At 36.1% G+C, this 144,179-nt stretch overlaps 1 pseudogene; it reads left to right on the top strand.

The window, feature by feature from the left end:
- The first annotated feature begins 11,319 nt into the window (after nt 1-11,319).
- LOC114703247 lies at nt 11,320-92,171 on the top strand (annotated as a pseudogene).
- The last annotated feature ends 52,008 nt before the right edge of the window (nt 92,172-144,179 follow it).

Below are 144,179 nucleotides of genomic sequence, written 5' to 3' on the forward strand. Positions count from 1 at the left end.
AAGTCTGATTTTGTTACTTCTCTGATTACAAAGGTCTCAATATTATCTAGAAATGTATTTGTGTATGTTGGAGGCTAATATCCCAGACTTTTTAAAAACTGACTGTTCTTCCCAAATTTCTGTTATTATTTTGACCCAAGTGTCAAAGATGATCTGTTTATTTATTTACTTTTGTGCAAGTTTCCAGTAACAGGACACATGTCAATGTAGGAAGAAGGTGTGGGTGTTCTTTGTTGCTCTCATGAACTCTCAATTCTAGGCAAGAATTGTGCCTTTTTTGTTCCTGGGGTAGCATTTTCAGTGTTTCTTTTTAGCATAAGACAAGTTCTGAACCCAGCATTCATTGTTGCCATTTCCCTCACAGTTTCAGGCTCTTCTCTTGGTTCTTAATTTGTTTTCTTTCTCTTTTTAAAATGGCTTTTGATGGGTACACAAAGGGGGTAATGTGTTGTTAGCTCACAGGAGAAGGTGTTTATTCCTCAGGGGCTTTAGGGAGCAGTAATGACAACTGATTCCTCTCCCATTTCTGTGCCCTGAAGAGAAGCTTGTGCAGCTTTCCACCTCTGTTTTCCTTGAGCATAGAATGGAATTCAGGGGGAGGGAAGCTTATGTGGATGCACATTTGAAAGTCTTAGGTCTGGCACAGTTAGTATCCACCTATTCACTCTCACCATGCTAGAACTCTCCTTCCTAGTATCTGCATGAACTTTTCTTAATAAATCACAGGTCTCCCCTGGTTTTACTTGTTGACATGTTTCTCTGCCTGTGACTCCATTGGTAAATATCAATAAGTTTTTCTTTTTTCTCTTTTTCTTGAGTTTTGGTTGCTGTGGAAGGTTGCCACGACTGGTCCTTCAAACACTACTATATACGCGTTTGTTGTTGTTGTTGTTGTTATTGTTTTGGATTTAGGGGAACAGATTCTTCCTGTAGTCCAGGTTAGCCTGATTTACCTGCCTAATCCAGACTTCCTTCAAACTAGCAATATTCTTTCATTTGACTCCTTAGTAGAAGGATTATAGACATTCATTACTATGCCCAGCTCTTTAAAATATGGGTGAGAGGGAAATAATGCTTAGATTCCTCAAATTGTAAGTATATTAAGTAATTGGCTTTCACTAGTCAATTTGCTAAATAGAGAAAACTATGTATATTTTCAAAACTATATTTATTATCTTATTTAATTTAATTAATCATTTAGAATAATTCATTTAAGTATGTAAGACTTCAGAGAGCAGAAAATGTGGCAAAGAAATGTCCAGTCTAACAGAGCTTGTGAGTAACACAGTCAAACCTCAGTATTTTTCCACATGGTGTAACTACAATGATTTAACTCTTCATTTTTGTACTGTGGAAGTCCTCCTTGTGGTGATATTGTGTTCCCTGAAATATTGTGCACCCTAAAAACCTTATCTGGAGTCAGAGAACAGAACAGCCATAATATTAAACATAGAGGTTAGGCAGTGGTAGCACATGCCTTTAATCTAGCATTTCAGAGGCAGAGATCCTTCTGGATCTCTGTGAATTCAAGGCCACACTGGAAACAGCCAGGCATGGTAACAAGAGCCTTTAATCCCAGGAAGTTATGGCTGAAAGTAGAAAGGTATAAAAGGCTTGAGGACCAGGAACTAGCTGGTTAAGCTTTTAGGCTTTGAGCAGCACAGTTCATCTGAGAGGCATCTGGATGAGGACACAGAGGCTTCCTCCAGTCTGAGGAAACAGGGTCAGCTGAGGAATTGGTGAGGTGAGGTAGCTGTGGCTTATTATGCTTCTCTGATCTTCCAGCATTCACCCCAATACCGGGCTCCAGGTTTGCTTTTATTAATAAGACCATCTAAGATTTGTGCTACACCTACTTCTTTTTTTCAGACATGCAAAATGGCAATATAGTAGTGTGTGTGTGTGTGTGTGTGTGTGTGTGTGTGTGTGTGTGTGTGATTGTACAGTAAACCCAAGGACTTGTATTTACTACAAAAGCCATTTACCATTAAGTTATATTCACAACCCTTACATATTTAGCAATTTAAACAAATCTCAAGATAAAATTGCTAGAAAATGGGTTAAAATTTAACCAGAAGAATCCTTTCTCTTTTGGGTAAGCTTTATGTTGACATTCTAAATAAATTAATAAGAAGGGTATTTAGTAGGAAATATATATGGTCAATGACAGGTTTGGTTCAACTTCTCTTTTTCCACATAAAAATTCAGTTGCAAGAAGATATAAAATCTTAAAACATTGGATAATAAAATATTAAGTCTGAAAATTATCCTAAGACTTTCTTTCATAATTAAACATTTTCAACTTCATTTTCTTTGTGTAGTAAACTTACTTTTTAAATATACTTCATAATAATAAAATATGTATTGTACAAGTTGTGCTTTTAAAATGTGAGTGAAGCTGGCCATGGTGGTTCAACAGAGGCCAGTGGATCTCTGTCAGTTTGAGGCCAGTCTTACCTACATAGTAAGTAGCATGGCAGCCAGAGCTACACAGTGAGATCCTATCTTAAAACAAAAACAAAAACAAAAAGAAACAACAACAACAAACAGAAAAAAACCTGACTGGGCAAGATGAACGGAAGTTATTTGACCTTAATAAAGAAAAATTCAGTTTTCCTAAAGGCTAATTGTTCAGCTAAATATGTTTGAAGGAAAAAATCTTTAAACACTTTATCTTTTGCATTATAAAGTTCCTTCTGTGGCTTTTTGTGCTGAAATTTCTCATATTACTGGTTTCCCTTGAGAGCTGACCAACATGGTAAAAGACCTAGATGGATCTGCAGTAAAGCTGAGGGTATTTTTCTTCTTAATAAAGTCTTTGTGGGGCTTGTAAATGCCTTAGGCAACTTCTCCTTCTTCTTCACCTTGTCATAAGGCCAGGTTATGAACAAAAAAGAACAAATTTTCCTTACAAGGTTAGTTCATGTGTAGACCAAACAGTGTATTTCAGCAGCTGTTTGTTGGTTAAGGGGAAACCTTTTCCCCCTAGGTAACAAGTTAAAGGAAAACAATCAAGATCATTTATCCACTCTCTTGAGATTTACAAACTTCAGAACATTATAAAACATTGGGATACTCAGTGTCATAATCTGGAGTAAAGTACATTAATAATGCCCTGTGATTTGATCATTTCTAGCTTTTTAATGATCTAAGCAGCAGTGTACCAATTCAAACAGTAAAGAACGTGCTCAAAGCTATCACTTTGTAAGCAAACAATGTCTTAAAATTTACCCTCTTTGAAAAAGTTACATCACATTTTAGCCATGTTGGCAAGTTGTAGGCTCTCCTCATTCCCATATACCTATAGCAATCAGTGTGTAGTAATGAGATTTTATTTAATCTGGAATGTAGAACATCTACTTGGATATTTGTCGGAGAAATCTATAAACTCTAAGTACAACCATTTCGGACTATTCATTGATGTGCAAGCTATGTAAGTTTAACAAACATAGAAATATATAAACAACAACAATGAAAAGAAACCCAGGAATACTCACCCTCTTGAATGACTGTGCTAGGCTCTACAGGGCTCTGGAAAATTTGGTTATGTCAACTTAACACAAATGAGGATCATCAGAGAATATAGAGCCTCAATAATAAATCTTCACTGGACTGGTCTATAAAGCATTTTCTTGATTAACGGTAGATGTGAGAGGGCCAAGGTCACTGCAGATTGTTGAGCAGGTGTCCCTGGTATATATAAGAAAGCAAGCTGAATAAGCCATGGAGAATGAACGAATAAGATTCTTGCTTATGTTCTTGCCTTGGCTGCTCTCAGTGATGGAATGATTTATTTGGGATGTATAAGCCACATAAATCTTTTCCTCCTGAAATCTTCTGTGGTCAGAGTTTTATTATAGCAACCAAAATTAAATAAGACAGAGAATGAAGAACATCTTTTTTCCCATGAGAAGAATCAAATGTTTCAGTGAAGTCTACCATTCAGTTTAACTAAACTATTCATATGTTGCTTTTATTCCCATCTGTATTTTTATAAACACATGCCCCAGAAAAAGAAAGTAAGAACACAGACTGGCACCAGGCTTCTAGTATTCCCAGAGGAAAACATTATGCCCAGGGAAGGAATTAATATCACCCAACACCCTGGAGTCTGTGGCATCATCTATATGACAGATTTTGAACTTTTTACCATCATCTCCCACAGTTATCAATTTTTGCAAATGCTTACTTTAGACTACCTGTGTAAGTGTCTTGGGGTCCAGTTGAGAAGCCAAAATACGTCAGTGCAACAGAAATCTAAAAAACATGAAAAAGCATGAGAATAACAAGTTTACTTTAATGTAGTGGGTAGCCATTCCAGCTTTGATCTGGAAATTCTAACCCCCATTGGGCAACTGTCACACCTACAAGGCAGGGCCAAGGGAGGCTCTGGGAGACCTGAGATCTGGATAAGCCAGCAAGCTTTCTCTGTTTCTGGACCCTAGATGGTGGAGGTTGACCGAGCAGAGTTCCAGAGAACACCGCTGGACTTCGATGCACCTTCCCCAGACCCCATAAGCTACCTTTCCCTTTTTTGTAAGTTACCCACTAAATAAATCTTCCTTTTAACTACGTGGAGTGGCCATAATAATTTCACCAATACTTTAACTCTGCCTTATTCCCTGGAAATATTCCAGCTGGATGCCAGGACAGAACATCATCATCCATAATTAATTTTACTTACAGAAAAAGTATGACAATAATGAATTGAGTGGCCAACCAATCTAGCTATGTGTGTGGGTAATTCCAAGAAGTCATGGTTTGTAGGCAGCAAAGAGCTCCCTGACCTTCTTATAGTCTGGCCTACATGTAAATATGTAGGACTGGCCTCATATTTACGTGTCAGCCTACATGAGGATTCTGAGAGTCTCTTTCAGCCCTCTCTGAGTGCAGGCCTGCATCATCCCTCCAGTTCCACCTCAGAAGACTTTTCCTAAGATTTTGTACAACTATAACAATTGTGGATGAATCAGCCCATTAGGTACTGTCATATTGAAAGAATACACACACACACACACACACACACACACACACACACACACACACACACACAGAGTTCAGCAGACATCTAGGGAAAATGAGTAAAGGAATCATAGTACACAGTCTGGTTATAGAGGGTCTAGAGACAGAGGCAGGAGGATCATGAACTGCATATAGAGTGACCCTATTAAAAATGGCTGAGTTGTAGCTAGAGACAATGAGGTTCAAGAGTGGAGAGGGAAAAATGGAATGGAGACAATTACTGCCCAAGAGTAACTGTAGGGTTCTGGGGTGATGGAGCAGTATTGGATGCACCTCAGCTGTGGGGTGAACATAAACATGTACTGCTGGGGGATGTCTCGTAGTATGCTGTGAATATGAGTTGCTATGATTGGTTAATAAAGAAGCTGCTCAGGCCTATGGTGAGTCAGGTTATAGCCACACAGGAAATCCAAGAGAGACAAAAAGAAGAAAGGCAGAGGCAGAGGAATCGCCAGCCTGCTACCCAAGGAACAACATGCCAGCAGACAGGTAAAGCCAGGGAACATGTGGCAAAACATAGATTAATAGAAATGGGTTAACGTAGGATGTAAGAGCTAGCCCACACAGTTTGTAAATAATATTAAGCCTCTAAGTGATTATAAGTGGCTGCAGGACCACGGGTGGGGGGAGAGGGGATGGTGCGGGAAGGAAGAAAACTTTCGACTACAATGTACAACTGCTACTACTTGCAGAAAAGCATATCCAAGTGCAGGTCACTGAGGAAATGGGAATGGGAGTGGCAGATTGTCTTAGCATCAGCGCTCTGGTGGTAACATTGTAGCATATTTTATAAGATATACTATGGAGGAACTGGTTAAGTATGCATGGGATTTCTCTAGACTGTTTCAAATATGTTGCACTTAAAAACAAAAAGTAAACAGAAATAATCTGCAGAGAATTATGTGTGGCTCCCATAGCCTACCTGCTTTTACCCACCTCGGTTACGCAATGGGTGATGTCTGGCTCCACTCCCACTTCTTTAACAGGATTTCTTAACAGGGTGATATGACTTTGAAGATGGACAGAGGAAATAATTATGGAAGCACGAATGTTAAAAATTAAGCACATAAAAGGGAGCATGGGATTTCTCCTGGGACTTTGCTACTTCCCAGCCAAAGGATCGGCAAAGCTAGAATACACAACAATATTGCTGATGTTTGCAAGGCTGTTCCCAAACAGTGAACTCACGAGGTCATTTACCTTATGAGCTGGAAGAATAGGTTTTAAGTGTAAAATCTTTGGGTTTGGCCTTAGAGAGCTTCATTGTAACAGAACATTTGACTCTGTACACAAATATAATTACTCTGTAACTCACATATAATAAGCAAGAAGGGCACTCCTATAATGAAGGGTAGTTATAAAGAGGAGACCCATATTTTCAAAGAGTCCATTTTGATCCATGATCATAACTTGTTATGATATTATGAATATGCTATACAATTAAGGAAAGTGCTAATTTGAAGGAAACCAAAACCTCAACTTCAAAATCTTGAACAAATGCCACACACAGGGCAGACCCTGCTGTCCATTACTGCTTCCTTTGCTTAGTGAATTCAGGAGGTAAGTCCGGTCTGCCACCATGTGTCAGGATCTGTAGGCTTCCAGGAGCTTAGCTTTAAAAGGCTTCACTTCAGAGCTCCCAGGGAGGGGGCAAATCTCTGTTTGTTTGTAGTCTTTAGCTCTAATTACATAATTACATTGGAAAGGGGACTGACTTCTGAGGGAAAGCAACAAAGCAAACAGGTAAAATTGTAGCAGGTCAGTCCAGCTATTATCTCTGTAACCCTCCAGTGTGTGTCTGTGTGTGAGGCACGTGTGCACCAGTGCATGGTATTATCAGATAAAGGCAGTCAGAGCAGCACACTGGGCTATCATTTTACCTTTAGTGCACCATGGAACCCCGATTATCTCATTGAAATTGGGAGGTAAGCAGGATGTTGTAGGAACAGAGGACCTTCATGGCAGGTAATAGAGCAGACCTAATTAGCCTCAAGTACCTGTAATCCTAGGAGATGTACTTGGAGATAAAAGCCAGGGAGAATCCCTCAGGTATAACTAATAGGTCCCCAGCTAGGTTGGCTCTGGGTCAGGTGTAGTGTGTCAGCTGTACTGAATGCTCCCTATTGATCAGGAAAGCTGCACTTTCTGCCACAAATTGGATTCAAATTGCTTACAAAGGAAAGGCACTGGGCTCTACCTGCTTTAGATTTCAAAATAATTTTCTTTTATTCTAGCTGTGTGGTCAATTGTTTGTAGTTTTAAAACATATTATTTTAAACTTTGCATGTGTCTCTCTTTGAAACCAATTTTAAATGCTATGAATTTAAATATATGCATAGTATACTAATTTCATGTTTTAGAAAAGGAGTTTATTTAAAGATCGTGGGCTGCTTGAGAGGTGATATTTTGAGAAACTTTATTTTCAAGGGCATATCTTGGCTTATTAACTAATTATAATAAGTGACATAATTAGAAGTTCTGGATTTTCTTCTGGGAGTAAACACAAATAATGTCGAGAGTAGACAGAAACAATGTCAGCCATAAAACTGGGGTCCGGAAGTGAAGTGGACAAGGTATCTGGAGGTTGGCAAGGGTCAGTGTGTGTGTGCCTATCTAACAGAGCCAACTTCTCTTGACTCACCTTTGGTGACATGATTTTAATAGATTAAAATCAGGTCTGATGGGATTACACCTACTAGAGAAAGTGAAACTCTGTGATCTGTTTCCCATATGCTGTACACAGTAAATAATAAACAGAGACAGTTTTCAACGGCTTTCACTTACTGTTTTGCTTTTTCAATGGCCAACATTCTCAGGAAGCCTTTTCTCAAAATCCTATTAGGTCATTTGCTAACCCTATTACTGAATGATTGTTTTCTTTCCCATTTGATACTTGGTCAACTTACTAACCTGTTTTTAGTATAACAGAAGAAACTAAAATTAAGGCAGAGTTCCTCATGAACATTTTTTTTGTGTGTGTGTGTGTGTGTGTTTTTTGAGACAGGGTTTCTCTGTGTAGCTTTGCACCTTTTCTGGAACTCGCTTGGTAGCCCAGGTTGGCCTCGAACTCACAGAGATCCGCCTGGCTCTGCCTCCCGAGTGCTGGGATTAAAGGCGTGAGCCACCACCGCCCGGCTACCTCATGAACATTTTAAGTAGACATGTGAACAGCTTGGTCAAGACTTTGTACTTTTCCAGGGTTCTGTTTATGTGGCAGACAAGTAGACCACTACATGGAAATAGGAAAGGTCCTTTGAAGCGTAAGATTGACCTGCTTTAAAACGAACAAACACCCTGCAGGGCTGGAGAGATGTCATAGAAGTTAAGAGCATTGGCTGCTCCTGAAAAGGACACAGGTTCAATTCCCAGAACAAAAAAGATAGCTCAAAACCACCTAACTCCAGTTCCAGCATATTGATGCCCTCTTCTGGTGTCCACAAGCACTGCACACACTGGCAAACACACAGGCCAAAGGCTCACACACATAAAATAAACTTTAAAACATGAAAAGCACCAAATAGAGCAAACTTGGAGATAAACAGTGAAGTCTGTAGGTGAGACCAAATGACCTCTAAGTAACATATAAAGCTAACAGTTGCCAGAACAAATGCTGAATTACTTATTTAGAGGAGTGGAAATCTACTTTGATCCTGTATTTACCTTTGACTTTGCAACTCAGAATTAAGAACTAATAAATATGAAAGTTTTGTCAGTGTTTTTTTCTGTCATCAAAAAGTACTCTGGTTTCCAATTCACTTTCAGGATTTAGAAGATAATTTTGAAATAGGACACAGAAAAGATTGATAACCAGTCAGAGTTTCTCAAATGATTAAATTCATATCATGAGGCTGTTTTCATTACTGAAAACATTAAGTCAACAATGTTTCTAAACTGAGACCTTGAAAGGTCTTAGCTTTTTACATTTATAGATGCAAAATATAGGTCCAGGTTTTTTGGACAAGGATATAAGATACAAATGAGACAGCTGTTTTTTTTCTCACTCATTTCACTCCATTACTGGCTAACTTAGTGGAAAAATGCAAATTTTCCAGGGATTTTTAGGTTGAAGGTATCTCAGCCAACTTTGATGTGTACTTGAGTTGAGGCCTAATTTAACTCCCATGTAGTATTGACTGGCATGGACCACCAGGGACACTTACAATCTTCCTTTGCCAAAGGTAGACAATGGCAGAAAAGTAAAGTGTAATAAATGCTCCTGTCCAGTCCCATGTCGATATCCAGCTGCTGCTGGTGGTGGTGGTGTGTGTGTGTGTGTGTGTGTGTGTGTGTGTGTGTGTGCCACTTTGAGTGCATCAGTATTTCACGTTTATTGTAGTGTGATGAAACACCTTTCAAAATGGCCAGAGGGACACCCAGCAGTAAGCATTTAGACAGTACAAATTGGAGTGAACAGGAGGACAGTTAGCAGGGAATATTTCTGAGGTCAAAGTAGTTTCGCTAGGAGCTGAATCAGCTAAATGCAGAGTTAAGAGCTACAGTACCTGCTGCAAAGTAAATATAGATTACCTCCTTGATGACAAATTGATCCACTGGACAAGAATCTTTCAGACAAAGAGACAAGTGAAAAAAATTAAGTGATTCACAACCAGCAATGTTTAACCCTTTACCCTGAAGCTGCATTGTCTATCTCCCTGTCTTTATTTTTCTCATTATTACAGTCCTAAATCATCCGCTCAAACAGTAAAAAACTATGCAAAACTTAAAATGCTATACTTGACCTAAGAATCTTGAGGAGAAATTGTGAAGTCTCCTGATTTAACATAATTCTGTAGAATCAGGATCTTGAGTTTTATATTGTTAAGTCTCCATGTTTAATTTATATTTCTATATAGCCACAGCTTTGAGTTTTATTTGTATATCTTAAGGCTCATAGCAGGAAGTGTTATTTAATTGGTGTAGTATTCACATATGAGTAACTTGTTTGTAGATAGAACATCACCCTAATATGGAGGGCCTAGTTTGAATTAATTCAGAAAATAGTTTTTAACCTCAGTGATGTGCTTTTCTACCCTAATCTATTTTTCTGGACAATTGCTATCTACAAAATATCACTTTTAATCTGGTGAGTTTCCTTTATTGAAGCAAACACTTCAGTAAGGTAGGGATAACTCTGGAAGGTGGTTAAGCTGTAATTCATTATGTTACTAAACATACTGAAAAGCAGGGTTTTGTTTTGTTTTTTCTAAGCAGGGTCTGCAGCAGATGATGTCATACAGGTCTTAACACTTAGCGGTTTCCCACAGCTCAGTGTTTACTTGAGGTGGATAAGCAATCAAAGAAGCAGGGCAGAGTATGCTAGATAAGAAAGGACATTCTCAGCAAGGATGTGGCAGCCAAGTTATTGAATGAGAACAGACGAAGAACACACAGTTTTATGGAATAGATGATAAAATAGAAACATGGTATCTGGTAGAATTAAAGAGAAAAGAGAGAGCAGAAGTTTAAGAAAGGAAAGAAAACATTCCCAGTGAGCAGAAGAACAGAGCATGTATGGGCAGAACCCTTCCCAGGGATGGAGAGAGAGTTTGGTATGGCTATAGCAACTAAAAATGCATACAAGTCCTTAGAGTTGCCATTGGGGCATGCAAAAGAGCATTATAACAAGCTCAAGTCCATGTTGGAGGTTGGCAGGTGAGGATAATATAAAATGAGCCATATCAAGTGATTGAAATCTTTCCTAAGGTTAATTATCAAGTCATGGAAATGAACAAGGGGAGAAAACAAATTTAACAACTTACAGTAACTTTCAATGGAAGGAAGGTACCATCTACATCAAAAATAGCCTTTCCCATGGAATACAAAACACCACATTGAGAACAGTTTATTTCAAACAGTTGGCTAAAAATTTGAGCCTAACTTGTGCAGTCTTTTTTCTTGTCTTAAATGGGTTTGTGCCAGGATAATTTTTTAGATACTAGTTACCACTGTGCATTGAGGTCTTTTACATAATCAGATCATCCAAAGCTATAGCACGCACACACCAAAGAACACTTGATTCTTTTAGCACACCTGGATTCTGAGAATGTCAAGTGTGCATCAAGGGAGGAAGAAAACTTCCTGCTCAGATAGCACAGATTCAGGAAACTGAGTTCAGAGATTTTCACAGTGATGACATATTTTTAATATCTACCTAACAGGATATACTTAGAAGAGAGAAATTAATTTGTTTAAGTAGACTGATACAGGGCTCGGGAGATACCTCAATGGGTAAAAGAGCTTGTTGAGCAATCATGGAGGTCTGAGTTCAGATCTCATCACACACATAAATAGCTAGATATGGCTGCGTGCCCCTACTGTAGTGACAGTGCTGAGTGGGGAGGAGACTGGAGGATCACAGTGCTTCCTGACCAACAACTAAGATCAGTGAGCTATCCTGTTGCCAAGGAATATGACAGAAGCAATGAAGTTGGACACCTCATAGGCATGCAGGTGCAAGCACCATGCACCACATCATACAATATACACTTGTGTCTCTCTCTCTCTTTCTCTCTGCCTCTCTGTCTTTGTTCCTCCCCTCACTCCCCACCCCCCAAAACTTTGTAACAGATAAACTGAAATACTAGAGTTAGTCACTTTTCTAAGGAAGTTTCTCTCTTCATTCTAATAGCGAATCACTTTTGTTCAGGGGCCAAGTCTGAAATGCCACTAACATAGACTTAGTCCCATTTAGAAATGGCCACAACCTTAATCTAGTAAAATGAGAATAGTTCACATGTGTTCCCATAAGACTTTTTTCAAGGTACTGCTTGACAATGCTAAAATAGTGAACCATGTGTGTCCGTAGCCAACAAAAGTCAAAGATGGTTCTAGATGACTATCATGAACTGGAAGAAGAAAGTTGTATTTTTAAACTGTCAAAGCATAAAGACAATCTGGAATTATTTCCTTGAGGGAATAATTATTTTCCTTTGCTGTAGCCAATCAAGTCATTAAATGAGAAAAATATATATCATAAGGTACTATTTAAAACTAACATGTTTGTTAAGCACTACATGGTAGTGTGTCAATAAATAAGATGGAAATGAACAAATTAGGAAAAAAATAAATAGATTGGTCTCAAATATAAAGGGACCACTTCATTTTAAACATAAAATTTGCATCTGTAAACTTATTAGTATGATCTTAAAATTTGGAATAACATTGACTATTCTCCATGACTGTAACATGACAGTATCTGTGAATACGTGTGGGGATAACATTTGCTCATGTCAGAAGGAAAATGAGAGAGAGAGAGGGTGAGGGGATAGGGAGAGATAACTATCTCTTCATTTAATATTAGCTTAAGGGCTAACAAAAATTTTGTGATTCAAATGTCCATTTTAAACAAATAGTCGGAAGTGATTGCTAGGTGCTTTCTTAGAAATCATGCGTTCACATATGTAATTGTGTCATGGACACATTAAGCCATAGAGTTGCTAGCATGTGTTTCCAAGTGTGCTCCATTATATTCCAATTGCAATTTTCTGAACACTAATTTACAGCTGTACTTTAAGCTAACTGTAGCTACACTGAAGTAAATACTGTATATATTTCAGGAATTCTATGCAAAATTATATATTTGATAACAGAATGAGGGCTAATTCAGTCAGCATAGCATAACTGCATTTTATTCACAGTAGAACCCCTGATTTTTGCACAGCAGGTACATGGAAGAGGGGTGTTTGTATACATTAATATTTTGAGGTCAAACCTTTTAATTCCCTGACAATCATTTTAGTTGGAGAAGTTCCCTGATATCATAGGCTATAAGGCGAGAAGGGACCATTTTAGAGATTAACTGACTGAGACATTATATTAGCCTTAGTGAATAAATAAAAGTTATATATGAAGATAATATCATATCAAGAGCATAAAGAGACTAATTTAAAGAGCTTCGATCTAGGCCTCCCAGCAGTTGTCAAAGGTTTAGAATTTCCTGGAGAAAAAAAGGCTGTTAACTAGAAAGCTTGGATTGAGCAGGTCTGAGGCAATTCAGCCATCTCACCTCTGAACACAGCATCCCTCACCTTTGATCCAAGGATGCTCATTGCTTCCCATTCTACTTTCTTTGCCCCGGGCAATAACTAAAGAAAAAAGAGCCTGTGCATTTAAGGCATTGCGGTTCGTAAGTCTCCAATGTATTCAGGGCATCTGTGTACACTGGTAGAAAGCATTTTCAATCCAATCACCTTGGAAGCCTGGAAAACAGAGGATCAGGAGAACTTGCAACACGGCAGATAAGTCTGTCTCCCTCCTTCCCTTTTCTTTTATCAACATGAAGCTCAGTTAGCAGTTGCGCCAAGCATTGATTTCACTGGCCTGTTTGTAGGCACTACAGGGGTCTTTGTATCTATACAGTGGAGACATATGCTGAACAACCTTTGATTTTTTTCTCCTTACGAGTTTGTTTTACAGGATAGGCCACTGACAGTGTGTGTTGCTCTGGCCATTCTGTAAGATCTATGTCATCACGTTGCCTTTAAAAATCACCTGGTTCCACCCGTGCTTTTTTCATATTCTCCCAGTCATTGGGTGTTTGCTGGCTGTAAATATCCCACTCTGATAATTTCTGGGTTTCCTGTGCAGATCTTGTACAAAAATATTGCAGTAAACCATTTTCCTGGGACTACTCTCATTTCTATTCTGTGGGCACCACACAGAACGCTCATTACTGTGAGGCAAGTTATGCATGTGCTTTAAGCATAGCACAGCTCCTTGGAGTAAACTTTGCACACAGAAGTCTCAGAAACAACTTTTCAAAAACCTTGTCTCATTTATTTTATTCTGTTTTTCCTTTTGGTTTGATGTCAGTCATCAATCGAGCAAGAGACAACTCATTTCATTTCTGTGACACACCATGATGGACTTGTGTTGCAACCCTGACTTATTTTGAGAACTTCAATTTCTCAAGCTGAAAGCTTGAATGTCCCATGGTTGGAAGAGCTATTGATCTGATGTAGATGGACGGCTCAAGAGGAACTGATACATTCCTTAGAGCACTTTCTTTTCCCCTGCCTTCTTGGCCACTACATAATACAGTCTTTCTTAGACTTTGATGTCATCTATAATCTTTGATCTGGCATCGTGTATATATTCTATTTTTCTGACCTTTTTTTTCTTTACTCTAGTTTTCTTTTTATACTATATTGCTTCATTGTATTTAAGGTGAATTGTCCATTAAATAAAGTATTCATTAATGTTGCTCTCTTCTATGACCTGTAGAAAATCTGCACACTGAGAATAAGTGATATTTCCAATAGGCATTTATAACAACTTCTAAATAAGAGTGTATGCAATTAGTCTCATATATATAATGATAATATGACTCTAAAAGCTAAGAAATTAATCTGTAGTTAATACAGTAATTTTTAAAACTACACATAACCTAGTACAGATATAAAGCAATGTAAGTTTTACCCATATGAGAACATACAAATAACTGTTAGAGATCAGAATATGAAGAAGTTGGTTCAGTCCTGAACTGTAGACCCCATCTTGTCAGGCCTATAGTTCTTTTGCCCAGTAAGGAAAATATTGGTGTAGAGGACATCCCCTCTCTCCTCATCAGAATATCAAAAGAGAATGCAAGTATTTGGCTTAGAAGAATTGATGATAATAAACCTTATTTTAACTCTATTTCTTCCCTTCTATTGGTCATATCACTAAGAACTACTCTCTATTTAAGGTACTCTATATGCTTTTGTTCACTTGGTATTCAGAGGACTGCTGTGAACCTCATCTCTTTATCATACTTCTTTTAAATGTGTGAACACCCAAAGTCATAGCTTGCTTTAGTCCTCCGGGTAACAAGGATTGAGCAACTATTGAAATCAGATCTCTGTAACATTGGAACATGACAAGTTCTACATGGAAACAAAATTTATTTTAGGAAAAGTTTTAACAATGCAGCAACTTATATTCATATTCAGATTCCAAAGAATGGAAAACACCAGTTGCCCCCCCCCCCCAAAGAGTGGATATTAAGAGCAAAGTCCACAGACTATTATACAGAGTGAAATGAACCGGGAGTGAAATTCCAGAAAGATCCATGGCACATAGGATTCAGTAATGATCCCCCCCCACCCCCGACTCTCCAAACTCTCACATGTGTTCTAATTGATTAGATCTTATTAGATGCCAACCTACAGAATAGTTTAAGGGATATTATTATCATGAGTCAATATTTCAGGATTCAAAGAAGAACAAAGAAAAGCAGAGAATAGGTTGGGACAAGTGGTAGGGAAGGAGGATGAGCATAGACTAACCTATTACTTTTCAAGTTCAATATCAAGGAGAATCTCAATGTTTATATACTAGAGCCACTCTTGCTTGCCAAGACCTGTTTCTTGGCTATATTTTACTATGCAAAGGAAAGGTAAGACAGTCACAAAGTATTTAACAAAGCACACTAAATATAAATAGTTTTCATACACATTAATCCCCGCACTCATATCAGACAGCTCACGACAGTCTGTAACTTCAGTTCCAGGCTATCTATCATCCTCTTATGTCCTATACAGGTACCTGTACTCACATGCTGCACAGACATTTGCTCAGGAACATTCATTAACAAATAAACAAATCTTTAAAATTCTCCCAAGAAATGAACTGAGTAGTTATCACATGACATTTTCTTCAAACAGTGTTTAACAACACATTGCCTAGAAATCTTATTTTATAGTTTAATATATACTTAAAATGTTCAAATAGTTTTGGAATAACCCAAGAAATAATCACTAAACACAATTAAACAAGTTGGCACAAGCTTTTTTTTTTATCATTTTCATGAATTCATAACTTAAAATTTTCTTACCATCAACCAGTTTTTGAAATGTTTCCATTTCCTTAGTTTAGTTAGCCATATTTCTATAACTACTAATAAACAGAAATAAAATTAGTAAAGGCTAAAACACAATCCCTGATTGACTTATCCTACCATTCCCAAATGATCATAACATACCAGTCATTCTTTCTACCATTATATTTAAGATTCTTCACCCACTGCATGAAGTGGGTGAAGTCACTCTGAGGCTCTCGTCCCCAAGTGCCTGATGGGAGCCAAATTTTGCTTTTGCTGCTCTGTTTGCATCCTTTTTGGATAGAAATTCCCCATAATCATACCTGCATTTTGCTATCTTTCTTCTAAATAATCTCCCTATGTTTAGTTATTCATTCCTAAATGTTGCTATGGCCATTTTAATCAAAAGCAAATAGGATCATACCATTCATTCTAACAGCCTATGCTAAATCTTCAAGACCCATAAGATGAGAAATCTAAGTTTCTTATTTAGACAAACAAGGTTCCCCATAATCCGTCTAGTCACATCTGCTCCCGGCACTAGATGCCCACCCACAACTGCCATCTTCTACCACCTTTGTTCATGATGTGCCTGGGTTGCTCTTCCTTTCCTTTATCTCTTTGCAAAATATTCATTATCCATTCATCCACCAATATCCCAATACATTTGTATATCTATTCATATATCCAACATTCTTTTAATTTGTATATGTATTCAAACAACTACTAAGAGATTTTCATCTCTGGGAAGAAACTCTTCTAAGAGCTGGCTATTCAATTGTGAACAGAGCAGGATAACTCTAGCTTCAAGTTGGATGTAGTTGACAGGGACAGATGCAGGAAAAAACAACCTCACCAGTGTAATTACAGGCAGAGTAAATAATCAGTTCCATGAGAATATTTAAAAAGACAGTTAACCTGTTGTTGGTGGTAACAGCACAGTTTTCTTGTGGTTGCTGGCTGGGAACTGAATCTGGGCTTTCTGCAAGTAGCAAATGCTGAGTCATCACTCCAGCCCCAAACAGATATGTTTAAAGAAGCATATCAAGAAGGGATTATGCCGGGCGTGGTGGCGCACGCCTTTAATCCCAGCACTCGGGAGGCAGAGCCAGGCGGATCTCTGTGAGTTCGAGGCCAGCCTGGGCTACCAAGTGAGCTCCAGGAAAGGCGCAAAGCTACGCAGAGAAACCCTGTCTCGAAAAACCAAAAAAAAAAAAAAAAAAAAAAAAAAAAGAAGGGATTGTATTCATGTATATCGCTGTGTATTTTATTAATCATGATTTAATATAATGCAACAATCTCAATTACATTGTGACATATGTTTGAAGTGGCTTTGCAGACCATTGAATTTACACTTATACAGACACATGGTTTTTGTTACCATTTAATGAGATAACTAAGGCCTTAGACAAATCATGTTAATTAAGTTACATCATTAATAAGAGTTGAACATGGGTATGAAACCATTGTGCTCTGCTTCCAAAGTTTTATTTTCTACCATCCATTTCCTAGCAATCATTCCTCAAATTGAAACGTGATTCAAGTTATTCAATTTCAGCTTCTACTCTGTTTTCTTGCTTTAACAAACATTGAGTTAAAAACCATGAAGTGATAATTACTTTTGGCTTGTTCAGGGAGACTCTTGTTTCTTATGAATTGACTTTCCACACCTCTATTCCAATATTTCACATCCCTAGTGAGTGCCCTCAGGTCTTGTTCCTGCACTGGCCAGTGTGACTTCTCTCATCAATCTTGAAGAGATAAGGAGAGTAAGTTTCTAAAGCTTAAGTGCATGACATGGAAACTTGGTCCACATCTTTCCTCTACCATCCACACTCAAGAAGAAAATAAGAGAGGTAGAGCTTGGGGTGAAGCCTTACTTCAGTAACCAAATGCTTGGCCTGGTGCTATTTCATCAAAATACCTAAGGATGTGCTGATAAATCATGATTGCTTCTGTGTTACTTCCAACTGAGTGTTTGTTACATCTTAAAGGAAAAGTCGGTGTAGCTGCCTAGTTCTAATAAAGTCATAAGTATTTGATCCTTGCTCTATGCACTGCTTGCCCTAGTTATAAACTCCATATATGCCCTCATTCCCTGATAGTACTATAACACAATACTATAAATACAAATATAGAGGAGAAACAGTCTCTGCCTCAAAGATGTTTCAAAGTGATGTGCTATATTGAAAATATATCAACTTCTATCATTTTATACTCCCTACTTTCTTTCTAGTTTTCAAATTAATATAAAATTCTGTTAAAGGAGCTTCATGGTGAAGCAGACAGTGTGCCCATATCACATGCTAGGGATTGCATCTGAATGGGAGCAGGGTTCTATTGTCAAGTTTGGGGATGGAGAGTAGTAGTTACTGTCAAATTTGATTTTCTTTCCTTTTTCTTTCTTCACAGCTTAGTCTTTATACATACAACCTCTGGGGGCTTTCAACACTGTTTAATAATTGCTTCTTCTGTATGGTTCAAGCCTGTTACTGCATGATTCCGAGCTTTCCTTGGAAGACTGAGGTTTATTATTGATGTCCAAAAGGACTTCTTCTGCCTAATATTCTATATTCTTCCTGGAGGAAGAGAGAAAGGGCCCAGGCCTGAGTCTCATTCACTTACGTCCGACCTTGGCTTAATGGAGGACAACTCATAGAACAAACTACCACCTGGGATTGTGCTAGTGGGGATTATATAATTAGAGAAATTTTGATATAAATCAGGATAACAGTAATATAAAGGACCTGATATCACAGGAAAGCTCTTGAAAACATTTTTTTTTTTAAGATAATGGGATCAGTGGGACGTTCAATCACAATTCAGATATCAATTTCAACTTGGAAGCTACTTTCAGAAAATAAAAATATGCATAAATTTCTGATTATATAAAATTTTAGTTCTCCTAGATGCTTGCAATTTCAATCTATTTAAAGACTGTACTTCTGATAATGCCCAGGATAAAATTTCAGTTCAAACATGAATAATTAGGGTTAAATTCTTTGAAATAGTCATTAAAAACCCAGGAGCCGAAATGTGTGTTTGATGCCATTAGCCCTGCAAAGGAGCTAGAAGAAAAAGAAAATATTATCTCCAGATTCCACTTAATGAACAGCAGAAAGCATCAGACAGATGTTCCAAATGACAGGTGTTTCTTTTCAAAAGTAAAGTTTGATTAGAAATAGAAGTTAAAGGTGATAGTAGGTCAATAATAATGTATTTGGACATAAAAGAGAAAAGATAAAATATTAAAAATCTGAAATTACTTTTGGGTCATTTGGCTAAGCAATTAAACTTGATGAGATACCACTGAATATATAAATTGTACTCTTTAGAATTTTATATAGTAGAAAATAATCTTAGGAAGTTCTTGAGAAATTACAGTTCAATTTGTTAAAGCCTTTCCTGTCGTACTTGTTCAAGCATTTCCTGTCGTACTTGTTCAAGCCCATTATCTGAAGAGGGTCAGGGAGGTACTAACTACCTCACTCTATTCATGTTAAGGTTGCAAGGGATTTTGGTTTTCTCTGACTCTGAAAGTAAAATCTATTTTAAGTGAAATTTGCCCTCTTAGAATTGACTTCTCTACACATACTTTGTTCCTTTTCAATTGCTTTGTAATACTATTTTTCAATTGCCTTATGATACTACTTTTCAATTGCCCTATGATAATTCATGTATGAAATGACATTCAATTGTTAAATATAATTCTTAGTCAACCATAATTGTTGACTAATTTGCATGTAGCTCATTCAGTCTGCAAGATACTGATACTTGGTATTATGTCATGTATTTTTCAGAGAAAAAAAAAGTTATGGTTTTCAACTGTGGCTCCCAAGCCCTGTCATATTGAATGTTATTCTGAGGACATGATGAGCTGATGAGCTGAAAGTAAGCACCTATTGACTGATATTTTACCTTACCTTCCCATGACAGAATCATTATTTCAATTTTCTTGTATAGGGGAGAGTTTTAATTTGCAAATGGGTTTGCATTTATTATTTCATTTGCATTTTAATTCGTATTCATTTTTAAGTGGGAAGCAAATCAACAACTTTGAGTTCCATTGATATGATTGACAATATAGCAATATCCTGTTGTTATTTAGTGCCCATCTGTTTTCAGATTGTTAAGAAATAAATTAACTGCTTTCATACGATTGTGAAAATGCATGTAAGGGGCAAGTTGCTTTTCCATTTTCCTCAGAGAACTGACTCTTTCCACTTTCTTGGTAAAGGTTAAGAAGAAATGGAGTGAGACAGGAATAAAGTCAGAAACAGAGTCCAACCGTTCCTGTGCCAGGTATGTCAGGCAGCAGGCAGAACTTTCATTTTTTGAGAGGGAAAGTCAAGAAGTAGGCGTGTTTCTGAATGGAAAAGAAAATCAAGTGACTGTTTTTCATGAAAACGTTAGAGCTGTTAACTCAATTTGAAAAATAAAACTAATATAAATACATTTTTCCTTTGCCTAACATCATAATATGTTCCTTTCCTATAGCTATTTAAAAAGGCCAGACTGAATACTTAGCATGTCTGCTACCCAGATGGATATACCTTCCTCCGCTGCCATAGCATTGGTACTAGTTATACTTGTGAAACAGCAGTCAATAAAAATTACTGCTTCTCTTTTCAACTTTAGGTTTAATACTGTTGGCATTTAGAATGGATAACAATTAATTACACCAGTGTTCTAGTTGTGACAGTATATAGTATAGAAAGATATCATCATTGGGACAACTTGATAAAGTAAGACCAAGGTCTCTATGTATTATTTCTTACAGCATGTAATTGTACCTTATCTTAAACAAACTCATTTTAATTGTAAAAATAAACTGCAAACATTGATTCCATAATTTCTTACCTCCCAAATATGCAGGTACACTATGTTTACACAGTAACCATCATCATGTACAATTTGATACTGTGTTTATTTTGCTTAACAGTAATCAATAACTTTTTTCCTGTTATTTGGGCTTGATGATTATTATTGTCAACTTCATGGTCCACTTGATAGGCCACAAATATATCTCCTTATAAAATCGAAATGCTCAAACTTCACATAGAATAGAACTTTGGTATTTGAATCATGACAGCAACAATAAATTAGAAAAGCAAACCAAAAGCCTCATTCTCATTGCAGAAACAAATGGATGGAAGTTGATTATCTAAAAGCTATGAAATCTTGTGGCTTGATTTTAAAATAAAATTTTAACAGGTATGCTATTGGTAATATAACTGTTTTTTAAAATGTATTTATTTTTATGTGTATGGGTGCTTTGCCTGTGTGTATTTCTATGCACCACTTTCATTCCTGGCACTCATGGAGGCTGAAAAAGGGTTTAGATACTCTGAAATTAGAGTTACAGACAGTTTTGAGCTGCCATGTGGATGTTGAGAATCAGAACTAGGTTCTCAGAAAGAACAGCCAGTGCAATCTCCCCGGCCCTGTTCTTAATCGCCAGGCTGTCTACCCAGCTCTATACATAAGATTTTACATTTAAGAAAATTTAAAATAATTTTCCTGCTGTAATACATGGAAAGTAATTATATTATTATCCACTTTGGCATGCATTTCACATTTCTCCCAACAGATTCAAACCGGACAGAATCTCATCATGGAGAAGGGGAAATGGGCACAAAAGTACCACTCCTACCCAAGACATTATTTGTAATTGAATGATGCTGGGAGAGGGAAAATCAGTTTTCTTTAATGGAGTGACATACTCTGGAACAGAGCTCATGCTCATTGGCCAATGCAAAACATCCATGTTTTTGTTTGTTTGTTTCTGTGCTTTGTTTTGCATTGTTTTTTCTTTTTAAGAGGAAGAAAGCACATGAAGTTGAGTGGGTAGAGAGGAGTAAGGATGTAGGAAGAGCCTGGGGAGTGGAAAGAACATAATCAAAATATGTCATATAGACATTAACAAATATTTTCAATGTTATTAGAAATAGTTTGAAATAGTCTTTGGTCAGCCAGCTACAATTAACTACATGGCACCCTTATGATGGTTCTTTTTTGTAAAGTGCCTCTTTATGATACAGGCAAGATAAGAGGGCTAAATACAACTTGTATGAAGAGGGCACTAGAACAGAAACATCAGGGGACTAGAAAGATGATTCCTTGGATAAAGTGCTTGTCACATAAACATGGGATCAGGAGATTGGATCCTGAGCACTTAATAAAATCTGTATGGGTTTGGAGACCTATCTGTAATCCTAGCAGTTAGTAAGTAGAGACAGTCAATCCCCAGAGAAAGATGATATGGTAGACTCACTAAGTCTGTGTGCTCTGGGTTCAGTGAGACACCCTGCCAGTAAATAAAGTGAAGAGCAATTGAAGAAGATGAAAATAATATCTGTCCTCTGCACACACGTGTTGATACATGTATAACTGTTCCCTCCTTTGTGAAGTCCAGAATACCTCATTTATGCACTTGAATTCTTCTTTCTCTCTAGCATTGAACAGAGGAGGTGGGGAGAGCATTCTAGCAGAGTACCTGTTGTTCTGCCGGGATAGGAGCTTCAGAGATTTACCAGCAATAATAGGGCTGACTCTTGCTAGAGAAGAAAGGAAAATTTCTGCAGACCGTGAGGCTTTTGAGGGATCTCAAAAGCCAACATCATCATTGTCCATATAGCCTTATCTCTTTGTTCATGCACCTTAGATTTTCTCATTGTGTTCTTAGCTAGTACACTGATACTTTGCATAATACTTAGGCATCTTTGGAGCTATGCGTCTATATTCACCAAATCTTTATAGCTGTGATTTTACTTAAACTGTTGCTGCTCATTCGTAAATCTGCAGTCTAATTATCCTTATAAATGGTATCCATATAACTTAATAAAGAGTGACCAATTATTTCTTCTTTGTGCAAGACATTGTTCCATCATACATTCAAGCACCTGAATCATCTCAGAACTTGCCCTTAACTGGGGTATTTTTCACCTAGAGCTCTGCAGATAAAACTTGTCTGAGATGTAACTGTACCCCCTACGCACATCACAGAGCTACATGTTAGCTTGACTTAGCTCAGTACTCCTAGAACCCCTTGTAGTCATTTGACTTTTCAGTTTGACACTCAATGCTTAAACGGTGTATTGAATGAAGCTGGGTGAAAGTGGTGTACGCCTTTAATCCCAGCACTTGGAAGGCAGAGCAAGGAGGATCCCTGTGAGTTCGAGGCCAGCCTGGTCTACAGAGCGAGATCCAGGACAGGCACCAAAACTACACAAAGAAGCCCTGTCTCAAATACATATATATTGATGTCCTCAATAAGATTCTTTTTTTTTTTTTTTTTTTTTTTTTTTTTTTTTTGATTTTTTGAGACAGGGTTTCTCTGTGTAGCTTTGCGCCTTTCCAGGAACTCGCTCTGTAGACCAGGCTGGCCTGGAACTCACAGAGATCCGCCTGGCTCTGCCTCCCGAGTGCTGGGATTAAAGGCGTGTGCCACCACCACCCGGCCTCAATGAGATTTTTGAACATGGGAATTTTCCTTAGAAAAAGGACACATGAATTTAAAGGAAGTAGTTCAGGATTTGCTGGCATATTGAAATCAGGTGTGAAAAAGATTAACAAACAGAGGGGGGTCTCTCACCAGAGGAGCTACACACTTTGCTGCTTGGACAAGTTCAAGTGACCATATGAAGAATGCACAGAATTGAAGGTTGGGTATCAGTGGTGCCAGTCAGCAGGGCTTTAATCTGAGTTGACAGAGCTTATCTGCAGTGCAACGAATTCTCTACCTGTGTAGAACCTATTAACCCATTTAAATATGAGTCTCTATCTATAGAAAAACAATGATAAATACAAATAAGAAAAAAACAACACTTCTGGAGAGATTAATTTAAAAAAATACAGTAATTGAAAATCACCACAGTTCCACATTTTTAGTCTTCATATGCAACTTAGTCAACTTTAAATTATTTATGGCATAAAAAGGACAGACATTGTAAAGATAGTTCTATAGCCTTTCAATACCATAATCATGGAATATAGTCCAAGAGATAACATGAGAAAAATGATCAATATTGGAAGGAAATGCCTTATTTTAAAGTTAAACAATGAAACAGCTCCAAGCAATCAATGGGAAGCCTATTAACATCAGTGCAAAGTAGCTGGGTCCTGTGCTGAATGCTTGTGACACTAGCACTTAGGAGCTGAAGCAGGATTGTGAATCCAAAGCTTCAACCTAGCTACATGACAAAACCCTGTCCCAAAAAATTAACAAGCAAATATTTTAATATGATTTTAAAATTATTTTTACCCACTCATAAATATTATTTAATACACTGCTGAAAATCATAAAGACAATTTGAAAAAATTGACATGGTTGTGTTTATGATCCTCAGTGAAAGACTTCAACATAACTATCAGCATTTTTTATTCAAGTACAATGCAAGATCTTGAAGACTCAAAGTCCTATTTCTGTGATTATTTTAATGACTTGTCAAAATAACCTTAAAATTAATCTGAAAACTATAAATAAATGCAACATTGCAAATGAAAATGTTAGCTGTGGGGCTTCACACCCTTGATATAGGGCTTATTGTGTAACCAAAGTAACTTAAAATGACAACCTTTCTGCTAATATAGATGCATAGACTGAAGAATGAGCATAGATCATCAAAAACTGAAACCGGTCTCTAGATGTGTCATGTATTTTATTTTTGTTAATGTTGATGACATTCAAAATCAGTGAGGAAATTTAATATCAATAAATCATACTGTGAAAAAACTTTACTGAGTTAAGAACTATTATCAATCAAATATTATTAAGCATGTTTATATTACTACCTCAGTAAGAGCATAATTAATAACTCTATTCAAAGAGTACACTGTTCACATAATTCTGAGGGTGGTCCTCAGGCCTTGAAGATTTAAAACAAGAGTAATCTTGGTCATCCCAAATGGTGCTAAAGTAGAAATTTGAAGGTTAGGGTACAAATAACCAGTAGGCTAATTTATGGGACTATGAGTCCTCATGGTGCTGTTTGTAGAAGTCCTGGAGTCATAGATGGCTGGGCAGTTAGATCACTTGGGGTTTTATAGGAGGAAGAAATGCTGGTGTTTCCTTCAAGGGCATTTGGCTTCAAGGGAAGTTTCTTAAATAGAATTGAGTTATATGCTTCCATATGGTGTGAAGAATTTTTCTCAGTGGTCACACAGAGAATACAAATGCCTACTCCTCCCCATATGACTGCATTAAAATATTTTATTGTTAGTTTTGAGTGAGGAAGTTTCTGTTTGATTTTGCTGGCTTAGAATCTCCCAGTATTCTAGGCTAGTTTCTGACTTGCAGTCTTCCTTCTTGTGTCTGGAAAGTGCTGATTAAAGACATATGGCACCATATCTGACACATTTTAAAATTATAGAATTGAATTTTACAAATATATATTACTATTTCATTTTTTTTTATTTAAAATTGGGCTTCTTGATAGGACCTAATGATATAAAGTGTTGGAGAAAAAGTATTTTCATTTAATTAAATGTAAGGTTAAAAAAATGTGTTCTTTATCTAAGTTTACGACACAGTTAAACCAACTGAAGAAAGTTAAAAGCTAAATTCTCTTTTCTGTATTTTTCATCCTGAGGGACAAAAATCCAGACTTTGATCATGAATTCAGAGTATATTATTTGAATATAATGAAAAAGGACATTTTGGACACAAGAGCAACAAAAATCAATTTGCATATATCATCGAAGAAATGATGTCTACATATTTTTATTGAAGGATGTTGAAATACACTTAACAGAAAACTTCAAACTGTACAGAGAGATAAGAGGCTTCCCTCTTATTTCCCATGAATAGTCACAAAATTTTCAGCTCTAAATCAGTGTAAACAACAACTTCCTATGTACTATAGTACAGTTTTTCCCCCACTGCTGGTGTTTTATGCATATTTGTGATGACTACAATTAATACTACATTTTAATAGCATTAAATGTGATCTAGTGACAGTTTTAGTATTAAGAACAGGCATGTTCTAGGAATTAACATTGTAATGTCTCTAGCCATGATAAATAAACATGAAAATACACTGAAAATTTTGTAATAAAAATGAATCTGATTGTTTTCAGTGTTAATGACTACTGAGGGTTTTTTTTTTTACTTTTTTTGCCTTTTTCTTTTTTCATGGATAATGATAGTGTCAATTGTAGCACTTGAAACTATGAAAATAATGGTTAGGTAATTACTTGCTTTCTCCACATGCTCATGTCATTATAAATTAGTGAATTCTATCTCAAATTGTCAACATCCAGTTCTATTGATCTCTTAGTTTCTGAAAGCAAAAAGTCATAGTGATGTGCAGTTCATGCTAGTGGCTACAAACAGACTGCCTACAGGTCTGTTTTGATAAAGAAAAAAATTCAATTAGTGAAAGCCATGGGCATCTACTTTCAAAAGAAAAAAAAATAGTGCTTCTTAAAAGTCTTTGGTGCTTTTCAATTACACCAAATGTTTCATAAATTCGAGGTATAGTGTGACTGTTTAGAAACTTTCTACAGCAATCATTTCTTTTTCTAGTATGTAAGATTAAAGATGTGCAACCTTTTTTCCAAATAATAGTACAGGACCTTATCTTGTGTGTCAAGGAGGTTTGCTAAATTGAAATTAACTATGAAATATAAAAGCAAAACCCTCATGGCATTCATTTTAAAAAAAAAACATATAATACCAGTATTTCCTAGGTTGGCATTGGATGATATAATATTTATTTTCCCAACATTTTCTGAAATCATTGAAGTATTTAGCAATGTCCTTGATTAAAATCCTTTCATTTGAAAAGTGTTCTGTTTGTTTTTTTTCCAGTCAGCTGTTTCCCTGATTGCAGGCTATGTCTATTCTAAATTCTATCTGTCATAAACTTACATATATCCTTTAAAATTTTGTTATTTCCAATTTAGTTCTTTCTTGTTGACACTCTCAGCCTTCTAACCTTCTCAGTTCCTTTGTGTCAGATGTGGAGCTACAGAAACACTTTCTGCTCAGTGGTCACACTGGGCTGGGATGCAGGTAGGCAATATTCACTATCTTTAGTGTCTTCCATTCTTTTCTCTCCAGACTATGTTCAGTCTTATAGAGGTCTGCTTGTAGGAACACCTCCCCCTACTCCACTTCTACTGACTGGGGACTCTTGGTGGGAACCCAGGGTCCTTTTAGCTCTTTCCCACCAAAATTTCAACAGTTCCTATTATTCCATTAGTCTCTATTCTTTTGAGCCAGCCAGAAACTCAAAAAGCATTACCAGTAATCCCACAACCGCCATGAGTATGCAACAGCATCCTAAGAATGGAACACTACTCAAAATATCAATCCCCACCAGGAAGCATCTCAAACATAATAACAGCATATGCCTAAATTCCACCCCCCAAATCAAAATTATGAACTGCTTAATAGATTTTCTGTAGCATGATAATAGGTTTCTCTGCCAACATAGTAAGCCAGATCAGGCAGAATTGAAAAAGTAAATGAACATGTTTATTTTGAGCAAAGCAACTCCAGGGTGAGTTATCCAGCCCCAAGGATTGAGGCAGAAGAAGCAGAAGAAGTCATGTGCCAGAACTAAAGCAGGGAGCTCAAATATCTTGTAGGTGATGGGTCATGACATGTCCTCCATAAGCTGGTTTTGTGCCCAAGTATGGTATGCTTTAGGCGGACTTGGGACACTGGCAACTTCAAGGGAGGAGCCACCTCATCCACAAAGAATGTTGGAACTGGGCTTTTTCCACACTCTTTCTTTGTTGGAGATTTTCTGAGAGGGCTGGTTTTGAGAGAGAGAGAAATGGGTCTTTCCAGATCAAGTAGGACTGAGCTGGGGGTTCAAGTCAAACACTGCCTCCTCCAGAAGCCAGTAAACTCATTGTAATGGGCCCATAGGAAAGCAATGTAATGGATGTATAAGAGAAAACTTTCAAAATAACAACAATGCATATGTACAATGACCTTTAAAAGGATTTAAATAAAGCTCTTAATAAATCTGTGAAAACACAAGCAGTTAAAAGAAAAATTGAAAACATTTCAAGGCAATAGAATTGAAATAGAATCGCTAAATAAACATGAAACTGAGATAAAATGTGAAACTGAAAATTTATAATATCAAGCAAAACCCTTAGAAGTAAGAATCATCAACATGTTACTTGGCATGGAAAAGAGAATTTCAAGTTTTGAAGACAAGACAGAAGAAATGGATAGTTCTGTCAAAGAAAATGTTCATTCTAGAAATCCCAATCATAAAACACCCAGGAAATCTGGGACATGACAAAAAGACCAAACTTAAAAATAATAGAGATAGAAGAAGAAAACCAGGTCCGAAGAACAGAAAATATCTTTAACAAAACCATAAGAAAAATTTCCCAACCTAAAGAAGAAGGTATCTGTCAAGGTACAAGAAGCACACAGAACACCAAATAGAAAGGACCAAAAAAAGAACTTCACCATGGCACATAATAATCAAAATGTTAAGTGTACAGAACAAAGAAAGGATATTAAGGGCTGGAGAGATATCTCAGAGTTTAAGAGCACTATTTACTCTTTAGAGGTCATGAGTTCAATTCCCAGCAACCACATGGTGGCTCTACAGAAGATAGTAGAGGTTTGAAGAGGCAAACCACATCCTCCTATATGCAAAGAATAAATAATCCCAAAAGAGTAGATCAAATAAGGGAGAAATCCCACAATATAACTACCAAGTAATAGCATTCAAAAAACACTACTCATTAGTAACTCCCAATATAAATCCAATCCTCATTGATACCTCTCACTACAAATGTTCCCAAGACACAGATTAACAGATTGTATTAGAAAATAGAATTTCCCTTTTAGATGCATCCAAAAAATACACCTAACTATCAATGATAAGACCTTACCACAGGGTTTAAGGATGGAAAAAATGGACCCAAGAACTAAGCAGGTATAGGCATTTTAATATCAGACAAAATAGACTTCAAAGATATAGTAATCTCCCTAAAGTGTGCCAAGATGTGCTGGTCAGCCTTTATGGTCAAATTAAAATTGCTTAGTGTTACCCAAGAATAAGGAACCTAAACTGAAGGACTGTCTTGAACAGACTCACCTGTGGGCAAGTCTGTGGGACATTATCTTAATTGATGTTGGATGTGGTTGGGCCCAGTTCACTGTGGTTTGGACCATCACTAGACAGGTTTTCCTTTACTGTGTAAGAAAGTTATCTGAGCATTAGTCAGAGAGCTTGCCAATAAGTAATGTCCCCCCATGGTTTCTATTTGAGTTCCTTTCCTTACTTGCTTCAGTAAGAGAATGATCTGGTAGTGGAAGCTGAAATAAATTCTTTCATTGTCTTTTGGTTATGTTTATCACAGCAAATGAAAGGACAAGGACAAAAGGCATTAAGTAAACATTGGCATCACCTGCAAATTGGAAGAAAGGATATTCCTGAAAAGATTTTAAGTTATGGTTTTCAGCACAGACTTTTGTAGCATTAGATAATCTGTATATGTTAAAGAACATATTGGAGATTTTGACCACATTGCTAATAAAAATTAGTAAAAATCAGTTTTGTAAAAGTAGGCATAATCTCTATTTTATATAATATGTTGCAATAAATTCCATCATCTATAAGATCCAAACAATACTTCTTTCTCAGAATTATGCCCCTCATGTGTAAGAATGTAGATGGGAGTGCTCTGGTACCTTCATAGTTCATAATGTGCATCAAGGATCCTAAGAAAATAAGCAATGTATTTTCATAAACTATGATTAGAAAGTGGATAGTTTATTTTCTTCCTATGTCTGAGAGAATTTGCAGCAGTTAAATGTTAACAACAGTTATAAAAATCTATTAGTAAAATTTTATAAGTAATGGATAATAAACAGGACAATTTTCCAATTTTTTAGGATTTTATGATGTTAAAGTAATTTTCATTAGTGACTCTGCTTAACTGCTTATGATTTAAACTCATCCCTGAAGATTAATTGTTCATTATTACTTAAAATTCAAATTAGCTTTATTCTAAGCTTTATTTTATTTAAATCGTAAATCACCTGTACAGATTCAACATTCCTACTTTGGCTTTCTATAATATGACTTAGTCATGAATTAGCAACAATTATAGAATTTATTGTTACAAAATTTTCATAAGGAATTATGGTAGAGCACAGTGTAGTTCTTCTTCTTGCAGAAAACCATAAGCAGAAGCTATCATCAGAAGTCTCTTATTGTAGAAATAAACTACAACCAGGAAGAGGAAAACAAGGAAAGATCACAATTGAGAATCCCTGGGGATGTTTTGCTTCAGAGACACAATACTGGATTGAGGATGGTTGAGAGTTCCAGGGAAAGCAAGGATCTATCACAAACTCACTGGGAATTTGGGCTGTGAAAGCAAAGTGGTATATTGGCCCCACCATCTGTGGCAAGACTGAGACTGGCTTCATGTGGATTAATGCAAGGGGATTGGAGTCTGATAACACTGAGACCAAGGTCAAAAGAGGCTTAGCTCTCAATGGTTTCTTCTCTCCACCACAGAACACAACAATTTATTTGTTCCTCCACAGTCTTGGAGACATTTGGGTACATGCCATGACTTATATAATATAGAGACTGGAAACCTCTGGAACAAACAAGTGCCTGCCTACTCTATATATTAGCAGAAATCCCTGAAGTGTGGTTAGCAGCAATTCTAGGTATGAATACTAAGAAGCCTCTTCAGTGAATACATCCATGCCCCAGCCAGGCTTCATGAGAAATGCAGGACAGGGGCAGGCATAGAAAAAGAATCAATTGGTTTGGTAGAACAGATAGGAAATAAAGCAGGCTACAGATTCAATTTAGCAGTCTCCATAGCAGGCAAATTGCAATATTAGAATGCCCAGAAAGAAAGGTATCCAATCTGAGTATCTTGGCTAGGAAGAAAATTTTAATTTTTTCTCTTTTCTCTTAATTTAATTTTATTTATTTAACATTATTATTTAATTGGTTTTACTCTTATTTTTCTTTATGTATTTTAAATTACTCTTTTTACATTTTATTTCACTTATTCTTCCTTTCCACCATCCTTACTATCTTTAAAATTATTTTTATTTATTTTTATAAAGTTCTAACTATTTTATATATTTCATGTTGTTTTGATGCTTTATTTGCTATGGTTTCTAGGGAAGTGCTAGTTTTTAACTGAGTTTATAAGGCTATATGTTTCTGTTGCAATTGTGGTTTGTTTTTCATCTCTCAACAATACTAAAGGTTGAACCCTCAAGAGATCACTAAGGCACTCACTGCAAAGTGGAAAACATAGCCATCCCAAAAGCATGCAATTTTAGAAATAGAAATACAAGAAAAATGAAAAAATAAGTCATTGTGACTCTCCTAAATGTTAACAACACTGTAGTAACTGACTCTAAAGATATCAAAGTGGATGAAATTTTGAAAGATTTAACTTTCAAAGTGTTAATAAGCAAAAGAGGGATATTACTGCTTAATTAACTAAGAAATTGAATATAGGTCATGGTAATTCAACAAAAAATAGAATTTTTTTCTTTAAAAAGAATTGTTAATTCTTTGATAATTTCATAATAATATATTTTTGATCATATTCACCCCCTTTTTTTCCTCTTCACTCCTTCTAGATCCATCACATCTCTCCACTCTACCAAGATTTATGTCCTCCTTTAAAATAAAACCTACAGCCTCCAGTTTTATGCTGCCCATATAGTCCTGGATATGAGACCATTTACTGGATTGTGGTTGACCTATCAGAAGCCATATCCTTGAAGAAAAGTGGCTCTGCCTTCCATAGATGTCATTGGCTGTCCATAGCTACTTCTTTGGGGTTAGGAACTCAGGAACCACTTTGTACTCCATGCTAGAATGTGTGTTGGCTTGATCTTGTGCAAGCAACCACAGCTGCTTTGATTTCATCATTGCAGTGGTCCTGTCATGTTCAGAGGTTGATTTTACTCTTGTCTTCTATCATCTCTGGCTCTTAAAAGAGTTCTTTTCTCTCTTCCAAAAGGGTTGATGAGCCTTGGTCAGGAGTGTAATGTAGATGTCTTATTTATAGCTTCAAACTCCTCTGACACTTATTCTCTGCTTTTTGAGTAGTTGGAAGTTTTGTGTTTACCACCACTGACTACACAAAATAATTTCCCTGAAAAGGTCTGAGAGCAGCATTAATCTACATGCAGAGAAATGTGAATTTATAGTACAGTTCTTTGCTATGTCCTTTTAACAAAACAATTATAGTAGGTTCACCCCTGCATATTCTGAACTCCCCAATTAAGGGTTCTTTACCAAATATACAGTACCAGTCCTGTTTTTCTTCCTGTGGAATGGGCCTTAAATACAAGCAAAAAGCAACTGGTTGTTTCTATGACTTTCATGCTTTTATCACACCCACAGACATATCTTGCCACTCATGTCAACATTGAGATTAAACAGTTTCAAAGCTGGGTAACACTGTTGATTACGCATATCCCTTTAACTTGCACAATGCCTGTCATTATTATTAAAGCCAACAGGTATTAAATTTTCTGCTTATTACCAGTTTGATTTCTCTAGATCATATGATCAAATGTATGATGTCTTCACCAATATGGTCTTGCCATCAAGTTTTGATGGACAAGCAAGATCAATAACAATAGTCTGTATTTTTGGGGAGTATCCAGGACACCTTCATCCAACAACTCAAAGGAAGATAGCACTTCTGGCACTGGGCTTATTTGCAAATTATTATTTCTTGGAGGAATACAATACCCTGGGTATGGTAGCAACTGTTAAGGTCATATGTATATGGTTAGAAAGCTTATAAAATGCTAGGTTCCCATATGATCTTTTCAAAAGCCTTATTGGTAATTATCTTTTATTCAGCCCTGTCCTCTATCCTACTTTCCATTCTTGTCTCCACTTAAAGAATCTCGCCATTTTTCTTCTTAATATCGCAAATGTTATACTGCATCCTAACTACTTCATATCTTTTATCCCTCTCCTTTCTAGTTCCTAGAGATCTTAAGAAGAATCAATCCCTAACCCTGGAAGTCAAAGTTCAATAAGTCAAATTAAAAACTCAACTGAAAATCCAATAATAGGCTAGATGAGGCAGAATGATGAATATCAGGATGAAGACCAAGTAGATGAGTTATTAAATTCAAGGAGTAAAAAATGTAAAGAAGTTATGAGAAGAACATACAACACCTAACATAAGTTTAAAAGACAAAGCTAATGAATAATAATCATAAGAAAAGGAGTCACCTACAGTTTAAAAGCCTAGAAAACCCATTTAGTGAAATGATAGCACTAACTTCACCGAAACTTTGGTAATACATAGATATCAATGTAGAGGAGGCATTAGTACCCCAAATGGAAATGACTAAAAAAATGACTTCTGTATTATATTGTAGTTAAACTACTAAAAGCATAGAATACAAAAATACAACAGAAAACTGCCAAAGAGAACATTGAAGCAACTTTTAAAGGTCAGTCCAATAGTGTAGCAACAGATTTATCTGAAGAAAATATAAGAGCCAGGAGTATATGCAATAACATATTTCAGAGCCCTAAAGAAAATATGTGCCAATCAAGATTAGAATTAACTTTAGAATTGAAGGAGAAATAAAACCTCTGAAAACAATCATAATTGAAAATTTCTTGATCATTAAACCATAATTACCAACATTACTTAAAGATACGCTGCACACAAATGAGGAAGAAAAACATACAGAAAAAATAGGCTATGAAAAAGGATAAACCTCAGTGGAATAGCAGATGGACAAATGACATATAGGAGAGAATCAGTTGGAATCATTTCAGCAAGTCATGCAGATTAAAAAAATAAACATAGATTATAGAAAAGCATATGAAAAATATTATAGTAGCTGGTATATACCTATCAATAACAACCTTTGATTTTAAATAGCCTTCGTTTTCAAATTTTATGTTGAATAATTAGCAGCTTGAATTAAAATAAATTCTAACCATTTGCTGTCTGCAAGAAACTCATCATACCCACATAGACATAAACAGACTGAAAATGAAAATGATATTCTAAACAAATGGAATTTGTGAGCAAACAAGAGATCTACAATCATAAACATCAAAGTAGAGAGTAAAACAGAATTGATTTGAAAAGAAAAAATTCCTATAAATCAATAAAGGCAATACTCCATCAAGAATACATAATTATAAACATACATGTATTGAATGTCAAAGTGTAAAATTTTAGAAAAGTAACATGAAAGGTACATAAAGGGATCTCTATCCAGTAAGTATGGATGAATTCTAAACCCAATTTTCAATATGGGTGTACATCTAAACAAAAACATAAACTAAGAAACATCACAGCTAATACTAACAATCTTACCCAGCTGAAAACCATGTGAGCTACAGTAATGACTGGTCTGATGAGATATGCATTAAAGAGATATGAACCAAACACTGACCTTTATACCCCTAGATTAGTGCAGCACTCAATACTCATCAGAGAATATTCTTTTTGTAGTAGATGATGATTAACACAGACCAGACACCTACAACTGGGTTAGCTTTAAATGGTACATATCTGACTATAACCACAGCAAGGTTTGCGATTCATCTTAGAAGAGGGTGAGGAGGATTGTAGGAGCAAGTTTAATACAGAGCTGACTGGCCAATAGCTAGGCAGGAGAGGATAGGCAGGACTTCCAGGGAGAGAGAGAGGGGAACTGGAAAAGAATCTAGGTGCACAAGAGAAGCCTGAAAGACAGTGAGGAAGTTGGACCTGAACATACATTATATAAGATAGGCAACTAGTCACATGACAGAACACAGTTTAATGAAAACAGGTTAAATTACGTCATAAGAACTAGTTGAGAACAAGCTTAACATAAAGGTCAAACTTTCATAATTAATACTAAGTCTCTGTGTAATTATTTGGGGGCTTGCAGTTGACAAGAAAGCTTCACTACAAGAAGTACATTGGAAAGATTATCCATAGAAATCAAGGTAGTTTAAATTCCAGCAATGCATAGATTTTCTCATACGCGCAAGTCAACAAATGTATAGTTTAAAGTAGAATCAAGAGTAAAATACAATTATTTCCATACATGTTGGAAAAAAGTCTTTAATAAAGTTCAATGTCATTGCATGAAAGAAGTATTAAATAGTGTATATATTTAAGGATTATACTCATACAAAATAAATATTATATACTACAAACCTATAGATAGTCAATATTGTTCTATTATTTTTTTGAGGAGGGAAGAGTTTATTTGTCTTACACATTCTTGATCACAGTCTGTCACAGAGGGAAGTCAGGTAAGGAACTCAAGGTAGGAACCTAGAGGCAGGAGTTGATGCAGATACCTTGGATAGGTGCTGCTCATTTGCAAGCTCCTTATGGCTTACTCAGCTAAATTTCTTTTTTTTTTTTAAAGTTTTTATTGATTCATTGTGGATTTCACATCATTCATCCTGATCCCATTCATCTCTCTGTCTCTTTGTATCCACCCTCTGCCCTTGCAACCTCCCTCCCCCAAATAAAATAAAATTTAAAAGGAAAAACCAAAAACCAAACCAACCAACCAGACAAACACAAAACCAAAACAACAGCAACAAAAACCTTGGCATGGAAGCGCAGTGTTGTCCCGTGAGTCACACAGTATACTCTTTAGTCCATACACCTTCACTTGTAAGTGTTCCTTATTGTCAGCGGTCTGGTTCAAGGCCTCTGGCTTCTGCTGTGCCATTGTTACTGGGCCCTCACTGGGACTCTTCTTGGATATCCTGCTGTTGCCTTGTGTCATGGAGATCCTACATCTTAGATCTGCAGGTCTGGCTCCTTTACCTGCTCCAGCAGTTCATAGATGACATGGGTGTTGGGATTGGCCTACTCATTGTCCTGGTTCTGGGCCTGGGTGGGGGCTGGATTGGTCAGTCTACCAGTTTTCCTTCATCATCACCATCAACACCTGAGCAAGCTCTCTAGCACTGCCATGGCTAGCTCACCCACTGCAGCAGGCAGCAAGGAGCAGAACCAGTTCTATTACTCTCATGGTGGGGTCCAGCATGCTTGCACCCGCACCAGCAGGGCCAGCTCTATTGATTTGCCTAGGCAAGGTGCAGGGCCCACTCTCCTGAGTGCTGCAGTTGGTGAGGAACAGGGCCAATTTTCCCACTGGAATGCCTCCCCCCTCAGGCAAGCTCTCCTGTCTGCCATAGGTGGCAATGGGTGACATCTTTTTTCACCCAGGCTACCACATGGCAAAAGGAGGGGAGAGATCAGCAATCCTGTTCTCACACCCTCAAGGCCATCTCATCTGTGCCCCTCCCAACAGGGTCAGCTCTAGGGTGCTGTCCAGGTGAGGTTCAGGGCCCACTCTACTATGTGCTGCATGTGCTGCAGCCGGTGAGGGACAGAGACAGCTCTCCCACTCTCAGGGCCTTAGGGCCAGCTCTCCCACCTGCCACAATTGGCGAGGGATTGGGGGGAAAGGCATCTCTCCCTCACCCACTCTTTGATATATAGTAGTAGGAAATAAGTACAGTATACCTAAGAGACACTTGAATATTTATGTTATTAGAGTAGAATTCATAGCAGATTAACTAGGAATCAGCTTGTATGCATGTATAAAGAAAATGTAGTATGTACATACATTTGGTCCATTATTAGCCATAAGGAAGAATAAGCCAGATGCAGAAAAACAAGTATTGTATGTTTTCTCTCAACTGGGGAAACTACAATAAAAACAAAACAAAACAAGACAAAACCTCCCCAAACAACAAGAAAAGAGCACAGGATGAAGTACAGAAGCTATTTGCAAGAGAAAGTGGGAACCAGGGAAAGGGAATTACAAAAGATGGTTAGAGGGTGGGGAGTGGGTACAGTCAAATCCCAATCCAGTGTAAAGCATTCAACCATTTCAGTGGGGGGTGTAACCTGTGGACCTTGTATTTGATTTTAGCATCTTTAAAATATAGTGTCTCAGCCGGGCGGTGGTGGCGCATGCCCTTAATCCCAGCACTCGGGAGGCAGAGCCAGGTGGATCTTTGTGAGTTCGAGGCCAGCCTGGTCTACAGAGCGAGTTCCAGGAGAGGCGCAAAGCTACACAGAGAAACCCTGTCTCGAAAAATCAATATATATATATATATATATATATATATATATATATATATATATATATATATATATATATATATATAGTGTCTCTTTTGCTGCCATTCAAAATGTGTGCTTCTAACTGAAGACTTGAAAGTGAAGACAGTGGTAACTGGCCATCAAAGTGTTTTGTGATGAACCACACAGCTTCACATGAAGCACTTGCAATTTGTAAAGATTTTTGATAGCATTCCACATCATCAGTGAATGGCAGACTGCTAGGTGTAGGCGTCTTTGGAGAAGTTTAATGTTGGCTCAAAAAAACTAGAGACCTATGGCTTGTCATAGATGGGTGACATATGTAGGCAGTAAAGGTGGCTATGTGGAAATTGACAGATTAGATGATTTTAAGTATAAAATTTAAAATGTGATCTAGTTAAGGCAGGTACCATAGAATTGCATCACAAAAGCTATGTGCCAGTGATGCTGTAACTGAGCATAGCTTCATTTTCTGGGTTTACTAGGACTGAGAAAAGGAACTAATGACAAGCCAGCCCTTGGTGGACTTGGTCTCAAGCCAGTAGCACTGTTTATTTTTTAAACCATGAAATGTACTTGGCCTTCTTCAGTTACCAAGAAAAGAATCAGAAAGGAAAACTCAGTTGGCACAAACTGGCTTCATTTAGAAAACACAAATTATTATTTTGCCAAAACCCTGTCCTGTTTGAATTTCTTATGAAATCAGATGAAGGGGTTGGAATTTTCAACACAAGTCAAGTTCAATGCAATTCACTTTTACATATTGCATAAATGTGAGGTTCTCAACTTCTGAGGGCATAATATACCTTGCAAAACTCAGGACTGTGGCAAACACTGTTTACAACACACACACACACACACACACACACACACACACACACACACACACTTTAACCATGTAGATAGAAATGTATCTTCTTAGAAGTTAATAGCAAATTCATTCTCAAATCAGTTTGTAGTTGCATATGAAAAATTTAGTAGTTTAAATGAACAACAAAAATACATATTTATTCTTAGTAACTCAAAAAAGCCAATAATGATACTAATTTCAACAGATACAACATGATTTATACCTATCCTTTCTTAAGTTTTAGACAAAACAAGACAAACTTGAAACAATAAAATGAAACTAAAAACAGTTTTGTTAAATTTGGGAAGATTCTCAGACTTAACCCTAGTGAGGAGCTGGGATAGGGGAAAGCATGATCAGAAAATAATGTATGAAATTATTTTCAATAAAAAATAAACAATAAGAAATAAAGTAGTTGGGTAACACGGTGTATGCCTTTAATTCCAGTACCTAGGATGCAGAGGCAGGAGGATCTATGTGAACTGGAGGTCAGCCTGGTCTGTATAGTGAGTTCCAGATCATCCAGGATGTCTCAGTGACAGTATGTTTCATCAACAACAACGATATTACATAAATTCTTGTTTAGATTTGGTATACTTTATGTCCTCATTAGTTTTTATTGTCAACTTGTTATAACCTCTGGTCACCTCAATTGAATAATTGCCTCCAATATCTTTGTCAGTATCCATATCTGTGAGAAAATATCTTGATTGATTATTGGTGCAGGAGGGTCTAGAACACTGTGGGCAGCACCATCCCACAGTAGGTGGAATACTGCTGTATAATAAAGCAAACGAAGTGTGAGCCAGACAGCTAGCCATAGAGTGTGTCAATAAGCAGCATTCATCCAAGACAGTTCAGTTCCTGCTTAAGTTTTTGTTCTGATGCCAATAATGGATTGCTATTTGCAATCTGGACCAAAGAAACCTTTTCTATCATGTGACTTTTGCTTAGAGTGTTTACCCATACAACAGGAATGCAAAAGAGGATGTTGTATTTGTGTTAGTAAATAATCTCTAAGAAATTTCAAATATGTGGTTAACCAGCATGCTGAAGCACCTCTAAATTATTTTTAGTATGTAAACCAATTTTTCTGACAATGATACCTGTTGTTATGATCTAATAAACTGCCACTAGGGAAACAATTTCTGTGTATCTGTTACTTGTCTGTTGCTGTGGTAAGACTGCATGACCAAGGCAACTTATATAGAAGGGAGAATTTATCTGGGCTTGCATTTCTAAATGGTTGGAATCCATAAATGCAGAGAGAAGGCATGTTGGTGGGAGCAGGAAACTGAGAGAATGCAACTTGGATCATGAGCACAAAATAGAGGAATCAAACTGGGAAGGAAAGACACTCTGAGAGCTTAATGCCCACCCCCAATAATATATGTCCTTCAGGAAAGCCACATTTCCTAAACCTACCCAAATTGCTTCACCGACTAGGGACAAATATTCAAATAACTGAACCTATGAGGGACATTATTTTGTAAACCATCACACAAAATTTCATAGCACAGCTATTACAAGCTTACAATACAGGGTATATTTTACATTTATCACCTTATTCAATTCTTGATAAGAATCCTGCAAATTAAGCAGCCTCATATTATAGATATGAATATTGAACAATTTTTTCTAGTTACCAATAGAATTAAAATGTAATAGGTATAAGTGGAAAATTAACACAGAAGTTGATAGGGCTCCAACATTGAGAGGTAGTTAATTGGAGGGTACTAGATCTTTCCATTATTTGTTTCATTGATTCATGTTTCTCTCCCAATTCCTTCCTTCTGTAGTTAATGATATATTTAATAGTTAAACCTGCTCAAAATGTATTAATTTCATTTTTTCTTTAAAGACTTTATTTTTTAAAACGTTCTATTTTTTTATATAAGTGTCTATATTCCTTTTCCTTTCTCTTCCAAGCCTACATATATTTTTACATACATTGTAAACTGTTTAGGGTTCATCCCATCTGAATCTGTCTTATTTGAATCTATTGTGTTAAACTGCAGTGACTAGAACTGAAATGACAGCTTTAACTGCTGACTCCACCCACTTCAGCTTCCCAATATAGCAGAACTATGTTTATAGCCAGCTCTGGGGGAACAATGCTCATTGCAGACTCTGTGAAGCAATGGGTCTATGCTTCTATCTGGCAGCATGTAGTTCAAAAAGCTCTCTCTCTCTCTCTCTCTCTCTCTCTCTCTCAATCTCTCTCTCTCTCTCTCTCTCTCTCTCTCTCTCTCTCTCGTCTGTACTAGCAAAAGCTAAATCTACCATGAAGCATACTGCTTGGAGATGCCTCTGTGTACTGCAGCAGGAATAAGCCATGCTGCAGGTCAAGCCCACATGCCACAAACCCGCCATACTATAGCTCAAGCCTGCAGGCTGTGGTTGGCCGGAGAGACACACCAGGAAGCTGTTTTTAGCTCCCTTTTAGAATCTTTTTTTTTTCAAGTTTTCTCAGGTTTTGGGTGGAAATTCTTTTTTTTTTTTAATTTTTTTTTCTTTTACAACACCATTCAGTTCAACATAATAGCCACAGATTCCCCTGTTCTCCCCCTCTCGCCCCCTCCCCCTCCCCCTCCCCCCAGCCCACCCCCCATTCCCACCTCCTCCAGATCAAGGTCTCCCCCGAGGACCGGGATTGACCTGGTAGACTCAGTCCAGGCAGGTCCAGTCCCCCCCTCCCAGACCGAGCCAAGTGTCCCTGCATAAGTCCCAGGTTTCAAACAGCCAACTCATGCAACGAGCCCAGGACCCGATTGGGTGGAAATTCTTGCTACCACACTGAGCACCAAATGTAGTTTGAAGTTTTCCTGTGTCCTGGCCTGCTGGTGGTCAGGACAAATCTCTTCCACTCACATCCTCCAAATAAACACACAGAGGCTTATATTAATTACAAACTGTATGGCCATTAGCTCAGGCTTATTACTTACTAGTTCTTACACTTAAATTAACCCATAATTCTTATTTTTGTTGAGCCATGTGGCTTGGTATCTTTTCTCAGTTCTGCCTTGTCATCTGTGTCTGGCTGGCAACTCCTGAGTCAGCCTTTCTCTTCCCAGCATTCTCTTTGTCTGATTATCCTGCCTTTACTTCCTGCCTGACTATTGGCCAAACAGCTTTATTTAACAATAAACTTAATTTATTGTTAATTCAATTGCTAAATAATTTCACAATCAGGGCAACACATATTCACAGCATGCAGAATGACAACACCCATCAGTACAGAAACATCTCCTAGCAGCTACCTATGTGCTTGAGCTTCCAGTGCACCATGAGCTAAGTTGCATAGTAGGTTTAAGGTTATGCTCATGTAGACAGAAAAGGTTTCAAATATGCAGTGAAGCAGGTTCAGATGGAAAAGACCTCTAAACACCTTTTTTTTTTTTGTTTTTGTTTTGTTTTGTTTTGTTTTTGTTTTCTCTGTGTAGCTTTGCGCCTTTCCTGGAACTCACTTGGTAGCCCAGGCTGGCCTCAAATTCACAGAGATCCACCTGGCTCTGCCTCCCGAGTGCTGGGATTAAAGGAGTGCGCCACCACCACCCAGCTTCTAAACACATTCTAATGTGTATAACAATGTGCATAGGCTTAAGAGAAAAGAAAGAGATATAAATTTAAAATAATAAAGTATATAAAGAGTGAGTAACATAATAAAAATTTAGCCATGTAAAGATGGAAAATACACAGGGAGTCTGGATAGTATATGGTATCGTCTTAACTTTCAATTTTTTAAATGCTAATGTACAAAAAATAATAGCTGCTGAGAGACACTGGATTGTGGAAATTGCTCAGCTGAATCAACCAACATATTTTAAATATGTACAAATATAATGTCTTAACTTAAAAATGGAAGTCAGATAATGTGTTGCTTTAGGGGAGAGGTTATGATTTTGTATACAGGAAATGAAAGGCTGTGGATTCCTTCTAGATTAGTAGAGATCAGATTTGACTGGGCAAGACCTCCTGAGTATCTTGGCTACAGACATGAGGAAGGGAGCCAAAAAAAGACTACAGAGCAGGTGATATGTCAGCTGATCCCTTGACATGGGAACAGCTCTGAAATGAGGTGAGATTTAACAAATATTGTTAGCTATAGAGTCCTCATTACTTATTATTACATGCCATCCTTTCATACAGCATGGGCAGAGATGTATATTACAATTTGATTATACAGTTCAAATGGACTTGTAAAGTTGACAAATGCCTTTTACCTGCTCAAACATAAAGCAAAAAATCATCTTTAATGGACTTGTGCAACTGCACATTCCATACTTGGGTTTATGCAGATATGCATGTTATCTTTGAAAGTTTATATTTTTAGAACAAAAGGACTAGACACCAATGGAAATGGGTGGCTCAGGTGATCTAGCCTATAAGAATGTCTCTGTTGCAGTTTCCTCAAAGTTCTACATCCATGACAGCTTCAAGACTGCTGGATGAGATGGTCCAGCCTCACAGACTACTCTAGCCAGAACTTTAGATAAGCCATACATTATCCCATCACAAGACTGGACAATAGCTATTTCCCCTAGGACTTGATCATTATCTTAATTTTTCCAGGGTCTTTTAAATATACCAGCACCCCTAGAGAACATGATGCCCACATTCCCAAGGGTAGAGTGGATAGCTAGCTGTTGGTCATTCAATGGGTTATAGATGTTTGTTATTGTTTAGAAGGGTTGGTCATAAGTTGTTATTGTTCATGGTCAGTAAAAAAGCTAAACAAAGGAGTTAGATTCAAGGATCTCTTTCTGAATGAAAAAAAGGGGGATTTAGTGTAGAAATGATGAAACAAAAGGGTGGATGGTTGAGTGTACTTTTTTTTTTTTTTTTTTTTTTTTTTGGTTTTTCGAGACAGGGTTTCTCTGTGTAGCTTTGCGCCTTTCCTGGAGCTCACTTGGTAGCCCAGGCTGGCCTCGAACTCACAGAGATCCGCCTGGCTCTGCCTCCCGAGTGCTGGGATTAAAGGCGTGCGCCGCCGCTGCTGCTGCTGCTGCTGCTGCTGCTGCTGCTGCCAATGCCGCCGCTGCTGCCGCCGCTGCCACCACCACCTCCCGGCAAGGTTAAGTGTACTTTTAAGCAACAAGCAGGCTCAAATATTTTACATTGGCATGGATTTGTGCATATAAGGCCCATTCCTAGTGTTGACTCCAATCTATTTAGTGAAACAATGGGTTGATTCATGGTGGTGTCCAAGGCAGGTACTGCTTAGTTCTCGATAGGGGACCAAATGTAAACTCTCCTATGCCCAGAACAGTTCTATTTATTTCAAAATGGTTAGAATTTTGGATTCCATATTCATAAAGCAAACAAATAAAAATTTATCCATCCCTCTGTTTCTTAACAGCATATTGAAGTCCTGGATAATTCAGTGGAAATTATTTGATGTGCTGTTAAAGTATTAGTAAACTCTAGGGGAGCTGAGAGTACTCAGGTAAATCCTCTCTAGCTTCTTCTGCAAGGTACAGACTACCAGGTATTACCTGTTGTAGAATGTTAGTATAATATGTGTTTCATTCATTTATGGTGTGGAATAATTGTTTAATGATGCAGCAATGTGTTGTGTTCTTTTATGTTGCATTTTTTTTAACTCTGTAAAGCTGTGTTACTTTGCCTGCTCCAAACACCTGATTGGTCTAATAGAGAGGTGAAGGGCCAACAGCTACACAAGAGAGAGAAACAGGTGGGGGATGGCTTGCAGAGACAGTAAATAGGAGGAGAAATCTAGGCTTGAGAGAAGGAGCAGTGAGAAAACGAGAAGGAGAGGAGGATGCCAGGGGCCAGCCACCCAGTTACACTGCCAGCTACAGAGTAAGAAGCAAAGAAAGGAATATAGAGTAGAGAAAGTTAAAAGACCAGAGGCAAAAGGTAGATGGGATAATTGAAGTTAAGAAAAGCTGGCCAGAAATAAGGCAAGCTAAGGCTAGGCATTCCTAAGTAAGAATAAGTCTCTGTGTATTAATTTGGGAGCTGGGTGATGGGCCACCAAATTGCAAAGAGTAAAAACAAAACAAAACAATACAACAACAAAAAAACAAAAGTAAAAACAACAAGCAAACAAAAATTACTTTATTTGGAGCCCAACGTGGGACTTGAATTTCCATAGGGCTAAAAGCAAACAGCTCCTTTAAGAACTTCTGACACACAACAGAGCACTTAAACAACCTTTTCCATACTAAACAGAAACAAAAAGCTAAGTAGAAATACTTGTGGCAGTACAGGCACTGGCTTCCTACAGCTAGGAAGGTTGAATGCAGTTCTTGGGCACTTACCTCTAATCTGGTTGTGAGCTTTACATTTGGCTCTCAAAGACCCAAGAAGTAGGCAGAGCTAGCCACCAAACCCATGCCCATGTGCTTAACAGTGTACATAGGCTTACAAAAGAGAAGAGAAAGGATATAGATAGCCATAGAAAGAAGTAGTTCAAAAATAATAAAGTCTTTAAAGAGAGAGTAAAAGTAATGTAAAAGAAAAAAAGTCACATGATGGTGAAAAATATAGAGGGAATCTGGATCCTGTGGAGTATTGTGTTGATTTGGAATATTTTGACTGCTGATAAGCAAATGACAGTTGCGAAGAGACATGGGATCGAAAGAGGGACTTCTGAAATAAATCAGCCTATATACTTTGGGAATGCCTTAACTTTAAAATGGAAATTAAAAGAATGTATTTTTCAAAAGTCAAAAATGCTTCTGCAAAGAGGTTTTGCTTTTGTTTCTATAGGAAATGAGAGGCTGTGAGTTTTTTTTCCAGATTAATATGGATCAGGTTTGATTGGGGGAGACCTCCTGAATCTTGACAGGTGATATATATTAATAAAGGTTATAGCTGGTCTTCTGAAGAACTTGGCCATTATCTAAAATTTCTCAGGGACCTATAAAGATGCCTTTGCCCACAGACATCAGGAAGCAGTCTAGAGAAATGACTCCTACATTCCCAAGAGGTGGGGTGGGTGTTTGTTGGTTGTTTGGTGGGTTATTGATGTTTGTTATCATTTAGAGGAATATAGGATAAAAAGACAACTACTAATTTCAGATATTTTTCATTGGCATGGATTTTGGTATATTGATACAAATTTAAAGTTATTTTTGTTATACTTTGTGTGTATGTTTCTACTCTTTTGTGGGATATTGTGCTTATGCAGCTCATTTAAAATGCAATGTATAATTAAGAAATAAGGTTGGTACTTAATATATAATAATCAAGCTTGTAGTCATATTAGGTATGTTTTCAAGGCTAAATAGGTATATTTTAGACAGCTGATTTTTAAATACTTCAAAGACATACAGAGTATAGCATGTAAGATGTTTAATAACCTAAGGTTTTTCATGACAATGAGACACATCTGCTCCTGGCAGCACCAATTTACTTCATAAAAGGATGATGGACATTGAAAAAAACTCCATATAGAATTTGCTTTCACTGTGCTAAGGGTAGCACACAGGAGAAAGGCTGTTGAGCTTTGCCAGGACAAGGCAGGATAGTACTTCAAAATTCCTTCTTCACAGAAAAGTCTGTCAGATATTCTGCAGCACACAGAGGAAAATGACTGACAAACTTTGCCAGTACAAGGCAGGAAAGTTCTTGAAATTTCCAACTTCATATAAATGCCTGCTGGGTATTCTAGACCTGTAGGCTGAAGAGAGATGCCTCAATGTTGCAGAGGAACTTTGGGCAACTGTGCAGGCAGCCAGATGTCTCTGTTTTAGGTAATATTACATTCATCTCTGGTCCTTGATGGAGTTAAAGATTAAATAGAGTTAATTTTTCCTTAGTTAGGTTAGGAAATAAATTAGGTATAAAACTTTGAAATCACTAAAATAAGATACATAGTGGAGTATTTTTTCAGAATTTGCTAAACAAAAATGGACTGAATATTGTAAACGTAATTCTTACTTGATAACTATTTTTGTTGTATATAGTTTTCTATGTTAAAGTTAAACCTTTCATTTATATTTATAGAAAAAGGGGAAAATACTGTGGAATATTAGTTTAAGATGTGTCATATTCATTTAGGTTGTGAAACATTTGTTTAATTATATAAAGAGGTATTAAATTCTTTCATGTTGTATTTGTTTAAATCTGTAAAGCTGTGTTACTTTGCCTGCCCCAAAAACCTCATTGGTTTAATAAAGAGGTGAGTGGCCAATAGCTAGGCAGAAGAGAGAAATAGGTGAGGCTGGCATGCAGGGACAATAAATAGGAGGAGGTATCTAGACTTGAGAGAAGTAGGAGTGAGAAAGGGAGGAGAGGATGATGCCAGGGGCCAGCTACCCAGCCACACGGCCACCTACGAAGTAAGACACAAAGAAAGGAATATAGACTAGAGAAAGTTAAAAGCCCAGAGGCAAAAGATATATGGGATAATTTAAGAAAAGCTGGCCAGAAATAAGACAATCTAAGGCTAGGCATTCCTAAGTAAGAATAAGTCTCTGTGTATTTATTTGGGAACTGGTGGACAGGCCCTCAAATAACAAAGAGTTAAACAACAACAACAAAACGACCATCCCTTCTCAAAATTATAACAAGGTTAGTTAAAATGAGCTTCATAGTCTTGTCTCCAATCCCTGTGTCTACCTGCAAACTCGGCCAATGTACATTTGATTTAGAGATTTGGATGTAATCCAACTGGCCCACAATCATGCCACATGAGGAAAAGGTGATATTGCAGTTTAAAGTAGAGGCATGATTTAGGAACACTTGAAGAGAATTGTTTGCCCTTAAACCAGAGAGGTTCTTAATCTTGAGATGCTATTAAATCATTAATACCTTAAGTCAGACTTAGGATAATTTTAGCAATGGCCCATTAAACAATACCGAAATAATGATGATGCCATCAATGAATGGGAGCTATGTTAAAATAAGATGACATTAAGCACATGAATAAGTTCATTAATCTTTATGGAGGTCAACAAATCCAGTACGATTTTTTTGGCATGAAGGTAACACTATGTTGATCAGGGTGGTCTTGTATTTTTAAGTTTCAATTGCTCTTCCTACTTCTGTCTTCTAAGTAGCTAGATAGCAGGCACAATAATGATTTTATGAAAGCAATTCAACAAGGTAGAATTATAAACTTGAAAGTTACACGAAAAAATTTCTCTTCAACCATAGGTCAATAATTACTAACAACTAGGAACAAGCTTTTAATGTAGAACTAATAGAAATAATCTATGCCTTCATATACTTTATAAGCAAACACAATGATATCTAGTCAAATCTTCTGTAGTAATGGTACTGTTGAATATAGTAGCCAGTAGCTATACATGGCTCTTGAGCCTTTGAAAAGTGACAAGTTTCATTAAGAACAGAACTTTTAAAATTTATGATTAATTAGCTATTCATAGTCATTTTGTGACTAATGTTATTATTTTGTCATAAATATGCAGAGACATTAAATTAACCATCAGGAAACTGTACAATTGCTCACTGAGACAATGATTAGAAAGTAAAATAACTTAGGTAAGAATTTTAAGCAGAGACTTGCACTAGCCAATCTCTCCCACATCTAAATCCAAAGGAAAAGATATGGACTTGTGAAGCTGACAGATATGAACTTGTGAAGTTGATAGATATCAGTTTAGGCAGACAATTTTACATGATACATAATTTTTGTCCTAGTTTTAAAAAGCTAGTAAACCTTTTAAAGCAGAAATATATTCACTTATTATTGAATCACTGTGTAGTTGCAGAGGAACAGGAATAGGTTAATGAAAAGGAGGTCTTGGTCCAGGCAAGAAAGAAGAGTAACTGGGCTTGGAAATAAATAGTAATGTGAAGAAGTGTATGTTTTCAGAGGCTCAAAGGAATCAATTGATAGAAACAAATAAAATTAGACTAGAGAAAGGAAAATCTAACACCATTCTCAATACCTAGGTTCCTAACTCAGGACTTGATGGAAGGCAGAGTTAATAACAGCCATGGAAATTATGAGGTATTCAAATCTAGGTATAACAGTACTAATTATACTTGTTGAGTTAATGCGTGGTGTTTTGTGACATATAAAAAAGAAATAGTTATGTGACAAGTATGCATAAAGATGAGATTTCTGGCTAAGAATGTTTACATGCACAAACTCACAGAGGCTGTGGCATAAAGCACCAGACCTTCCCAGATTCAAACCAGACAAAATCCCAGCACTGAGAACTGGAAATAGACACAAACCCCCACTCCTACTACATTGCCTGGTCTTCTGGAAAAGGGAAATCAGTTTTCTTGAATGAAGTGTCACTAAGAATACCAACCATATTTTAGGACAGGCCACCTGCCTAGGAGTAGCTGGCCAACGCAATATGGACTTCATGATTTATTTTTGTGTTTCTTTGTTTTTGATGTACTTTTTCTTTTGTTTTGGTGTATTTTGTCTTTTGTTGTTTTGTATGAGAGAGAGGAAGAACACAAAGGACGGTGAATAAAGAGGTGGAGAGGATCTGGAAGGCATTGGGGGAGGGAAAAACATGATCAAAATGAAAGAAAAATGTTTAATAAATAAAATCAAACATAAAAGGAATGCAAACTTGAAGGTCATGACAATTCAAAAGTAATGGGAAGAAAGTCATTTTAGGGTTTTCAAGGAAGAGGCTTTGCAAATAAGCCATTTGTAATTCCAAAGTTACATTTCCTTTCTGTATTTACTTAATGTTTTATTAATTTTTTAATCATTAGATCATCTAATCTTAGATGATATATTTCAAATACCCAGATTTATGATCCTATTTACTGTAACTTACCTATTCCCAAGCCAGACCTTACAGGAAGTATTTAACCTACCTACCACACCATTCCTCATGTACACGCAATTTCTTCATAGTTTCCTCCAAGTTCTCCCCAAACTCCCAGTCAAACTTTTTATTTCTCTAATTGCAGTTTAGCTATTCTAGTCAAAGACTTTCATAATGAGCTATTAAGAAACAGCTTTCTCAATAAATATACTAGCTAAACCTAATGTATCTGAAGGTGTGCTGTATGGAAACACTGTTTTCCTGTGCACTTTAGGAAAGGAAGCAATCAGCTCGGACTCTCTAGGGGTCATTCCACCACTCCAGCTGATTTCTCCCTTGCAGCCCTTGTAGATCCTGCTGTAGCTGCTTAACACTCCTTTGCCTCAACTGAGGCTCTGCCAAACAATGGACGGGAGCTGGGGAGTACCTTACAGCCATCATCTTCACAATACTTACGTAAGTTCATATGCAGAGATCAACTAAATTCTTTGGTCACTTACATAATCTATTTTGTGTTTGGTGGAACCTCTTCCTTCTAAGTTACCAGAAGAAAATTAATGCAAGGCTCTGGTGTTATTTTAAAATTCATTTTTATTTTTCAGAATGAATTAGATCTTTTGAAAAATTAAATGTGTCATGGAATCCTGTGATGAAAAACTAAGTTAACAGTTTACTATATAATTTGGAATTCCAAAAAGAATCATATAATTCTTGATCTTGTTGAGTAATTTATGAGTACAGAAGTCAAGACACTCAAACAATGTGCATCTTACTACATACATGGAACAGCATCTTACTACATACATGGAACAATGCATGTGTTTATTTAAATATGTTTTTTTATAGAGCATGTATGATGCCTATTATGAATCCTCTTGCATAGTTTTAGGACAATAAAATGAGATACAGATACATGTTTATGCACATAAGCTGTTTATGCCTGTATTGGCTGATGAAACGAAACACTGTTAAAAACATAGTAGCTTAAGACAGTAACCTATTTGCCCAGTGTACATCTTCATTTCATCTTTTCTTTTTTTTTTTTTTTTTTTTTTTTTGAGACAGGGTTTCTCTGCGTAGCTTTGGAGCCTTTAATGGAACTCACTTTGTAGCCCAGGCTGGCCTTGAACTCACAAAAGCTCCACCTGCCTCTGCTTCCAGAGTGCTGGGATTAAAGGCGTGTGCCACCACCGCCTGGCCCTTTGTTTGTTTTTTGTTCTTAGCAATTGAACTCGGGGCCTCACATGAACTAAGCTAGCTATACTAATATTCTTTATTTGTTGACCCATAGCAATTTCTTTATGTTGTTGTCCTTTCTCTTTAGATATGTGTAAATTGTGCATTGACCTTCTTCTGCATGAGTAAAGGGCCACAGCAGTGTAGTGCTGACTTCAAGCCTTTATTTATTAACATACAAATAAAATATGAATTCAAATGTCAGTAGTCCTCGCTTTCTTCAGGGAACTTCCACAATGCAAGGCGTAGACTTTTTATCATCATTCAGCATTACACTGCTTGCCTCTGTGTAATGACACTGATCTTTTGTAAACTCCAGAGAACATCCACTTCTTTCATTTTACCCTTTGCTGTAGTTCCTACACATGGGAATTGTTACTACATGTGGATAAAATGAATAATTCCTAGTTAACAGCTGTGTGAAATTTTACATAATGCATGTTGTAGATTGTAAGGTCTTTCTTATTATATAGATATCAAGGCAATAAAAACAATAAATTAAATTAATTATACATTATAGATTTTATTTTTGTGCTTATAAAGTTTTAGAACGTCTTCATCTTTCCCTGGGTCTCACCTAGAGACTAATGATCTGGGAATGGCCCACCTTGCTTCTTTCTTGAACTTTGCATTTTTACCAGTTTAGCCAGCATTTAGTTGAAAGGATGATGGTATCATGAGATCAAAATAAGTGACTATGCATCTAATTGTCTGAGATGTATCCAGGGGATGTGGTGACACTTTATATGCGCTGAAAAGTGATATTTTATTTGTATGTTAATAAATAAACAAAGAAGAGAGGAGAGGAGAAGTGAGGAGAGGGGAGCAGAGGGGAGGGGAGGGGAGGAGAGGAGAAGGGAGGGGAGGGGAGCCATAAACAGAAGTCAGGTGGTGATAGCCCTGCCCTTAATCTGATCACATGGCAGGCAGAGTCTCTGTGTGGTCAAGGACACAGCCAAGTGTGGTGACATGAGCCTTTAATCCCAGTACCAACCATAGAGACCTGGAGGTCCATATAGACGAGGAAGTCATGTGGCTGGGCTTAGAACCAATGAGAAGGCAGGACAGGAAGGCAATAAAAACACAGGTCAGACAGGAAGAAGCTCTCTGGGAAGCTACTGCTGGTGATAGGCTAAGGGTAGTCATGGCTATTCGCTCTGATCTCTTTGGCTATTACCTTTGTATTTGGCTGTGTTTCTTATTTAATAAGACTGTTTAGAAATTCATCTACAAGGGAATGTCTGTCTTCTTGGTGTATTAGTAATGTCCTATTTTATCCCTCAAATTGTTGTATCATGGGCTATAAGTTACACAGTTATCATAAATATAATTAACAGTATGCATATTGAAAGTGATGAGAATAGAGACCCAAAGGATGGAAAATGATTCATTGTTATCATTCATAACAATATAGTGTGGAGCAATTCACAAAGCTTCACTATGCCATTTTTTTTTCCACTGTTACCTAAGAATCCTGCCTGATTAACCTCAGAACAGGCTATAAAGAACCTGAAGTACCTCAAATAAAAGTCAAAGAGACATGGCTTGTGCATAAACAAGTCTCTTTTTACGGAAGTTATCATAAATGGTAAATACTAAGTAAATTAGAAACTTCCTTAGAGAGTACAAGAAAATCATCAGATTAAAATGTGTGATAAAAATAACATTAAATCTTTCACCTGGGAAAGGACAGTTGCTAAGCCTTTATGCACTTGTTCCTTCTGCATTTTCACAGCTGACCTAGAATGACAAGGAGCCTACGTGTTCTTAATGGGTTGAATGCTGGGAATGTGTTACTTAATCTTGGCATGCAACAGTAATGTTGGGTCCCAGGAGGGTACAGTGAATGCAATCACATGGGGAGTATATTGTTTATGCTTTTATATGCATTTCTATGGTTCGTTGCTTATGTAACATGAATAATACTACGTAACTCCACATTTTGGCATAGTGTAATTAGTAAAATTTCCTTAAAATAAAAGATAAAGATCAGAATTCGCTATGTAGCAAATTCACCCATCAGCCTTGCAATATACTGTCTCTTATCTTTATTTTTCATTAGCTTTTTAAGTTAGCATACTAATAATGGATTTCATTATGGCATTTTTACACTTTGTTCTTATTCATCGCCCTCTCCCCAACCTTTTCCTATCCCTTTGATCCCCTCTTGGCTGCACCCTCCCATAGCTTGCTTTCTGCTTTCATGTCACATGCATTTCATTATCCTCTCTTCTCTTACTCCCTCCTTAAGATCTCTTCTTCTTCATGCATAATCTCCTTTCGAGTTTTATGACCTACATGCACATACTTACACAAAAATTATGATAAAATTTAAGGTTCACATATGAAAGAAAATGCCATATTTGTCTCTCTGATTCTGGTTTACTTTACTTAGAATATGGATTATAAGATTCATCCATTTCTTCTCTTTTATAAGTTACATAACTTCATTTTTCTTTACAGCTAAATAAAATTCTATAATATATTTGAACTATATCTTTATTCATTAATCTTCCAACGAATATCTGTAGTGATGCCAATTCTTGTCTATTGCAAATAGCACAGTAATAAACTCGAATCTAGACCTAGAATACTTTTCAGGACTTTTATAACTAAATCAAACTGTAATACATTTACTCATATGAGGGACCTCTATGCTGATTTCCATAGTGACTACACCAGATTATATTCCCATTAACAGTGTAAAAGATCCCTCTCTTTCCCCATGTCCATCATTTCTTGTCATTTATTTTCTTGATGATAGACATTCTAGCTAAGGTGAAATGAAATTTCAATAACCATTTTAATTTGCATTTATATTATAGTTAAGGAAGTTTTATGCTCTTAATAATGTTTACTAATCACTTGTGTTTCTTCTTCCTCCTATATGTATATGCATGTGTATATTTTATGTTTTGCATTCTAACTGGGTTTGCAAGTGTGCAATTATGCATGTGCTTGTGATATCTAGAGGCAGACATTGCTTCCTTCAATTACTATCTACCTTAATTTTTGATAGAGGGTCTTGTATTGAACTTAGAGCTGACTGATTTGGCTAGACTGGTCCACAAGTATGAATCCTTTCTCTGTCTCACCCCTGGTGGTATTACAGGCACCTTACCAATGTTGTCATCTCCCAAGTTTTTATTTTTTTCTTTAAGAACTCTCTGTTCAGGTCACTAACTGATGTACTGTTTTTGTGACGTTTTATTTGTTTATACTTTAGTTATTTATATACTATTCACATTTAAATCTTCTCTGATGCACAGTTAACAAGATATTTTCTCACGCTATGGGCTGTATCATTCTGATACATTTACTGTAAAAAACCTGTACTGTTTCATATAGTTCCATTCTCCTAATCTTGAAGTTATTTTCTGTGCTATTGGATTTCTTTGAAATCCCTAGGTCTATGCTGATATCTTCATGTTCTCCTCCAGAAGCTTCAAAGTTTCATGTTTCAATTTACACATCTGATTTCATTCTTCTACACATGGATGCCAAATTTTCCTCACACCACATGTTGAAGAAGGTTTTTCCAGTATATATTTTTGACATCACGCTAGGTAATCATTGTCAACTTGGTTGGATTGAAGACCACAAAGGAGCCACTTACCTAGGTGCATTTATAAACAGGGTATTTCTGAACATACCATCATATGGGCTGGTACTTCAGGCTAAATAAAAAAAATAGAAGGTGTGGCTTGAAATATTTCTCAGTGCTTAGGAACCCTTGTTGCTATTGCAGAAGACCAGAGTTCTGTTCCTAATACCTACATCGGGTGGCTCATGATTGCTTGTAACGCCACTGTCGATGAATTTTTATCCCCTTTTCTGGTATCTCTGGGCACCTGTACTTGTACACCAAATGCCTTCTGGCAGAGATGCTCACATACAAACAATTAATATATAAAGATATCTTTTAAAAGGGGGGCAGTAGAAAATCACTGAATACCAGCCCCTTTTTCTTTGTTTTCTGACTGCAAACACAAGGTTACCAGCCACTCATGTTACTGCTGACACACCTTAGGACCATGACAGACTGTAAAATGCATGTGCGAAAATAAAGCTTTTCCTCCTTATTTCTTTTTGTCAGCTAGTTCATCCCAGCACTTAGTAACTATCACAGAAACCTGGTACTAACTAGTGGTGCCATTGCTATGATATACTGTATTTTTCTTAGACCTTTGGAACTAGTTTATGGAAGTAACATGGGAGGTTTTGAAGTGTGAGCTACAGAAGCCTTAGATTACTGTAAGAAGTGCTTAACATTCCATCATGTTAGGAATTTAGAAGATCAGAATTTTAAAAGAAAGATAGTGGACGTCAGGCTCATGAAGGTCCACAAAAAAAGGACTATGTGGAGAGGTGGGAAAGAGACTGTTTAAGTTCTATTCTGATAGAAAATCTGGTTTTATTCTGCCTGTGCGTTGACAATCTGAGTGATGTTGAATTCAAAAGTCATGGAGTGGTTTTTTGGCAGAGAAAATAACAGGGCACCTTGCTTTGTTACTGTAACTGCCAGCTGTTCTTACCCAGGTATAGCAGAAGGAAAAAAAGTACAATTTGAAAGGCATATTAGTTTGTGTAAGTTTAATGAATGATCCAGATTAGGACCTAGAATGTCAGGCCCAGTGACTTTACACCACCAGGGACATTAGCGTGTCATACCTTTTATGTATCTGTGAGACTATTTTCAAAGAAGATTAATAGGAATAGAAAGACCTTTCCTTAATGTGGCCAGTACCATACCACGGTCTGATGTTCTGGGCAAAGACAAAAGGGGAATGGAGAAAGCTAAATGAAGCATAGCATTTTCCGTTCTCTGTTTTTGGAACAGTCCAGATATGAACAAACTCCTACCACCATGCCTTCCTTGCCAAGAAGACTTGGACCCATAAAGCATGAGTCAAAATTAATTCTTGGTAGGTACTTCCTCACATCAATGAGAAAAGTGACTAATACACTACTTTACTAGTTTCAAATTAATCCTCTTTAATCCACAGAGAGATCAATTTCTTCAATAAATTTATCTATTAGATTAAGTGAATTTATTTTTAGATTCTTCCATCTATTTCAATTTTGTGTTGACTGCTAGCTGGTTCTGACTTGCTTTCTAAGTATGCCATTTCTATTCCCATCCCATGACTTTCCCTAAAATATCTGTTCATCCTAGATCATGCATCAGTCCCAGACAAAAGAAATAATCCCATAAAATTTAGCTTGGATAACCAGAGAGTTTATTGGGGTTACTTATAGGAGGAATATGGGTGAGAGGTGAATTACAATTAAGCATCCAGCCATGATTATCTCTTATCTTTGAGAACCAAATATTCTATCTCTTGGTAGCAAGATAATTCTGCTGTAAGTCCTCAGCAGGATTTGGGGTACCTAGCTGAGAGGTACAGGCATTACAGCCTCGGGCTCTTTAGGTCTTTAGGAAACCAGCATGGAGCAGTGTTTTGCAGAATAAGTCTGCAGTTAATCAATGGCTAGAACAGCTATTCTGTCCCCAGAGGGTCTCTAAGGCCAGCAGTGCAGGTGTCTTGGTGGTTAAGGAAGGAATGAGCTCCTCTGTTTATAGCAGCTGTTTGAGACCTGGAGGCTAGAGAAGCTTAGATGGTCAGATCATCCATCTCAGGTGGCTTCTTTCTTCCTCTCTCATGGAGTATTTCTCCTCTTCTGTCTTGAAGCTACAGAATGCCCAAAACTGTGGAGCTGTCATCTCGGTCCTGGTTGCCTAGAAGTGTGTATGCGAATAAAATTGGAAATGAGGCCAATGCAAGTACTGCTATTAAAAAGTTTTCTGAATTGTTTGACATCTGAGTAGTTTCCTCTTTTCTGTGTAACTATGACAAGTCTGTCAAAGTGTTCCTTGAGGGTGTCATGCCACCAGTTATTACTCTCATATAATCCCTGCACCTACATATAAGTAGGAGTGATTTTGTGCCTGTCTCTAATATGCTGACTATAAACTGTATGTATGCTGTATTTAAATCACCTTAGTAGAGGGAAACTTTATGAAACATTTGTGAATGCGCATGAAAATATCCCAGTTCAGTCAGTAGAAAAGCAGTGTTTTAACATTTACTGTTCTGTACCTATTCTACACTGATCACTTCAATATAACGTAAAATACACAAATTGTTTGTCCCACATGCTGCAAAGTCAAAGACTTTTCTCTTCCTTGCTCATTTAATTTACAAAATATATGATAACATACTTATGTATAAATGTTAATTTAACATTCATCTTTAACGGAGCCCTAATTATTTCAGGTTAGTTCTTTCATGGTTCATTACATGTAGTAGATCTCCACACATACTGTGTTCTAACATAATCTATGCTTAAAAGCATGGATTTGAGCCAAAAATCCATCTTTGGACACTTTTCTAAATTTCATGTGTCACTACTCTTACTAAGGAACTCATGAAGTTAAATTTAATGCTATTGTACATAAAAAAGTTTTTCAGGGCTGGAGAGAAGGCTTAGTCATTGAAGGCTAGGCTCACAGGCAAATACATAAGATGTTTGTAAATTTGTTTTTATATTTTGTGTTTGTCATTATGCATGTCTGTGCATTCTGTGTGTGCAGTACCTGAAGCAGCCAGAGGAGGGCATCAGAAACCCTGGGACTGGAGTTACATTGTGAGTTGCCTCATGGGTGTTAGGAGTTGAACGTGGGTCTTCTGTAAGAGCAAGCAGTGTTCTTAACTGTTTGTTCTATCTTTACAGCCTCATGTACCCAAGGAATTTAAGATAAAAGAAAGCAATGTTGTATAAGCAACAGAAAAAGGGCATCATCTTCAACATAACTTATTCTGTTTATGTGTGCTATGGATTTGCATGCTCCAAATCAAATTACAAGACTTGCAGTTTACACTTCTAATCATAAAGCAGGTATATAAGACCTGCCTTAAAGAATGTATTTCATATTCATGTGAGATAAATATTGAAAACACTTGATAAAATATTATGTAGAAAATATGAACCCCCCCCAAAAAAAGTTTCAGGCCTTTCTATTATCTTACAGAAATGAAAAGTACTTGTCAAAGATATAAAGATATTATTATTTCTCAGGTCATCTTTAAAGAGGAGGAGGGCATTGCTTTAGAATATACTCCTCCACTAGGTACCAATGGACCAGATCAAACCCCACTGAGATGACTCATGCTGAGTGCTATATTATCAGCTAGAACTTTAAGGACACATAAAGGAATCTATAACAGACTAATTGTTTTCTGAAGACAGAAAATTCCAATCTCCTGAGTCAACACTAAAGATGTCATTTCTACTTCAACCAGTACAAAAATTAACCTGAAGTTACATTGCATTAAACAATTGGCTATATTTTCCCCTAATTGCTCTGTTTCCTTGCTCATTCTTCATAAAACCTACTATTTGATTTGCCTAGTGGGAGAGCTCTATTTTTTAAATGGAGGTTGTCCTTCCCTGACATATTTCACTCAAAATATAGAAAAGACAATTGCCAAGGTTTGCCTCTTAATATACTCTATGCTTTACTTTGCTCAATTTCCAATTTGTATCATTCTAGGATAAGTGATGTTGTCAAAAGGATAACTACCAAAATTTATGAACATCGATATTGTAAAAATTGATGTTCATAATTATTACTTCCTACTTTGAGTAGAGTAAAAAGGAACATGTTCACTCCACATGGCTAAATAAATTTTCATTTTTTTTGCTTTTTATCAATTAAATATACATTGAAATATATATGTGAAAACATAAAGTTTGAAATGGAGATGCCAGTTGGATTCATCAGGCAAGGGCCATGCCTGCCAGAAGGCACTTCACAGACTTTTTCTTTATAATTAGAAAATGAGTAAGATTTTCTATTTGAAGAAACAAATCTTCACATTAAAAAATCAATGGTGATCATGATACACACCTATTATTTCTGACACAACCTAGTTAAAATAGTATAATTTACTTAAGTACATGCACAGTAATTTTAGAATAAAATTGCCATTTATTCCATACCCAGGGAATTCTGACCTTCCTACTTTGGGAAGCCTCAAAGCTACTTGAAAACATATATGTTTTGAAGCATTTTTTCTGTATTATGATTAATTCTCCAATAACCATACCTCTTCTCTTTGCACGGCTTTTAGATTTAAAAACCTAAGATGGTGGGAAAGGATGTAGAAAGGAATTAAAGTCACATTAAAACATAGAATCTACTGAAATATCTTGAAGAAGTAGAACGGATTGGAAAATTCAAGCATGACTAAAATGTACATTCCCCACTAGTCAGTAGATTTTACTTTCTATTTGTCACTGCCAGCTTGGATAGCAGTGAGCATTAATAATGCATGGGTGCTAGGAATGTATTAGCAGCTAACCTTGCGAAGAAATCAGCTGGGGACCCACAAGAGCTATAAAAGGATGAAAGACTGAGGAAAGAAGGGAGAGAGGGAGGGAGCAAGGAAAAGAGAGAGGGGGGCATGTGAATATGCATCAACACCAACGTATGATTTTTATTTATTGGAAGGATTTCGAAAACAGTGTCTAGTGTACAGGCAGCTATGCATCATTGTAAACAAAGCCTAGAAATCCTTGGAATGGGGCCATAATTGAGTTCATTGATCAAACTCATGTCCCACTCCCATACACCCTACTACCATAATGCCCTACTCCCATCAGAGCACTGCATTACTGACCTTTACATCTAACCTAAAGAATCACCTCTGGGAGATCAAACATACTCATACACTTAAGCAAATAAAAACTTTTAGGAAATAGTATACTGGACAGCTTTCTTACAGCAACACTACAAAATGTCTGTTGTACATTCATCATGTATGATTTTAGATTTCCTTTAGGGTATGTGTGCATTGCAAATAGATTTATTGTACAAATGCTCACTCTGACCACACATCCCTACTACAGAACAAACAAAATAATAAACACTGAAAGATTACTGGCACAGGAGAGTGAGTTTAGTCCAATTTTCTTAACAAATTCTGAATTTCTTAAAAAAAACACACATGCTTACTTTTAAAGTAAGTTTTAAGCTATTATAAGTTAGAAGCAAATCAGTTTTATGGGGAACTTATGTACTGTCCATGATGAAGGCCATGTGTGACATCTTTGCTGCTGTTCAATGACCCAGGCTTAGTGCAGTCAAGATGATGACAGGGTCTATGCTTTGCTCTCCTAAAGCCAAATGCTTACTCTGATACCACAGTTGAAGTCTTGTCCATGTGTTGACTTGACTGGGACCATGTTAGAAGATAATAAACCCGGTAAATACGTTTGAAAAAATAAATTTCTAGCATACAAATATCACACTCTCCTAACAAAAAGTGCTGATTCAAGAGTTTACAAGCTTGAAATTTGTCATCCTAAGAGGAACACATGATAAAAATATAGAGTTTATAAGAGCATTGCTTTTTAATATCTGTTACAAATATTTTCTTGAGAAATGAATTATCTTGTCTTATTATTGTCTTAGCACTTTTTAAAAACAAGTTAAATATTACTGATCTTTCTTTAGCTATATTCATAATTAGAATTATCATTCCTTATTCCAATTTCTTATTTGGGGAAGCATCACAGAATATTTTCCTTTGGTCATGGTAAACTTACCCTTCAATGTTCTTTCTTTCTTCCTTGTATTATCCTTATATGCATATATACATTCAACACAAAGTAAGGTATTTTTAAAACATAGTTGCTTGAGACATATATAATACATTTTCAAACAATCATTTTGTACAAAAGGTTCAGAGATGAACAAGTGAATGTTATGGAAATTAAGTCAAATTTACTTACCTGCATGATATTGCTAGATATTCTTTTGAGCAAATGACAGACTGTCATTGCTTTGTATTTTGAATGCATATAAATATTGTTCAACTGCTACATGTGAGAAAATGTATATAGTTACATAGGAACAAATAAAGACTATTTGAAAATAATACACATTCTGAAAGCATAGATGTGCACACATGCAAACTTCTTATTCCTTAGAAGAAAACTTTTTACAGATTGATATTTATCAGCAATGTATCCACAGAGATGAATTATTTTGATTAAAACCCACCAATACGTACCTATTACAACTGAACTCTTTTCTTTACTGAATGCCTCGTGGAGTTCCTGTAAAGAAACCAAGTGTTGCAAATAACTGGTAGCTTTGCACATTTTGTTAACATCTTCCAATATTTTAACAGAAATTCAATTTCTTTGACTCTAAGTGAGGGATTGTAATTAACTCATTCTTCCCATAGGGGTATAGAAATGTATAGAACCTTGCCTCCCCTTCCCAGTTAGCTGACATACTGAGATTCCTTTCTTGTTGCATTGAAACATATTAATACTTAGGGATTTTCAATGTAATCCCACTGGAATATTATCCAATCCCTCTTGATATCAATTTTTTTACTTCTGAGCTAATTCAGTCCAGATATTTCTTTTTTGGGATACATTGCAGTAATCTATTAAATAAGAAAAATAGAATCCAAAGGAAGTATTAACCAGAAGAGTTCAATTAAAAAAGTCATTATGGCAGAGTCGTGAACCAACAGGAAGATAAGAGATGTGCAAGGAATACAAACAGGAGCTGCATTTCCTTTACAGCTAAATTTCAAGGTGATCTTCTCTTCTGCTGTTTAGAAAGTGTTACTCTACAGAAGTCTGAACATGTTTGCTTGGTTTACTAAATCATGGGTTAATGAACTGATGCTTTTCATTAAAATTTCTCTAGTATCAAACTTGATAGCTAGACATTTCTTCTTCAGCCTATTTAAATTTATATCAATTCAACTATGTAAAACAATGTTCCATTCATTTATCAAAGACAGAGACTGAAGCATAAAATTTAAACAGAACAGAGACAATTATGGTTATTGGGTAGGACTAAAGATTGTAATTTTAAATATGATACCTAGGACATTGTGACTGAAGACCTAACATTTAAGAAAGAATTTGAAAGAGGCAAAGGACAAATCATACCTACATTGAGGAGAAGTCTTCTGAACAAAACCTAAGGCATTCTGGGTCTCATGATAATGGAATGACTTGGGTTCATGTGCTAGGATGCATATGAGGACATCAGCCAAATAAAGCTATAAACACAGACAGCCCTCAGTTCTCTAGTATAATCTGATGCTTTAGAGAAAAGCCATTTTTTTTTGCCATGTCCATTGAGTTGCTGCTCCAAAGTCTATTGAACTGAGAGAGGAGGGAGAGAAGGGATTCACTTACCACTTTCAATAAGAATCTTTAAAACAAATTCTTCCAGTAATCCATTGAAATAATACACACCCTGGTTCTTTACTTGAGGCTATACTGCATCCAAAAAATACAAATGTGGAATTAGAAAAATTCTTCCTATGTTGGAAGAAAAAGAATACTCTTAAGGATTTGAGAGGGGTCGATAATTATAAAGATTAAGTGATATAAAACAATAGTCAAGAGCCAAAATATTGGAACCATGGAAGATAAACATATATTTAGTGATATCACATCCAAATTGTTAAACAAAATTAAATAAAGAATAGAAATGTGCGACATATATACATTGATAGTGTTAAAAGTCTCCCTGGTTATGGTATGCAACAAGAGTATAACTGTTTGCAAATAGACATAAAAGCTCGAGGCCAGCCTGGGCTATCAAGTGAGTTCCAGGTAAAGGCTCAAAGCTCCACAGAGAAACCCTGTCTCGAAAAAACAAACAAGCGAAACCAAAACCAAACCAAACCAAACAAACAATGACAACAAAAACCAATTAGACATAAAAGCATAAAATCTCATCACCTAAAGACAAAAAGAAGCTCTTGGACTCTGTTAGAAAATAAAGACTGAATCTGAAGAAATGAAATCTTACAGTCTCACAATTCGCAGTAATACTGGTGCTCTATGGAAAAATTTCAAAGCCCATAAATTATTATATTCCCAGAGAGATTTTCATCTAGTCAAATAAAAGCAAGTGGTTTTGACATGGAAGGCCATTAGATATTTTCCTCTGTTTATTGTTCATACAAGAATATTTGACTATGTATCCTAATGAAATAACAAACACAAAATGATGAACACACTGATCCTCAGAACAGTGGCTGCAACTGTGCAGGTTTGTGAAGGGCTGAGCCATAGACCAAGATCAAATACAGACGAGATGGGCAGCTGTTCTGGATAGAGGAAGGACCGCAGCCACCAGGTGAAAGGCTGTTAAAGAAAAGAGGGCATACAGGAATGAGGAATCCTCACTGGATGTTTGGAAAACTTGAGGATCTGAGATCATCAAGTGGTGACTTAAAAGAAAATTAGAAGTGACAAGAAATACAAATGTGCAAATAAAATATATAAGAAAATCATGACATCGATATAAATTAAATTATTGTGAGAGAGACTTTAAATTAAGGAGAATGCATTTTATTCTCAAATTTAGAATCATTTGTATTAAATTGGCTTGAGAAAATGCTACTATATACATAGGATATAAAAAATAAATTTAGTACATTGTTCATTATATTATTGTGTAATTAAATTAATCAATTGTTATGTAAGCAATGTTTATTTATTTTAGTGTCAGTCCAGTGACAGTTTAAATTTGGAGGGCCAAAACTACTATTGCAATTTATATTCACAGTTGAAGGATCCATTTTGATAAATTTATAGATTTAAAAAATGACTCAGTGCATATTTGAAGAAAGACAAGTACTTGAATCTTGAAGTTAGAAAGTACTCTTGCGATTGAGAAATGTTGAGATACAATTTAACTTGAATAACTCAAATGTTTGAAATATGGAGTTAGATATAGTATTGAAAGAGTAACAAAAATATGGGCTTAAATATGTCATTTGAATTATAACTGTAATCAAGGGAGAAATTTTTAAAAATATAAATCAGATAATGAAATGCAGGTGGAAAATTGCAAATACAGATTAGTCATTTTAATTCTGGAATTTTATGAAATAAAGATATATTGTCAAAAATTATGAAAAAAGTAAGAATGGGTTAAAATAATAACTAACATAATTGTAAATGAAAGGAGAAAGACTCAATATATAATAATCACCTTAAATCTGTTCATAGAGACACAACTCAGCCTCTTGTGTAAAGAATACACGGCAACTTTGCAGAAGTTTGAGACTCATTTATAGGGCATAAAACATCCTGGAATGGGTAAATGCTGGCTTCACAACACTTTGATTATACTAAATTTCACTAAATGGTCTGCTTAAAAATGGATAATTTTATGTTATGTGAATTTCATCTCGTTAAAAAGGCTCAGCAATCAAAGCTGAGTTTAGAACTGAGGTGAGAGAAAGAAGCCATAGAGGATTGATTTTTACCAAGAATATATGTATGTATAAAGTGCTTTACCTTATGCTTGAATTATTCTGTTAAGTGTTTAACTTTTAAATGCCACAAAATGAGCCCATAACAGGCAAAATTTTCTTTCTACAGAGAATAGGGGAAATGGAAAAATAAAATGTCCAGTTTATTGGATTCAAAGTGGATACAATGTGCTTCTTGTGACCTAATGTTTTAGACTCAGATGTTTTAAATGGATTTCAGCTATTTGAGTTACAAGCTTATGGTAATAAATGAATGCATATATATTGCAGATAAATGTAAAAAGTAATAAGATCTACAAAATGGGCATCAAATGTATTTCTTTAATTCATCATAATCTTACTGTAAGCTACACTCAAAGCTTTTTTAATTATAAAGGTGTATGAGTCTTTTTATTTTTTTATTCTTGCATTTGAGTAGTGCCTTAGAAATATGCTAATGGTCTTTGTTGTCTGATAAATTGAATTACTGTATTCTCTGAACAAGATTCTGCTAAACCATCTAAGATATTTCAGAAATTATCCTCCATTTAAACATTAGGATAGAGACTGAAGTGTGAAAAGATTGTCTCTTATGGCAATGGAAATTCAATGTTCTGAAGAATTTAGAAAGATAAAATAGCTCTAAAATTTCCATAATTGATTTACCTGTTTTGGAAGAAAAATGAAAATCAAATTAATGATTAAAATAAAACAGGGAAAAAATTTGTGGCTCTTCATTCTTCAAAGATAATTATTTCTCTAGCAATATAATTTTGCTGTCAAAATTCCTTCAGTTCAACCTTTTTAAGTTTTCGGTTAGTTGCTCACAAGTATAGGACACTATTTATTTAAATGAGTAAATTTTGTCCTAATCTACAGTGGTGAGAACTGTTAAGTATGCACATTTCAAAATTTTTAAGATTTGTAAGTAAAACTTAATGAAATGGAAATCTGGTTTGTAATTATACCCAGCTGATACTGGAAGTTCATAATGCTGTCAGCGTGAGTGGTCATGGGTAACTAAGCAACGTAGCTACCTAGTACCTTTCTGAAAGACATTTCTAGCTTCGCTGCACATTCTTCATTTCTCTATTGGAGATTTATTTGTTATTTCAATTTATTTTGAAATTTCACTAATTAAAATGAAGCTATTTCACTACAGAAAAGGAAAATACAAGTGAGAATTTTAAAAGAACATATTGATCTATATGATATCGTATATAAATATCCTAAGAAGTCGAGAGTTAAATATACTTGTTTAGTTGTCCAAACCATGAAAACAGTTTTGAAACATTAAAAGGAGCTTATTATCAATAAATACAGCTTAAGATTTTGTTTGTGGATGACAACACTGACATCAAATGTTCAATATTTTAATTTGTTTTTAAGTACAAGTGGATATCCTGGTTGACATGTCCATGATTATTTGATAAACAGAGTATGAAGTAGACCTCAGGATTATGTTCGTTTGGAAAAGAGCATTTATACAGCTGAGTAGAGAGGTAATAACTTGTCAAAAATCTTAAATGTCAGATTTGCAGTGGGCAGAAAGCTTCTGGAGTAGTTAACTGCATTGCCAGACCTCTGTGCTCCTGCTCAGCACCTGGAGGATTGTTAGTAGTCACAGCACACCTGTACTCAGAGATTACATCCCTTCATCCATACCTAATTGGCCAAATAGAAAGAATAACTTACATGAAGGTAGCACAGTATTTAGGTATTAGTGTAGTGATATTATGCTCCCTAATATATTGTGCACCCTAATAAACTTATCTGGGGTCAGAGAACAGAACAGCCACTAGTTATAGAGGCCAGAAAATGGTGGCACACACACCTTTAATTCTAGCATTCTGAAGGCAGAGATCCATCTGGATCTCTGTTCAAAGCCACACTGGAAACAACCAGGCATGGTGACACACGCCTTAATCCCAGGAAGTGATGGCAGGAAGCAGTAAGGTACATAAGGTGTAAGGAACTAGAGGAACTAGAGCCTGGTTAAGCTTTTAGGATTTTGAGCAGCAGTTCAGCTGAGATTCATTCCAATGAGGACACAGAGGCTTCCAGTTTGGGGAAATGAGATCACCTGAGGAATTGGCGAGGTGAGGTTAGCTGTGGCTGGTTCTGTTTCTCTCATGTTTCATTGTTCACCCCAATACCTGGTTCCAGGTTTGTTTTTTATTAATAAGACCTTTTAACATTCATGCTACATATTAGGAAGGAGAAAACAAACATCCAATTTGTTAAACAAATATAATATGTAGAATACATAACCTTGTAGTGTCCATGAGTCAGATGCATATCCCTTGCAGTTTCAATCTTCATCAGTGTAACTGAGGGTTATTTTCTAAGATTCAAAGTGCTGTGGCTAAGACATAAACAGACACACAGCCATCTGAGTTGGCCAAGAACTCACATCAGAGAAGAGACAACATGCTTAACAAACGATGCTGGGAAAACAAGATCTCTGCATGTAGATGAATGAAAGAGGATGCAATTCTCTCAGCCACATACAAATAAATTCTAAATGGATCAAAGATCTTAATATCAGACCTAAAAATCTGAAAATTCAGAAGAAACAGAAAGAGCACACTTCAGGATTTAGGAACATGGAAAGAGTGTATGAATAGTACACAACACCCAAGAAATAAGAAAAACAATAAGTGGGATTTCATGAAATTGAAAACTTCTGCACTGTAAAGGAAACTATAAGATAATAGGGGGAATAGGCAGTCTATTACAGGAAAGAGATCTTTGCAGCTGTACATCTAATAGAACAATAATGTCCAGAATATACAAGGAACTATGAACACAAAAGACCAAGAGAAATGACTTAACTAAAAAGTGGGCTATGGAATTTCACAGAGATTTCTCAGAAGAAAAATTAACATGACTAAGAAATTTAGTAACCCTGTGTACCCAGAAGTATACCAGAAATATACCTTCAAGAAATATAATTGGTAGAGTTTTTTCCCACATTCTATGGATGATCACTTTGCTCGAATATAGTGCTCTTCACTGTAAAAAAGTCTTTAGCTTCATGAAATTGTTGGTTTTAAATTTATTAGTTGTTGGAGTCTTATTCAGAAAGTATTTTTTTTTTGTGCCAATGAGTTAAACTTTATCCTGTACTTTCTCATGTTTTAGATTTAGGTCATTTGGTCTTTTGTTGAGGTTCTTGATCCGTTTGGAGTTAACTTTTGCCTGATTGTAGAAATGGATGTCGTCATTAATGTGCATTCAACTACTCAGTTTAAACAGCACCATTTGTTGAGAATGCTGTCTTTTTTTGTCAGTGTATGTTTTTGGCTTCTTTGTCAAAAATCAGGTGTCTCTAAATGTGTGGAATTATGCATGAGTCTTTGAAAATACTCAAAAATTGAACAATAAGAAAATAAATAACCCAATTAAAAATGAAGTATAGAACCAAACAGTAAAATCTCAAAAGATGAAGAACAAATGGCCGAGAAACAATTAAAGAAATATTCAATAGCCTCAGAACTCAGGGAAATGTAAATCAAATCTACTGTGAGATTCTTTTTTGAGATTTTTATCTTACCGCAGTCAGAATAGCCAAAAACAATAAAACAAATGACAGCTCATACTGAAGATGATGCAAGGAAAGGGGGACACTTATTTATTGGTGGTGAGAATGCAAACTGGTACAGCTGCTACCAAAAGATCCAGCCATACCACTTTAGGCATATACACAAAGGATCACATCTTACTCATCTATGTTCATTGCCTTTATATTTACAATATCTAGAAAATGGAAACATCCATCAATTGATGAATGGGAAATGAAAATGTGGTACATGAACACCATTGAATATTATTCTGCAGTTAAGAAAACCGTAATTCTAAAATTTGCAAACTAAATTGCTAGAGCTAGAAAAAAAGTCATCCTGAGTGAAGCAACCCTGAAAGACACAAATTGCATGTTTCTCTTATATACAGATGCTAGCTTCTAAGCTTTAGATATGTATGTGTTTGCCAATCCTAAACATGGAGGTTAGGTAGCTACTGAGAGACCAAGGTGTAGAAGAAAGGAGAAATACAGTATATCATTATAAAGATATAAAGGGGAACTAGAATGAAGAAATTAAATGCAGAGGGGAATGGGAAGCTGGGATAAAAGTTAGAATATGGGGATTAACAACTAAGACTAAAGACCATTTGAAAAGCCACATTAAAACCTACTACTGTAGAAGATTTCTAAAATATATTCATAGATTAAATGAGTTTCAATGGAGTTAGTATACAATGTGGGATGCAATGCCCTAACTAGATACTTTATGCCACAAAGTAAAGCCTCCAGAGCCAGGAATGAGTTGCATCTTGTAGAGTTGTCAGAAATGTACCATAGAAACCGTAAGCATCACAGGTTATTGTCAAGGCTATGGATACTTTCCTTAATCTAATAGTTAAGCCTCTGTTTCTGAAGACACAGCATATATATAATAAAATATAGAAAATGAGCTGGTTTCCAACTAGAAGCTTTGACACTATAACTGGTCTTCATGGTGCTATAACTGACAAGGTACCCTATTGGAGGAGAAAACTACTCATCAATATCTTGTAACTATGAACCATGTAACCTCCAGAAGAGATGTTTCTGCAAAATATGCTAATGTAATAGTGGCATAAGTCTTATATGCTAATCAACCATCTTTTGATTGGATTTAAGGCTCAGTCTGTGAGATGGGACCCATGCCTGACACTGCTATGGTGACCAAGAAATGGAGGCTAGACAGATCATAGATCTAGGGGAAAACCTAATACCATTATTCTGCTAAATGAATACAGCAGTAGAATGACTCCTAGTGACATACATAGAGATCAGTGCCTTGCTCAAACCACATCAGGGGAGTTTCTTGCAATAAGTTGTAACTAACACAGAAAAAAAACTGAACAATATGAAGAAGTAAGATACTTTAGAACACATTGTCTTAAATGGGATGTCTCTATCCAAAGCCTTCCCTCAGGGCTCAGGGATCTATGTGGAAGAGAAGACAGAAATTGTGTAAGAACCAGAGGTGGTAGATGACTCTAAGGAAACATTATCTTCCAGACACAGTAGGCCTAATACACATATAAACCCACAAAGTCTGTGAAAGCACTTAGAAGACATGCATAGGTTCAAAGCAGAAAAATTCTAGTATTGGGAAGGGGAATTGGACATAAAGTCCTGCCCCTTACCAAAAATTATTTGAAATTACACCTACTGCAAAATTAAAATTTGTTTTCTCCAATAGAATGACACCAAGTGTATCAACCACATTTAATGGTGCACAAGAATATTTGGCCAACGCAAAACAATTCCTATGCTTTTTGTGTGGTTTTTATTTTATTTTGTTTATGTATGTTTGCCTTAGTGTTTTTTTTTTCTGTTTTGACTTTTGTTGTTGTTGCTGATTTTATTATTTTATAGAGAAAAAAGAACATGAAGATGGGTGAGTAAGAAATGAAAGGATGTGAAAGGAGATGGGGAAAGGGAGAGAATATGATAAAATATTCTATGAAAGAATTAAATGAAAAATTTTAAAACAGAAATACTTTTATGTGTTTACTCTCCTTAGTAATCAGGAAATGCAAATAAAAACTACATTTATGATTCATATTAACAATGAGAATGGCTAAGATTAAGCGAACAAAAACTAGTCTGTGATTCTCGGTCACCCAAGCAGTGTTGGATATGGGTTGTAACTTGTGGAGGAGGCCTTAAGTCAAATCAGTTATTGGTTGGTTACTCCCACAAGCTTTGGGCCACCATTGCCTTAGCATATGTTGCAGGCAGGGTGCCATTGTTGAGCTAGGGTTGTGGCTGGATGGTTTATGCTTCACTTTGGGTAGTGTACAGAGTACCTTCCTATACCAAAGGCACTAGACCATAGAAGTCAAGGCTCTATGTAGACACCAGCTGGACTTTTCCATGTTCAATGACTTGAAGTGATAATTTTTGTTTTATCTTATTATATTATATTTTATTTTAGTATCAGCTCTTAGAAGCCTGTTTTTTTTTCTATTGGGAGACAGAAAGGGAGTGGATCCAGATGGAAGGGCAGGGAAGGAAGAACTGAGAGGAGTAGAGGGAGGGGAAACCTCTAATTATCGTGTATTATTTCTGAAAATGATCTATTTTTTAGAAGTAAAGAAAGAAAAATAAAAGAACAACATCTTGGGAGTTTGTGGGGAACAGGGAAACCTCATGAACTGTTGATGGGAATGCAATTGGTGCAGCCACTATGGAAATCAGTTTGGTGGTTACTCTCAAAACTAAAATTAGATCTACTATATGACGCAGTTCTGGCACATTTGAACATATACCCAATGGACTCTATCTCCTACTGCAGAGACACTTGCTTATCTATGTTCATAGATGCTCTATTCAAAAAAGTAAGATGTGAAAACAAAGAACCACAGGCAAGCATTAAGAAATGCTGGGAGAAATAATTTCCCTCAGGGAAGAATATACCAATTAGTTTTCCAATACCACATGGTTAGCCCTAAAAACATGCATACAAGTAATGCTATACATACTGAGCAGGCGATATTTAGAAATATATATGTAAATACATATATGAATACAATAACAATTGATGAAAAAGGCCATGAATTTGAAAGTTAATAAGGAGAGCTAGATGGAAGGGTTTGGAAGAGAAAAAGGAAGAGAGCAATATAATGATATTAATGTAAAAAAGTATTTTATATAAAACTCTGAAAGAACTAATAAAAATTTTTAAAAGTATAAAAAAATTTTCTTCTAAATTTGCATCTTTGAACACATAGATTAGTGTAGCTCTCAGAACACATCAGACTAGATTTTTGTGGAGTGGAATGATTAACACAGAAATTAACAATTGATCAGAGTGTAGAGAATAAATAGTCAATGCAGTGCTCAGCGGCCACAAATAAGACATCTAGGTCATATCCCTTCATCAGATTTCAGGCACCATCATGGATGAGGGAGCAGAAATGTATAAATGCCAGAAGTCATGGAAGACCTGAGTGAAACAGTGTCCTCTGGACAAGGCATGACCATTGCACAAATGAAATCACAGCATCTGTGGCTGTGAATGAGCAACATGCACAGAAGACCTATTATATCAACACATTTGCATATATTCAAATTTCTCCATAGTATGCATTACTGATTTTAAAAGAGTTGAGTACTGATTAATATTCTAAGCTTGTGTTTTTCTAACATCCAGTATGATTGTTGATTTTAATATCTTACACAGTAGGAGTTGCTTTCTTTCACAACTGAAAAATTCTAGAGTTCCTTATGTGACTTGATCATAAAGACAGGGTGGCAGGCTTAAGAGAGTTTCATGTTATCATTGTTTATACTTCATAGCTACTAAGTTGAATATCAGAAACCAACATTTGTGCTTAGTGAGTGAGTGACCAAGTCAGAAACACAAAACTGGAGTTTCCTGTAAGGTTACTCAAACCCCAGTCAGCAATTGTTTGAAGTGCAGTGGAAGAGGCCTAGTAGGATCAGAAATAATGAAGAGAGGAGGTAATAGCTATTTTTAGCTTGATTTACTCTTGTTTGTGTTCCTTTCCAGTGTGTTCTGAATAGAGTAGAAACTGACCTCTGTTATGGTGGACTTCAGAGGAAGGAAGTCAAATAATGTACTCCATTAGTTCTGGAGCAGAGATAAAATTGAACAATAGTAAGGCTTTTCACTACTGGCATAAAAATAAATTAAAAAACATTGCCAGGAATGCCACCAATTCAGAATTTCCCCATCAGCTCCTAATACAGATGCCTAGTTCCTTGAGATCCAGAGGCTTCCCAAGAAAGGGTCCAATTGCTACAGGAAACTACTGACTACAGACTAGTAACTCATGGAAAAACATTTATATGCAGTCACTAATGACATCTACAAAGTAGGATATTCACTTTGTTTTAGAACACTCCTTGTAACTATTTTGTGTATTGACAAGAGGCTTGTCAACACTGACATGTGTAATCTGTATTTAACTACTGTTATGTGATAAATACACTGTTGAACAAAATAGGAAAGGTACAAAAATTTTTAAGTTTTTATATTACATTCATTGTCTGCCCAGTGCATAAAGATAAAAATAATATTATCAAAGATGTGTATGGCTTTGAACAGCAGCACACAGTTGCATGTATGGCTTTTCATCATTGAGTCACTCTTCTGTTTTTAAGATAAATTATCTAAAAATCATTTTCAGAATTCACACAGTCTTGTTATTTACTTTTTTCCCATGCCATATAATTAGACTTAAAGACCATATCCAATTTCAACCACTTTTAAAAATATCTTCACTTATTCTAAATAGTTATTCTTATATATTTGCTTTCAATATTCATCTTTTATTTTTATAAGCTTAAATGTTCATGTCCCCATAAAACATAAGTAATCTAATTATTTTAGATGTAGCTATTTTGCTTACTTTGAAATGATATTGATAATTTTAGGCCCTTTTTCTTATTTCACTTCAGAGTACAATGTATGTTTAAATATGTCATTCTCAAACAAGTAAGATAGGTTTTCCTAACAGAAAATTTCTTTAATTTTCTTCTTCTTCCTCCTTGCCTTCCCTTCTTTGCCTGACTCTTTTGCCTCCTCCTCCTCCTCTTTATCCCCCCCATCTCTTTTTCTCTCTCTTCTTTCAACAGTAGGCAATTCTTGGTGAAAAAACACTGTATTTTCTCTTGATACCTTTAAGTTTAGGAAATTATTTTCTTACATCTTTATTTTGGGAAGACTTTAATGATTGATATGCTGCCTGTCAGTGATGCCAAACTATTGTTGATCTAACTTCTGAAGAATTTCTGAGATTTGTTTTTTTAATATAGATTTAACATTTTATCTTAAAATTGTGTTTACCTGTTTTACTCTCAAATTTTATTAACTTTCATCATAATCAAATATATATTCTCATGTTAAAGGTAGTTAAGTATTTGCAAATGAAGCCTATTAGATTTAAAAATATTCATAAAATATTATTTGCTGATTAGAAATATTGTAGTGCCTCAAAAGGTAATACATAGAATTTAGTCCCAACATAAAATTGGCCAACTCACTGAATCCCACTTGACTTCAGGTTTTTTTTTCAATGAATTATCATAATTCTATAAACCATCAAAATAGGTGAAAGTTGTTAGCATATGAAAAATTCTAATGTACTTATAGTTCAATGTAGTATTGATACAAAACATGTTAAATATTAACATCAAATATCTTGTTCATTCATATTTTATTATTTATCAGTAAATTTTCATAAAATAAAACAGATGTATCCCTCCCTATCTCTTTTGATTAATTTTGGTTTGAAGTTTATTTTGTTAGATATGAGAATCAGTGCATAAACTTGCTTCTTAGGTCCATTTGCTTGGAAATGTTTTTCCAACCTTTTACTCTGAGGTAATGTCTTTCTTTGACTTTGAGATCAGTTTCTTATTTGTAGCAGAAGGATGAATCCTGCTTTTGCATCCATTCTGTTAGTCTGTGTCATTTTATTGAGGAGTTAAGTCCATTGATAGATAGAGATAGCAATGACCGCTGACTGTTAATGCCTGCTATTTTGTTGTTGATGTCAGTGGTGGTGGTGGTGGTGGTGGTGGTGGTGGTATCTGTGTGTCTGTGTTTCCTTTCATTTGCTTTTGCTGGTGTGGCATTATTTATTTCCCATGTTTACATGGTGTACTTAATATCCTTGGATTGGAAAACCTTCAACATTGCAATCTGTCCTGCTGGCAAGTGTGCTGGGCCAATGGTAGTGCAGAAATGGCAGGAGTGTCCAACCAATGACTGGTCTAATGAGGGGAGCACACCAGGAGTGGCCAGGAACTGAGACTGGATAGCCTAGTCCTAGGATAGAACCAAACACGACTGGTCAAAAAAAAAAAAAAAAAGAAAAGAAAAGAAAAGAAAAGTCAATGAAATGCTTCCTAATGAATTTTTGTTATTCCCATAGATGGATACATAGCCCAATGGTCATCAGAGAAGCTTCCTCAGGCCACTGATGGGAACAGAGAGACCCACAGCCAAAAATTGGGTATATCTCAGGGAAACCTTCCCAATAGAATTGTGAGAGACAGAAGGGTCAAGGACATCAGGAGAACACAGCCCACAAAATAAAATGAGCAGAGCTCATGGGGGCTCACATAGACTCAAGTGACAATCATGGAGCCTACATTGGTCTGCACTAGGTTCACTGCATATATGTTATGTTTATTTAGCTTGGTACTCTAATGGGACTTCTACCGGAAGAAGTGGTGGTGTATCTGACTCTTTTGCCTTCTCCTGGGACCCTTTTCTCCTACTAGATTGCCTGATCCAGCCTTGATATGAGGGTTTAGTCTTATTGTATCTTGTAATACTGTGTTCAATTGATAACCCGAGCTGATCTGGGAGAAAGGGAAGATGGGCAGTGTAGGATTTGGAGGAGTGGAAGGAGGGGAAACTGTGGTTGGGATGTATTGTATGAGAGACGAATAAATAAAAAGTAAAAATAAAATATTTAGAAAAAAATAAAACAAGGATTTTTAAAATTTGTCAATAAAACTTTGTTTTTATATTTTCAACACTGATTTGCAACTCAATAAAACTGCAATGCTTGCAATCTAAAATAGGTATGAAACATTCTTGCTATAGTGGATTAATTAAATTTTGTCATTTTAAACTTTATCTTTATGAAATCTTGATTTGGACAATATGCATTTTTAAAGGTTTGACTATATATATATTTTTTTACTTTTTTTAAATTTTATTTTACAATACTATTCAGTTCTACATAACAACCACAGATTCCTTTGTTCTCCCCCTTCCTGCCCCCTCCCCTTCCCCCCAGCCCACCCCCCATTCCCACCACCTCCAGATCAAGGTCTCCCCCAAGGACTGGGATTGACCTGATAGACTCAGTCCGGGTAGGTCCAGTCTCCTCCTCCCATATTGAGCCAAGTGTCCCTGTATAAGTCCCAGGTTTCAAACAGCTATCTCATGCAGCGAGCCCAGGACCTGGTACCACTGCCTAGATGCCTCCCAAACAGATCAAGCCAATCAACTGTCTCACCTATTCAGAGGGCCTGATCCAGTTGGGGGCCCCACAGCCTTTGGTTCATAGTTCATATGTTTCCATTCGTTTGGCTATTTGTCCCTGTGCTTTATCCAACCTTGGTTTCAACAATTCTCACTCATATAAACCCTCCTCTTTCTCGCTAATTAGACTCCCAGCGCTCCACCCGGGGGCCTAGCTTTGGATGTTTGCATCCAGATTCCTCAGTCCTTGGATGGAGTTTCTGGCACAACTAATAGGGTATTTGGCCATCCCATCACCAGAGTAGGTCAGTCCCGGCTGTCTCTCAGCCATTGCCAGCAGTCTATTGTGGGGGTATCTTTGTGGATTTCTGGGGGCCTCTTTAGCACTTTGTTTCTTCCTTTTCTCATGTGGTCTTCATTTACCATGGTCTCCTATTCCTTGCTCTCCCTCTCTGTTCTTGATCCAGCTGGGATCTCCTGCTCCCACAGGCTCTCTTTCCCTCGACCCTCACCCTTCATTACTCCTACTCATGTCCAGGTTGTTCATGTATTTTTAAACTATGTGTGGGTGGCCTCACCTTAAAGAGTTAGACAAAAGAGCATTAGACAGAACCCAGAATATATTTCAAGAAATTCTAAAAGGGTTATCTAATTAATTATCACCTGAATTCATCTATGCCTCGTTTTACATTGGCTGGGTTTTATAGGCAATATCCTGCCATGGCTCAGAGTATGGCACTTGTAATAAAGGGAAAGATGTGTGCAAGATAATAACCTTAACTCTGAAGAAAATCAGTGACTTCTTTAATGATAAATTGTAAACATTGTGTCCTTTCTTCCTCGAAACTCTGTGGGCAACTAACAGGTGGGAGAGTGAACCTATAGGTGTGTTACAAAGACCTCTCCTTCAGTCCCTTTGATCCTTTCATATTGTCCTATGATATATATGACCTTATAAATGTAGGCAGGAGGAAACAGTACAGTTGAAATTAACTCCCTAATTTTTTTATTTGAATACTGCTATGATGTGGCCCCTGAATAAAATCAGTCCTATTGAAAGGAGTCTGGCCTTGGGGCTGCATTTCTTAATATATGGAAATGTCATAATTTAATAGTATTTTAATACTAATTACCTCTTGTGATATTTTTCCCAAAGCCTTTACACAGACTAAATTGAACTAGATTACATCTTTTCTTTTTTTTTTTCTTACATAGAAATCTCATTTAAACCTGAGTCAGGTATGAGATCAAAGTACCTGGTTTTCACACTGATGCTCTGTAATGAATGTTATCCAGGGAAACTGCTTGCCTTACCTTTTGCTGTTGAATAACACCACATTTTATTAAAGATCTGTGAAATGTTCCCTGAGATGTTACATAGCCTGCTGTCTGTAGACAGTAGGTTTTGTGAAATCTTCTTGGCTTTGTATAGGTGATAACAGGAAGCAAGAATAATGAGATAAAACCTCCTTGTTCAGGTTTTTTTAATTGAGGTACAAATTATTTCATAGTTTCTCATTAGTTATTCCCATGGATTCTAATGACAAGGTGCCAACTTTCACACTTTAAACAGGTTAATTAATCAGGTAGTAATGAAGTTGGGTGATACCTGAGTGTTGGGGTGCCGAATAATCACAGTCCTAATAACATACTTAAATGTCTGGAAACCTGAGAGGATAAGTCGAAATTCAGTTATTCTGAGATCTGCATAAATAAGCATGTGCTAGTAATGGGAAAACTAATTTTAATTAATTATTCTAGGTATAATCTGTAATTCTGTGATGGATATGTGGTGAATATGCATAAGTGATAGATGCATTAATAATCATACACATTGCTACTTTCCTTTATATGACATAAGCATGCTAATATTTTAGTGCCCACATTTGTGTTTTTCATCTTTTGTGCAGCTTCATTAAAAAATTTATGGTTTAACTGTTATTGTTTAACGGTGATTTCAGTTATGAAAGTGGGTCAAAGTGAAATGTTAAATGAAGTTCCACAGTGTGACAACAGTGTATGTTAAATTTCATGACAGCTTTCCTGAGATGTATGTTGCCTCAGGGATCCAGAGTCTATTTCTCAGAGAGAAGCATGGGGAAAGTTTTAAGATATTGTCACCGGATTTCCTTCTTCCAAAACCTCAAGAAAGATCATAAACAAAATTATGTACACACATATAGTTTTATATATATATATATGATTGATTATATAAATTATATGAATGATAAATATTGAATGATGTATGTCTATAATCACAGGAGATAACTTTTTATAATTTTGCTGATTATTTCCATTGTCTAAAATATATTGTCTAGATTGTCCTTGCTCAGGAAAGTGGGGAGATGGCTCAGACATTAAAAGTGCTATGAAAGCACAAAGACAAGAGCTTAAAACATGTAAAAGTCAGCAATAGCCACATGTACCTGTAACTCCAGCAGTGGCAAGTGCAGACAGGAGGCTCCTGGGAAATCACCAGCCAGACAGTATAGCTGAAATCATGAGCTTTAGGTTCATTAAGATATCCTGTATCAAACTGGAAAGTAAGGAGAGTGAGAAAGGAAATCACCTGAGGTCTTCCTCTGCCCTCTGAAAACATGCCCATGGGACATATGTGCACATACACCATAGACATGCATATCACATGCACATACCATCCATATCACAAGCACCACACACACACAAAAAAAAAAAGAAAACAAAAAACCAACCAACCAACCAAACAAACAAACAAACAAAAAAAAAAAATCAAAGAGGGAGCGGGAGAATACAGGAGGCTGGTGATGCAACACATTATGATTTCTTTCAACAGGAAGTGTCTATTCTTGGAAATCAACAGTAAAGAACCAAAAATATTCTTCACAATTGCATCAATGAGTCATATGCACTGCCTTGATTTTAAAAAATATTAATGGGATGATGGCTTCCAAAATTATTTATCAGTTAATTAGGATAAAGCAAAGTACAAATGTGTCAGTAAAGCAAAAATATTTTTATAGAAATATAATACAATTTGCCTATTAGCTTTCAATGATCAAAAGTGAATCAGCTGTACATAGAAGGCAGAAAAAAGCAGCAACAATCATCAATAGAATGTCCTGTGGCCAAGGAAGTGGCTCAAGGGTAAAAATACTTGGCACTGAGCCTGATACCTTGAGTTCAATCCTCAGAATCCATTGATGGAAGAAGAGAATTGACTCAAATAAAGTGTCCTGTGGTGGTTCCTTCATACACATACTGTGGTGTACACACACACACACACACACACACACACACACACACACACACACAAGTGTAATGACAGTATGACATCCTAACCTTTAGGATAATACTCCAACACACGTTACTTATGTTGTGGTCATATTCACAGCTTTCTCAAACTGAGATCCATATTGCCAAATTACAAGATTTTTTTTTTTATTAAAGTTAGGGGCAGGGTAGCACTAAGAGCTATGGAGTATGGGATTCAGAGTCACACAGACCGATCATGAGAAACCCTGAAACTTAGACCAACCCTGGCCCATTGAGGGTCTTGCAATGAAAAACCTCAGTCACTTTTCTCACATTTGCTTCCTTCTGGAATTGGGCATTTAGCTTGTTCTTGCTTTATACACTATCTGAAAGCAAAGCCCCCTGCCTTTTAGTGACTCAAAACCCTCTCATACGACTATCTACCTGCCCCTCTAATAAAAACTTAAGTGTATACATATTTATTGTAGGAGATATTTGTAGGCATGGTAAAGATGCATAAAGACAACATACTTTTCTGTGTTTGCTCCTATGCAAAACTCCTTTAGTTGATCTACTGTCATTGGCTTTTGTTTGTACATTTGTTTAGTGAAGGAAGGGGTTTTGTTTAGTTTGGGCTTGAGCATTTCTGCATGCCTGCATCCCTAATCACTCATGGAGGTTGGTGTGGATTTACTATCCCAAAGACAGGATCTCAGGACCCACCTTCCAAGAACACAATGAACAAAAGAAACGTGCTTCAATGTAAGTGTTGCAGCAGGAAAAAATTCAGAAAAGTAATATAATTAGTTCATGGTGTTAAGAAACATAAGTGTATAGTACTGCATTATTATGGATCTAAAGATATTTTATTCTAGAAAATACAAAGGACATGAAAGATATTCTTATTATACCTGAGTTTAAACTAAAGTTGTATCCCCTAAGTGGTCTGATAGTCAGATGTTATTCTTCTGGGATGTAATTGATGGTGCCTCAGCTACTGAATATCTAAACATTTTTCTTCTTCTTTACACATTACAATTACAAGCCATGATCTCTATTCACAGCTTATTATGTATAACTGTCAATAATACTCACTGATAGAAGGATAAAATGAAGGAATCAAAATCTTCCATGATTGCAAAAGGCATACACCATTATGCACTTTACCTCTTTTGAAAAGCATAGAATGGACAAATCCAAGCCTCAAAATGCCCTTAAAGCTTTTGTTTCAAAATGATAGGGCTTTGCTAAGTTGTTGTCGAAAAGGGAGAAAAATACAGAAACGTGTATATCATTAGCACAACTGCATTCCATTATTTTCTTTTGCAAAATAAATTACATAAATGGGGTTTGCATTGTTTGTTACACTTCACCCAGAGATTTGGATAATTAAGTTTCAAGAGCTGAGATGCTTTAAAACACATTTAATTTAGTAAAATTGGTAAGGAAGCAACTGCAATTAAAAAAAAATAAACAAAAAACGACCAAAGTTTCTTCTGTCTTACCGGGTAATTTGGAATGAATTTCGACTCTGGCATTAGAAGTACAAAAGGTAACTAAAAATGCCATTAAATGAAATGTTCCAAGTCCAAGCAATTTCCTTCTTCACAGAAAGTAAAGTGCAAACAGAGATTACTACAACCCTGCTGTGTTTAATTTAAGTGTATATAAGCCATTTACACACAGTCATCTTGTCTGAAGATAATCATGGCCATCCACAGTGGCCAGGATTGTGAAGCATGGCTTGTCAAAAGTTTTTCACCCTTTGATTCCACCTTGCTTGTGTCAGCCATGGCTCATATGAAGCAAGTTCAGCACATTCAGCTTCTGGTAGGATGGGATGCTTGTTTCTGTGTTTATTAACCTGTATTTGTTGCCTACAAAACACTAGCTGCATTCATTGCAAAGTGATACAACTGGTCACATACATCCTAAAGATCTCTGTATCCATGTACGTATACAACAGGCACAAATATTTCTTCATCTGGAGATGGCTTATATTGGAGAAATTATTATGGCTACCCACTACAGGCTTATGTATATATGCATAGCTTTTTCAACATAAAATTCAAGTGTTAAAGCTTACAAATATCAAACCAGCACACAGAACAGTATCAAAATTGTTTAGCTATATACAAATCCCACTTTGAATAGGAAGCAAAACCTTGGTACTGGTTTGTAAAAAAAGAGATTTACTAATCCCATGTTTTAAATACAATTAATTAAATAAATAAATATGTTGAATAGTACTTTTCATGGAATAATTTTTATTTTTTTTGAGTATATATTTTAAATTTTGAGGCAAGAATATCTCAAAGATCAAAAGATATATCTACATATATCTATATCTCTCTCTCTCTCTATATATATATATATGTTTTAAAAATGATTGAATGGAAACCCCAGAAAAACTATTGTATAAATATTAAATTTTTAAAAAGTGGATAGGAGAAACACCATGAAGCCTCACCACCACTCCCAAAAGGAACTACCAACAACTAAGAAATGCTGATAACAGGAAAAAATAGTCTTCAATGTATGTATATATATATATATATATATATATATATATATATATATATATGTAACAACCATTAATTGAAAAAAGAGCCACACGAAAGCGAACAAACAAAGATATATGGGAGAATTTTGAAGAAGGAAAAGGAAGAATGAAATTATATAATTATAATTTCAAATAAAGTTATTAAAAAAAACCTAAATCTATTAGCATCTGTGATCTCAGAGAAACAATATTGTTAGTGGGAGCATAGAGCAAAATGGCCCAAACTAAAATGTAAAATTTGTAGTGTAGGATGTGCATCAGGGACTTTGAAATTTTTCATCATATGCTTATAGACTTACAATATCATCCACATCTATGCAACTTTTTCTATACCTAGTACATATTTGAGGAGTTGTTAAACTAGTACAGATATGAAACCGCAGCTGCCAGAATACTGTATCATAGAGGCTTTTGTAAGAGGTTACCAAAAATGATACAAGCAGTAGACAGAAATCTTGGCCTAATCATTAGGCTTCCATGGAGCTAACTGAGAAGCATTCTGTGACAACAAAAGAAATAACTCAAATTTTGTTGTTTTAGTCCATGGGCATCATTTTAAAAATAGTAACAATTATAAAAATGACAAAAAAATTGGGATTGACAAGAATTTGATTAGGGAATGGTTCAAATTCATCATTTATATATGCATCTTCCAACAGAAGATATTTGGAAATACACTAATTTGTCCCATACAGGAGGATAAAAAAGTGGTTAAGAAAAATATGTCTCTAGGAAGGCTTAGATGTTGAGCTAGTTAGATGATGGATATGATAATGATAAACATCATGGGAAAGAGCTGTTATCAGTATGTTCAAAGTACTAGCCAAGAGGATGAAAATGATGCATCATCAAATTAAGTATACATACCAGTCATAAGAATTAAAATTTGATATGCCATTCCTAAGGTTCAAATAATAAGTAGGAAATGTGATCAAGAAGAAATCATCAGCAAATTTTACAATATATCATGGTTAAATCCAATATAGGACAAGAAAATACTTGTAAAAAGTTTACATTAATGTGCAGCATTGTATATATGCCCTGCATTTAAGAGGAGGAGAACCAGGCAGTGGTAGTACACAACTTTAATCCCAGCACTCGGGAGGCAGAGACAGGTGGATATCTGTGAGTTCAAGGCCAGTCTGGTCTACAGAGTGAGTTTCTGGACAGCCAAGGCTACACAGAGAAACCATGCCTCAAAAAACAAAAACAAAAAAGGAAAAAGAGAAGGAGAGAAAAAATGTATAAAAGGAATATATCTGAAACAGATAATAGCTTACATTTAATAAAATTATATGAAAAGTCTTCAATTTTACGCCAAAGTAGCACAACAACCTTTATTTAAAGTAAGATAAAAGCAATCCATACATAGACAAAACACAGTCAAGCTGTCATCATCCAAAACAAATGGAGAAGTTTAGAATTTCAAAACATGACTCTCCTGTAGGAGTTTGGACATTAAACAAGGACCTATCAAGAAGAAAGTTGAGGTCAATAGATAGTGTAGTAATACACTCAAAACAAGAGATAGTTATTAGAACATAATGTCAATGCTGATAGTTCTCTTTGGAATCACTGATCACCTTCCATGGGACAGATGAAGAATTTAATTCCTGAAAAAACATAGGTCTCTTCAGTCCTTCCATTTCCAATATTGGTTCAATTTAGATACCTACCACCAAGTCTTCCACAGTTTTTCCTAACATTGCATTCTATGGACAAGAAATCCCTTATTTTCATTTTTTTTATCTCCCTATGTCTACCTACCTAACTGAAGCTCCCAAGTCTCTTACTCTGCATGTTGCCCAGTTCTGGGTCTCTGTCTTAAGTTCTATCTATTGCAAGAAGAAGATTCTCTGATGAGGGTTCAGTAAGGTACTTATACATGGGTGTAGCAGTATGGCATTAGAAGTCATTTTATTGCTGTGTCTTTACCCAGAAAATAGGGAATTGATAATTCTCTGAGGTCTGTAACCTATCTAGTCTGGGGTACTTGGACACAGTAGTATGTGGTTCCATGTCTTGGAACATTTAAGGGGGTCTTCCATCCAATCTAAGAGCAACTGATTACTCCGATAACATTTGTGCTGTTATTGCAGCAGCGTATCTTGCAGGCAGGTCACTATTGTTTTTTGCAGGATTCGTATCTGGGTGATATTGATGATTATCCCTCTCTTTCAGGAATAGGCAGAGTACCTACAGGTACCATAGATACTAATCAATAGGGGTTAAACCTCGAGTTAGGTACCACCTCAACTTCTTCAGTTTGATAATATAAGTAAATGTAAGTGTTGTCTTCAGAGATAGGGTATAACCATCAGATTATACAGCATAACCCAAAGCATTGGCAATAGTATGTTGTGTTTGGGAGGTTCAATGGGCCCATCTTGGCCAGTGACTCAACAAGATGTAACCCATTCCTGGCGTTGGAGGCTTTGCTTGGTGACATAATTTTAGCTTTTTAAAAATAAAGACTTGAAGTCTATTTAAACTTTAATGTTCAGCTCTGAACAGGTAACACCAAATCACCAAATGGACTGGAGAGGTTGCTTTAAGGTAGTGTGTGTGTGTGTGTGTGTGTGTGTGTGTGTGTGTGTGTGTGTGTAATAATAACAACTAAAGACAGAAACCATGATTTCAAGAGTGAGAAAATTGGGCAGAGTACATGAGATCAGTTGGAGATAGGAAAAGGAAGATAAAATACCATGTACTTATATTATAATTTTTAAAAGTTTCTTAAAAGAAAGAAGAGGGGAGGAAGGGGGATAAAAAGAGAGGAAAGAAGGAAATATAAATAACTCTAACAATGTTTGAAAAGTCATAGGTGACACAGCATTTTTGTGTTTTTTTTTTTTTTTTTTTTTTTTGGTTTTTGGTTTTTCGAGACAGGGTTTCTCTGTGTAGCTTTGCGCCTTTCCTGGAGCTCACTTCGTAGCCCAGGCTGGCCTCCAAGTCACAGAGATCTGCCTGGCTCTGCCTCCCGAGTGCTGGGATTAAAGGCGTGTGCCACCACCACCCGGCTTATATTTTTATAATATATACACGTATACAATTTTTATATAAATATAAAGTTCACATATACTTAACACTTATATATATGTATTACATAATATTATATATATATGTGCATGTGTATAAATATTTTTAAATAAACAAGAGGAGAAAGATGTTATTAATATCACCAAACTACAAACTCTGCAGCCTATAACAGTGACCTACTTGCAAGATACACTAATAAAGTCATGGTACAAATGTTAAGAGAATAAATAATCGCTTTTTATCAGATTTATGTCCCACTCCATGAGATAAAACCCATACCTGACTCTGTTAACTTGACCAAAAACTAGAGATGAGATAGATGATGGACCTACAGAGGAAGACTACTAGTACTATTTTGTTAAAGGAGCACATCAATAAGATAACTCCTAATGATATATTGTGAATCATTTAGATTGGTCCTTTACTCAACCCTCATCAGAGGAGCTTCTTCTTACAGTAAATGATAATTAACACAGAGACTCACAACTTGGCAATATACATACTGTCAGAGACTTTGAAACACTCAGTCCTAATTGGGATGTTTTCATTAAACTCTTCCCCTTAAGCATCTGAGGGGATATCTGAGGAATAGTGGTTGGAAAGATTGTAAGAGCCAAAGGTGGTGGATGACCCCAAGGAAAGAGTATCTTCCAGATAAAATAGGACTGACATACATATGAACACACAGAGACTGTGACAGCACTCTCAAAATTTCCAAAGTTCAAGGTAGACAAAAATCCCAGAACAGAGATGGGCCACTTGGCACTAAGAACCTCTCCTAGGCAAGAAACTATTTTCAACTGATGCATACCAGGAGAGAAAAAAAAAATCAATGTTCTCCAATGGAGAGTCACTGAGTATATTAATCACATTTCAGAGCAACTACTTAGGAGTGGTTGGCCAATACAAAATGGTCTCTGAGGGCTTTTTGTGCTCCGCCCCACATCTTTTCTTTGGTACCTTTCTTGTCTTTTGTGTTTTTTGTTTATCTGTTGTTTAGAATTTTGTTTTGCTTTTTAAGGAAAAAAAAACATGAAGTTGGGTTGGGAGTTGGGGAGGAACTACAAATAATTGGGGAAGAGGAAATAATATGATCAAAATATACTGTACAAAAAATTAAGGCCCATAAATATGAAATAATAATAACAAATCTTTAAATTAAAAATGTCTATTCTTGTACAGGAGCTCTGGGAATGATTAAGAGACCGTACATCCAAATAGTAATGCCAGATACTTACCAGGAACACACTCCAAAGTCAATGCTTTGTTCCTAAGTGTGAAGATGTAGCATGGTTATTTACTCAAGTCATTGATTGTAACAGTATGAAGAAAATTACTGAACATCACCAGCAAGTTGAACCAGTGTGACATGATCAGCCCTAGACTGACATGCAGCTCAAAGGCTTAAAAAAGTAACAGAATAATCTGCTCCCACCTTATCAGTTTGGTTTCATTGCACTGCTAAACTTCGATGGTACCACAAACCACAAAGATGCAAAAGGAAAGCACTCAGAAGGGAAAGTCCTGTGGTTGTTGTTGGTGTTATTTTCTCTTTTGGGGGGGGCAGTCACTCAGCTCCCAAATAAATCACACATGAAGGCTTTTACTTAACTATAAATGCCTGGCCTTAGCTTGGCTTATTTCTAGCCATCTTTTCTTAATTTATCCTTTCTATCTTTTGCCTCTGGTCTTTTTCCTTTTCTTACTTCTGTATATTTTACTTTCACTCTTTGTGGCTGGCTGTGTTGCTAGGTGGCTGGCCACCTATTTTCTCACTTTTCTTGCTCCTTTTTCTTCTCCTCCTCCCAGATTTCTTCTTCTATTTTTTCTCTCTGTCTGCCAGCCCTGCCTATCCTTTCTCCTACCTCTCTATTGGCCATTCAACTCTTTATAAGACCATCAGGTGTTTTAGATAGGCACAGTAACAGCTTCACAGAGTTTAAAAAAATGCAACATAAAAGAATGCAACACATCTTTGCATCATTAAACAAATGTCCACAGCATAAACAAATACAAGATGCCTTAAAATAATATTCTGAAACAAAATCCTGGGATTTTTTTTGATATGTAAAACATTTGTCAATAAACAGCCTCAGTGAGAAAAGAATGGTGCAATAATCTTTTATTTATCTTTATCGTATTTAGTAGAGTTTCATTTGTTTTGATGCTACAACACTATAATTCTGGTTGCCTTTTTGATTCATTCCTTATTTCTCAAGCTATCATATTTATTATATTGAACTAATTGAAAAATCATGTATTTGTAACTCAGTTTTTCTTGAATGCCAAGATTAAGGGAAAGATGGTTATGACAGATTTTAATGGTATGAGTAAAGGAAACAAAGATCAAAATAATTGTACATTCTACTTAAACTTGCATTTGAATAATCTGTAATGTAACCGTGGACAGTTTGATCTCATCAGTATGAAGACATATTTCATGAATCATTGTAAGTTAATTTAGATGAGATTGTATGTGTGTAAGACTATGTATATAGTCTTATTTGCATATGTGTGGATATGCACATGTTTACTCATGTGTGTGTTGGCCCAAGGTAAATACTGAATACCTTCATTTTTATTTAAAAGGTTTTTTTTCCACTTTACATACCAATCATACTTCCCCCTCCTTCCCCTCCTCCCACTCATCTTTCCACCTTCTCTTCACCCCACACCCCATCCATTTCTCAAGAGAGGGTAAGGCCTCCCATGGGGGATTCTAAATAGTCTGGCATATGAAGTTGAGGCAGGACTGAGCCCCTGCCCCCTGTATTGAGGGGGAGCAAAGTATCCCTCCATAGGGAATGGGCTCCAAAAAGCAAGTTCATGCACTAGGGATAAATCCTGGTCCCACTGTCAGTGGCCCCACAAACTGCTCAAGCCACACAGTTGTCACCCATATTCAGAGGGCCTAGTTTGATCCCATGCAGGTTCCCCAGCTTTCAGTCCAGAGTCAGTGATCTCCAACTAGCTTGGGGTCAGCTGTCTCTGTGGAATTCCCCATCATGATCTTGACCCCTTTGCCCATATTAATCCTCCTCCATCTCTTGAACTGGACTCCAGGAGCTCCGCCTAGTGCTTGCCTGTGAATCCCTGCATCTGCTTCCATCAGTTACTGGATGAAGGTTCTATGATGACAATATGGGTAGATATCAATGTGATTACAGGGGAAGGCCAGTTCAGGGACTCCCTCTACTATTACTTGGAGTCTTACCTGGGTTCATCCTTATGGATTCCTGGGAATTTCCCTAGCACCAGGTTTCTTCCTAACCCCTAATGGCTCCCTCTATGAAGATAGCTTTTCCTTGCTCTCCCTCTCTGTCCCTCCTCCAACTGGACCATCCTGTTCCCTCATGTTCTCTTGCCACCTCCCCTTACCTCCCCCGCTTACACTCCTAGTTTATTCAGGAGATCTTATTTATTTCCTCTTCCTAGGGGGATCCATGAGTATCTCTCTTAGGGTCCTTCTTGTTACCTAGCTTCTCCGGGGTTGTGAATTGTTGCTGGTTATCCTTTGCTTTACAATTAATATCTACTTATGCATGAATACATACTGTGTTTTTCTTTTGGGGCCTGGGTTACCACACTCAGAATGTTTTTTTCTGGTTCCACCTATTTGCCTGCAAATTTAATGATGTCATTTTTTTAATGGCTGAGTACTATTCCATTGTAAATGTACCACAGTTTTCTTTATCTATTCTCCAGTTGAGGGGCATCTAGGTTGTTTCCAGGTTCTGGCTATTATGAATAATGTTGCTTTGAACATAGTTGAGCAAAGGTCCTTGTGGTATGAATGTGCATCCTTTGGGTATATGCCCATGAGTTGTATTGCTTGATCATTAGGTAGATTGATTCCCCGTTTGCTGAGAAGCCACCATACTGACTTCCAAAGTGGCTGTACAAGTTTGCAATTCCTCCAGCACTGGAGGTGTGTTCCTCTTACTCCACATCCTCTCCAGCATGGGCTGTCATCAGTGTTTTTGATCTTAGCCATTCTGACAGGTGTAAGATGGTATCTCAGAGATGTTTTGATTTGCATTTCCATGATGGCTAAGGATGTTGAAGAATTCTTTATGTGTCTTTCAGCCATTTGAGATGCTTCTGTTTCCACTTACTGGTTTTGAAGACAGTTTTCCTTACTGATCAGTGGGTACTGGGAATTTATGTGTCTCCACTCTCATTCCTGCACCTAGCAAAACACCAGGTCACATACTCTGCTGCTAACAACCAGGTTTTGATGTGGGTGCTGGGGATCTAAAATCAGGTTCTTACACCTGCTAAACAGGTATTTTATAGAGTAAGCTATCTCTCCAACCCTGAATGAAAGTTAAATAGAGACAATGATAGACTCGCAGACCTATTGTACTGGTACTGCTGAATCATGAGTTTAAGAACATGGACAATACAGCAAAACTCTGCTTCAAAAACAAATAAATAAATAATAAAATTCAGTATTAGAAGAATATTGATGTGCATATTGCTGAAAGATAGGAGGGCTGAATTTGAGTATATAATTGGATGGTATGCTAGATAGTTCTTTGTCAACTTGAGATAAGCTCACGTCATGTGGTAGAAAGGAATCTCAATTAAGAAAATACCTCCATAAGATTGGTTTATAGGCAAGCCTATAGAGGCATTTTTTTTAATTAGCAATTAATGGGGAAAGGTCCAGCCTGTTGTGAGTGGGGCTGTCCCTGGGAAGGTGGTCCTAGGTTCTATAAGAAAGCAGGCTGAGCAAGCCATTGTGAGCAAGCCAGTAAGCAGCACTCCTCCATGGCTTCTGCATCAGTTCTTGTCTCCAGGTTCCTGCTCTGTTTAGGTTCCTGTTTTGACTTCATTCCATGATGAACAGTAATGTGGAACTGATGTTTCATCATAGCAATGATAATCCTAACAAGGACAGGTAGTATGTAGAATTGTCTCATCATGGTGTGAGATACGATATTTATGTTTTCAGGTTTTAGGCAAGGCATGCATTAAAGTACTGGAGGTTTGAAGTCAGCCATGGTAAGAAGACATTCTACACAGCAAGGTAATTTTTTCAAATTACAAATTTTTAACATATATTATATGAATATAATGCATAATAAATTTTATATAAATATTATAAATTAAAAATTTATGATATTGTTCATATTGTTTATAAGATAGATATAAAAAAGAAATACTTTTATCTACATCTTATTAAGAGTTTCTTCTAAATTTGGATTCCCATATTTAGTAAAGCAGTATTTTTAATATAGTTAGTATAGATAATTTAATATAATCGATAGTACTATTTCTTCATGTGATCTGCAGAAAATTAATTCTCCCCAATACAGTATTTATTACAAGTCTCGTCTGCTGACCTTGTTAGCAATCACCTCAAGAGTTAGTGGGAATATGTTTAAGTCCTTTTTTGAACTCAATATGAAGTCACACCAGAGTTATCACAGCAATCTTATCCATGCATTGATTTCTCGTCAACTGAAGGATTGACATCAAGGCATCTTCACATTCCTCTGGGTTTTAGTAGGATTATGAGATTGAAGGCTTTGTTTCTTGGTTTTTGATGACAGTAATTACCATCTAGTCTTCATTCTTGGGACCAAGTATTATTATAACAGTCAGGGTTCACCTGATGATAAGTGAAATAAAGGTACTATTTCTTTTATGAGTTCACATTCAGGAATGCAGTGACCAAACTGTTTGCATAAGCTTATTCTATCTCAAAGTTTTTTTTTTTTTTTTTTTTTAAATTTGATATCGCTTCTTAATATATTGATTTTAAACTTAGGTGTTGATTTCATTTTCAGGAGTCATGTGAAATATCAAGTAAAAATTTTCTTAACATAAAAATTCTCATAAAATGCATGCTTTTCTGTACTCTTAACAACTTCAGGTTGAGATGAAATTTTTTGGCATTCTTTGGAAAATTTCTCCAAGCAAGGCTGGTGTGTGAGCTGTGCATCCAAAGCCAGGTTTTGTAAAGTGGAGATTGAGGGCATTTACCAGGGAAAACCTATGTAAGCTCTGTGTCATCAAAGCTAGGTTTGAGACTGTGGGGATGGTGCTGGTAGCAAGATTCTGAGCAGCTGACCAGATAAAGCCTTGGGTATGTAAGCCACAAGTATGGAACTAGACCTGAGAGAAGGAGATTGTAAAAAGCAGATATAGAGACCCAGGGCCAGAGGAAGGTTCAGGGATGCAGAAACAATGCTCATGTGCTTGGTTGTTGGTAGCTGACCAGGCTAAACTGGTGTAATAGTGGTGCAGTCAGAGCTAGGTCATCTCATTTAAGCTTTGTATCTGCCCAGCCTGATAGAGACTAGAATCCAATGTCAGACATACAACCAAGAAAAGGAATCTACATGCTGATATAACACCAACAACACCAACAATTTAAAAGACCAAAGCACTGCTCCCTTCCCCAAACTCATTATCCTTGCAGAAATATTCTGTATTGAGAATTGCTAAATGAATCTTTGGAGACAGAATTTAAAAGAAGTTTTTGTTGCAAGGTTGTTCAGAAATTATTAAATATCAAAAAAATCAATAAAAAAGAACATTTATAAACTTGATCAAGGAGTTCAGGTCATTTAAAGAGGGCGCAAAGAGCTCAATTAACGTACAGAGGACAGTAATAAATGCCCAAGTATTGTCCAAGAAAACATTTATATATGTGGAATGAATGACAAAAACAAGTCAGAATTTGAAACAGAATTTAGTAAAGAGATAGAAATATCGAGGAAAACTCAAGCAGAAATGAAATTGGAATTAAAAAGTTCAGTGTTCTAGTTAGAAAAGGAACAAGGGAAAGCCTTACAAGGGGCTAGCTGACTACCAAGACTTGAAGATAAAGTAGACAGATTTGATCAGTAAAGTAACGAATATAGAAAATTAAAAGAGAAAAATCAGAAAAGGAACATACATGAAATATAAGTAGCATGAAAAGTTCAAATCTTCAGATTATATGCATAGAAGAAAAATAATTCCTGTAAGTAGCATAGAACAGATCTTCAACAAGAGCATAGAAGGAAACATTTCCAAATAAAGGCAAGACATAACCATAAAGATACAAGAAGCACACAGAAGGCAAAATAGACGTGACAAGAAACAAATTCTCCATAGCATGTTATCTTTAATGCATTAAACACATAGAATAAGGAGAGGATATTGAAAACTACAAGAGAAAAACAATAGTCACATATAAAGGAAAATCCTTCCAAATAATGACTAACTTCTCAATGGAGACTTTAAACGCCAGAAGAATGTACACAGATATAATTAAAGTATTAAAGGACCATGGACACCAACCTAGACTACAATACCAAACAAAATTATTTTCCATAGTTAATGAAAAATTTTCATATTAACAAGTAAAACAATTCATGTTTATCAAACAGTTTTATAGAGAATACTGGAAACAATAATTTAGTCTAAAAAGAAAAATAAGCATACCCAAGAGATGATAGAAAGAAATGAAGCTAAAATTACAGAAGAAGGAAATAGGTCTAAGATTGCAAAAAGGAAAAAATGATCAACACATATATTTCTATAACTATAAGTATTAATGGCTTCAACTCTTCAATCAAAAGAGAGGGGTCCATTAAATGAATAAAGAAACAAAATCTGTATCTCTGTTGTCCACAACAAAATCATGTTAATTTTAGTGATAGGCAACACCTTAAATTAAAAAGATAGAAAAAAATCTATTCCAAGCTAATGGGGACCAAGAAGTAATTAGGCTTCACTATCTTAATGTCTGACAAGATAAATTTTAATGTAATATTAGTCAGCAGAAATAAAATATGATACTTCATTCTAATCAAGGGAACCAATTAACCAAGAAGATATTGTAACCATAAACATATGTGAACCAAATTCTGACTCACTTGCTTTTATAAAGAGAACACCATAGACTAAAAGACACAGATTCATCTCAACTTAGTAATTCCAGGTGGTTACTATAACCGAATTTTGTCAATAGACAGATCATCTGAATAAAATTTAAACATAGAAATGTCATAATTAAATAACATCATACATCAAGTGAATCTAGGAGATGTCTAAAGAACATCCATCCAAATACCAAAGATAATAAATTTTTCTCATCCACACATAGACACTTCTGTAATACAGACATTATACTGGGACACGAAACAAATGTTAACAAATTCAGAACAATTTAAATAATTTATTAGAGTGTATTTGACTATAATTCAGCTTTAGATAAACAGCAAACAAACCTCTAGCCATTATACAAACTCAGGGAGATTAAATAATACATAACTGAATGATAAATGGGTATTTAAAGAAATTTAAAATTTTTCTGGAGCTCAGTGAAAATGAAAACAACACAACAAAAACTCTGCGACAAATTAAAAGAAGTCTTAATGGACGAATTTATAGCTCTAAGAGCCTACATTAAACGTCAGAACCAACGTAGTGGCAGCCCAGCCGGCCTCACATCCATGGCACCACGGACATTGCAGTGAAGTTTTGGAAACAGTAAAATGGTCAAATGTAAGGAATTAATATGGTTTCATCAACAGGAATGGCACCAAGGAAGATGTATTACTTAGTACAGCAAACTGCCATAAAGAACAACTCCAGGAAGTACTGTGTAATGTGGATGAGAGACTGTGGAGTTTGATGGTGTTGAAAGAGAAAAACATGCAGATGTAGCAAATGTTGCAAGCCCTGGTGGAGTTGCACTTCAAGACAGTAAATACACAGTAGACAGTAACCATTGTAGATGCTATCTTCATCATAGTAGTCCTCCATGCAATTACCAGAAGAGTGAGAGTTGGGGAAAGAACGAGGGATCAGAAAGCTCTCCTGAATTCCAAGCCCAACAATTCTGGCCCTATTGTAGATGATAGTTCCCACTTTACTGCATGTGGGGACCCTATTGGGGTCGATCACAATATTCCAACATTCCTATGCAAGGAGAAGTGATGGATAGTGCTGATAACCAAGGTGCAGCAGAGCAAGGTGGATTAGTGAGACAGAATATGTATTGGGGTTACAGACACGATTGCACAGGGGCTCTTCACATCAAAGACAGCCAAGAGAGGACAGCAATGAAGAGGACAAGGAAAATCAGGAGACAGGACCCAAGGTCAGCAGCCACCTCAATGTTATAACTTCAATTACCAAAGCAGAGGCCCAGAGAACCCTAAACCACAGATGGCAAAGAGACAAAGGCAGCTGATCCATCATTGAGCAGGGTGGGGCTAAGTACCATCTCTACCATCATCCATTTATCAAGAAGAAGTGAATATGAAAATTCCACCAATAAGAAATGAACAAATATTGGAGATGAAGACCTTAAGTGCTTGGTTTGTGAGCATTGTCCAGATATACTAGAACTATCTGCATTGTATATGTATCATGAGGTTTTCATTATTTTTGCCTAAAGATGTCTATTTTTGGTAATGATAAATACATTTTTTTGTTTTGTTTTTTAAAGACCTATTCTTTCTCAATAACACCTTTAATGGTTCTTAAATTGTTTCATATCTAGTCAAGTTGAGATTTTTAATAACTTCATTTTAAATTGTAATAAAAGTTTACAACTTGATTTTTGTTCAAAACAAAAAAGTCAACAAACTCCAAAAAACTGTAAATAAATGTATATAATAATAATAATAATAATAATAATAATAATAATAATAATAATATCAGAATGAATATAAATGAATGACTTAATGATACAACTTAAGAATTTGGAAAACAAAAACAAACCAAACTCAAATCCAGTAGTCAGAAAGAAATAATGAAAATCAGAACAAAAAAAATCAATGAAGTAGAAACAAAATAATACAAAGAATCATCAAATCAAAGAGCTACTTCTTTGGGGGAGATAATGAAATCAACAGACCATTGGCCCAATTAACCAAGAGAAAAGAAGAGATGCCCAAATTAACACAATTAGAAATGTACAGGGAAACATTATAACAGAAACCAAAAATTTCAGAATATTGTAAGGGAGTATTTTTAAAATATTAAATATAGTAAATTAGAAAATATAAAATAAATGGATAAATTTCTAGGTTCATCCAAACCACCAATCTTAAGCCAAGAAAAGTGCAATAACTTCAACCCATTACAACTAAGGAAAATGGAACAGTAATAAAAGCCTTCCAACTAAATATAAGTCCAGATCCCAATGGATTCACATCATAATTTCACCAATCTCTCAAAGAATATCTACAACAAATATTTCTTAAATTATCAAAAAGAGAAAGAAACAGAAGGAACATTTTTAGAATATTTGTATGTAGACAGTTTCATTCTAATATACAAGGCAGGTGAAGACACAACAAAAAGTAAACTAGAGGATAACAAAAATGATGAATATACATGCAAGCATCATCAACAACAAATACATCATCCACCATGATCAAGTTGACTTTATCCCAGAGATTAAGGGATAGTTCAAGACACATGACTATATGAATGTAATATGTTACATAAATCTACCTAAGGAAAAATCACAAAATTCAAGTGAATTTTTATATGATCACTATAGACGCTGAAAACGTCTTTGACAAAAGCAAACATGAGTTCATGAAAAAAAGTCCTAGATAGACAGGAGGGAACATTCCTTAGCATTATAAATGGTATTTAACAAACACACAGCCAGCATCACTCTAAATGGAGAAAAACTTAAAGCTATCTTATCAAAGTCAGGACAGGACAGGGCTGTCCATCATCCATACACCTTTTCAATAAAATACTTAAAGCTCTAAGATAAAAGAAGGAACTCAAAGGCATACAAATATGAAAAGAAGTGAAATTATCCCTATTTTCAGAGGAAAATGATGTTATACATAAGGGATCTCAAAAATCCCATCAGAAAAACTCTAGAAATGACGTACCCTTTCAGCAAAGTGACAGGATAAGAAACCAACTTCCAAAAACCCATAGACTTTCTATATACAAATAACAAACATGCCAAGAAAGATATATTGATATACTGTACTCCCATTCAAAATACTTTCAAGAAAAATAAAATATCTATGAGTAAACATAAATAAGGATGTGAAAGTCATGTACAATGAAAACCTCATATCTCTGAAAAAGATTTACATCAAACACTAGATGATTTAAAGAGCTCACATGCTGATGAATTTGGTGAAATAAATACTGTGAAAATTACCATGCTATCAAAAGCAATTTTCAGATTCAATGTTACCCTAATTAAAATCCCTATGATATTATTTACATAAATATAAAAAAAATTCATATTGGTCCACAAAAGACCACAGATAGCCAAAGAAATCTTGAGCAAAATGAACAGTGCTAGAGTGTAAATCTATATATAATCTAAATCTATGTGTAATCTAAATAAATTGTGGAGCTATCATAATAAAAATAGCATGGTACTGGCATAAAAAGCAGCAATGTATATCAATGAAATAAAGTAGAAGATCCAAACATGAATGCACATGAATACAGTAATTTTTAATATTTGAAAAAGATAAATGTTACCATTATCAACAAATGATGCTAGGAAACTTCATGTCCATATGTGGAGAAATAAAATTAGACTCACATCTATCATTATACACAAAAATCAATTCAAAATGAATCAGACATCTCAAGTGAAACCTGAATCAAAGAAACCGCTGGAAGAAAATACAGGTAGTACCTTACAAGGTACAGGTATAGGAAAGAATTTTCTGACCAGGACTCCATTTGCCTAGAAGACAAGGCCAACAAAAAGCTAAAAAGCTTCTACACAACCAAAGGAAGCACTATTCAAGTGAGAAGAAAGCCCATAGAGTGGGAAAAGATCTTTTCCATATATAAATCTGACAGAGAAAAAGTACCCATAATATACAAAGAACTAAAAAAAAAAACAACCAAAAAACAAACAAACAAACAAAAAAACAAAGAGTAAAGAAAACAAGTCACTCAATTAAAAAGTACGATGTGGTTATGAACAGAGCATTTACAATAGATAAAATAAAAATGGCAAACTGACATCTGAAAATGGGTTCAACTCTCTTGGCAATTAGACAAATGCTAACTTAAACTACTCTGAAATTTCATTAGAATTGCTAAGGTCAAGAATTTGACAACAAATTTTGGTGAGGATGTGAAGAAAGCAGAAACCACTCACTGTTGGTGGGATTGAAAACTGGTCCCATTATTATAGAAATAAGTGTGGAGAATTATCTAGAAGGTAAAAGGAGTTCTACCACATGATCCAGCTGTGGAACTCTTCAGAACATGAACAAAGAACTGGACAGCCTAGTCTACAGACCCTTGCCATCACTGTTCTATTCAGAATAGCTGGAACTGTAATCCTTTAACTGATGCACAGAGGATGAAAATGTGGTACATATTCATAATAGAATACTACTCAGATGTAAAGAAAAATTAAACAATATAACTTACAGGTAATTATATGGACTAGAAAAATGCTGCATTGCCTGAGGCAACTCAGACCCAGAAATACAAAGCTTTGTTTTTGTGAACCATAGGTACAAATATTTAGATGTAAGTGTACAATCTGGAGGGGAATAGGAGGATACTGGTGTTATGGAGAGGGAAATGGGGGTGGAAGCAGGGTGGGGGAAATTTAACTGGGAAAAGAGGAGGAAGGTAAATAGAAAGGCAGAGGGAGTAAGTAGGGGCAAGAATAAAAAAGACACGTTTGTTACTCCCACTCATGTCCAGGTTGTTCATGTAGATCTCAGCCATTTCTCCAAAGGGCGAGGGTTGAGGGAAAGAGAGCCTGTGGGAGCGAGAGATCCCAGCTGGATCAAGAACAGAGACGGAGAACAAGGAATAGGAGACCATAGTAAATGAAGACCACACGAGAAGAGGAAGAAACAAAGTGCTAGAGAGGCCCACAGAAATCCACAAAGATGCCCCCACATTAGACTGCTGGCAATGGTCAAGAGACAGCCCGAACTGACCTGCTCTGGTGATGGGATGGCCAAACACCCTAATAGTCGTGCCAGAAACCCCATCCAAGGACTGAGGAATCTGGATGCAGAGATCCACAGCTAGGCCCCGGGTGGAGCTCCGGGAGTCTAATTAGCGGGAAAGAGGAGGATTTATGAGCGAGAATTGTTGAAACCAAGGTTGGATAAAGCACAGGGACAAATAGCCAAATGAATGGAAACACATGAACTATGAACCAAAGGCTGAGGGTCCCCCAACTGGATCAGGCCTTCTGAATGGGTGAGACAGCTGATTGGTTTGATCTGTTTGGGAGGCATCCAGGCAGTGGGACCGGATCCTGTGCTCATTGCATGAGTTGGCTGTTTGAAACCTGGGGCTTATGCAGGGTCACTCAGCCTGGGAGGAGGGGACTGGACCTGCCTGGACTGAGTCTACCGGGTTGATCTCAGTCCTTGGGGGAGTCTTTGCCCTGGAGGAGGTGGGAATGGGGGGTAGACTGGAGGGAAGGGGAGAGTGGCAGGAGGGGGGAGAACAAGGGAATCCGTGGCTGATATGTAGAACTGAACTGTATTGTAAAATAAAAAAAAGAATGTTTTGAAAAATAAATGCTAATTAGATGAATGCAATAAAAAAAGAAAAAAAGACATGTTTAAAGAAACCACAGGGAAACATTTCAATTTGTTTACTTTTAAAACACATATAAAATGAGGCTGGAGTGATGGCTCCTAATGGTGAGAGCATTTACTGGTCTTCCAGAGGACCTGGGTGCATATCATAGCACTCATGGGGCAGTTTACACCATTCTGTAACTACAGTTCTAGTGAATCAAGTGTTCTCTCCTGACCTCTGATGTACTAAGCACACATGTAGTCCATACACACACACACACACACACACACACACACACACACAAGCAAACACACCTTCATATACCTAAAGTAACAAACGTTTGAGAAATAAACACATATGCAAGTATAAATATAGTTATATATATACTATTATATATATTACATATTTTTGTATGTATATAGTTTGAATGAAATTTTTATCATTTGAGGTGATAATGCTCCCCTCAAGAGCCACAGACTATCTAAACAAAAAAGAAAAAAGAAAAGAAGAAAACCAAATCTCTAGTGTCAGACATGAAAATTTTCCCTTCAAATTGTTGAGCCCAAGAGACTCCTCAAATGATACAGACTATTGCCACTGCCTTTGGTTTCCTTGCAAAACTTGAAGGTAAGACTTTTGTTGAAGATAGGACATACTTTGGACACAGGAATTGGAGGAATCAAGGTATAACCTGCCTTGAAGTATATATACTAAGTTGCTCTATAATCTGCTAAGGGAGGAAATCAATCAATAGTCCTACCCAGAGGTAAAGTCTATGAAATATAGCCATGGCCAGCATTACAAACCATCCCCGAGGGTATCATAGTAGCACCTACATTTTGTCAGTAACCAACAACTATTTAATTGAACTTGAAGTCAGATTGAATTCATGCCTGTTACTGCAAATCTAGCCAAATACCTGTGGCTGGTAAGGTCATGGACCCTAGAGGAGAACCTACATCGGCCAAATTCCTAAACAAACATAATTTCTAACTGCATTCCAAATCTGTATCTATCCTCTTATCTACAGACAAGTGTAGCTGCTGGCCTTCATCAAAGCAGCTTTTTTAAAATTTTTTATTTTGCAGATTGAGACTCTCACAGAAATCTCCAACTAGTTAAATGTACAACATAACCCTTACATGTAACACTCAGGGAGATTTGTGGATATGGGAAGGGAAAAAAAATGTAAAAGTTAGAGAACCAGGACATCTGCTAAGAGATATTATCTTCTATTATATAACAGGGAAGCTGAACTCAAGACCTTTCAACAATATGGTCACCTAAACAATACTTTCACAGTGACAGCACCAGTAGATGTATTAAAATAAATGAGAGAAATGTGACAAAGCTCTACCCTTGCTGAGAGGAAGAATGAGTCTTCTCCGTGGACAAGTCCCTTTCTAGATTATTTAATTCTAAGAGGCTAGCCTTAAGTACATACACTCAAACATCACCAAATTCACTCAGTCAATGGTTGCATTATATATACTAACATATATATGTAGAATATGCAAGCATATAAATATAACAATAATAATAAGAAAGAAAGTTTATGAATAGAGAGGGAGTTGGGGGGCAGATGAGTTCAGGGGAAGAGTGGAGTTTGGATATAATGTAAATAGGTACACTTGTATGATTTTTTCAAAATTAAAAATAAAATAAACCGAATTGGATTTTCCAATTGGGAACAGATGACTTTAAAACAGTATTTAAGCCAAGTTTAGATAAAACTATACTATTTTAGAACTGTGAAATTATTTCATGATTTGAAAAACCCACAGGGTAGTTAAATTAATCTAATATGTTGAGATTTTTGATACCTTTCTTCACAAAAGTTTTATAAATATGAAAATGCAATTGATTTTTATTACTAATCTTATACTAAGAATGTGTGACATCCATCGTTTATCATATTTTCCATGTGTTGTTTTTTGGTTGATATTAAGTGTTTGGGTTGTTTTCTTTTCTTCTTTCTTTTATAATAATAATTGAGTAATACAGAATTAACTGTTCTGTTTACTAGAAAATGTTTTGTGCAACTTGGTCCCAAGTGTGGACCCCTTGTTTTATCACACAGAAGGTTCTGGCACTGCCCAAACACCTCTAAACTTAATGCAATTTTGTCTTAGGGACATTCCTTGCTGGAATACCTCCAATTCCAAAAGATAAAAAAAGCTGAAAGAGATGAAGCAGTCACATTGAAATGTACATTTCTCTGTCAAACAAAGAGCCCCATGTATTATATAAAAGGGATATAATTACCTCTCAGAACTGGAGGTCAATCACTGATTAAGTTTTGGAGAGAAAGAAAAGTTTCCCAGGGCTAAAACACAGCATGAATAGCAGCAATGGCAGATGAACCTTGATGCACGTCAACAGAAATGAAGCTCTATGGCTGCATATACAACGTAGATCCCAGAGAACAACAATTTTAAATATTAAAAGGCTCTTTTCAAGCTAAGGACAATTTGTAGTGATCAGCAGTCAGCCCAAGGTTAGTGAGCCATAAGAAAAACCAGTCCCTTAAATCCAAGGTTGTTTAATGCCTCCAAGTTTCCTGGGAACTCAAGTGACTCATCCAATTCTGTTTAATAATTGAGATGTTTCTATGTGGTCTTCTGTATTCAGGTGTTCATGTGCTTTTCTAGAAAATCACATATGTATTAAAAATAAACCATTTGAAACCTATATTCACCATCATCTATTGAACACAACATCAATTTTTTAAACTTAAATTGAAATGCATTGTCAACTGGGGATGTACCTACCATATATCAAATGTTATTTTTAAATTGATATTAAAATTTGAATCCATTTTCTTTCCTAATAAAATTTATCTCCTTTGAGTACAGGCTATGTCATTGTTATGACAACCTGGTAATATAAACATAGAGTTAGAGGTTCTGATTTCTGGTGGATGGCTTCCTTAATTTTAATTTTACATTGGATTCCCTGGAACTGGAGTTATTAATGGTTGTGAATCACCCTGTGGGTAACTAGGAACTGAACCTGGGTTCTCTGTAAGAGCAATAAATGCTCTTAGCCACAGAGCCACTTTCCTGAACTTTATTTAAAAGATATTCTGTAGGTGACACTTCAAGTCAATATTTTCTTGCATGATTTCTAGCAAAGGCTAATTAAAATGAATGAAATTCAAATAAAACTTACCTTGAAACGTTTCCCTTACTGAACTCTATTCTTAAAAGATTTTCTAATTTGCAATTTGCGTTTTCATCACTAACCAAGAGATTCAAAATAAATAAGACATCTGATTATGAAAATATTTGTTATGCTCTGAATAATAGAATGGATAAATGTTCCTTGAATTATTAAGAAATTAATATTTATATTATTTATATATAAACAATGAATATACTTCACAATTGGTCATTAATTAGGTGGCATTTGAAAAATATTTGTGATTTCCAAGCAATGGAACAATCTTATGTTGAGATTTCTGTAAGGGATAGTAGAAATATCCAAAAGTCTGACCAAATTCCCTCTGCCTAGCATGATCGTTGAGATTCAAACAAACTAAACCCAATGATGACTATGTTTTGGTTTCCACTTTCATTAATTTTATACAAAGAATAAAATTCAATCTGAAAATGGTTTTATTTTCTTCTTTGGCCTACATTTTGAGATGTGAAGAAAAGTGTCAATGAGTAGTTTTTAAAATTTGAATTATACTCTGTAACTGCGTATTTGGTAAAATTTGGATGTATATAATAGTGAAGCTTAATGATAGAAATCTTTCCAAAATATTTTTGTTTATTTTAAGATTACCTATTCTAAATTTAACTCAATTATTGTTGGCTATTTATTGCTTCAAATAATATCTTAGTATCATAACCTTGAACATGAATAATAATTTTATAAAAGCCAGATGAAAATATGGGGCTGCAAAGTAGAACTCTATAGTGTTCTTAAGAAGCTGTTTCATAAGCAAAGTCTTAAACCAGTTTGTCATTTCTTACCTTTCTCTTTTCCTCCAGTGTGTGTGTGTGTGTGTGTGTGTGTGTGGTGTCTGTATTCATATATATGCTATATATATATATATGTATATGTATATGCTATATGCATGATATATATATATGTATATATATATATATAAGCTTTTTATGGATCTATTATGTATTTGAAGATTCATTTTGACTGGAATTTATTTATTTATGGTTTTAAGAAAAAAGTAACACTAATGAATAAAATTGACAATATTATAGTTAAAAACATAATTTCCTTGCACTTTCTATTTATTTCACCAATGCAAAAAATGTTTTGGCTTGTTTCGCCATTTAGGAAGAAAAGATAAATATAATATAGAAAATTTTCCAGTAACTTTTTGGACACTGTGTTTTATAGAGCTATAACTATTTTGAATACTCTAAGTGGGCCATCACATTAAATTCTGATTATGAGCCCATTTATGTGGGTTATCCACCATTGACTTTAGCTTATTGTTTGATTAAAGAATACAAGTGCAAACTGAATGTGTAAATGACCAAGTGTAAATGACCGAACATATTCATTACCTAATCACTTTGCCTAATGGCTGGAGTTATCTCACATAGTTGTGACCAAGGCTTTAAACACATGATACAAAATGACCAGAGCATCACTGAACTAATAGAAACTTTTACCCCAGGGGTATTTTAGCCCACACGTGTAGTGAGAAAAGGTGCCATCTGGAAGTAATTCACTGTTACTGCTTCTTATCAGCATGGCTGAGCATGTTTTTTTTTTTTTTTTTTTTAGCAAGTATAAATGAATCATGGAGCAGACTTATATATGCTCATTAAACTACAAAAACTTACCAGGCTATCATCTTACTGTGCAGAAGAAAGTCTGATGTAGAGGTAGGCTACATCATCTGAGTTTAAGGCATAAATGTGACTTGTGAAAGGGGAAATGGACTGAAATCTATATGTGTTATTCCAGGAAATTACATATTCTCCTTAAAGTAAAATAAACACTTGACCAAGCTGTTAATCATCCCTAGTGGAAAGGATTTACAGATTCAATATTAAGATGATGAGCTTCCCACTGGTCTTAGAAGCACTATAGTCAAATGAATGCATTTTCTTCGGAAATCATTTAGATAAAAATTATATTCACATTGAAGAAGATGAACGGCTTGAATGTTAAAATGCCACTTGCAAAAAGCATTGTCCTTTCATTGGGCTTCAATTAGATTTTAGTTAAGATTTAGTTAAGAAGGGCATCCCAAACCAAATTTGTTATTGAATGGAATAATAAGTAATCTAGATTTTCCATATAACAAAGAAGGCAATGTGGGGATAACAGTAGAAGCAAGTGAGTGCATGTCTCAAATTCACTTCAGATGTACACATGCAGTTCCCCTCATTAAGGAATGTACTATTCCAAATTAAGACTGCTTCATAAAATCTATATCGTAGATTTTGGTTTAGGTTGAAATAATATTTCAGTCGTGGCATGTTTGGAAATCTACCTGCAGTGATAATGTATCTGGTAACTCCTATAAAAACAGTTTTTAAAAATTGTCTCTTCATAGAGAGATTGTGGGATTTAGTGATTAAGGATGTGTGCAGTTTGGTATAAGTACATTTGTTTCCTAGGAAACAAACCAGTCCTGTGCCACTGAAGAAATTTGTAAGCATTACAATGTCCCGAAACCAGGCCCCAGGAGGACATATTAGATTTTTTAAGTGGAATAAATATTTGATATTCTAGACAATTTATGAATGTACTTTTAGATGAGGACTGCTGTCAAGGAGCTGTATTTCTATAGCAAGAATGAATGACATGATGGTGGGCCAGGAGCACATATTGACTGATCACATGACTGATCCAGGTGACAGAATAAAGGTAGGTCTCATTCTGAATGATTAGGTAATTCAAAACAGGAGGTATAAGAATTACAACTATTTTGGGGTTAGGTAAAAACCTGACACATGGGAATCTCCAAGGAATCTACAAGAAGGAGCCCAGCTTATATTCCTAACAGTAGCAGATATGTATCCTGAACCGGCCAGCTCCTGTGATCAGATTGGTACCTGGTCACCAATTGTCATGAGAGGCATCATCCAGCAACTGATGGAAACAGATGAAGACCCACAGCTAAACATTAGACAAAGCTTGGGTAATCCTGCAGAAGAGGAGTAGAAAGGATTGTAGAAGCCAAAGAGGTCATAGATACCACAAGGAAACTCACAGAATCAACTAACCTTGACTAATAGGGGCTCACAGACACTGTATCAACAGCCAGGGAACCTGCATGGGACTGACCAAGGTCCTCTGTATGTATGTTACAAATGAATATCTTGGTCCTCTGTGGGACTCTTAACAGTGGGAACAGGGGTTATCTCGGACTCTCTTATTGGTTTTTGGGACCCTACTTCTTATATCGGGTCATCCTGCTCAGCCTTAATACATGGGGAGGTGTTTAGTCTTACTGCAACTTGATATGCCATGTTTTGTTGATACTCATGGGAGACCTTCCCTTTCCTAAACAGAAATGGGAGAGGACTGGATTTGAGGGAGGTGGGAACAGCAGGGGGGTGAGGGAAGGGACTGGGATGAGAGAATGGCAAATATAGTAAAACAAAGACAAACTGATTATAAAATAAATATTTAGATGCAAGAATAAAATGACAAGGAGAAGTCAGGAGAACTCAATTAAAAATACATAATATGTACATATTATTTATATGTACATACATTATATAATTGATTTTCTAGAGTCAAGATTACATGCTACCATCTTACAAAGATTCCTCTAAACCATGCTATATTTTGGTTAATAGACAACTTAAAAACATACTATATGTATATGTTATATGTTTAATGTATACCTATGGTAATACTTGAAGTTTTCACCGCTCAGCTATTATGGTGAGTTGCCTTCTGCAGGTCTCTGACTATGAATGATATTTGAATATACTCCCATGATGTTATGTTATAGTGTAGTAGAAAAGATTGAAGATTTTGATGTGCCTTCTCATTTGTAAGACAAGACTTCTGGAATTTATTTCACAATGTTTTGAAATATATTGCTTAAAAATATGATGTGATACAAGAAATGTTGTGTTATAGTAAACACTCAATGCATATTGCTACTTACTATCTCCATTATTGAAAATTGACCCTCATGTTACCAGAAAATACATATTGGAGCAACTATTGTGCATGTGGTCTTTATCTTAGTAAACTTTGTAAAAGGATAGATGAAAAACATGTGTATGCATAGTGTTTAGCATTACTAATTATAGCACTGAGCTTTTTTATCTGAAGACAAAGCAGAAAATTGGAGAATGAAGGCCAATTTTAAGTCTCAAGGGATGGCTCAGCATAATAGTCCTTACATTGCAAGCAGGGGAAACTGAGATAAAACCCTCAGCACCCATGTAAAATGCTGGAAATGTCTGTGTGTGCCTGTAACCATGCAACGAGTTCAAAGACAGGTATATCATAGAACTCACTGGCCAACCAGCCTATCTAGAAAAAGAACAACTACTACATCCAATACAAGAGCCCCAAGTTTCCAGTTCAGTGAGAAGTTCTTTCTTAAGGCTATAAAGTAGAAAGCTTAGAAGAAGATACCTGTGCTAGCCTCCATATGTACACATATGGGAGAAAGCAACACACACAAACACACACACACACACACACACACACACACACAACACATACACACACAAACACTCATGGTCAAATTTAGAAATAACAGAGTGGGAATTTATAAAGAGAATATGTGAATAGAGAGACTGAAAGAAATAAAAAGGCGAACACACTAAAGCCGTTGGACACAAAGGATGACACCAAAGTATGGGTTAAAGGAAAATTGGGGATTAAAAATATATATGATGGGAAGTTTTTAAAGAATTTGTTCAAATAATCACATTAGCTGCTTTGTCTTTTGTAGCTGGAGATTTCTCCAGTCCTGCCTGGCCCACAGTCAGGACAGACCCAACCAAGTAAACACACAGAGATTTATATTGCTTACAAACTGTATGGTCACAACAGGCTTCTTGTTATCTAGTCCTTATATCTTAAATTAACCCATTTCTATTAGTCTACAAGGTGCCACGTGGCTTGTGGCTTACTAGTACCTTACATCTCGCTTGTCATGGCTGCGGCTGGCATAGTCTCTCTGCCTCAGCGTTCCACTTCCCAGAATTCTCTTCTCTCCTTGTCCTACCTATACTTCCTGCCTGGCTACTGGACAATCAGTGTTTTATTTATTAACCAATCAGAGCAACACATTTAACATACAGAACATCCCACAGGACTTCTCCTTTTCTTTTTTTCAAAAAGGAAGGTTTTAACTTTCACATAGTAAAATTACATATAACAAAACAATTATCAAGCAAGAATTATAGTTACACTATTAAGATATTCTATCTATATTTGTGAGTCTAAGGTTTCATATCTAACTTATCTTTTATCATAACTGAGGAAATTATAACAATCTAGTCTTCAACTACATCAAAGACCTCAGAAGTATATAATATTACCTGAGAAATGGGAGAAGGATGCAGGCAACTTGTGAGAGTGGACAGAGACAGCTGGCAGCCTGGACAATCATCCAAAGATCTTTTGTAAAGTTGGGGCATCTGTCTTCAGAGTAACTAAGCTGACAGAGTCTAATCTCTCAATGGTAGACTAGCATTTAATAGAGAAATGTGGAGAAGAACAGGGTGCCAAGATGAAGCCACACACACAGCCAAGAAGACTGAACAGCTGAATTCAAAAAACATCAACAATTTCCAGAATTTAAAATCCTGAATCATGACATGACACTAGTGGAATTCAGGTGGTACCTGGACTGCTCTCACCAAATCTGAGGTCGAACTGTTAATCTTGTGTGCATCCTATTTCACAAATGATTCTCTCAGATAAGCTAAGCCTATAGGCTGAAGATGATGCCCCAACACTGCAGAGAAACCTCAGGTGACTATCCAGGCAGCTAGCTGTTTCTGTCTACTCACATTTTTTTTTTTTTGGAAGCTGCTAACATGCACTTCCTGTTTTTATTTTTTATTAGGTAATATTATTTCCTTCTTGGGTCCCTGAGGGAGTTGAAGATTAGTTAGTTATAGTTGAAGATTAGATAATTATAGTTATACTTTTCCTTGTTAAGAATTTCAGAAAAGAAACTTACTAAAGAGGTGTAAGTATGTAAATTTGGAAGACGTTATAAGATAGTTCTGTTAGTAATATAAGTTAGGTTAGAAAGTGAATCAGGTACATTTTGGACTTACCAAAATAGGATAGATAATGGAATTATTTTCTCTGAATTTGTCAAATGCAAATGGACTAGGCATTGTTTAGGTATTTATTGCTTTTATAAATGGTATATAGTTATTGTACTTTTGTATGTAGTTTTTCTTATATTAATTATAACTTTTTTTCCTTTTTTCTTTTCATTAAAATAGAAAATGGGAAATATGGTGATATTTTATTTGTGCTGAAATGTGATTTTATTTGTATGTTAATAAATAAAGTTACCTGGGGATTAGAACTAATAGCGGCCATAGCAGAAACCGTGCGGTGGTGGTGCAAGCCTTTAATCCCAGCACTCGGGAGGCAGAGCTATGTGGATCTCTGTGTCTTCAAGGATAGAGCCAGCATGGAGATACACACCTTTAATCTCAATACCAACCATAGAAGACCTGGAGGTCTGTACAGACAGGCAGTGACGAGAAGGTCATGTGGTTGGGTTTACAACCAATGGGAAGGCAGAACAGAAGGTCAATAAAAGGACAGACACACAGGAAGTAGGCCTCTTTGCTAAGGGGAAGGACAGCAGTGGCAATGAAAGGTAAGAAAGGGTTTTTAGCTCTTAGCTATTGCTCTGACCTCTTGGGCTTTTAACTCTGCAATTGGCTCTGTGTTTCTTATTTAATAAGACTGTTCATCTACAGTCTTTGACTCCAGGGTAATAGGTATGTTCACTTGGTCTTACAGTTAAAGAAGAGATTTAACATGGATTGGATGCAGGAGCTGTGAACCTGCCTCTTCCTGTGAACATTGGCAAATGGAATATATAAATGGTTTAGGAAGACTTTAAGTCCTGAGATTTACTTTGTTGGTGATATTTATATCTTCGGGAACTCTCCATGATCATAGGCACAAGAAAATTAGAATCTTTGAGGGAAGTAATGTTTGCTTTATCTTTAATAATCACGTGTGGCCACAAACAGGGGTAGCCACACATGCTCTTCATTAATAAAAGGAAATGTTCAGAGGTCAATGTTTGTCATTATTGCCTCTACAACATGCAGATGGAGAACAGCATGGAGTGTGTGCAGAAACATAATATTTTAAATCTGGGCCTAGAGCTAGAATTATGGTTTATTTTCATTTTGGTAAGTAGAAAAATGCTGTTTTACAGTTTCATGCCATTGAGAAGTCCTTTCCACCATAGTGGAAAATTGTAGAAGTTGACTTACATGTTACATTAGCATAACTCTGAATATCAAGACTGTAAGTACTTGCTTTATTAGGCAAGATGAAATGTATGATCACAACTGTATTTATAAATATGTAGTAAGTTAAACAGAAAAGTATAAAGAGATTTTTAAAGAGAGATAGCTGGAATGCATACTTTATCTATTTACATATGATGGGAAGTTTTGTAAGATTCTCTCATCCTCTACTACCTAGCCTCTAAATTTTGTCAAATATGCAGGTGAAGTCAAAATCCTACAGAGTCACAAAATTGAAAGTCATAATCACAAATTAAAACACTTTAGCATGTATTAGCACTGCCCTGAAAATACCCCAAGATAATTTCCACAGATTATGAAATATTTAAAGTTCGCTGTTCTATGTTTAACACATTCTTGTTTAGGAGATTGCATGCCACAGGTTATAAAAATAGAGATAAAATTTTGTAATTAAGTATATTTATATGAATAAAATCAATTGTTAAATATTCAACTATTTCTATTTACTTTTTAAAATTGTCACCAGAAAATTTCAAATCATTCTTACTTCTCATTTGCGACTTTCACGAAATTTGAACTGGATAATTTGCATTAAGACTTCCTTTTCCTAGAACTCAGTTTGGTTGATATGGAATTCATTCCAGCAGAACTCAAGCATGATGAACAGAGGAGAGGAGAGGAGTGTGGTTTTCCTCTCAGATAAACATCTAAATCCAAGTGACAGGACAGTTCTTGTGTAACCATGCCCTTTTACTGAATTTCTATAAGCTGCAGGATTTGGAACTATTAAGAACCAAATTTAAAGTTATAAGAAACAAACTCAGCGTAGCTCCAATTTCCATAGGAGAGTAAAGTGATTTTATGTTTTATCTTCTAGAACTGGAAAAGAGAAAACTGGACTGTCTGTGTACCATTGCTAGCAACTAGTTTCATGCCAGCTCACAATATTTGTTTCTTTTATCTTTAGTCAGTTGAAATGTAAGTGTGACTGGTAATTTAGTAAATTTTTGTACCTGTGTGTATTTATAAAATACTCAGATATTATTTATTCTGTTTCATATGGAACAAGTATGTAAAACAGAAAAAAATATTCTCTCAGGAATCCCAAGTATTTGTCAAAACATAGAACTATAAAAATGCAACTAAAATAAATGAAAACTGATCTCTGTAGTAACTAATCTCCATAATAACAATGATATACTCAACATCATTGAAATGGTGACCAGTATATTTTTAATTATATTTTAACATAATTAAAATGTTTATTCTTTTATTTTTAAAACCTCTTAAGGGACTGGAAATATGCCCAGGCAGTTAAAAGGGCTTGCTGTTCTCCCAGCGGATGTGACTTGATTCAAAGCACCCATATCTAGTGACTCACAACCTCTTAAGTCCAGCACCATGTAGATCTGATATCTACACATGGCATATACACACATGGACGCATAGGCACAAAAGCACATGAATTTAAAACTAAATATAAGTCTTAAAAGTTCCTTTTCCTGTTATGCCAAATTTTTTTCTTTAAGGAAATTATTGCTATCTATACAACCATATTAAAAGCTTCATTCTTGCCTAAAGTTAAAGCTATTTTTCCATTGAACATAGTTTTTACATCCGTATGAATAAGGGAATTTATTTGGCCAGAAATAACTTATTCTAACTATCCAAAGATTAACTCTACCCTTCTTTGTTTAATACACTGACCCATGTTTTCTTCCAATATATTGATAGACTGAATTCCTTTCTTTCCTTTGTAAAGCAAAGTAATTAAGTTAGCTAACATGAGTTCTGTGTGATTTCTAATTATGAGCTCCTAAGAAAAATATAACTGAAATAAAATGACCTGAATCTCCAAACAAATGGCATTCAATATAAGAATCTTTGTCTATCAAACACTTTGAGCAAAATATCCATGGTTGGTGATTATCCATGAGGGAAAATAAGTAATATAAAAACAAATCTACCATCTTCAGTGTCTAGTGATTCTTTCAACAGTGTCATCTGAGATATTCAATATTGAGATGCATCATGTAAATAAATTGTTGATGTTTCATAATGTAAGAACTCTCTGCTTATGAAGTAATTATCTTTTAAAACAATCACACATTAGTCTGAGAATGAAAGTACATACCAATGCAGACTCTTGTATAGCCACACAAGGAACCCTAGACTTCTCCAAAACTACTGTTCATCATTTTACATATACACATGACAATGAAACACATTTTAGAAAATCACAGAAAAGGTATTGATGGGTTGACTGGCTTAAAGCATTAAGAGGTAAGTGTCACTATATTGCACTGCTGTAAATCTTCTATATTTTGTCTCATCATCTCTATTGCAGCCTCATTTTTGTGCTCAAGTCCCTACACATTCCTCCAGACGCTACTTCTTTCTCACCTGTCCAAACTCTTCTTCTATGGGTGCCTCTATTGCTATGCATGCAAAAGTCGGTTTCTAGAATGTGTGGGAATTTGCTCATCAGAGTATTGCCTTAACAATTGTGCACCTCTCTAAAATACTCTGCATAGAGAACTTTTCTCCTCACTTACTGTGAATGTCTTCTCCCCAAGGGAAACTCTTTTTGGACCAATCTGCCCAGCATTCTTTCTGTGATTATTCTTTCTTGTCATTTTTGTTTTATCTTGCTTCATACCATTGGTATCTGATAATGTTCATGTTGATTTGCTTGCTTTTTAATTATCTGCATTCCCTCACTAAAATAGCAGTTCCCTGGAGGAAGTTAAGTTACTTTAATAATCACATCTATTTTCGTTTCAAAACTGTATTGGATGTTACTGATGCTTTGACAGTTATGTTCTATTTGACGCTGCTTTGGATCTTGAGAGCTGGCAAGTAAGATTTATGTTTCCTTTTCTTGTTATCAATGTCATAATTCTTTTTCTCCTTTTTTTTTGACTTTGACTTTTCAGTTATCTGGTCAACAATTTTATACTATCTAATAATTTTTTAATACAGTGGTATATTAAGATAACCATTTTAGAGCTGATTACATAGAGATAGAGATATTGATTTGGATAGATCTATCTTCTGGTCCACTGGGAATATTTTCTAACATTTCCAGTGGATGTGAGAAAATAGTGATAGTAAAAAATCTGAATGTGTGATTGTTTTTCTTTTTGAATAAGGTATTTTATTATTTTTATTTTTGTGTATATGTCTGTATGAGAATATGCCACATTTGTGTGAGTACCACAAGGGCCAGAAGAGGGCAAAAAATCCTCTGGAGCTGGAGTTGCAGGTGATTGTAACATACTTGGATATGATGCTGAGACCTAAGCACTAGTCCCCTGGAAGAACAATAAGATCTCTTAACCACTGAACTATCGCTCCAACCCTATGTATACTATTTTCTAATACATGCATTTTGTTTAACAAAAATATTCACAGAAAAAGTCAGCAATTAATACTAAAGTAGAAAATTTATAACATAAAATTTTATGGGAGTTGTCTGCCATGTTTTCTCTATCCCTCAACATATTTTACTGCACTCTGCTTATCTTGTCATGATGTGAGATGATACATTAACTATATGAATATACAGACTTTAAGGCAGGTGAATGATTTAGGAATTGTAACATAGCATTAGGCTACTGTGTGTAAGAGTTTATTTACACTCAAGCATTGTGATACTTAAAGAGTCAATTTGATAACCAAGAACACTAAGTTGTGAAAGGTAATATGTGCAGCAGGTGTATATTAGAATAATGAATGATTCACACCTCTAGCTGAATGGATAAGAGCAAAATATGATTTAAACAGCCTATGCAGAATGAGTATGCAGTATATAGAAAAGATTTCAAATTTAGAAAATTTTACTTCTGAAATTTTCCGTTTAATATCTTCTGACCATATTTAAACATGGATACCTAAATCAGCATAAAGGAAAATAATAAATAAAGAAGACTACTAAATATGCACTGTCCACAAACACACTGCCATCCCCCCTTAAAATTCCACAGATGCTTTTCTATATTTCCCAGTTGCATTGGTAGAAATCTAGCTTATCTCTTTTTAGGAAGATTTTATTATTTTTATAGTTCCTTCAACTCAGATTAGTTGAAGTTTTCTTCTGTAAGTTACTTTTCTTATAGGTGGAGGAAAACAGTGCTTTGTTTTTCAGATCTATGTTGTTCTGACATTCCAAATGTGGTAGTGACTTCAAATGTGAAAAGAAAGCATTGTTCATACAGTAATTCTGATAAGGTTCCTATTCCTAAAGCAACTGACTGGGGTAGTTGAGTAGTTGATTTCACTGCGGAAAAAAAGATCATATGAACTTTGGACATTTAAAAAGATAGTGCCAGAGTATATGATTAAGTGGCTTTGCTTCCTTGGGCAGCACACTATATAATCATTGTTTTGCCTTCCCCAGAATATATACCCCAATACAAAACCATGTTGGCAAGGAGGGAGTAAATACCTGCACTGTAAGAGATTTCATGAGTGCTTCCTCATTGCAATTTTAAGTAAAACTTTCAGAGAAAGGCATTGCACAAGCTTAATGATAGGAAGTGTCTCAAAGAAATGGTCAACAACTGTAGAGAAAAATTCTTAGGCCAAAATGGAAAGAGGAGAAAAGAAAAAATAAAAGGGATCATTCTGGACCACATACATCAGTAAAAAGTGGAGAGAGAAGCAGGAAAATGATCTGAGCCATGGTTGCTTTCTGAAATGATGTATTGCTTGAAGGACACACTTGGTGAGGATGTGATTTATATGTGCACATTTTCTCTTTTTCCTGGTTCCCTTTTGATTTGCTTTTCTTTTTCTAAATGAGATAAATTATCTAAGTCTGTAAATAATGTCTTGTGCTTTTGGCTATTTTCATGATTAAGAGTTATTTTAAGTGAATATGCTAAGTTTTTAGAACAACTATTTAGGGTAAAAGTTCAACTCAACTTTTTCTGGGGAAGAGATTTCAGATTGACCACTTGGTGATTCATGGGGAAAAATCTCTTCTACTAATATTTTAGATTTGATCCCTTAATGTTATCAGACAATCTATTAGTGCAAACAAATGTATTTCAACTGTACTCCTCTACCTTCTGCATGCCAAAGAGCCATGATAGCAAGGATATTTAAAAAGAAAAACAAACAAACAAACATAATAGAGAAGTATTGTAAAGGAGCAACATGCTCATTGGAAGCAAAATAATCAAAACCCCAAACTTTAGGCTTATATTTTTATATCAGACTTTAATACTGGTTTATGTATGATTATTAAATTTAAACAAAACACGGAGGAAATACATATCAATTTTTTTTTAATGTTTGATAAGTATATTACCTACTTGGATGACTAATTGGCTTGGAATTCAATTAATCATTTTCTTGAAGACTGACAATGACCATCTCTCATGTACCATGAGTCGTCAAGTCTAGGTTTATAGATTAGAATGGTGACTTGTATTTTTAAGTGCTCTTACTTAAAAATGTTTTAGAATTAACTTTATAAAACTTCTTTAAAATATTTGAAATAAATATATTCTAACAGCCACAATGTTCAAATTTCAGAGAATGGTCTATCTGCTTTATAGTGATCATTGCACCAGAGGATTTAGGCAGCAGTAGGCCTACACATACAGACAGAGCAAGAAATACTACTGGAGAAGATGTAGGAGTTGAGGAATTGCCTGCCAGGTGACACATATGTGAGGGAATCGAGTGAACTACCACCATGTATGTAGCATTAGCATGCTCTGTGGTCTAACAAAGTAAGCATGTGTCCTCTCAGAAGTGAAGCAGTAAACGATATTGTACAGGGAACAGGCTTCAGAAAATCCACCTGATGGTTTTGTGTTTTCTAAATTAGCTTTTAAACTTTAATGCCAGTGTCAGGGAAAGAACATCATAATTCATAGCATTGTTAATACAATGGAGTCTTAGACTATCACAATCTTTCTGAGGAACCCTCTATTCTTTGTAAATAAGTATTTCAAAATTATTATAAGCAAAACATTTTTGAGACTCCCTCTTATTGGAAAAGTAGATATTGCTGTTTCCCCAATGCATGTAGTTCAAAACGCATTTAAGTAAAAATTATTGGATTATAAAAATATTACAATTTGTTTGATGTTTTATTGCAAAACACTGCCATCTCTTTTGAATTTATTTGTCTTTTTAATTTAAAATACCATGTCTTTAGGGGAAAAAAGGTTTGTACCTTTTAAATCAAAACTTTGTATTACATTACAGGAAAAACAAATCTTATAATAGAGGAAAAGTAAGGTTGAATAGCAAATAAATTAGATTCAGACTTGAGATAACAGAAATAGCTGCAATCAGAAGACATGTTTTATTATTACAGATGGAGATAGTGGTGAGAAAAGTGTGGGAGAATGTTGAAGGCTTATTTTAAGACAAATGTACATGCCTTATTGTCATATATGTGTTTTTAAAGAATGCCCTTCTTAGAATTTATTTTTTAATAATTAAAAGCAACCTTTATCATCACAGATTATGATTACATCTTTCAGTGTATATTGACAATGCCATTTTCTATGTGCAACAGGGAAATTAAATCAAATACAAATACTTTCTAACTTGAAAAAAGTACCTATGAAAAAATATATGTACTTTTTAGAGAAAGCATACTTTAAAAGAATAATAAGTTATATCCAAATATTTAGCAACAAATTTTGAAATTCAAAAAAAAGCAAAACACAAAAATAATAAGTACATTTGTTCTTTGGAGTCTACGGAATTAGATTGTGAAATACTTTAGGATGAAAGAACATTTAGGCAGAAAATAGGCTGGGATAACTTGTGAAGTACAAGAAAGGAGAAAATAAGAATATGCTGCAAAAATGGCTCTCCTTTCATGAGAGGTGGGAACTCGGTTTACCTATGGCATGAGGGTAAGTATTCAGAAGAGTCAGAGGCTGTATTAGTTTAGGAAGCTGACAGAAGTACATTCTGCTCTATGGTCTATGACCTCCCCTCCCCCCAGCCACAGGTTCTTGGCTAGGTTTAAAATACCAGGCATGAGTGAAACCCAGTTTGGGGTGACCTTAAAAATGATTAGAGGCATAGATCACGCTCAAAATACAAGTGCCACTGTTGCATGCTTGGGTTTACCTTGACAAGATGGCCAACTTTTTAATTTGGAGGCTTTATAGCAAGGCACTTATCAGCACTGTTGATAAGTTTACTCCTTGGTAACTTGCTTAGCACTTCCTGATACTAATCAACATGGAAGAGGCTTCCAAGTTAGAATCAGGCTGATTCCTCAAATCCTGTGACTGAAGCTTGTGGTGTCTCTGGCAATAGTGTCTTAACTTCAATTTCTAAGAGATACATGAAGGCAATAGCAATAGCCTATATTGCTTTGGAGGTTTCTTGGACCCCATTGACCCATGACTCTGAGGGATATGTAACTTGCTTGACATGAGGATTTTCTAAGATATTCTATGGCTCCTGGACCGAGAGGCATAGATGCTCAAAAGGCAGAGCTAAGTCATTTAGGTTTATCAGTCTCAATTCAGACATACACAGCACAGCTTCTATACTCAAAACTCACAGATAATTGCAGAAAAAGAAGCAGAAAGATTGTAAGAGCCAAGGACTCTGCATAAGTACTGTGAGATGGTGTCTTCAAAACATGACAAGAATGCTACACTCATGAACTCACAACAGTGTGGTGTCTCACACAAAATAAATCTGCATTAGTCCACACTCATTGACATGCCAAAGTGAGTGGTAAAATTTAGCCTGCCCTACCTGTAGATTAAAATCTACAGGCAGTTAATGATTGTTGAAGAAAGGAGAGTCAGTTTTCTCAGGGAGGAGCCACCCAGATAGTTTTCTCCATCCTAAATGGTGAGCCTTAAACATGTGTACACATGGGGAAACAATAATTTGACTCAGTACATTTTATATGTATATAGAAAAGGTCATTTATATGTATAAAGAAAAGGTCATGACTTGAGAGGGGAGCACAGGAGAATTTGGATGGGAAGAGGAAATGGTAGAAATGTTACAAATACATTGTACTTGTGTGAAATTCTCAGCAAAGTAATCTAAATTTGTGGTGTCATTTAGAAAAGTTTCTTGACTCTTCTAGGTCTCAGTTTCTTCCAAGAGGATCAGGGAGTTTGCTGTGAGATTGTGTCTCCAAGAAATGCCAGAAGCTATGTAAAGTCTTAACAAGATGACTGCTCAGACATGATCTGAACAAGAAGAGCAAGAGATGTGTCACAATGGATAGGGGAAAGCCTTCCAAGCCTCAAGTATACACAAAGAACTACAGGTAACTAATGAATGATGAGAACAGAAGAAATAGTTTTCCCTGGGAAGAACACACCAATACCATATCATATATTCAGTCCTGAAAATGCAAGAGTGATATATACAGATTGAAGAGGTTGCATTTAGCAATATATACATATATATATACACACATAGATATATGTATTTAGCAATATATATGTGTGTTTAGTTTTATATATATATATGTAATAACAATAAATAAAAATAGACCATGAATTTGATAGAAAGCAGGAATAAATACAAGAAAAGTTTGGGAGGGAAGAAAGGGGAGAAATGATGCAATTATACTCTCAAAAATAAAAGAAAAAAATGAAATGCAAATTTGAAAATCATTAGTATATTTGCAAATAACAGTATTTTAGTGACTCAAGTAATATATTAAAGTGTTATTGGAAACACTCAACAGAATACCCAGCATAAAAACGTTCTATGAGGCAGAAGAGTTTGCTCCGTGGTTAGGAGCACATATTTCCCTTACAGAGCATTCCAGTTTGGGTTCTAAGTACTCATGTTGTGGGATGTTATATCTCTGACCTCCACTCCACTCACATGCACACATACTCACTTGCAGACATGCACACATACTAATAATAAAAAATAATAAAAATAAATCTTAAAATAGTATGAAGTAAGTATTCCTAAAACTTATTCCTAAAATAAACATACATACTCCTTGCGAGTTATCATTTTAACCAGGCTGTAACAAATGTATAAATGTTTTTTAAATAGCTGTCATAGTATTAAAAGCTGAAAGTGGCTGAATACAACAGTCCTATCATTTGAGAGACTGAGACAGGAGGATCACAATTTCAAAATGAGCAAGTTAAAGGCCAGACTAGGCAACATAGTGAAAACCAGTCTGAAAAACTCAACCAAAAATATAATTATGATAAAAACAAAGAAGAGAAACAAATGCATATATATCTCTAAATCTTCATTTGTATACACATCTGAACTAAATGCCTAGTATGTAATTGGTAATACCCATAAATATAAGTTTTCACATACAAACATCCAGGCAAAACATGCATACATGTAAAATGTTTTTAGTTAATGTTGTATATAATAATAAAGTACATCTGTAATAATCCAACAAGTTATATCATATTCCTAAACACAAAATATAGTTTTGGCAACAAAATTAAGCCTTACGTAAAATTAATAATAAATAAACATACTTTGCAAATTACACCCTGAGCTTTAATTTGGGTGATAAAACAGCAATTGCATAACAATACATCCTACAGGTAACAATAGTGAGAACTCTGCTTGTAGTAAAGACACAAATTCACACACACAAACACACACACACACACCAAGCATACATGGTCAGCTCTCTGTGGCTCTAGATGCTATCAATCACACAGATTGGAATCTGTGCTGGCCAAAAGGCTTGTAATTCAAATATCACTGTGACAAGTTCATCAGTCTTACCCTCTGCTACTTAATTCACAGCAGAAAGTCTTCATTAGAATCTTTCTTTCAGTAACAGCACAATAATCATTTGGTGGGAGACTATAGCATTTCTTCTTTCAGCGTGTTATTTTAAAGGCGAATCCACTAGTTCAGAAAATAATTTACGAGGATTGATAATTTTGCAAGCATGATATCTTCACTAACTTGAGTGATACTAATGAACAAAGTTCTGATTGGGATAAACAAATTTGTGAGGAGCATTCTCCTAGTTGAAAGTCTGTTAGAGATAAATTAATGGACAGTCAGACATATTGAGACACAATGTGAAATTTATTGTGATCTATAGAAAGTGTTGTCTTTTTTCTTAAAACAACATAGGGGATTGATTTACAGTAACAAAAAAATCTTCCTTGTAAAGTATATGGGGTACTGTGGCTTGCTGGTGCCAATCATTAAGTGTCGGGATGAAGAATTCATGCTTGCAATCCTGGGATCAGCTTCTCTGTCTTGGAGTTAAGAAATGTTCTGAAAGGACCATATACCTAAGGTACTAAAACTTTCCAAGAAAGAATAACTTCCTATTCCTAAAGAATAAATTAGATTTAATAAAATTATATCAAACACCCTTTGTGATAAAAGTGGATACATGGCAAGAAACAATATTAACTGAACTTGAATTGGCTATAATATGGAATTAATTACCTGCAACTTAAAATTCTTAAAATTGGTTTAAGGTGGGGAATATAGGTCAGTGCCAAAGCTAGTATGGATGAGGCCTGGCACTGAATCTTTGCCACAAGAAAAATGAACATAAAAACATCAAAGAAAACAATATTTTTCATTAAACAAGACTCAAGAGAGGCAAGATTAGCAAGTCTAAAAAGATAAAAATGAAGGATACTGTAACAACCTATGTTACATGCTCCTGATCCCTTCTTAAGTTTGTCACACGTAAGGACTGCAAGTAGGAAAAGATGCTCAGATCATATTCTTTGGCAAAATCTGGATACTAATCTCTAATTAATCTACAAATAGCTTAGAAGACATTTTATTTATTATGACCTTGACCTTTTGGTTCTGGGTTGATGGTGGGAGTGTTTGCATGCAATGTGGGTAGATAGGTTATTGTGTGTTTTTCCAAGAGTCATATGTAACCCTAGAAAAAGAGCTGAGATCAGATCAGTGTGCTTAGTGCAGACCTCATGGTAGGACTGGAAAGAAGCTAAGAATAATTATTGTGTGCATCTGAGTCAATGCATGTGTGTGTCAATTTTCTTAGGCTATATTATTTCACAAGTCTTCTGTGAAATCTATTTTTAATAATATTATGTCTAAAGGCTATTTTTTGAAAAGATCTTGTTTCTTTTTTTCTAGGAATTTCAATGCATGTTTATTCTTAGGATTTTAATTCTGAACTTGAGACACATTTATACAATAAGTCTCAGTGGATTTAAAATTGCATCATCTAGTTGTATTTATGGTTGTGACTATACTGTGACTTATTTCATGCCTCCTCGGTGGTGCTGCTGTCAGCCTCAACCTTTCCAAGTGACGTTTTCATTAAGAATTCTATCATTTTATAATTATGACTTTCAGAACTCCCAGGGAGCAGACATAGGCTTCCCCTTTGTACTTCCATTGTGTGTTTCTTTGAAGAACGAATTCAATTTCAACCATAGCCAAAGTAAACTTTTAAATGGCGAAATAAATCTAGAATCATGTGAAAAAGAAAAACTAGGAAGAGTTTGACTTTGAATATCCTAAGTTCAGGTGTATTTAAGATAATTTACTACTGTGTTTTCTTTTCTTTTGTGAGACTGTGGTGCCATATGCTCACTTTGTAGTAGAAAAGGGAGGAAAGAGCTAAGGTCTGAAAAACATTACTACAAAAAGAGCTGAGGAAACTAACTAGTATATCATTCTAGTCTGCCTGGGAACAAAGACTCAAAGGTGAATTCTCTCTACTAGCATGCCTCCCACTTTCTATCCTTTGTCTACATACATCTGCTTTTCCTATTAATATCAATAATTCTATATGATGTATATTATAGTAACATGAAACTTAAAATGTCTTATTAATAAAAAAAAAAACAGAGCCAATTTTTGGGGTGAAAGCTGAAAGATGGGAGAGCCAGAGAGTAAGCCACTGCCAACCTCACCTTACCAACTCCTCAGGTGATCTTGTTTTCTCAAACTGAAGCCTCTGAGTCCTCACCCAAATGGATCTCAACTGAACTGCTGCAGTCAGTGCTTACCTCTATAAAATCCTCTGCCAAAAGAGAATGAGTTCCTGTTTCCTCACACCTTATATACCTTTCTGTGTCCTGCCATATTGCTTCCTGAGGTTATAAGCATGTGTCCTTCCCAAGCAAGACATGAGATCTCAAGTCCTGGGAATAAATGTGTGTGCCATCACTGCCTGGCTCTGTTTTCTATGTGGCCTTGAACTCACAGAGATACAGATGGATCTCTGCCTCCTGAGCAATAGAAATAAGGGTGTGTGGCACCACTGTCTGGCCTCTATGTCTAATCTAGTGTCTGGTTCTGTCCTCTGATCCCCAGATAAGTTTATTCGGGTACATAATATATTGAGGTACACAATATACCACCACATACTATATTATATTATATTATATTATATAACATGTTATAGAAACATATTAATTTATACTGAGGGTGTTTTTGTTTAGGATCTATAATCTGAGTCTCTATCATTAACTGCACTGGTTTAATATATTGATAAATCCAACTTTCCTGTTTGGTTACATCATATTCTCCCAAGTGCATTCTCCTCAATAAGTAAAACAGAAAATTTCACTTATCACACACAGGTTATATGACAGACCAACTCTAGTGCTTTCAATTGTTTACTCTTTGGAATTGCTTTTCTTACAGAATGATGGAGTAAGCCACCCTGGCTCAGTTTCTGCAAATTGCCACATTATAGAATAGTTTTTGTCCATTTTCATCATATCACTGAAGTAAATTGCTTCTTTCTTTCTTCCTTTTGGCTTCTCTTATACTTTCATTTGATCATTCCATTCATTTCCCTATCCTTTTTTTGCCTCTAAATTCTTACTTTCTTTCTGCTGAGCACAAATACGAATCAGTCTATATGCATAAGCTAGCCATATTTAAGTTTGCTTTTTCCTTTAGAGATACTTATTTTTATTAAGTTTCTTAGTACTCTGAAGTTTCTTCTTCTTTATAAGCAGTCAGTCATCAAATATAGTTAAGTTCTGGCAGCTAGGATGTACACAACTGCCGTAGGCAGACTCTATTCATCACTTGCGGGTAGGTGGTTTTGGATAAAAATTAATTTGTCCTGAGGGTCTCTGCAGATGGATTTTAGCTAGTTGTAAGCCATCAAATCAATTTCTTGTTGCTATTATTTAATGTGTAGGTACACCCACATGGAGGTTAATGAAGTCTACCAGCCTTGTTCAAAACACTGAAAAATGCTGTTCATATTTATCTCTATTTTCTTGTAAGACAATTTTCATCTTAGGAAGTCCATGTCACCATGATGAAACTGTGTATACTTAAGTTCCCTTATAAGTTTCCTATACTATGTTTTATTGAATTGCTTATATGTCACTTACCCCATCCTCTGTCCTTGGTCCAGTTTTCCTCACCTTTGTCTCTATGACATCTTCACCCTATGACACCTGCAGCCCCAAATTCTAGAAGCTTTCCTCAAGAAATTCTGACAGCACCATGAAAAGCATACTAACAGCTTCAGGAAAGGATATTCGCTATGAGGGCGAAAAAACGAGAGAGCTATTAGAGGAAGTAGAATTGTCATAACTCTCCTCAAGAAGTCTTGGTAAGTCTGCTGTATCTACATCCAATGATGGGACTGAAGGCAGCAGGGACATAAGTGCATATAAATAAAATACACTATATATGGGAAGGCCGTAGAATAATAGAACCTTGTGAGAAAAACTAGAGCTGCATCTCTCCTTGATACCCTCAGTATTAGTGATATGTTTCACTTACCACCTTCTGCAGATAGGCATGACCCTAGCCTTTGAAGAAGAGATCCACTACACCTGATTGCTGCCTGCACCAATGAGATGAATATCAACATCAGCAATTACATAAATGGCAAATGTGTCTTTCCTAAAATGACTTAGACCCAAACCTTCCTGCCTTTATACTTGTACCTTTCCAATGGCATTCAATTTTTTCCATGGCTGACTCTGATGCCAGATAGCTGAAGGAAGAAGAATTCCAGAAAACATAGTTATAGCTGAGCTGACCCACTATAAGGCAACAACAAATGGTTTTCATGAGTTTCACGTGGCTACATGCATTCTGCATGAGACCAGGCTGTTCACATTTCTATAGCTGCCCTTGTTCTTCAAGAAACACATGTTTCCAGGTGGTGGTGGCCCATGCCTTTAATCCCAGCACTTGGGAGGCAGAGCCAGGTGGATCTCTGTGAGTTTGAGGCCAGCCTGGTCTAAAAAGTGAGATCCAGGACAGGCATCAAAACTACACAGAGAAACCCTGTCTCGAAAACCAAAAACAAAAAAGAAAGAAAGAAAGAAAGAAAGAAAGAAAGAAAGAAAGAAAGAAAGAAAGAAAGAAAGGAAGAAGGAAAGAAAGAAGAGATGTCCTGCACATAGCCAGTTATGGCTAATCTCAGTGACCTGCTTACTGTTTAAGACCTACATTTTGTCCAAAGTGAGCAGTGTCAGGCAAGCCTACCATATAATTTCACAACACCCCTTTTCCTCCCCATTTTAAAAGTAAAGTGTAAACAAAATGGTAAGAAAATTCTTAAGTGACACTCATATTTGGAAGCCAAAAGAATGTTGAATCTGTTGGGTTAGGGTTAGTTTAAATCATACCTTGTACCATTCCTATTACATGCACGGAATAATTTACTCAACTACGCCACATCAGCATTCTCATTATAAAATAGGGGTAGTAATCATAATTTTTACATCAGGTACAGGCAATGAGCAGTTCAGATATGTGAAGTACTTAGATAGCCATAGTGTTTAATAAACTTTGACTAATATAATTACCCTAGAAATCCACTTGAAAAATGTTTAGTCACCTAACATTTCAACAACATTCTCATGATTGCTAAAATTAATCTGCCTTATGTTTTTGAGACAATGGTATCATTAAAATATATGAAGTTATTTTGGTACTGCATGTTGTTTCTTTCCTTTGGAAGAATACTTTACTGAATCAGTTCTACTAAACAACTTGACCCTGCTCATCTATCTAAACCTTTGTGGCCATGACAAAGATTGGGATGTTTTTCATTTTCCTTCCTTCCTTAATTTCACAAGTTTGGACCTGTGAGCTTGGCTTTGATAATCTGTCACTCGCCGCTTAAAGATCAGAAAGAATGCACTGTTGTAACGGAATGGTTTTATCAGTTACGTTAAACAAAACACAATGACATATAGACTGTTTCCACCGAGTCAGGAAGCCACACAAGCCCCAAAGTGTTGATTTCTTGATGGCTGAGGAGAGCCTGCCTGCAATGCACACTAGGGATCAGCACTCCTCCCCACACTTTATTGATACGTGTTAACAAGATGTGGCTAGAAAGCCAGGCAGCTGTCTCTCTGAGCTTTCAAAGGAGCAGAGTGAAAGTTGCAGCCAAGTTTGCCCACATTTGACCATTTTCACCTTGTGAAGTTGAGATGGAATTTATCCCATACATTAAGTGGAAAATATGAGTAATTGCATTTGCTTCAGTGAGTAAAACATATATTTTATTATCACTCTTAGAGCTGGGAAAATTATGTTTTCTAGCTTTGTTGTAGTGAGATCAAAGGAGAAACCTTCATTTATGCCAGACTTCACTACATATTAAATGAGCTATTTTTGGTGAGATTATGAGGTAACCAAAACTTCTTTTAGTTAAATTTTACCTTTAAACAGATTCAGATTGCTTTAACTGAAGAGTCAAAGGGCTTGACCTCTAATTCATTAACATAATCAGAAGCATATGCCAGCTACTGGCTGCCAATCTGCTTGCAAGTCAGACACTGCAGGGCTGATGTTTTACATAGTGACATTCTTAAGGTATTCTTAAGGTCACAGGTAGCAGAGAAAGACGGAAACAGTGAGAGAAAACGAGGAAGACCACAATATAAGTAAAAGTCTGCACATGCTTTAGCCAGATCCTTCATAGGTTCAAGTCAAGGTATCCTTTTGGTGGATGAGACCCTTCCTGTCTTGGTAGAGATCTGTTCTTTGATTTTATCTGTTGTTTGATAAATACTAGTGAGACTGAAAATTCCAGTGGCTGGTAAACAGAACACCACCTCAGACAACAAGCTCTCCTTCTGAGTAGTAGCTCTCCCAGAAAATCAGGGAAGAACTTAAGTAGAAAGAGAACATTGGGCTTTAAATTGCCTTGGGACAACATACAGAATAGGAGAGCAGAAAGAACATGTTGGTTGAAATGAAAGAAGATCACATTCCAGTAGTGACTGCTCTGTACAGGTTCTTTATGAACATTGCCTTGGGAATGTTTTTAAATACTCTTCCAGTTCACATTTGTTTTTACTTTGACAAACAAATGTCACTTTTATAGAGGAGAAGTTGTATCAACCAAACCTTTAGACAAATAAGTTCTACTATAGTACATTTCCAGCGTAGTTTTCCTTTTCTGCTATGTGACAAAAGGAATCTTATGTTTGGGATGCCACTGACATTGCCAAAACAGGAATTCAGAGAAGCAGGATGGAAGAAAATAGAACACAGGTAACTGTTCTGAGCACTGACCCCTTCCTTATGCAGCAGTATTATTCAATATTTATTAACAGGTTGTAGTGACACCTAATCTACTTGATGTGGTGTTGTGACCATTGTACTTGTACCTTCCCCTTGTCTAATCAGGTAGCATCTTCATAAACGATTTGTATTGACTGGTTATCACCATGCCTTACAGTTAATGTGTTGCCCCTGGAGCCAAAATTCATAAAAGATAATCTTGGGTATTCTTACATTCACATTGCTTTCTATTCACATTTAATTGTATTTCTTGGTTGCATGCGAAAACGTGCCTTTTTCTCACAAGTCAGGGCTGAGAAAAATATTGATGTATCTGTAATCCAGAGATACTCTTTCATCGTAAAAAGAATGAGAGAATGATTTCATTACCTGACCTTTATAAGACTCTTCTAATGTCACTAAATTCACTTTGCTAAACTTCTAAAACATCTTTCAATATATTAAGATGTACTATATAGTGCTTTATTAACTTAGTACATGACATACTAATCCATAAATAGTAGTTGCTACAGAGTTTAAATGGAACAGTTTTCTTTCTTTCTCTCTTTTCCTTCCTTTCCTACATTCTTCATTAATTAACTAATTAATTTTGCAGTATTAAGATTGAACCTATGGCCTCATACATGCCAAGCAAGTACAAGATCATGAATTTTTTTCTTCTTTCTTCTTTCTTTCTTTCTTTCTTTCTTTCTTTCTTTCTTTCTTTCTCTCTCTCTCTCTCTCTCTCTCTCTCTCTCTCTCTCTCTTTCTTTTGTCTCTCCTTAATTTCTTCCTTCCTTCCTTCCTTCCTACCTTTCTTGCTTCCTTTCTTTCTTTTTTTGGATGCGAATTGCCAAGGCTGGCCTCAAACCCACTCTACAGCCTATGCAAGCTCTTGAACTTGAGATCTCCTAGCCTCAGCCTCAACAATAGTGAGGATTACACATCCTACTTGATTTGGTAAATGAGATTGAATGGAAACCAGTAATAAATGTTGCATAATTAATAATCCTTATCCAGCATCTCTGCCTCACTAATTGCATGTATAAATTTCCATCCCACTATGCTTATTTCTCCAGGGAACTTTCTCTTTTTAAATTATTATTATTAAGAGATGTTCTATTCATTTTACATATCAACCACAGATTTCCCTGTCCTCCCTTCTCGTGCCCCAACCTACCCCCCATTACCACTTTCTCCAAGGCAAGGTCTCCCATGGGGAATCAGGAGAGCCTGGTACATTCAGTTGAGGCAGGTCCAAGCCCCTCCTCCCTGCACCAAGGCTGTGCCAAGTGTTTCACCATAGCCACTAGGCTCTATAAAGTTGGCTCATGAACTAGGACAGGTCCTGATCCCACTGCCAGGGGCCCCCTAAAGAGTTCAAGCTAAACAACGGTCTTGCTTATGTGGAGGGCCTAGTCCAGTACCATGGGGGCTCCTCAGCTATTTGTCCACAGTTCATGCATTTCCACTATCTCTTAAACCACTTGATTTCTCATTTCCTTCCAAACATAATTGTGACTAGCTAATGTTTTCAACTCTTCATTTTCTTTTGCAAGTGTCAGAACCATAGTTGACAAACAGCAAACATTGTGGTAAGAGAAATTATTTTCACATTTCTACCTATATATAAACTGATATTATTATAAATATATGAGTTAAACCTATTTGTGATTCTATGTCTTTGTCTTTTAAAGGGGTTCAATACTTACCTAAACTATAATTTAGTAGATTTTCAAGATGTATCCCTCTGTGGGTGAGGAGAGAGCTCAATATTGTGCTTAGAATGCAATCCTTAGGGTCTGGGTTTGATCTCCAGAGCCATATTAAAACACTGGTTTGTAATTCCAGTGTTAGAGAAGCTGGAGCATGAGGGTCCCTGGAATGCATGGACCATCCCAACTAACAATCTGTCAACTCAGTGTCAATGGGAGACCCTTTCTCAAATCCCAAGTGGCTCCTGAGGCTGTATTGTGGCCTCCACACACACAAACATGCTTGCATGCAGATGAACACAAATACACAAAGCACCCATCCTTTATACTTTTCCTATAGTTTCCAACACCTTTCATCCTGACTTTATCGGTTCTTTCATTTTTACTCATGAAAGTTGCATCTTTAATTTTATTGTTGTTTTTTGGATTAGCAAGTCACTACCATGTCACTTTTCACTTTCATAGTGATATCCATTTTCTTTCTTTCTTTCTTTCTTTCTTTCTTTCTTTCTTTCTTTCTTTCTTTCTTTCTTTCTTTCTTTCTTTTTTTTTTTTTTTGGATGACCATCTCTAGTACCTTTTGGGATGAAGACATGAATGTATATTTCTATTTATCAAAAATTCATGTTTTTGGAATTTGGCTTTATATCCTAAAAAGTAAAACATTATATTGACTCTAGTATGGTTTTTTAATAACCTTTTTATTTTAATTCTTGGGGAAAATATGTTTCCATTTTCAAATATATATATATACTTCAGGTATGCAACATATTTAATGACTTTTATTATTATTTATTTACTTAAAAATTATTAATTTTACATGCCAACCACAGATCCCTCTCTTCTCCCTCATCTCTCCCCCCTTCCCTCCTGGCCTACAACTCAACCCCTACAGGAGACAGTTGTGTAGCTGTTTGAGGGTCCCTTGGAAGTAGGATCAGGATCTATCCCTGGTGGATGAGCTGGCTTTCTGGATCTCATTATTTATGGTTGGACAACTTAACCAACTTTGATGCAGGGGAGGAGGGACTTGGTTCTGTCTCAACTGAATGTACTACATATATATACCTTTAAGTAGACTTTAAGGTTAAAGAAAAGTAGAAAAATATGGTCTTCACCAATGTACTTAATGCAAGTCTCGATTATTCAAGGGCTGACTCTGCCTCCATGAGCATCTGTTGACACTAGGAGCTTGTTAGAAATGCCAAATCTCAGGTCTCCAAAGGGAAAGGAATCTGCAATTTTCCTTCAAGATCTCAAGGTCAAGGTACACTTTGAGAAGTGCCATAGAGTCATTGATTAAAAGAAATGAAAGTGATTGCAGCCATGAGAAACAATCAGAAAACAGAATATTTAACTATCATCCATGAACTGTGATGAAAGATCGGAGGATGTTAGGTGAGCTGCAAAGATATTTTCTTTTTGTAACGTACCATAATATAAGTGATAAAGTAACTGCCAGTGGAATTGACAACTGATGTCCGCACTGACAAAGGAGAGGGCAGTGGAGATTTTTTCTGCTTACTGATGAGCTGAAGTGGCAGAGAAAGTTTTTAGAAACCAGCTAGATGTTACAAGGAAAAAATTTACCAAGTGACTTCTTTCCTGATTAAAAGGAAATATTAAAGCTGTCTTTCAATATTTAAAGCTTATTTAACTGGGAATACTTTGCCTGGCACTGACCCATGTTATTTTATTTCATTCTTCTTTTGATCCATGCAAATAGTTACATGGCTTAAAACGTTTTATCATATCACCTCTGTGACTAGAATACATGAAAGAAATTTTTAATGATGAGTGATGAACCTTGTCTGTCAGCCTTCATTCAAACAAGTGCGGTGATTTCAGCAACAATAAACCCTTGTTTTCCTTAAAAAACTGACACAGTGTATTTGGTATACCTATGATTTAAGTTATGTTTCCATGATATTAATTAACTAATTGTTTATAACCATATGGTTGAGGTATTCCCTGCATGGCAAGACATCAGTGCCATTTCAAATTTTATTGTAAAGATGCAATATATATCAAAAGAAATGTTAACATAAAATAGAATTAATCTTGTTTTCTTTTAAAATTAGTCAGGTTACTTCTTTTTCCTGCTACACATCTGAAGAACCAGCTTCCTTTCCCATACTTGGTATGTACTACATCTTTTTTCTCTGAGTTAATTTTCTAAGTCTGGTCTGTCAGCCAGTATAAACAACACTTGATGAATGAGACTCAAGGTGTTTAGTCACCTGAAGCAGCTGTTTGAAGTAACTCTACACACAGCCTGAGGCCTGTGTTTTCACAGCTGTGAGAACTCTTCAAAAGGTTTCCCTCTTGGCCTAGCTCTTTGCTGTGGCTTTAAACTCTTAGCACAAAATCTGGACTATTTCAAAAGAGCAGAGTGAAACTGGAGACAGTAATTTTGCATGATTTTGAGCCAAAAATTGCCTAAAATAAATAAATGAAGTACATTTGAAAGTGCTTTACCTAGGTGGGCTATATATCTGAGAATTGCTCCTTCTCCCTTTCCAAGCACCCAGATAGACCCTTAGAAGGAAGATGTATGTCTGAAACACTATGCTCTGCTTCGTGGCAGTGTTTTCCTTTTCTGGTTCTATGACTCCAAAATCTTATGAGTTTGGAACTATATGTACCTGAATTAAGCTTTGGGAATAGCTAGATGTTTGAGTTACAGGTTCGTAAATCGACCCAAGATGATTAAAAATGGCATTCTTCGCTAGCCTGCTTAAGTGACTCAGACTTCCAAATTACTCTTGATGTTTTCTATTGCCTTGGCAGGCTGAACATATCAAGCAAACTTACTTGTGACCAGGATATCTCTTATGAGGCTTCAAACTGTCTTGAGCTTATTTTACAACAGCTATTTTTCTTCCTTGTATATATAATCAAAAGCATGTGATTGTATTTGCCTCTCACAAAGTATTACACACTTCCTACTAGAAATATCCAGGGACCTGGCTGGAATTCTCAATGACAGAGAAGTTGCCTAACATGCACTATACATCTATATCTATCCATCTATCCAACTATCCATCTCACTCATTCTATCTATCTATCTATCTATCATCTATCTATCTTTCTGTCTCTTATATGTATGTATGCATATGTGTATATGTATGTATATGTGTATGTATATGTATATGTCAGTTCTATTTTGTTTAGGATGACAATTATGCTTTTTACTTGTTTTAATTTGGGGAATTTTATTTCTCAATTTGAAATCTATTTCCATGTTTCCATTTTATAGCTGCTTGGTAACATGCCAAGTAAAGTATATTTGACTTTAATAAAATTTTCATGTGATTCATAATAATTATTCTTTCAACAGTCTCCTCCATTTAATTAAATAGAATAGTATTTATAATTTATCTGTTCACTTCACAAATATATATTGGCTGTCTGATAGATGCCCAGAACTGGGTTAATTGCTGAGAAGACAGAAGTAAAGTAGGCACGGTCCTTGCCACCACAAGCTTAATATCTAATTGGGAAATGCATTAAATAAGTATCCAAACACATAATGAATGTTTTACAATAATGATTAGTGCTGAGTCAGAAGAGCTAGGATATATGGAAAACAAATAAATCTTTTACTTTAAAGACAGGGTTTCACTGGAAAATATAGGCTGGCCTTAAATTCTTGGTCATTCTGCTTCTGAATCCTGAAGTGTGGGATTACAGGTATGTTCTAACATATCAAGTGAAGAGTGCAATCGTTGACTCTGTCTACTTTCATCTAACACATTCTATTAAAAGATAATATTTTCAACATAGTCAATAAATTTGTTATGGTATTTCTGTAGATTATTCACACATTTAAGAAACTACAATTTAATGCTATAGCTTTCATATTGATAAATAGAGCATTCTGTCTCATATTATTTTCAATCTCCCTTTTTATAATTAGGTTAAAAATTAAGTAACTTTTTGTTATCTTCAAATGTGTGTGTGTGGGTAAGGTCTCTCTCTCTCTCTCTCTCTCTCTCTCTCTCTCTCTCTCTCTCTTTCTGTGTGTGTGTGTGTGTGTGTGTGTATGTGTGTGTGTGTGTGTATGTGTGTATACATTGATTTGTATGTAATCATTTTTCCACATAGCAATGATGAACACTGGGATTTATGACATTTTGTTTGGCCATCACACTGACTCTTTATCACTTCAACAACGTAAAAAACTGAGTAAATTCCATCTTCACATTTATTTGTTCATCATATCATTATCCACTGCCTGATATGTATATATTTGCTTTGGGGAATAGAAACATGAATAAATAATAACTCTCATATTTGTAAGTTAAGTGTAATTTTAGTAATGCAGGAACTCTTACATTTTAGTGGTCAATGTGGTTGAGCACATTATCAACCCAAAGCCACCACTGGATTTTTCATAGTCATTAACTTTTAAAAACTTGGAATAGGGCTAGAGAGATGGCGAAAACACTTCACATTCACACATGGAAACCAGACCTTAGAATACTAGAACACAAGGAAAAGCAGGATTGGCCTGTTAACCTGCCTGGAAACCCCATTGTATGGGAGGCAGAGACAGGGAATCCCTGGGCAAGCTTGCTATCCAGACTAACAGAAAGGCCTAGCTTCAGTAATTCGTCCTACCTCAACATATAAGGTGGAGAAAATTTGAGGAAAACACCTAACATCAAACTTAGGCTCTACATGCACACACACATGCCTGCTTGTGCCCTCACATACACACATACCATGTGTGCATATGTATATCTGAACCCACACAAGAGGACACTCATGCACACCCCCACACCACATATGTATAAGAAATGAAATAAATTCATGACATCAATATTATTTAATGAGCCATGGATGTTAATACAAAATTCAAATTTCAGTGCTGTGAGAAATGTTTTGGTGAAGTTGCTGTGGTCTATAGATATTTCAACTCTGCAGCAGAAGAGATTTTTAGCTCCAACAGAGACCAAATGGCTCATGAAGGAGATCTTGAGTCTGTGGCCATTCTCAATCTCTAGGCCTGCCATGTATTGGTTTGTTTCTTAATTATAAAAGAGTTATCCTGGATTAGTGTCCTTCATGAAAATAGTGTTTGAGGGACCTAAATTGGCCCCACTCTCATGTCTGATACACGGCTTTAAGTTTGGTGCTTATCTGTAACAGGCTGCAGGGAAATGGCCCGTGAGGAAAATGGATAATCAGTGTTTTGAACCAGATCTAAGAATGGCACTGTTCAGCTCAGAGTGTTTTAGTTGGAATTCAACCCCTAGCCACTTTTAACCATAGATGATACCAAAAGGATATGAAAAAGGAGGGACGAATTGAGCAAATATCTGCCAATGTCACTATAGCATTGTTTTTCAAATTCCTTACCATCTTGAGACAAATAAACATGGAAAAACAAGTATATGATGATTAGTAGTGTTAAATCATATGTAGAATGGAATCACTGAAAGGATATTATGTAATCATTACTAACAATATCAAACTTAAAATATTAGTGATAATAGTGAAAAAGAAAAAATTAAATTAATAATGATTATTATAAAATATTAAAATTTTCATTATAAACATTTATAGATGGTGCTAAGCATATGCATAAATACTGGTGGACACATTGAAAGATGTAGGACTAAATAGGGACACTATTTATAAAAGATCTGCCATTTTTATGAATGAAAGAAAAATATCCAAGTATTTTATGAGCTCAAAGTATTTGAAGATGTAACAGGATGAGGATGCCCTCATGTATTAAATACTTTATCAATCATCTCAAACTTGTGAATTTTACTACCGTTGTGTCAATGAAGTTGGTAAGGCTAAAGCACATTACATTAAATTATTCCCTCAACTTTACATTTCTAGTGAACAGGACCTTAAAGCTATTTTTATCTGAATTTAAAACCTGTACCTGTCTTTCAAAGGGTGAATAGTATACATAAAACAGACAAGAGAAAAGATTGTTCTTTGTAGAAGATAATTTGTATGTAAACGATGGAGCTTGATAAAAACACATGTAAACAGCAGATATGTCCAATTGACTGGAAAATGAGACGCACATGAGCTCAGGGAGAGGACACTGGCACAGGGTTAGTTGAGCTTTAGCCTATAGCTGTGGGGCTTCCAGAAATATATAGACATGTACTTCTATTTCAGAAAACAACGATTTGACTGTAACAAGTAAAGTTTATATGTGACTGGTAAAAGTCAGAAGTATTTGAACACACAGATAAAACATACGTATTTCATGGGTTCAATCAACTTCATTTAGAAAAATATTAAGAAAATTTTCATTTGTAAATTGTCACTTATGGAATAGAATTACTATAAATCAACAATAACCCTTCAGTCTCCTTCATTATGAAGAAGGAATGTACGGTTTTGTCTGTTAGCTTACAATTTCATCATCATGACTGATAATAATACATGATAGTTCAGTTCAATCACCAGTGTCACAACGGGCCACTAGGTGAAACAGTGCTGACTCACAATCACATGAGGGAAAGGGGGACCGTCTCTATTTTTTCAGTCATAACTTTTGTACAGCTGAAAACAGCAAGACCCAAACCCCTCATGGACACCAACGCAAACATTACCTGGCAGTCACACAAAAATTTTACGAGTTCTTTCTCACCATAAAGGGCAGTGGTTTTTATTACCCAATTTAATTAAAATTTATTCCAGAGACCACCTATGCAACATAATGGAGTCTTAGCTCCACAGTCCTAGAAGAGGAGGCTCCTGAAGCCGTGGCCCTGGTGATTCTTGATTTTTTTCCCTCACTCTCTTTTCCAGGCTTGTGGGGGCAGACTACTCATCTTCTTGAGAATATTGTGTCTTTCCATTCAAAATTGACTCTTAACCTAGTCAAGTTCCACTGTAGCTTATAGGTTTCCTGTTACTAAGACCTAGTGTTATCTGTGCAATTGATTACATTATGTGGTTTTATAGAGCTTGAAGTTTGTATTTTCTATATTTTTAAGCCCAAGAACAGTTTAGATATTAAATCAATAACATCAACTTTGAATTTGTTTTACTGGAAACCTATTCTATGGAAATAGGACCCCAGGGTCCATCTGTTTTATGAGCATGTGTTCTGTACTTTCAAGTTTCCTACGCTGTCATCAGAACCTGATTTGACTTCAAATGATCTCATAAAAGCAGACATTCATCTTTCCTTCCTTGATACCATTGCTGTTGATAACTGTGATCTCTTAATGTAACAATCAGTTAGTACATATGAGCTGACATTATTTCAAATAAAGATGTTATATTAAAATCATACTTGGGCCTCTGACATGGCTCAGAAGGTGAGGGCATGTGCCTTTGTGCCTAGGGATCTGAATGTGATCCCTAGAGCCACAAGGTGAAAGGAGAAAATGACTCACAAATTGTCCTTTGACCTCCACACAAATATAGTGGTATGGACATACCACCTAAATGAATAAGTGTAAAAAAAAAGATATATTGAGTATGGAAAATCAAGACTTAGAAAAAAATGATAGTTTTAAGATAATGAAGACAACCTGCATTGCCTTCCTATTATTGAAACCAATGGCAGTGTTGGCAAAGTTTGTACACACACACACACACCCATCCACAGACAGACAGACACAGAGGGAGGGAGAGAAATAGGTAGATGAGACTATATAAATATATATGTGTTTATCAGTTATAAAGATATAACCATATTTATGTACTACCATTTTCTGTTCTGCATTAACATCAGTATCTATATCTAAAACTGATACATACCTTCACCTTGTGTTTTCAGTCAGGCTCTTAGGAGAATAAATTTTGAGACATATATTTGTAGATAGGCAAGTATATTTACCTGCACCTTTTACTAAACACAACAAAGGAAGTGAAGGATAAAGATTGCATAGTAATGAATATTAAAATTGGTGCTATTGCAACAAAGTCCTTGTTTAGGTAGCTCTGTTTAACTTAAAATAATCCTGAGAGATGGACCTAGCTGTGGACAGTCAGAAGCCAGTACTTTCAGAATCCAAAACTTCATCATTTTTTTTAAAGAGTTAGCCTGACTTTATACCACAGAATCCATTGTCAGGTCCACTTTCTTCTTTTAGTGAATTCCTCTCAACTGGAACTGATGCTACCAGAATTCCAGTTGTTCCCCTTTCCTGTGAAATTTTACATAAAGGCAAGTAATAGGAAATACAATTCTCCATAATGCAATGGCTTTCAGGTTCTTATGATAGCATCACCCTCAAAGATTCTAACCAGCCCTTCTTAGTTAAGTGGCTTGCTTAGTGGGAAGACCCAGACTTAAGAAATACTGAGTACCCAATAACCACACACTAGTGAGACCAAGGTTGTGCACCTGTTTCTGTTCTCTTAAAATAATTGATGCTATTGACCACTACATAAATTTGTATGCCCATGGAGGAAATCACTCTACCTTTTTGTTATCCGAATCCAGTCTGCATAATCTTACTATGTTCCTCAATTCTTGTCCACCAGTATCAAGAGCCCAAATAATGATTGTAAGTCAGAGAGAAAAGTTTCATAGGACTCTACCTGTGTGCCTAGGCAGAAACATTCTTCTGAGAAACAGGATCTCTAAACCCACAGAATCTAAAAGTTATATGGAAAATGTCTACAGATTGTTTGAATGGACTACTAAATGCTATGGTAAGTGAAGTCACATCATTTACCTTACAGTTCTCAGACTCATGAATTCACTATACATTTGCAAAGCAATGATACATTCATATGTGATTTAGAATATATATATATATATATATATATATATATATATATATATATGAATATACTCTCATAGTTGATATTGGTATCTGCAACCTGGTATTGCTATGTATCTTGATAAATTGTATTTCATTATGTATACAGGTATACAGTTTATGATTTAGCAGTATGTGATTAGAACAACTAATCCCACTACCCTGGTGTGATATAAATATCACAGTTTTGATTCTTTAATGGACTATATCTAGCACTTTGTATATATATATATAAACACGAAACTAGAGGCTGGAGAGATGGCTCAGTGGCGAAGAGCACTGGCTGCTGTTCTTGAGGTCCCAGGTTCAATTTTCAGCACTCACATGGCAGCTCACACCTGCCTGTAACTCCACTCCCAGGGTTTCTGACACCTTCCCACAGATATACATGCAGTCAAAACACCAATTAACAGAAAATAAAAGTAAATTATAAGAAAATGAAACATCCCTGTTATACATATTACTTTTCATGGTAGATTGCTTTTTCCACTAAGAAAACAAAGATGACTTTTCACTGATCATCAAATCATTTACTCCAATGCTCTCCACATCACAGATCTCTAAAGCACTCACAATAAGCTGGCTCTATATTAGCCCTCCACTCAACACCTTCACATGCCCTTCTTTAAGATGTTCCTGATTTCCACATCGACTGATTTCTAGAAATACCTGAAAGGTTTAGGTATTTTCAAAGTGTGTGGAGAAACCAAGATACATTCTCATAGTGACGAGAATAGATTCTCTTGCAAGGCAGAAGAATCTATATTATCTGTAATCAAATTTTGCATCCCTACTTTTAAGGAAGAAGAGCTTTCAACCTTGGCAATAAAATTTAAAGATAATGATCACATTTTAATTAATTTTTCCATCCTATGAGCACATAATGGAAAAAGATCACCTTAAAGGAAGAGAGATTTGTTTTGGCTCACAGTTTTATGGCAGGGGGATGAACAATGGATGGGACTCTGGCTTTGGTATGGGAGTTTGCAGATGGTCAAGTTTTCAAAGTACTGGAAGCCAGAGTGATCTTGGCTAGGAAGCCAGGGCCAAGCTACAACGTATAAAACTGACCATATTTGACATGTTTTTAGTAGCAGGGTCTCACCACTTACAGGCTACACAACCTCTCCAAACAGTAGCAACAGTTTGTTCAAGTATATAAGCCTGTGAGGGATATTTCACATTCAAAGCATAACAAAACCAGAACAGCAAAAAATAAAAAGAAGGAGCAAAAGAAGGAGGAAAGGAATGGAGTTGAAGAGGTGGGAGGAAAAGTAGCAGGGATTGTTATTGGTGATGGCTTTTACACTGCCCAGTCATTGGATGCAAGCTACTTTGTGTATGCCATGCATTTGAATAGACAGCCTTACTACCTAAAGGCAATTCCAACTATAAGACTCTGATTTGGTTAATCAGCAGTCAAACTTCTGGCAACATGGGGAATGAATTTTCATTCTGGATGTAGAGATGGAGATGTAGTTTGAACAATCCCTTTTACCTCATGAAATGTTGTTCATGAGGTTGATGGAAGAAATACAGGTATGACTTATGCTATTGCCCTACCAAAGTTACATTCCCAGAAGCAATCCTAATAGCTAGAATAAGATAAAGATAACATAGAAAGAAAAGGGTTTTGTCTTATTGACTGTGTCTTTTGCCCTACAAAAGCTTCTCAGTTTCAAGAGGTCCCATTTATTAATTGTTGCTCTCAGTGTCTGTGCTTCTGGTGTTATATTTAGGAAGTGATCTCCAGTGCAAATGTGTTCAAGACTACTTCCTACTTTCTCTTCTATCAGGTTCAGAGTAACTGGATTTATGTTGAGGTCTTTGATCCACTTGGACTTAAGTTTTGTGCATGGTAACAGATATGAATCTATTTGCAATCTTCTACATGTTGACAAACATGGTATGTACTCACTCATAAGTGGATACTAGATGTAAAGCAAAGGATAACCAGACTGCAACCCGCAGCTCCATGGAGGCTAGCAAGTAAGGAGGAACCTAGGAAAGACACAGATATCACCCAGGGATGGAGAAATAGATGAGATCTACAGGAGCAAACTGGGAGTGATTGTGGGTAATGGAGGGCAAACGTTGAAGGAAAGAGAGCTTAGGGGAGTGGGAGGTTTGAGCTGGATCAGGAACAGAGTGGGAAAACAAGAAAAGAGATACCATGATAAATGAAGACATTATGGGAATAGGGAGAAGCATAGTACTAGGAAGGTTCCCAGGAATTCACAAAGATGACTCCACTGTAGACTACTGGCAATGGTCTAGAGGGTACCTGAGCTGACCTACTCTGGTAATCAGATGGCTGAATACCCTAATTGTCATGACAGAATCCTCATCAAGTGACTGGTGGAAGCAGATGCAGAGATCCATGGCTGGGTCCCAGGCAGAGCTTCAGGAGTCCAATCAACGAGAGAAAGGAGGGATTCTATGAGCAAGAGATATTGAGACCATGATTGGAAGAAGTACAGAGACAACTAGCCAAACTAGTGGAAACACATGAACTGTGGACCAATAGCTGAGGAGCCCCCATGGTACTTGACTAGGCCCTCTGGAAAAGTGAGACAGTTATTTAGCTTGAACTCTTTAGGGGGCTCCCAGGCAGTAGGACCGGGACCTGTCCTTAGTGCATGGTACACCTTTTTGGAACCTAGTGCCTATGTTGAGACACTTTGCACAGCCTTGGTGCAGGGAGGAGGGGCTTGAACCTTCCTCACCTGAATGTACCTGGCTCTGCAGACTCCCCAGGGGAGACCATGCCTTGGAGGAGGTGGGAATGGGAGATGGGTTGGGGCGAAGGCTGGGGGTGGGAGGACAGGGGAATCTGAGGTTGACATGTAAAATGAATAGAAAATCTCTTAATAAAAAAATAAAAAAGAAAGAAAAAATTGCTCCATCTGCAGTTAAGAGTTTGCATGTTCTTGAATATCTTCTTTTCTACTGTTTTATTATTAAACATTTTCTAAATAATAGTGGTCGTTGTATGCCAAACTGTAATGGAAGATTAATGTGTAAAGGTTAAAACAAAGAAAATCATGTAATAATCTGCCTTTAACTCTTTTTTGAGCCACATTCTCTCTCTGTACTTTTACAACCATGCAGCAACAAAATTAAACCATGCATGCAACAGAGCAAAACAAAGTGATACAGACTTGAAGACATAGCTCAACATGTAAAGGTGCCTACTGTCACACTTGACTCTTGAGTTTGATTCATGGACCCCACATGATGGAAGGAGACAACTGATTCCTTCAAGTTGTTCTCTCACTTTCACCATGCTCAGGGGTATTGAACATCTTCCTCCACCAGAAACACACACGCACACGCACACGCACACGCACATGCACATGCATAGGCACTGGCACAAAATAAATTCAAATGGAAAATAGTAAATACACACACACACACACACACACACACACACATATATATATATATATATATATATATATATATATATATATATATATATATATCTGCCACTGTCTTATGGTAAGTTCTACCATGCAAATGTTTTATCAGAGATGGTTGATGCTAGAGTTGTAGATAATGAGGATCTCTGCTGTAACTATGTAGCATTTTATGTAGTCCTGAAGAAGGTGAGAGAGGGATTTATGTGGATGTCAATAAGAAAAAATAACTGCAGACAATGTACAGTAAGGACAAAGACTTTCATATCAAGCAGGCCTGTATTTTCAAAAAAGATAACAGAGTGGAGGGGAGAGATGGCCCAGCAATAAAGAAGGGAAATAGGCCATAGGAATCAAATCCTTCATATATGTTAAGGCACTGGAAAGAAATTAACCTTTGCTTTTAGTGAAGTTAACTCAATTTCAGTAGAGGAGTAATATGATCTGTCTTTATTTTAAAACAATCTGTCTTACCTTTGTGCTGAGGATAGACCTAAAAAATGAAGGGGCAGAAGGGAGCAGTTCTGTTTGCAGACTTGTATGGTAGCTGAGAGGAGAGATAAAATTGAGATTTTGACCATGGGTATAGAAGCATCAGATTCTTTAGATATTCTGAATGGAGAGAAGCCAGAATATTGAGACTGAATGAAGATTCCAAGCCTGATTAAACTTGTAAGGGGAAGGTTGAGCAGTTTGGTGGTGGAGAGACAACTAGCAGATATTGGGTGGATAGCAGAGAGAGCAAGCTTGTTGTTGGGAGAAGCTTGTAAGAGCAGTTTCTTGGTATCGCTCTTAGCAGTCTTTTATAGAGCAGCTGAATACATGAGCTTGGATTTCAAGGGAATGATCACAGATGAAAACATTCTGTGAAGGCATTGGTAGAGTTCAGGGTATACAAATGGACAAGAAGTATAACTAAAAAGAAAACATGACAAAAGTTGGAAACAAACAAGATTAAAAATAAAAATAGGGGAATATGTTTTTTACTCGAGAGAATGTCAAGTAGTTTTGATAAAACACAGAGAAAATACTTTTAATAATATAAGAAACCCAAATGTGAGGAATAATTTACCTAAAAATCAATTTTCCAATTAGCTATTAAATATTCTCTTGATAAATAATATATAATTAAGTAAAATGTAGCTGGTTAATTAGTGAATTAGTTGTCTGTGTTCAGGCTTATGGAGCATTTGGCCTCTTGGAAGAATGTGAGTAGACCATTTTATCAGTTAGGTCTTTTAGAAAGATAGAAAATATTTTTCTCAGTTTATCTAAAAAATCACACTAATTTCTTTCTTCATACTCATAAATTTATGCAAGAAAATATATGGACCACAGAGTCCCTATTACATACAAATGCATAAATACATGAATTTTTAACACATAGTATTCAAAATGGAAAATGCCTTGCAGAAGTCAAATTGTCTAATATAAATAAGTAGAATGTTCATTTTGTATCAAGAAACTAAACACTTTTCATGGTGATGTGGCTGCTGTTGTCTCACAGAACTCATGCTCGGAATTTTCACTTTCATCTACTTCAGGTGGTCAGTCTCCCCTGGAGACTGATGGTAGATACAACAATTATGAGGGCAACTCTGGGAGTAATTTGTCACAGATGTTAAATTACAGGTTAGATGAGGAAAGCCTTTCTTTCTTCCGGCCACCCACTCTTCATTTTCTTCAAATAGGTACATGGTGCTGTGTGCCCTCTGCTGTAGGTATACCAAATCTCTAGCCTGCTACTCATCTGGTTTAAATGACTTCCATTTGCTGTTTTAAAGGATGACAGAATGTTATGCTCAGAGTGCTTTGCAGGTATCAAAAAATGTAGTAATTCAGTCTTGAAGTTTAACTGGCCAAAGGAAGCCCCCTGGGTCTGGCACAGGCAGACTGGCTTCTCCCTTATGATAAATAACATTTGCTATTGCTAGTCCAAGAATGAAAGGGTCTGATAACTGATTTGTATCAGAATAGTGTAGAGATGGAAGAACCTTTATTTAATAGTTGCGAATGGACAATGGAGAAATTTGGTTCTGTATTTTTTTCTAGCTAATCTCCCATAAAAATACAATAAAAATAAAAATGGAGATCTGTTATTTTAACCCTTCACTAACCTGCATGTTCTCAGAGGTAGGAAGTACAGAAATTCCACACACAATCTTTCTCTTGGTTATTTAAAATAATGAAGTCATCTTAACTTGGTCATTCAGTTTGGACCAATGGGTTGTGGTAGGGCATTCCTTCAGTTTTGCGCTTATTTTTCTAAGTGAGTTCACTGCAGTGTTCAGCAGGGACATGGGAAAAGGATTTGGGGTGATGGCAGAGGAGAGCAAAGGAAACTTGGACTGTCAAGTAAACAGAGAAGATTAGACAGACTCAAAAATAAAGTTGGGGATTTAAGTTTTAGCTTCACCCAATAGCTGACATGCTATAAGTTAAGAAAATCTGATCTGAGCTTTAGCTCAAATTCTTCCACTGGATAAACTGCAGGTGATTATTTGAACTAATCTTATAGAAGTGCCTAGAGGTCTTAATAAGTATGGGTTATACTTATAATAGAAATTATAATTAAAGGTTCTTTTTTTTCCCATGGCATCAGGATGGATGACAAGGACATTTAATTCTGTACACAGGTTTTTGTACAGTATTTGGACCCATGTAGAAATATTAGAAGTGGTACATTTCTTCCTCTCCTTGGACAACATATCATCAAGTATGAAATATATATTTCAAATGTGAATATATATATATATATATATATATATATAATAAGATAAACAACTTCTTTTAGGTCATTGCTAATATATTACATTATAATACTGAGGAAGTATCTCCAAGTGTCTAATTAAAACCCTTAGCACTGCAATTTGATATCATTAACCTTGAACTGACAAGGTATTTCCATCAATTCTATTTCATCATTCTTATTATTTTTGTAATAACTTGGATATAATTTTGCTTGTAATAACTTGAGTGAGTTCAACTATAAAGGTTTCCATGCAAAAGGCTGAGGAGGAAAAACATGAAGAGGAACTAGAAAATGTAATCCAGGACTTCCATGATGATTCACTACTCTCAGATGGGACACAAACAACATATAGTTCACTACCCAAAAGCAATGACATTAAAAGATTGGTTAAGCCGGGCAGTGGTGGCGCACGCCTTTAATCCCAGCACTCGGGAGGCAGAGGCAGGCGGATCTCTGTGAGTTCGAGGCCAGCCTGGGCTACCAAGTGAGTTCCAGGAAAGGCGCAAAGCTACACAGAGAAACCCTGTCTCGGAAAAAAAAAAAAAAAAAGATTTGTCATCATTTATGTGCAATCCTAAACAATGAGGAATGTGGTAAGCTGTTGGACTGAAGTCACCAAGCAGTTGTGAAACTGAAAAATGATTATGCTCATATGGATTAGTGATGAGTACAGAGAAGTTAGATTTCTATGCAGTTATGGGGTTCAGAGAATCTATAAACAATAGTGGAAGACCAATTTTAATTAAGTACCCCCTCCTCAAGTTGTTCCTACACTTGAATGTGGATTAACTCTTGACTTGCTTTTATTAGTAGAATATTCTTTTCCAGGTGGTCTTCAGGGCTTCTGTCTGTGTGAAAGGGCCAAGCCAATTCCAACTCCTTAATAATTAAACACAAATTGAAGAAAAGTAGTGCCCAACCAACTGTCAAAACACCTTAGAAACAGAGCTAGTAGTCCAACATAACTGAGGGAGCCAACAGAGAACAGAATATCTAGACACTTTACCTAAATTAGAGAGAAATGGACTTGTATATTATGGTAGTTGTGTATTTAATTTTTTTTGTTTGTTTTTTGTTTTGTTTTTGTTTTTGTTTTTTTGTTTTTTGAGACAGGGTTTCTCTCTGTAGCTTTGCACCTTTCCCGAAATTCACTCTGTAGCCCAGGCTGACTTTGAACTTACAGAGATCCACCTGCTTCTGCCTCCCTAGTGCTGGGATTAAAGGCGTGCGCCACCACCCCAATCTTCCCGGCTCAATTTTAAATTTTGTAGTGATTCAAAACACAGCAATAGATACAAGATTTTCTAACAAACATTACTGAGTTCAAGCTGCAGACTGGATCCTATAATGCAGATCAGGAAATGTCACACAAACTGGACAACTATGCATAAGGTAACATGAGTGTTTGCAACTTCTCCACCAGGCTATAACTAGGGTTGACCTCCACTTTTGAAGATGTTAAGCACAATGTTTAATATGAACTTAAGCTTCATTGTCATATATTTCTTCCAGTATCTCTCAAAGCAAAGAGGATGCTTACATACACATTGTTCTTGTCAAAACTTTGTTGTTGGAAATGAGAAAAATAAATGCTTTCCTCTCCATGTTGTGTAGCAATAGAATATCAATAGAAACTCTAAGTCAGATATTATGTCTTTCATTATGTTGAATAAATGTGTAAACACAAGCATTTAGATAGTTGAACTCAGCACATCATTAGATCAGTGTAATCTACTATAATTAAAGTGATATGTGAGATTGGTGAAATATGAATATAGAAAATATAAAAGATCCTTGGTGTGATGTAAATCCAACAGCCTTGTGGAAAACTGAGATTACATCAATTTGGCTTGATGATATATGATCACCAGGATTATAAAGCTGGCAAAACCTGGAAAAGAACCACCCCATATCTGAGGATGAGTGTGTTTATGTACCTGTATGCATACAAGTTCATGTGTGAATACACTTGTGCAAGCAGGTATGTGTATATATGTGTGTATGGGTAGACAGCAGAGTTTGAAGTGAAGTGTCTTCTGTTGTGTTTTCCTTACTGTGCACTCACTGAACATGGAGGTCATGGATCCAGCTAGAATGCCAGGCCTGTTGCTGGAGGGCTTCTCTCCAGGTTCCCCAAGCCCCGCAGTCCCACAATCCACTTATAAAATAATCACTCAGACGCTTATATCACTTATAAACTGTATGGCCGTGGCAGGCTTCTTGCTAACTGCTCTTTTATCTTAAATTAACCCATTTTTATAAATCTATAGCTTGCCACGTGGCTGGTGGCTTACCGGCGTCTCTACATGCTCTTCTCCTGGCGGTGGCTGCAGTGTTTCTCCTCCTTCTTCCTGTTTCCCCAATTCTCCTCTCTCTTTGTCCCGCCTATACTTCCTGCCTGGTCACTGGCCATCAGTGTTTATTTATATAGAGTGATATCCACAGCACTTCCCCTTTCTTCTTTTTTTAAAAAGGAAGGTTTTAACTTTAACATGGTAAAATTACATATAACAAAACAATTACCGAGCAAGAATTATAGTTACAATATTAAAGAAGATGTCCTATCTATCTTATATTTGTGAGTTTAAGGTTTTATAGCTAACTTATCTTTTATCATAACTGAGGAAATTACAACTATCTAGTCTTCAACCACATCAAAGACCTGAGAAGGAACATAATGGTACCTGAGAAATGGTAGATGGATGCAAGCAACTTTCGGGAATCTTGCAAAAGTAGACCAAGACAGCTGGCAGCCTGGACAGTCACCTAATGTTTTTCAGCATTGTTGGTGCATTCAAATTGGCTACAGGCCTAGAGTATCTGACAGACCATTTTTAGAAGCAGGAATTTTAAGAGACCATCTTACCCTGTCTTGGCAGAGTACAGTGGTCGCTTTTCTTGTGTCCCGCTTGTCCAGAAAGGACAGCATTGCATTTGTACTGTCAGCCATCAAGGCAAGGGCAGTTCTTTGCCCAGTAGGCCATTTTGTGCCAAAAAGACAAACTTCCAAATGGAAATGTCTTAGAAGCCCAACATTCTCTCGGGATCAAATTGGTGCAGCCAGGAGCAATTGTGTCTCACGTCAACAGAATTCTAAGTTATTTAAATGCCATATTCTCCAGGTCTATGAAGTGTTTGAAGATTACCTATCTATCTGAAATATATCTATGTATACCTAGAAGACTTAACTAACATGGCTACAGATATGATTATCATAGATGACTAATTATTAATCTATTTTTTAATTATCCATTACAATTTTAAATGAGTTATATAAACACAACACCTCAAACAAGAATAGAAATATATACATATATAGAGAGAGTATAACAAAATTAACTTCAAGTTTGTATCAATGAACCAAAATTTATACCAATGTAAAACATTTTAAACATAAACTAAAATCTATACCAATGTAAAACATTTTAAACAAGTTATTCTTTAAAAGTAGGTTCATTAATCTACCCTTTTATCTTATCATCTCCATATCCTCCTATATATCATATCCCCTTTTCTTTTTTAGAAAGAGATCACATTTATAATCAACCTGTTTTAAATAAAAATATTGGTTTTTCTCTGTCCCACACCAGAGGGCTCTTCTGATTTGGGACACAAGAATCCCTTAACCATTTTTTTTTTTAAAGCAATATGTCTGGGTTTAGAGGGGGAGTGAGCCAATTCCACCTCTAAAGCCAGCTTGGTATATTTGGGAATTTGGGCGTAGCATCTCTTACTACTTCCTGTTGGAGGGGGGCGCTGTATCTTATGGGGACGCAAAGAAAATTTTAGACCTATGGGGTAGTCCGTGAGGCTGTATTGTGTGAACCAGTTGCCTTGAAACCGATCTGGATGTTGGATCATCTGGGCCATGGTGTCATCGGAGTCCTTTCAGGGGGTCTTGGCTGGTGAAACCTGATGTATCTTAATCTGGAACAAGTCCACAGCCTCTGGCTTTCTGTGGAAACAAAAGCAGAACCTCTTTTCCAAAGTAACATATCCTTATATCCAAATTTTGAAGTCAAGGTACCTTTAAAATATACATTTTGGCATAACTCAACAGCTTTTGTAATCAAATGTTTTTCTTTAGTTATGAATATCAAAGAGAACATAATCCAGATTCTCTGTGTGGTAGCCATCTTTATGTGGCTTATGTTTTATATTACCTTGAGCCTTGAGCCTATTGCTTTAAACTGTACCATTGTAAGCCCAAAACGGCGCTGTGGCTGCTGGCTCCGCCCACTTCAGCTTCCCAA

The sequence above is a fragment of the Peromyscus leucopus genome, chromosome 4 (genome assembly GCF_004664715.2).
Source record: "Peromyscus leucopus breed LL Stock chromosome 4, UCI_PerLeu_2.1, whole genome shotgun sequence".
Lineage (NCBI taxonomy): Eukaryota > Metazoa > Chordata > Mammalia > Rodentia > Cricetidae > Peromyscus > Peromyscus leucopus.